Source organism: Phalangium opilio, unplaced genomic scaffold (genome assembly GCF_054372755.1).
Source record: "Phalangium opilio isolate 3A_F unplaced genomic scaffold, DU_Popi_V2 ptg000032l_1, whole genome shotgun sequence".
Lineage (NCBI taxonomy): Eukaryota > Metazoa > Arthropoda > Arachnida > Opiliones > Phalangiidae > Phalangium > Phalangium opilio.
This window is the reverse complement of record NW_028324159.1, coordinates 8,116,866-8,261,044: the sequence shown is the minus strand read 5'-3', so window position 1 is coordinate 8,261,044 and position 144,179 is coordinate 8,116,866. Positions and strand designations below refer to the sequence as shown.

General features: G+C 36.6%; 7 protein-coding genes and 3 long non-coding RNA genes across 17 annotated transcripts in view; 4 read left to right on the top strand and 6 right to left on the bottom strand.

Moving 5' to 3' along the window:
• The first annotated feature begins 40,316 nt into the window (after window positions 1-40,316).
• LOC149685856 (uncharacterized) lies at window positions 40,317-49,957 on the top strand. Of its 4 annotated transcripts, XM_089870955.1 has the most exons (6): window positions 40,317-41,095; window positions 46,675-46,783; window positions 46,853-46,884; window positions 46,948-47,034; window positions 47,102-48,151; window positions 48,671-49,957. In XM_089870955.1, exons 1-4 carry the CDS (start codon window positions 40,661-40,663, stop codon window positions 46,984-46,986), a joined length of 615 nt encoding a protein of 204 aa, XP_089727081.1. In that variant the 5' UTR covers window positions 40,317-40,660; the 3' UTR covers window positions 46,987-47,034; window positions 47,102-48,151; window positions 48,671-49,957. The 4 variants fall into 4 exon arrangements, with proteins under 4 accessions (XP_089727081.1, XP_089727080.1, XP_089727079.1 ...); XM_089870954.1 differs by having other exon boundaries at window positions 46,948-48,151; XM_089870953.1 differs by having other exon boundaries at window positions 46,853-47,034.
• A 4,214-nt stretch (window positions 49,958-54,171) lies between these two features.
• Window positions 54,172-55,905, bottom strand: LOC149685855 (uncharacterized). The gene is made up of 2 exons (XM_089871068.1): window positions 55,570-55,905; window positions 54,172-55,461 (listed from the first exon to the last, which is right to left on the bottom strand). The coding sequence occupies exons 1-2, from the start codon at window positions 55,903-55,905 to the stop codon at window positions 54,172-54,174; spliced, it is 1,626 nt and encodes a 541-aa protein (XP_089727194.1).
• Window positions 55,906-56,022: 117 nt separating this feature from the next.
• Window positions 56,023-66,478, bottom strand: LOC149685854 (uncharacterized). Its single transcript, XM_089871067.1, has 6 exons — window positions 66,263-66,478; window positions 60,956-61,099; window positions 58,751-59,898; window positions 57,278-57,834; window positions 56,388-57,235; window positions 56,023-56,316 (listed from the first exon to the last, which is right to left on the bottom strand). Exons 1-6 carry the CDS (start codon window positions 66,476-66,478, stop codon window positions 56,023-56,025), a joined length of 3,207 nt encoding a protein of 1,068 aa, XP_089727193.1.
• A 1,914-nt stretch (window positions 66,479-68,392) lies between these two features.
• Window positions 68,393-69,814, bottom strand: LOC149685853 (uncharacterized). Its single transcript, XM_089871142.1, has 5 exons — window positions 69,696-69,814; window positions 69,417-69,635; window positions 69,011-69,358; window positions 68,819-68,926; window positions 68,393-68,764 (listed from the first exon to the last, which is right to left on the bottom strand). Exons 1-5 carry the CDS (start codon window positions 69,777-69,779, stop codon window positions 68,597-68,599), a joined length of 927 nt encoding a protein of 308 aa, XP_089727268.1. The 5' UTR covers window positions 69,780-69,814; the 3' UTR covers window positions 68,393-68,596.
• Window positions 69,815-69,856: 42 nt separating this feature from the next.
• Window positions 69,857-72,719, bottom strand: LOC149685852 (uncharacterized). The gene is made up of 4 exons (XM_089871066.1): window positions 71,013-72,719; window positions 70,283-70,379; window positions 70,118-70,205; window positions 69,857-69,902 (listed from the first exon to the last, which is right to left on the bottom strand). Exons 1-4 carry the CDS (start codon window positions 72,717-72,719, stop codon window positions 69,857-69,859), a joined length of 1,938 nt encoding a protein of 645 aa, XP_089727192.1.
• A 17,689-nt stretch (window positions 72,720-90,408) lies between these two features.
• Window positions 90,409-92,605, top strand: LOC149685851 (uncharacterized). 4 transcript variants are annotated; one of them, XR_016384021.1, is made up of 7 exons: window positions 90,409-90,935; window positions 90,996-91,067; window positions 91,195-91,309; window positions 91,373-91,620; window positions 91,690-91,901; window positions 91,991-92,043; window positions 92,105-92,605. It is a non-coding gene; the product is annotated as an uncharacterized LOC149685851 (long non-coding RNA). The 4 variants fall into 4 exon arrangements; XR_016384020.1 differs by having other exon boundaries at window positions 91,991-92,605; XR_016384018.1 differs by lacking the exons at window positions 91,991-92,043; window positions 92,105-92,605 and having other exon boundaries at window positions 90,409-90,590; window positions 90,680-90,935; window positions 91,690-91,807.
• Window positions 92,606-92,617: 12 nt separating this feature from the next.
• LOC149685850 (uncharacterized) lies at window positions 92,618-93,328 on the top strand. Its single transcript, XR_016384023.1, has 2 exons — window positions 92,618-92,898; window positions 92,953-93,328. It is a non-coding gene; the product is annotated as an uncharacterized LOC149685850 (long non-coding RNA).
• A 25-nt stretch (window positions 93,329-93,353) lies between these two features.
• Window positions 93,354-94,030, bottom strand: LOC149685849 (uncharacterized). Its single transcript, XR_016384022.1, has 4 exons — window positions 93,894-94,030; window positions 93,762-93,833; window positions 93,520-93,634; window positions 93,354-93,456 (listed from the first exon to the last, which is right to left on the bottom strand). It is a non-coding gene; the product is annotated as an uncharacterized LOC149685849 (long non-coding RNA).
• Window positions 94,031-95,000: 970 nt separating this feature from the next.
• LOC149685848 (uncharacterized) lies at window positions 95,001-101,780 on the top strand. Of its 2 annotated transcripts, none has more exons than XM_089870950.1 (10): window positions 95,001-95,168; window positions 95,245-95,297; window positions 98,577-98,763; window positions 98,827-99,078; window positions 99,147-99,194; window positions 99,270-100,406; window positions 100,473-100,523; window positions 101,024-101,241; window positions 101,304-101,463; window positions 101,528-101,780. In XM_089870950.1, the coding sequence occupies exons 3-10, from the start codon at window positions 98,577-98,579 to the stop codon at window positions 101,713-101,715; spliced, it is 2,241 nt and encodes a 746-aa protein (XP_089727076.1). In that variant the 5' UTR covers window positions 95,001-95,168; window positions 95,245-95,297; the 3' UTR covers window positions 101,716-101,780. The 2 variants fall into 2 exon arrangements, with proteins under 2 accessions (XP_089727076.1, XP_089727077.1); XM_089870951.1 differs by having other exon boundaries at window positions 95,002-95,168; window positions 99,270-100,379; window positions 100,461-100,523.
• A 40,542-nt stretch (window positions 101,781-142,322) lies between these two features.
• The window catches only part of LOC149685847 (zinc finger protein 862-like), a 3,267-nt gene continuing 1,410 nt past the window's right edge, over window positions 142,323-144,179 (bottom strand). Inside the window, exon 3 of the mRNA XM_089871065.1 lies at window positions 142,323-144,164. Coding sequence (XP_089727191.1) covers window positions 142,323-144,164 — 1,842 coding nt within the window. The remainder of the gene's footprint in view (window positions 144,165-144,179) is intronic.

Here is a 144,179-nt window from a genome sequence, read left to right as displayed (position 1 = left end):
AGTACTCCTAACCTATGTTGTGACCTGTACTTCCTTGAAATCATCATTAATTTAGAATTTGTTTTACAGAGCGTCGTGGTTTAGCAGTGCTGATTTAATTCCACCAATAATAAAACTTGCCCGGTTTAAATGTAATTACAAAACACCCAATATGTTCGTACCTAAACACGGCCGTGAGGAAGAAGCTGTTAAACCTCTGACTTTGGAAATATAATTCTTGAAATCTACATTTTGTTGATTGGAATTTCAATTTCATCGGCTGTTTTGTGCTTAGAAGGAGTACTCAAAGCCATAAAAAGTAAATGAAAGGTCAGCAGTAAAACGTGATGGAGAATTGGAGAACCACACTGAGAGAAAATGTTTTACATACACATTTGTTTGCTAACTGCGACTGAACAGAATTATTTGAATATGAAACCCTAAACATTTTTTGTGTGTCTGATAGTAAGACTAACCTTCTGACGCTTGGAAAATCTGATTGTTATTGAAATTGCCATCGTTTTAGTGTATCTGTAAATGTCATAAACGCAAAATCCAAGATGTTAACAATATTGTAATATTTTGACTACTAAGTATTGCGTAAAGTTAATGGAAACAACCACCATTATTAAACACCTTTTCAAATAAGTAGTATAACACCTAATAAATGCTAAAATAGTAGCAGAAAAAAGTAATTAGTCTTTGTATATTATTATATTTAACATACCAAGCCATAGCACCATTTTTCTCAATTTGTTTGAAGAGACTGTGATGTAACACGCAAATAGAGTTGGGATTCGCTAGCACTACGTCTAATGACAAGGAAAAAAGCGAACAGCTGGGTTTTCTCTGATATGCTGTGGCAGTCACCGGATCGCGGCGTCACATAATTGCCAAGCGGTTAAGTCTTGGTTGCTTACTTTCGTTTTCGCAATCATTTCAGCTCCACTGGCGTATATTGTGGCTCAAATTCACACACCTGTACTCTCCTACCTCGATTTATATTGACTTTCTTTTTGTCCCGTATATTTGTTGGTTTTTAAAGTCACTGAGCAATGCGGATAATGTCGCTTCAAAAACCATCTGAAATCTTCAATTTTACAGGGCCGATAGGCCCTTGTAGATATGACTTGATACCCTTCCGTAATGTTAAAAAGGTCACACCTTTTAGGGTTAGGCAATTTTCATAGGCGATACGGAAAAACTATATCGAAGTTAGTTTTCGGAATACTTCTAAATTAACAAGCATTTATTAAATGGGAAACTTACCTGTTTTGATTTTTAATTAATGAAGCCTAAGTATTGTACTTTAACTAATTAACCAAGTACATAAAAAAATTACTTTTGGGTCAGAAGTCAGCTTAACCTTATAGCGCGCTTAAACCTATTTCTTCATTTCGTTCTCGTTGACAAACTAGAAGGGCCTATGTTTGTGGATGCTAACAAGTTACGTTGGTAAATTGCCCATGTTGGCTTAATCGCTGATTTTCCTAATTTCTCAGCAGTAGATGCTAACAATTTACTTTGGTATTTCATCCGAGCTTGTACACCTTTATATGTATTTTCTAATTAACTGTAGCACCTTTAATAAGAAATACGTCGTTATCAGGTCGAATTTTCGCCTAGAAAAGTAATACCCATTTCTTCAATTTTCAAGCAGATTGAGAACAAGGGAGGGCCTGGCTTTGTGCCTAATAACAAGTAAAGTTGACATTTTCAGTTTGCTTCATTCTGTGGAAGTTGAACCATGGAGCCTGAATCATAAGAAGATACAGGCTCCATGGTTGAACTTGTTTTTGAGCAGTCGACGCTTTTTTAGTATTTTGCCGAGCTTGAACAACTTTATTTGCATTTTCTAACTAACTATAACACCCTTAGGAACAAATACTTTGTTATCAGGTCGAATTTTCGTCTAAAAAAGTAATTCAGTTAAATAATTACAGTTAATAGAAGTTTTAATGTCATTTAAAGTAAGTTTTTCGACGTTCTTTACGGCCAAGGCTTTAGTTGTATTTTAGTTTGTCTATTGTTATGTAGTGTTTTTAGTGTCTTTCCTTTTAAAGATTATAAGAAAGCTAATTTCCAGCTCTGTTTTGGAATTACAAAATTCGCAGTCTGCTTCGATTCATGCTGCAAATCCCAACCCTAGGCCTAGCACCTCGGTTTTACGCTACTTAATACTGAATTCATAACAGTTTGTTGGCGCTTCTAGTTTTAAGTAAAAAATGCCATATCTATCCAAATTATTATGGTTTAGAAATAAACGGTAGTGTTTTCACCCTGTGAAGAATTCAACTTCAAAATATTACAGGAAAGATGACAAAATGTTCAATGTGTTTTCCCTACGGCAGTTAAAAGAGTGGTGTTTACCTTTGCGCATTTAATTCAACATTCTCGTTGGAGGACAGGTATACACGGTTTCATTATTTGTTAATCTCACTAAAATGCTACTAATTGTGAAGGTGTTTGATATAATTCCTTAAAACTAAACCAATGTAGAGGACCAGATTATTAATTAAACCAATTTTGGTCCTATTGAATCAGTCATACTGTGATGTTACGTTATCATTTTATAAACTACTTGTTACCAACAGTGGATTGTTTAATTCACATGTAACAGTGGTGCTGGTTAATCCAGGAGGACAGTGTCGTTATATAATTTAATTAGTCAAATAATTTTCATGTTTACATCACAGATTCTCCCAACGTAACCACGTTACAAACGGAGGGTTACGTTGTTTGCTATTTCCACAGTCCACATTGCCGTTTGTTTATTGGTTTAAATTGCTATGAATTGTATAGGTATTTGATTTAATTACTGGTATTCAAGCTAAACTATAGAATAACATCACTCATTAACATATTGTATAGATAATCTTTACCACAAACCTAGCACAGGATATGATAAAAATTGAACGCAATGTGTTGGAAATAATCAAAAACTCCTCTAAACATTAGAATTAAGGTGAATTAATTGTTGAATGTCATTTTATAAGGTTAATGAGCACTGACGACAAGTTGATTTCAGCGTAATTAAATGTAATTAACGTGAAATTAAACCAAAATATACATTTTTTTGGATGATAACTCAGATAACTCTTAAATGATGTTCTTGATTAAGATTGTATCTACCCAAGCCGTTGGCAAAGCCGCATGTTTTCTCTTTCACACTTAAGCTAATTTAAATTATCTCCAAAGTACCTTAATAGGCGTGAAATTCTATAGTTTAGCGTAAAATGAGAATCGAAAACTCCACTAAAAATTGCAATTAAGGTGAAGTATACATTTAAACTCTTTTTATAACCTAAATGTACACTACCAAAACACAGTCCTACATTAATATTTTAACTCAGTTTAATATAATTAACGTGAAAGTAAACCTAAATATACATTTTTGGATAAAAGCTCAAATAACTTTTAAATAAACTGTTTAATTATGATTAAAACTACCCAAGCCATTGGTAAAGCCCAATATTTTCTATTTCACACTTAAGTTAACTTAAACTATCTTTAAAGTACATTAATTGCCGTGAAATTCAAAAGTTTAGGGTACCATAATGATGACTATATGGCAAAAATATTAAACTGCACTAAACATTGCAATTAGGGTAAAAAATTCAAATAAATTTTAAGCTTAATCCACTCTCACGAACCACGCTCAAATTAAGATTAAAACATCACAAGTTTTTCGTACAGCCACAGTAGTTTCCTATTGCACTTTCAAATTAATTTAAATGAACATTAAAATATATCAAAAGCGCATACATTAAAATTTTAGGGTAATTGCAATTAAAGTTAATATTTTACTGAAACTTGTATTATAAACTATATTCACACTAGATAAAAAAGATAAGCTGTTAAATTAAACTCAATCAAGTATAATTAATGTGAAAGCTTCGTGTTTTTGGTAAGTTCATGGATATCTTATAATTAAACTAACAAATTAAAATTAAAACTACACTTATCTTTACCCAGTCTCCATTTTCCTGTTTAATTCTTACGATTAATTAAATTGTCATTTAAAAGCATTTTTCCCATTGTAAAAAGAGAGCCATTGAAAAGGAGCGATATTTAAAAGTTTCGGGGCAAAATAGTGATTGTTCCGCAAGAGTCAAACAGTCACGCCTCTAAAGTTTGCAGTTAAGGACAATTTCTTGTTCAAACTCGTATAATAAACTGCAATAACACTAATAAAAGAAGATAAGCCGTTAATTCAACTTAATAACCATATTTAACGTGGAATTAATTGATAACAACAGGTTTTTTGGGTAATTATAGATAACCCTGAACTGAAATAATAAAATAAGATCAAACTACGCGAGTTGTTCTTTCAGCCTAAATGTTTTCCTATTTAACACTAAAATTAATTACATTATCACTATAATGCATTAATAGGCTCCAAATACAAAATCTTACGGTAAGGAATGTGTCAAAATATAACTTTTCCATTTAATTTTTAATATATCATTAACATAGTTCGCAAAATCACCAGCAACAATTTAATCTGGAAACATTCATTGTAATAATGTTGCCAATAAAACAAGGGCGTCTAGCCCAAAACTAAGCCACATCGCTAGCCATCTCTCAGTATCCCTAATTCAATAAATTTTCTTCTTCTGAAATATCACCTAGCATACCAGCCAAGTGGGGGGAGCAAGAGAAAATTTTAAAGCACAGTCTTACGATAAATCTTGAAATTTGGGTCTCAAATTACAACCTCTAATCTGTTTGGTATACATCAACGTCAACGTAAATGTTCAACGTGATTACCATTGTGGTGCAGGCACTCTTCATCTGTCCATGTCTTGCAATAACTTTACAAGCAACGAACTCATGACGCAGGAAGTCCAAGTAAATGCCTTCAGAGATTTTCTTATCAAGAAAAAGAGTCCGATAATTTGGTTTCCAAGAATGCCCACCCAAAAATGCACGTTATGAAGGTTTAAGGTACCATCCCTAAATAGCCTCGTCAGAGAACAGTACCTTTCTAACTTCAACTAGTTCACGCAAAGGTTTTGCCGTCTTGGGTAATCCTTGTAAACATCATGTTCAATTTACCGTGGTTTGAATACACTGGCATTTTGCTAAGATACAAGACTAATTAAATTCGAACCTAACTGCTACGTAACGACGATTACTTTTCACTACGGACTTTTTTCTCGTTTCCACAGACAACTCGGACCTTCTTCAAAGTTATTCCCAAAGAAACCTTTATGTTTTCCTTATTTTGTCCAAAGTTTAAGGTTAGAGGTGTTTAAAAATTGGCCAACCATTATTACAATGGTTTTTTTACAGTATTTGTGCCTTTTTAACAGGCGTATTGTTACAATTGTAACACTACAGACCTTGAATTTCTAATGGGACCGGCAATACCGCAACACTGAGCCGAAAAACCAGGATGGTAATTGTTTGGACCTATCGGGTCAGGACATTGGAGGACCAAACATACCGCGGTGTGACGTGTCGAACGTTAAAACGACCTTCACCATTATACACACCATGACCTGCTCAAGCTGGCAATTTTTGAAAACTCAACTTTGAGGAACTTCCGGTCTCTTTAGATATACAGGGTCTTTCAGTGTAGCAGCTAAGTAGTAGAATTAAAGTAGTTAGTCTCGTTTCCTATCAAAATGCCAACCTGTTCTAACCAGGACAAATTGGACAGCACGTTTATTTTGGGTGAAGGTCGCGGTAACGTTCAACTAAAGGCAGTGCTTTATGCCGAACGGTCTCCACACCGACAGCATTCGGGTGCGAGCACCTTCGTGATTTCGGTAGTGCAAGATCGTGAACGTAGAAGAGACTGTATAGTCTGTAATGGGGATAGAGACTTTGACGTCGTAGAAAGTTTTGAAGCCTATCTCATGCTAGTATAGAGCGGTGGAACAAGAAGTTGCACTAAGCCATTCTACTGTTCTTGCCAGTTTACAAGGGCATTACTACCGGCATTATCATAACGCCCTACATCAAGCCTTAACGGAGGAGGATTTCCTAAGACGGCAATACCATTAGTCTTACCATGCGTCAAGAGTTTACTGCTTGCAAATGTATTGCAAGACATGGACAGTCGTCTGGGAGAGTGCCCCAACCACAATGGTAGACACTTCGAATATTTACGTTGAGCTGTTTGCCAAACAGTTTAGAAGTTGCAATTTGAGGCCCAGGTTCTAAAAGTGTGCTTTAAAATATTTTGTTGCATTCAGGCATATTCTCCAGTATTCTTTTCATATTTCAAATACCGTCGTTTTTAAACTTCTTTCATGAATAAAGTACAACATTATATGCTTATCGAAATCAATGTTATTGGATATAAGTTAAATGTAATTAACGATAATTAAGTACTTCTTTAAGCAATTAGAAATAGATCAACCCCAAATGTATGAAGGTAAAGCAAAAATAAATTTGTTCAAATTTTGATTACATTAAGACTGAAGTGACAGATATTATAAAAAACGTCTTGGTTTAGACCAAGGCTGAAAAAACAAACGATATGTGTGAGGTTTATCATTTGACTGAAGTTCAGATATTGCAATTGTTTTAGTTATTTTTATCAATTTAATCCTTAATCAATATTAAATTCAATCAACTGATTTTACTGTTAATCGATCCATTCCCTCTAAATTAATTGAAAAATTACATATCTACGCTTTTTCAAGAACAATTACATTTTCCGAAAACATTTTATCATGAAATTAATTATTTTGAAGGGATTTCGTGTCGATGATTACTAACTTGAAAGCACCTTGACGGGCATAGTTTTAATTAAGGCTGGCTTGACAAATTTTGAAATTTGCACCAAAAACGTTTAAATCTGTAGTAAGTTTCTGAGAAGACTGATGTTCAAGAAATTATGATAAATAACTTATTTTGCTCAAACTAATTTATAAACTAATGTCGTCTTCTTAAGACAAAGCAACAAAGTTTATCCTGTGTGGTTTATTTTAGTAGGTGGCACTCTGTAACACACGAAAAATATATTATTTTATTTTTGTGTATGCGCTTTTGATGTACCTCCCCCCTTCCTCCATATTCCCAATATATACAATTTTACAATCACCAGTGGTTCCAGTGTATGGGTCCACTGAGCCGTCGCAACACATTCAGCCAATATTATCATATAGTTCGAAACCTTTTCACATTAGTGAACGGTACATGACTCTCCGGACTTGCCCGCCAACCTTAATTACCAAAAACTATAAAACATTCGTGTACATGAATGATTACGGTTGTGGCTTGACACTCGCTAGCACCTGAAGGACCGATCACTCAGTGTTATCGGTGTACAGTCGCGATCAAAAGTTTCCGTCCGTTTTCATTCGGTCGCCATTTTTTTCCTATAATAGCTAGAGCGACGAGTAAGACGTTTTTGGAAAGGCTGAACCCTTGAAAACCCGATGCCATCGAAATTAATAGAAAATCTTGAAAGAAGCACGAGCAACACATGAATGTATAAATTATCGCCAAAGGACGTCACGAAATATTTCTTCGAATTTGTTGTTGTTGGTCTCATGTTATGCATAACGTTACCCAGAAACCGAATCTGTTTTCAAACTTAAAATTGGATTTGAACTTCAAAGGTTATTAAGGAAATAGTGACGCAAAAATCACTTTTTCATTAATTATAATTAAATTAGAGTCAACCTTACTATGCTGTAAGCTATAGCTGGGAAAAACAAGTTGGACCACACCGTATTAAAATTTAGCTTCACCCTAGAACGTGAACTTATACAATTGTAATGGAAATGTTCACTAGTTGTCTAAATCGCGGATATTGTTTTAGACATCTGAAGGTGAAGAGTAGGCTAATGGGAGACGTCTGGAAACTTGAATTTCGTTTCGGTGGCGCTAATTCACGTTTTCGACATGAAAGTCTCAAAGAGCCATGTTGGTAGGTGATTCGCAAATTTGAGAATCATCCAAGCTTTGGATGACTGAAGGAGAATTGAGTGCTTACCGATTCATGATCGACATTGTTTCATAATGGCTGGTTGCTGGTCTGGGTTTCTAGACAGCCGGACAGAATCTGAATGATTTGGTTTGGGTGACTACTGTTCAATAACAGTGATAGAACTGGACAGGGCGAATGTTTATAGAATGGTGTAATTGACGAATGACGTTTAATGTCGGGGTTGGGCAGGGAATGTGGAGATGTGGCTGATATTGATCCTCAGCATGACAAAATATGCACACAGCAACGTTGAACTACCTCATTGCCAGCTTTTTTGCCAGGGAAAACTACAAGGTAGGACACGTGTGACACGTGATATTATTTAAGCAGACAGTGTCTGTTGCATTTGCACAACCGCCATTTGTTTTCGGAGCGCCTAGAATATTGTTGCGCAAAGATAGGGCAAAATTTGTATTCCCGCGCGTTCAAGTTTACTTGCCATATCAACAACACAGTCTGGCGGTGACCCTTGATGTGAGGGAGAATACCCCAATGGTGGCCTCGCCCCTGTGTGTTTCCGAAATGGTCTTTATGCGTACTAAAATGATTACACGTAATACGTAACCGGTGTACAAGTAGCGCCAACAATATAGTAAGGGGTGGTGACGTTTCAAATGAAGGCTGGATTATGAGCAAGAAATTCTAAAGCACGGAGAGGGAAATTGCAGTGCTATCTTTTCTTCTTAGAGGCGACAATAGAAATGTAGCATTTCGATTAAATTTTTACATTTTCCTTTCGAATTATGACAAAGTTCGCTTGCTCCTTTTAGAAAGTCAATAGAATATTTCAAATATTCTATGTTGATACCTCAACACGTACTCCCTTCAAAATAATTAATTTCATGAGAAAATGTTTTCGGACAATGTAATTGTTCTTGAAAAAGAGTAGATATGTAATTTTTTCAATCAATTTAGAGGGAAAGGATCGATTAACAGTAAAATCAGTTGATTGAATTTAATATTGATTAAGGATTAAATGGATAAAAATAACTAAAACAATTGCAATATCTGAACTTCAGTCAAATGATAAACCTCACACATATCGTTTGTTGTTTTGGCATTGGTCTAAACTAAGACTTTTTTTATAATCGGTGTGGATATTTAATCTGTTTTCCGCTTGTTCTTGCTGGTAGTGGAGACCGTAATGAGAAGTAGACGTTACATATTGAGCCAGATAGCATAATTGTTTCCAATGACTGATTCCGGGGTTAGAATTAAATTGTGAAAGGGCGATGACTGAATACAAAATGTAAGGTCGCGTTCATTGAGCAACAAAAAACAGTGCTCCAATAAGTGACTGGTACGGATACACCTTCATACGTTCCTTCTCCACCTCTGTAATTGGGCAGTCCTCACGAGTTAATCCGGCGGCCGGAGCCATGGGTAGTCCCACAGGTAGTACCGGTAGTTTGTAGGTTTTCTGTAATGCTTTTATGTAGGTGCTTGAATGGATTCTCACTCCTTTACGCGACCATTCAAATTCCACTACTAGTAGTGTCTTAATGGGTTCTAGATTCTTGATGTCATACACTCGGGATATGGTTTTGTATATCTGTTCTACTTCAGTGTCGTTATGAGATAATACAACCAAGTCATCCACATAGACAAGAATGAGCGCTTTATCTGGTATATAATAGATGCAATTCGTACCCAAGATTTTGCTAAATCCTGATTTGCAAAACATGCTATCCAAGGCCAAATACCATTGCCGTCCGCTCTGTGGTAACCCATATAGGGCTTTAATAACTTTGATACATGTTCCCTCCGCTCCGGTATAATAGCCTGGGATATGTTTCATGTGTACTGGTTGATCTAAAGAACCATATAGGTACGCATTTTTGACGTCGAAATGCGCATGCGTCCATCCCAAATACACGACGAACATCAAGATAAATAGTCTGATTAACGAGAAATTTACCACAGGGGAAAAGGATTCGTCATAGTCTGTTCGAGGTTTCTGATTGAAGCCTTGTTTTACTAGGCGTGCTCCGTATCTTGTCTGCCGTCCCTCATTCGTTTTTACTGCAAAGACCCAACGGCAGCCTATTACTTTCCCCTTTTCCGGTGTCGGAACGGTTGTAAGCACTTTTCTCTCTTTGAGCATTCTGACTTCTTCATCCATGGCTTCTGCCCATTTGAGTTTTTCAGGTGAGTTTATCGCATCCTCATAAGATTGTGGAATCATTTCTTGAGTAAAATTAGCATCATATAGAGCTTCAATGGGAGCGACCGGCTTTGAAATATCAAATTTAGTTATATCGATCTTCTGGTAAGTTCGTCTCAAATACGCCTTTAGTTCGGATTGCGATTTTATACGTTTTCTTTCAGGATTACGAAAATATACATCCAGTTGTCCTTTCGTTATCCCTGATTTTCTTTCTACTACTTCTTTCTCCCAACCCTCTGGGAGTGCGTCCTGATCCTCTTCCGCAGTATTTGATGTTTCTTCTCCTGACGTTGATACGTCTGTTGTTGTATTTGGATCCCCTTGGTCGGTAGATATAGTGCTATTCATTTGTCCTTTCCCGATTCTTTTCTCTTCCTCTTGATACCATTGGTAGGGAACAATATTGTCCATGTGTGTGGTATCGAAGTGCGCCATTCCTAAATGATTCTCATTAAATTTAACATGCCTTGATTCAATTACCCTTTGATCCAGTGGACACCATATCCTATATCCTCGTGTCGTATACGAGTATCCCAGTAGTACACCCATTTTAGCTCTGTTCTCTAGTTTATGTTTCCGTTTGTGTTTTGGTGTATGGACATAAGCAAGACATCCAATACGGCGTAGATGCTTGGCACTAGGGGTACGTCCAGTCCAGATTTCAACTGGTACTTGGTTATTTAGAGATGAATGTTTTGCCCTATTCTTGCGGTATGGACTATATCTGCCCAGAAGCGGAGTGGTATTTGCCCTTCCTCTAGCATTGTTAGCGTAGCATCCATGAGCGTTCGATTCAGTCGTTCCGCCACGCCGTTCATTGGAGGACAGTATGCATTAGTGTACTGATGTTGAATGCCTGCATCATCACAATATTCTTGGAACTCCTTGGAACTATACTCGCCGCCATTGTCTGTAAGTAGAAATCTAATTGATTTGCCCACTTGCCGTTCAGCGTAGGTACGATACGTCTTGAAACAGGACAAAACGGCATCTTTCGTGGCTATTGTGAAGATCCATATATACCGACTATAATCATCGATAAAGGTGACGTAATATTTTGCACCTGCTGGAGATGTAACTGGTGCTGGTCCCCATACATCCGAGTGCACAAGCTCCAATGGTCTACGAATTTGAATAGTGCCAATACCTTTGTACGGTTGTTGTGTACTCTTGGCCAGCCTACATGAGGTGCATGTATCGAGTGTACCTTGAAGTTGCGATAATCCACGGAGCATCCCGTGCTTTGCCATATACTTTAAATCCTGTTCGTTAATGTGTCCTAAACGACGGTGCCATAGTTCAAGGCCATTGTGATTCTCTACAGTGAATGATTCGCTCTTCTCCTTTACCGGTCCATCCTTTAAAATCATTGGATATAACGTGTAATGGAGACCTTGTAAATCAGCATGAAAAGCTTCTGCACCATCCGGTTTATAGGCGGTGAACCGTTGTTTCTTGAATACTACCGTGTAGCCAGCTAAATCCATCAACCGGATAGCGATAAGGTTTTTTCTCATGTTCGGAGTATATATGACATCTTTTAGTACGTAAACGTTTGGATGGTGTGGCGTAGCTAATTTGATCCAAACGTCTCTTCTCCCTTCCGCTTGTGTGTCTCCTTCTCCTACTGTAACCTGTTTCACTTCTGGTATGAATGTGTGAAACCAGTCGCGTTGTGTGCAAAAGTGGTGGGATGCACCAGAGTCCAATATCCAACCTCCGTCTGATTGGACAGTAAAGCAGGCTGATGAGAAGAAAGCGCCATGACTATCAGTCTGTCTATATGTTGCCTGTTGTTGTTGTCGCGTCTTGCGTCCTTTGCGACAATTAGCGCTTTTATGGCCCACACGGCCACAACTGTAACACGCATTTGGGACTCTTCTATATTGTTGATTGTCCTCCGTGTGCCGTGATTGCGAGTGTGTTGAGAATGCTCCTGTCTGATTACTTTCGTCCGCGTCATTTTTCAATTCTTGTCGCCCGTATTCAGCTTCCAATTGTTCTATTACATATGCGGATGTACACTGCGCTTTCGGTAATGAATATAGTTTTGTAACTAAATGTTGATATGAATCTGGTAATCGGTCCATAAGTTGATACGCCAATTCATCATCATCAAGGGATTTCCCGGCATTTGTTTATCTTCTTTTAATGTTGGACACCCGTCCAATGAATTGTGGCATAGTTTCCCCGGGTTCAAAAGCAGCTGTATAAAACGATCTTCTTAATACAGCGATGTTGGCTAACGTTGCGGGTTCATATACGGATTCGAACTTTTTCCAAGCATCCTTTGCATTCATAATACCATCTATGATATCTCGCACATTTGAAGATAAACCCATAGCAATTGTGGAAAAAGCCTTGAACTTCAGTGATTTGTATCTACGAACTTCATCGAGGTCATTCGGATCTGGAAGTGGTTCTGTGTCATCTACGATGTCCCATGCGCCTCTATCTTGCAATAAAATTTGCATATTGTGTTTCCAGTCCTTATAATTGGTCTTGCCTTCCAATTTGGGAATAGGGCCAAACGGTTTGTAACCCTCGGCCATCTTGAGTCTTGCAATAAGTTCTATGCAACCCGGTTAACCACGCTCTGCTACCATGTTATTATTATGAGGTAATAAAGACAAGGGTTGCGTTACTTTAACTTAGTTTATTAATCATTAATTAAATATTTAACCGCTTTCTATCATGACTCAATCTATACTGAAAATACAATTCACATTATAGTGAACGCTTGTATCTAGCAGACGACAGTGTCTATAACTCTGGTTCAGTTCAGTTCTAATCATAAAGGGGTCAAAGCCTATATAACAGCATCAAGTCTTATCTGAGAGAGCGACCGCTCTCCTAGAATTAATAGATCACGCGAAAAACTAGCTTGGAATTTTTTGATTTGGACGATCAAGGCTAGCCTATACACTGGTAGGAGGTAAGGAGTTTATGTCTCAACGGGCGCGCCCATATTTCCAAGTCCCATGGTGCTTTTCGCGAACCCCTTACTCGGCGGCAGCGGTTTCGCCCCTTCCCCTTTTACTCGTTGTTGGAAAACTTCCCCAGGGGGCGTAAAAGCGTAAGCGCGCCAAATCTGGAAACAAATGCTGTAGAATAAACGTGTACTACGTTTCATACTTATAGAGAGCTATATATTATTTTCTTATGTCTTTTCGAGACTCCAAGGAGCCAAAACATCGTTGCACGTGTGTTTGTGTTAAACGTTTTAGCAGATGCAGTAGTATAGGGCTACATTTCGTACCACGGTAGAGGTATAAAGTAGGTGCGTTGGAACTGGGTCATGGGAACTGGAGCGTGGGAACTGGAGCACGCCGCCGCCGCCGCGGTAAATCTTCGCGAGTTCCTTCCCCCCTCACCCCCGCGGGGTTCCCCGCGCGCGCCGCGAGTTCCTTCCCCCATTTTAACTCCGCGCGCGGCGCTAGTTTCGTACTATTCAATTCCAGGAAAAATTCTATTGTTAAATTCATACTATCTACGTAGTGATTAATGCTTTTGGCATATATTCTATAGACCCATACTTATAGAGAGTATCATAGACTTATGGTGATAACTTATAGCGTATGAATACAGTTGTATTGTTATAGTGAAATCAATTCTAAATAAAGGAATAGGGTAATAGAATTTAAGCTTAGCAATAACAATGGAATCAAAATTAAGCCGAGTATATTACGATTCTGAAAACCCTCTTAGTTACGGAAGCGCAAATAAATTGAAACAAGGAGTAAAAAGTATTTCAAAGAAAAAAATTGAGACTTGGCTTCAGTCTCAACCCACATACACTATTCATAAACCAAGGAGAATAAACTTCCCTCGAAATCAAACTTATGCTACAACAGCTGATGAAGTATTTCAATGCGATCCAATTGATCTACGACGTATCAAAAAGCATAACAAAGGGTTTCAATACATTTTGACTATAATAGACGTATTTTCAAAATATGCCTGGAGTTTTCCTTTAAAGAATAAAACTAGTAGAGAAGTTTTAAGCGCATTTCAGAAAGCTATCAAAGAGAGAAAGCCTTTGCGTATTAATGTTGACCAAGGCAGTGAATTTCTATCAAAATTGTTTAAAGAATATTTGAAGAAAGAGGGTATTCAACTCTATACAAGTGTTGGAAGGATAAAGTGCGGTGTTATTGAAAGATTTAACAGAACTTTAAAGGATAAAATATTCAAACTATTTACAAGAACCAAAAAATATAATTATATTGGTAGTTTGCCAAAAATCATGAAGGCCTATAACTCTAGTACGCATTCAAGTATTGGTTTCGCTCCAAAAGATGTTAATATCGAAAATGAACATTTAGTATGGCAGCGTTTGTATGGCCATCAAAAATCTGCTAAACCCCCAAAGTTAAAGATTGGTGATTTTGTCAGACTGTCAAAGAGTAAACCTCTTTTCGAAAAGGGTTATAAAGGCTATTGGACGAGGGAAATATTTACCGTATCAAAAGTTCTTTACAGAAATCCAGTTTGTTACGTAGTTAAAGATTACAACGACGAAGAAATAAGAGGTGCCTTTTACGAATGCGAACTTCAAAAAGTGGTCTACTGATATATGTCTATTGGCAAATAAATAAATGTTCATTTTAATCTAGTTAATCATGTCGAACGATTCATTTTATGTTACACTAGTAAGTTCGGCTTCTATGAATGTCTTTCCGGATAACACGCAATCTCATTTTAAAGTTCAGTTACCAGCTTCTTTAAACTTAGTTGGTAATTGGCATGTGGGGCTTGCCGAAGCATTTTTACCCCAGGCCTGGGATAATGTATCCGGCGAGTATTTATATTTCAATGCTGGAGTACATGACTATACTGAAAACAGCTGGGACCAGTATAAGATACAACTTGTCGCGGGAAACTTGCGTGGAGACGAATACGATGTTTATAAGAGTTTAATTAAATCTATTAATAATACCATACCCCCCGAAATACGACGGTCGGTTTATATGTTTATCACCTACAGTGATGACAATGAGAAGGCTTTTTGCGCTCTGAGAGCTAAAAATGGATATGAAGTTCAAATACCGGAAGAAATGGGTAAAATCTTGGGCTTACCCTTCATGGATTGGATCAAAGAGAGATACATTTTTCCCGAAGAACTGATTAAAAGAAAGAAAGACGATCCTTTAGAACTAAATAGTTCAAATAATTTTTTACATATAAGAAAAAGAAAAGGCCCAACGAATCCAAGGGAAATTACTCTGCAAATTCAACCCGGCCAGTATAACCACATTGAAAATGTTATTGAAGCAATGCGCCACGCAATTCCTCGAGAACACAGTAGTAATTTTGTAATTAAGCTTAATCCCGACGGAAAAGTAAACGTAAAATGTGAAAATAACTATTATTTGTGTTTTAACAAAAATCAGTCTGGTCTAGGTAGACTATTAGGGTTTCATATGGACCAAATGGATGAAACTGGAAAAAGTGTAGCCGATATAGACAAGGGTACGGCTAGTTTGTATATTTATACAAATTTAATTCTACCACAAGTGGTTGGTGACGTTTATGCCCCTCTTCTGAGGGTTATACCAATAATAAATGATAAATCTTCTAGCTTAGCTGTACATAGGTTTCAAAACATTGATTATTACCCTTTAAGATGTCCATCATTTGAAATGATCGAAATTGATATGAGGACAGATTTCGGAGAAAATATTATGTTTAAATTAAACACGTCCGTCATAAAACTTCATTTCATTCTCAAGCATGTCACGAAGTAACATATATCTAAACTGCTACTTAAGCCAAACCGGAAATGGTCTTAATCACTTCCGGGGGCCTGTATTTCAAAGAGGAAACGGACTCGGAAGCATCTTCAAAAGTTTAGTTAGATATATTACACCGATATTTCGACCAGCAGGTAAAGTGTTAGGTAGGGAAGCTCTCAGAACGGGGTCGAGAATAGCAGGGGATCTCGTAGCAGGAAGAAACCTAAGAGAATCATTGAAATCAAATTTGAGCGAAGCAGGATCAAATTTACTACAAAAGGCTAGCCAACACTTGGCTCAACAACAAACGGGCCAAGGACTTCGCAGAAAGCTGAAGCCTAAAAAGCGATCAAAAAAGAGAAAAAGAACGAAAACCGATTTTCTCGATTAAAAATAACAATGGTTGAAGGAATGATGTCTGAACTGGATTTGTTCGCGGAGCCACCAACAAATTACAACATAGAAAATAGTGATTATGCTATGTATAAAGCGTTGGCTTCGCTTTCTGATGATGGACCAATTGAATTTTTTATCCCTGGATCTAATGACGTCTTTATGGATTTGTCTAAAACCTTATTGCAAGTTCGAGTCAAACTAGTTAAGGAGGATGGATCTTCTTTAACTTCCCAAGACAAGGACGTTGGTCCTACAAATTTATTACACGCATCTTTATTTAGTCAAGTTGACGTATTTTTTGGAGATACGCAAGTTAATACACCAACGAGTGCCTACCCATATTTGGCATTTTTTGAAACACATTTAAACTATGGTACAAGTGCCAAAAAGTCCTATCTTTCTTCAAAAATGTATTACAAAGATGACCCTGTGGACGCTAGTAAAATGTTTTTACCCGCGTCAAACAACGACAAGAATGGAATGCTGAAACGAAGAGATCGGGCTGCCCTATCGAAACGCATTGATATGTTGGGTGATTTACATTTGGATGTATGTCGAATGAGTCGATTTCTCATTAATAATATTGATGTACGGTTTCGCTTCATAAAGTCAGTTAATGAATTTGCAATTATATCTACAGCAGCACTTAATCCTAAATTTAAAATTAAAATTGACGATGTTACATTATTTATAAAAAAGATTAAAATAAATAATGCGATTATGTTAGCTCAGGCGATGGTACACGAAAAGCACAATGTAATTTATCCAATTAACAGAACAGTGTTAAAATACTTTTCCATCAGTAGCGGTTCCATTGACATTATACGAGAAAATGTCTTTATGGAAAGACAACCATCACGCGTAGTTATCGGCTTAGTTAGAACAACAGCCTTTAATGGAGCCCTAGATTTGAATAGCTTTGAATTCAATCATTTTAATTTAAGCTACTTGGCACTAACAATTGGAAATCAAACATATCCCAATCCTCCGTTTACACCCCACTATGCCGTTAACGAGTATTCCAGAGAGTACCTCTCAAACTATACGGCCTTGGATTTGTTCAAAAGTAATAAAGGAAACTGTATTACCTTCGAAGAATTTAAAGAGGGTAACGCTCTGTACGCGTTCGATCTTACACCGGAAGAACAAGCGGGCGCTGAACATTTGTCAAGAAACAAACAGGGAAGCCTAAGAATATCTATGAAGTTCAAATCTCCGCTAGTCCATAACGTAACTGTAATAGTGTACGCCGAGTTCGAATCTGAAATTATTATTTCTAAAGATCGTACCGTGATTTATAACCCATCGGGATAATGAATACGGTGGAAATAATCGAAATTTTAACGTGTGAACCTGTAACAAGACCTTTTTTCCTCGGTGTATTTGCTTTCGATCAAAAACCATTACCGCCAAAGCAAGCTAAATATTGCTTTTAACTAAATACGGAACCTTCATCGAGTCCAGGACTTCATTGGTTAGCTATATATGTAAATAATAATGTAGGGAACTTTTTTGATTCTTATGGAAATGATCCCTCTTATTATAATCTTAATGATCTTTATGTCTACGCTAAAGAATGGTTTATAAACCCTGTACCTGTTCAATATCCATTATCTTTAACATGCGGTTTACATTGTATTTTTTATCTAGTTAATGCCTGTTACGGTTATAATCTAAACGTTATTATTCAAGATTTATATAAACCAAATGATTTAATGTATAATGAAGCTTTGGTTCTATTGTTTTTATGTAATCATTTGTTGAAACATCAAAATAAATATTGCAATCAATAAAAAAACGTTTATTTAAATTTTTCTTTCCATAGTGTAGTGGGTACAACAGTTTTTTTATCTTTTCTGGTTTTACGTTTAGAATGAAGAGGCGAATATAGTTCTTGAAATTTTTTAAATTCATCTAATGATTGAGCCACGCTGTTTTTACGTAGAGTTTTTTTTTTCTTTTGGGTGTTGGAGACTTAGCCGCCATAGCCATAGCCGTAAATGGCTGCCATGTCAAGGTGGACCCGCTAGGTGGTGCTTGAAAAATGGTGGAACCCTGTGCAGAAGCGGTAGGCATAATGGGGGTAGTTGAGTGTATTCCTGTTAGGCTCGGAGTAATGGGTAAAGTAGCGGTAGAAGTAGAAACCACCGGGGCAGAAGGTAGCGCTGGATAAGTTGTAGGAGGTGCCGATACAGTTTTTACGGTAATGGGTTGTACTAGTTTCTTCATATTTAAATATTTTTGCAGGGTTTCCAAGTATTCTCTAAGTTTAGTTTCTGTAGACCCGGACTTTCGAAGAATGTTATGCATTTCTTGATCTAGCTCAGATAATTCTTTATCCACCGGATCCAAAATGGTATTGGCAGGCACCAAAACCATTTTCTTCATGTTAAACTTTTTATAGCTGAGATAGCACTAGGGATAATACTAGCCAGTAACATTGGCCAAAAGGCTCCGCCTGATTGATTAATCATCAACTGACGCTTCTTACTCAATGGCAAAGACTTTTGAGCCAATAGCCTTATAACTCTCCTGAGACGTTTTAAATGATTTTTTAGTTTGGAGGTCAAAGGTATCCCGCCGTGTGTAATGTTAAAACAAATATTACAAAGCGTCTTTAATTGATCTTTGGTACTGTTTTTTAGAATGTGTTTTCTTTGAATCTTATTGCTTCGTTTAAGCAAAGTTAGGTAGGGGTATTTCTTACGAAGTGAGACCGGCAGAATCATTGTATTAAATAGATTAAAAATGCGCCGTCACTCTTTCTTATTCGTCGATAAATACGTACATATTTCCATCTGGAGGGAGGACATTTGTTCTAACTCGAAGACATTCATCCGTGGCTTGATGACAGTCAATCAAAATGTACGAGTGCGGCTTTTCAGTAGCAATGGCGTAGGCCTTCACTAGAAACTGACTTTTTCTAGGAAAAACTTGCCTACTTAAAAATTGTATTTGCGATGAATCCCTGGGACATTTGAATATTGAAATATAAACGCAATTTAGGCTAATCAATCTGAACTCTTTATTTTTACTAAATAAGCTCTGTGTTATTAAAATTATGCTGGTATTATAGTGGTGACTCCCCTTAATAAACATATCAGCTATTTCTTTACTATTACCACATTCTGAAGCTAAATCATCCAACACTAGGAGGTTATTTTGATTTCTATTCCAAAATTCTTCGTTATTCGGAGGTAACCCTTCCAAAAATTCTATTTCAGGGATTTCCCTTTTCAGATCATCAAATTTATTTTGGTAAATTGAATAGCAATAAACTATCCGATCTGGTTTTCGACTTATCATGCATGTTCTATATCTTAATAAATTAAAAACCCACGATGATTTACCACACATGCTAGAGCCTGCGCATAACATCTGAAAGGGCGCCACAAATTTTATTCGACACGCCATGGTTAATAAATGTAATTAAAATGACACAAAAAATTCAACACTCGAATATTTTATTGCTCAATTCGAATTGTATATATTTTGAGTAACATTTTTTCCACCTTTCGAATACGATCTTTAAACCTTAGCGCATCGTAAAGGGCGTAATTACGTCTATCTTCGATAGGTATTTCAAACACAGTTACATTTGGTGAAAAATGTACATTCTTTTTAGATCTACTCATCCTGAGTTGTCTCTGTTAAGTAACCATATGCAAATGTATTAAAACCCTTAACTACGCGCTTCTTAAATGTATATCCAAATGTCTTTTCCATTTTTTTATTTATTATTGTTGCCGTATATTTATCTCTACGTACATTAAAAGGAACGGCTACTTTAATTCTTTTCGATTGATTATGAATACTTTCAAATATGGAGTCAAAATTTTCAATATTTTCATTTATTCGATTTTGAAGACTTAAGCCCTTTACTTTCACGATAGTTTTGTTGTCTGTAGTTTTCAGGGCGTAACTTTTTGGAGCATTGCAAACAAATTCTAAAATTGATTCCTCTCCCAGTTCGTTTACCCAACACCCCAAGTTAATACCGGTGGGGGGTATGTAGTCCCCCTCTTTTGCAACAAAGATTACGCTGTCAGTATCCATATAAAGTACATTCAACTTTGCAAGTGTTTCATAAAGAGTTAATCTACCATAACATGAAACAAAGCTGGCAACATATGGGTTCCCCTTATAATATGTGGGTTGAAACTCATCCTTAAAACTATACGTTAACAAACATAGCTCTTCGTTTAGGGGCCTTAAATCTATAAGTTCTTTTGTGTCGTCTACTAAAATGCCAATTAGATCTTTATAATCATCTATTATGATAGACTTTGGGTTGTTAGTATTTAATCCAAATTTTCCCCATAGTGAGTTCAAACAAATTTTTGAGATTGCTCTCATAGCAGGGTTTTCAGTTACCTCATCCATTTCGATTTTGATTCCTTCAGTCTCATAAATTGAATCTAAATATTCCCTCTTTTCTTCGAAGGTTTTAACTGAGGAGGGGAACCCCGAGTTGGCCTGCTTAATCTTTAAAAATTTATTTACGTAACCACCGAAAAGTCCGTCGCTTACACCTTTTTCATATTTGAAAGTTTCTTTATAATAATGCACTTCTGATATTTTTAAAAGTTTGTAACCCATTTCCATAGCTTTATATATTTCTGGGGTACACCACACGCCCGAAATTGACCTTTCACCATCGCTATGACTACAAAGTTCAGTATTTTCTCCGATTACACAAGATTTACATAAAGGAAAATACAATCGCCCATTATGTCTGTAGGGTAATACAGGAATGTACAGACCATATGGGGGTAACAATGTCGCCGACATGATTCCAAAAGCAGCGTCTTTCCGATAATCAAAATTGAATTGAATCACCTCAGGGAAATGCTTCGGGTAAATACCATATTTATTTTGACTAGGGTATAAAGACATAATGTCAAAATATAAAATACGTTCATTTTTACTTGGATCTGCTTTATAGTATAACTTTAGGGGTTCGCATCGTCCTCCATAAAGCGCTGATCTTGATAAGATAGGGTCACACACTTCGACTGAATTAAAAAACTCCCTAAAATCTGAATTTTCAGCCATGAGTTTATCGTAATCACATTCCCACATAGTAATGATCTCAGCCCTAGGATGAAGCTCTTAAATGTATTGTATTCTATTAAGTCCTTTTTCGTAAATAACTTTATTGGTTTCCTTAACTACGCTATTCCACGCACTTCCGTTGTAACACTTTTTACACGCGTGATATAAACAGCCCATGAATTCTAAAATTATTTCCGGGTCACCACAATAACCATCAACTGCATATGGTCCAATTTTCTTTTCTCCTGATGCTGACATTACAGTTTGAATCTCGACCTTTCTTTCCCTACTTACCCATGCCATCCATTTTATGGCTTTCTTGCTCTGGTTACCTGAACCACGGAATCCAGGGTTTGGAACGACACCAAGGGTATTCTTCTGTAAGTATGTGTGAAGATACACCGAAGTACAAGCTCCAGCTATGGTTATCGCACCGCAATTCATTGGGTCTAAACCCGTTACTGTTTTGAAATGGTTACGAAAACAGTCTTTACCCTTCTGAAGGACTTGGACATCAGCCACGCAATATTATTGTAAATCTAACATGGCATTATAAACGGGTTGTTTTGACTTTTCACTATACCACTTTTCAAAAGCTATGTTATCATCTTTTTTCATAAACTCTGGCTGAAAATAAGATTTATCGGGAATTTTTCCACAATAATCTAAATTGTTTTTGTTTAAAAATATATATGGGAAAAACTGCTTGCAGGTTGAACCCAACTGAAATGTCTCCGAAAAAGCCCTTAATGGTATAGCCAGAAAGGAAAAACTCCATATAAATTTTAAATTTTGGTTTTTAACAAACATTGCTAGCAGTTTTGCTCCATCGAATATAATTTCTATTTTTCCATAATTATGGATTAACCATTGTAAAATGAAAAACCCGTCATAGGCTCTCATGTTATGAGCAACAATAGTAACATTTTCAAACCTAGGTTTGGTTACTCTACGTCTTTTGTTGTCTCTTGTAAAAACAATTTTTTCATCTACTTGGGTTAGGTATTGCATAAATTTGTCTACGCAATCTAGTCCTCTAAAAATGTTATAATCGTAAACATTTTCCTCTATTTGCATAGCAGAAACTAGAAGTATTGGGGTATGAAGGGAATTATCTACTATACATTCGGTATCGAAATAACAATAAGTTGTTTCCTTATACTTTTTAGTAAGGGGTTGGACATAACAAAGCCTAGGCGGGTGTTCAATTTTACATTTTGGGCATACTTTACTACATTTGTGATTTTTTTCAATTTCCTCGCAGCAAATTTTGCATCGTTTTACTTTTTCACAAATTTTATTAGTTCTATGTATTTGGAAGCATTCGGGACCTTTAAAATACCTATTACAATCCGGACATTTCGCGACGTCCAAGGATGGGCTCTCGTGGAATGTCTCAGAGTAACATCGCCAACATTTTGTGGGTTCATTATAACATTTATGATTTGAGGCCCTAAATACATAAATACAAAATGCTCGATATTAGTTCCACTACTTCCGGTATATCGACGGCCTTCAAATCCAGTTGCTTTTCGCGCGCTTGGCCCCTATATTTCGTTATTATACAACCCTTTTCTTTTATTTTCTCGATTTCCAACATCCCAGGCAAACAGGAACTTTGCGGTAACGTATTCAGAGATGCTAATTTCAAAACCTTAACTAAGTCGTCTACTATTTCAATGGGTATGCATACCCCCGATTTAAGGGGTATTCTGGGTAGAGCGTACTTTCTTATGTCTACGTATAATTTATTATTAAACTTGCATAGTTTAACTCCTATTTGTTCGGATTGACTAAACTGTAGTTGAAGAGTCTCCCAAGGGTTGCTGCTTTGAGCCTAGATAACATAAAACTATGGGGTAGTAAGAAATAGTACCAAAAATATACAGGGTGTTTCTGAAAAGTCCATCACAAATTAAGGGGCGTGTTTATGGGACCAAACTGAGCGGAAAGTACCAAAGAACATGGGGTGTACAACATTTTGTTACGGAGATATGGCCTTCCAAACATTCGCCCCTAAAACAAGGAAATATCCAAAAATGAGGAGTAACACTTAAGACCGACTAACCAGCTTGTTTAAAATTACTAGACAATTTCAATAGCCTTTAATCGAACAATTGATTTCTACCTTTACTAATCAGAAGCGTATAAATGAGTAGAAGTATGCCTACGGTGGTAATGTAAAATTAATCCCAAGTGACATGATGTTTCAAGATCTTCCCAGCACCAAGTGAAATGGTTCTGATTGAAGGGACTTTTATTAGCACAGCGTAAACAACGTTATTTTCAGGAATTAGTCCAAATGTCCACGGGCGGCATTACAAAAACGAGGCAGTCTTTCGAATGATACTTGGACATGTTGGAAGATCCCTGGCTTGTTCCTGTTATCTCAAACCGTAAAAAGCTACGCAAATCTTCATCATCACGGACAACACTCTTGTACGTTAGGTATGACCTTGAGAAAACCTAAAAGGACATCTCGAATGTATTTGAAAAACCCATCTCCAATTAAGGGGCGTGTTGTTTGTTTCCAACAGAGTAAACTCGCCCAGAGAACAATTACAATGCAGAGCCACGTTTCGGCGTTAATGGCCCACAAAGGTGGTCCCAAAAACAAGAACAAACTTTAATTTGTTTCGTTCAGTAAGTGTTTCATGTGTCATAGATAAAACGCCATGATTAATGCACGAAGAAAATGAATTTATTGACAAGTTTTAACATTTAATTGCAACTAGTTACAAAAATTGTTCAAAGTGTTCACCACCCGCGTTAAGGCACACATTAGCACGTCTTACAAATGATTCCCTTACACGTTGAAAAATGCCTGGAGTTTCGCGAATTGTTTGACAGCCGTGAATTATTCGTCGACGTAGCTCTTCAACATCGGGCACTTCAGTCTGATAAACTAAGTCTTTCAGGTGGCCCCAAAGAAAGAAATCACAAGGGTTCAGATCGGGTGATCGAGCAGGCCACTCCACAGGTCCACCTCGACCTAACCACCGCAAAGGGAAGGTCGCGTTAAGATAATTTCGGACCGCGATGCTGAAATGTGGTGGTGCACCATCGTGCATGAACCACATTCTGTTTACCAAACCTAAGGGTACGTCTTCGAGTAGTTCCGGTAAATCGTCCCGTAAGAACTGCAAGTAAGCCACACCGTTTAACCTGGGCTCTAGGAAATATGGCCCAATTAAATTGTCACCCACAATACCACACCACACGTTTAAACTGAATTGTACTTGGTGACTTCTAACGCAAGTTGCGTGGGGGTTTAGCTGGGACCATTGATGTTTATTATGTAAGTTAATAATACCATCCCGTGAAAAGTTAGCTTCGTCAGTAACCAACAAATCCCGTGGGAAATCGATATCGTTTACTTTAGCCAGAAACCACTGACAAAACGCCGTGCGTCGTGGGTAGTCCGCTGGATTCAAACCTTGAACTTTTTGAACATGGAAAGGATGAAACCGGTGGCTTCTGAGGATTTTCCACACGAGCGTGTGGTTTACGCCTAATCGGCGACCAATTTGGCGGGTACTTGATTCAGGCTCGTCCTCGAAAATGGTGAGAACTTCGTCTTCTACGGCCTCTGGGATGGCTCTCGCTCTAGGTTGAGGTCCAGCCGGTTGGATTCGTCCATCTTGCCTCAAACGTCTGTCCACAGCCTCGAACGTCAGTCGATTTGGTAGTCGCCTCTGCGGAAATCTTTCCTGATACAAGCGTACAGCTGCAGCGGCATTCCCCTCGGCTAGTCCATACATTAGGTGCATATCCGCATATTCGGCATTTGTGAAGAAAGGCATTGTAACAGACTTCGTTGAATTATGAGTTTAATAAAACAAACACATGTACGTGAAACCTCTTTTATTCCTTTCTTAAAAAACATAGTGCTCTGTTTTTTAAGAATAGGCGAAGTTCTCACTATTTTCGAGGACGATCCAAAAACAAGCAGCCGCCAATTGGTTTGCTGATTAAGAAAAAACCACACGCAACTTGCGTTAGAATTCACAAAGTACAATTCAGCTTAAACGTGTGGTGTAGTATTGTGGGTGACAATTTAATTGGGCCATATTTCCTAGAGCCCAGGTTAAACGGTGTGGCTTACTTGTAGTTCTTACGGGACGATTTACCAGAACTACTCGAAGACGTACCCTTAGGTTTAATAAACAGAATGTGGTTCATGCACGATGGTGCACCACCACATTTCAGCATCGCGGTCCGAAAACTTGTCAATAACATTTTCTTTGTGCATTAATCATGGCGTTTTATCTATGACACATGAAACCCTTACTGAACGAAACAAATTAAAGTTTGTTCTTTTGTTTGGGACCACCTTTGTGGGCCATTAACGCCGAAACGTGGCTCTGCATTGTAATTGTTCTCTGGGCGAGTTTACTCTGTTGGAAACAAACAACACGCCCCTTAATTGGAGATGGGTTTTTCAAATACATTCGAGATGTCCTTTTAGGTTTTCTCAAGGTCATACCTAACGTACAAGAGTGTTGTCCGTGATGATGAAGATTTGCGTAGCTTTTTACGGTTTGAGATAACAGGAACAAGCCAGGGATCTTCCAACATGTCCAAGTATCATTCGAAAGACTGCCTCGTTTTTGTAATGCCGCCCGTGGACATTTGGACTAATTCCTGAAAATAACGTTGTTTACGCTGTGCTAATAAAAGTCCCTTCAATCAGAACCATTTTACTTGGTGCTGGGAAGATCTTGAAACATCATGTCACTTGGGATTAATTTTACATTACCACCGTAGGCATACTTCTACTCATTTATACGCTTCTGATTAGTAAAGGTAGAAATCAATTGTTCGATTAAAGGCTATTGAAATTGTCTAGTAATTTTAAACAAGCTGGTTAGTCGGTCTTAAGTGTTACTCCTCATTTTTGGATATTTCCTTGTTTTAGGGGCGAATGTTTGGAAGGCCATATCTCCGTAACAAAATGTTGTACACCCCATGTTCTTTGGTACTTTCCGCTCAGTTTGGTCCCATAAACACGCCCCTTAATTTGTGATGGACTTTTCAGAAACACCCTGTATATTTATATATATTACTTACCATTTTGAAGAAATTATTAATTTTAGCAGGGAGATTAAGCGAAAGCAATGAGGATATTTTGTAGTTTGCGGGGCGGTGGGTGCGGTATTTATATTGTTCAGACTTCTTAAAGGGAGTGTAAAAGGTAATTTATGTAGTTTATCATGCCTACCGCTTTTGCACGTGAAAGCAGGGGAAAATTGGCGCGACATACTTAAACGAATAGAGAAATAAAACTTAACAACCATACCTTTAAATAAAATTAAAATTTCTTGGAACTCAAGCCTTAGAAACAATGACGTTTTAGTTAATTCGAAGTTCTGGCATAGAAGGATTTTTCTTGGAATTATGACTCAACGCAACAATTAACTTTGAAGTCTAATGAGCCTTATATATGCTTTACTATACTTAAACTACCTTTGCCAAAAAATCTAATATCACCTCCGTCATAAATTGTATAAATAGTAGTTATTGGAAAAATAGACTTATAGTTTCACACTCAAAGATCACAGGTAACACTAGGTCGATTGGTAGCGTATTGGCTGGTAAATATGGAATTCGAAAGATCCTGGTTCGATTCCAGTTATCGGTAAGTAACCTTTCAATCGACCTAATGTTACTTTTGGCGAATATTTTTATCTAATTAACAGTAGGTATTTAAGGGGAAATTTAAAACTTAAGGGCACATACAACATTCAGTTATTAACTTTAAAGCATCTCTTCATATATTTAAAATCAATATGGAATCTCGGTCCACCATGTCTTTGAGATCCATGGCCATTAGAGCCATGGTAGTAACAATGGAATTCGTTTTAGCTAATACGGAGCAAACCTTTAATGATATTAAGAAAACAATTCCACGCCAACTTTGGGGAGTATCTGAACAGGTATTTTGGAAAGCAGCTATTGGTGAACGAGGGAACCTGGGCGAAGAGGATCTATATCCCGAAGAAATGCCAAATTGGCTTTGGATCACAGAATCAGAAATTGAATTCGAAGTGGATAATCGCTTGACTTTTGCTCAATTTCAAGCTACGCAAAGGAATAGAGTTACCATCCCTTTCTTTTTATTGGATGGGTACCACCACATAGAATATGACTATTTTTTAAAAACATGGAGAAAAGGTGAAAGGAAATGCCAACGTAGAGTTTGCAGAGACTGTTTTGTCTTTTTTAGCGATATGGACGAACCAAATACGAAATATCTAGCGGTAAAAACTCATACAGTAGTGCATCGAGACGACATGATGGTAGAAGTAATTCGGGACGTTCAGAAAAGTTTCTATAGTAATTGCATAAAAAACCTTTATTTAATATGTATAGTGAGGAATTTTGTTCGCATAATACCGCTGGCATACTATTAGCAGTCGTAGATCATTTACATTTAGAGACCAAGAAGAGGTAACTCATACTAAAGTGGCTCTTGTATCTTTTTTACATTAATTTTTTTTTATTTATTGTAAATTGTAGTATAATAAACTTAAATTCTCAGTCAGATACATTGTTTTCATTTCTAGAGAAAAGGGTTTTACATCTCGCATTCCTAGCGAAAGGGTTTTACAGCTACCATTTCCAGTTAACAGGATGGTATGACTTTTGTTTCATAAGAAAAGGGTTGGATTTTCTGCCGTTTAAGACAACTAAATAGATGAAGCTCTATACGCATTGCTAATTTAAATGAAGAGGAGGAGGAGTTCGTTTATTTTTCGTTCATTACCCATTTTTGTCATGTATATTGATTTTATTTTAGTGGCTAACACCCTGGCACGTTTATAACTCATAACGATAATTCACTTTTAGAATATTTTTCTTGAAATTTATTAAAGTGCACATTTCAAAAACTAGGCACCCCAAAACTAATTTAAATATAGCAAAAAATGTTACCTTTCAATGTGAATATATGTATTCCTTATTTAAGTTGATGATCACAAAAACAAACGTGGTTTTTTACTCGAAAATTACACGCTTGAAACCACTATATCCACACAAATTATATTTTGCACTCGTACTTAAAATCATTTTCATCAAAAACTTTAAACCAAGTTGAAAACAAAAAGCCTTTTTTAAAAAATTTTGACCATTTTTCTATTGAAATTTTAGATAACTTGTAAGACCTCTAAATGACCGTCTTTAGCTGATTTCTAAGAAACATCCGATTCCAAGAAGTGCTTGTAACAGTAAAATCACGTGCTATAAACGTTCTAGTACATAATTTGTAATTGGTTAGTTTTTTAAACCTTCTACCCAGATGGTTAAGTCAGCCAATAAGCTTAGCACTTCTTAATACAAACAAAGGTCTTTCCATTTATATTTTATATAGCTGACTTGTAAATATTCCATAAGAACAGGACATGACTTTGTAAATATCGCCTTAATTCTATGCCATTAGAAAATGCTTATGCCGTCGACCGTCAAAAAAAAATAATCTAACTTTAACAATAGAAGTTTGTAACAAATAGTCCCAATATAACAATAAAAACGTTTGTATCATTAGAGTAAAACTTAAGGCAAATATGACGTCATTCGTCGAACTGTTATAATAGACGTCATTCGTCGAACAGTTATAATATAGGCGCATTGATTGGTTGAATTAGATATGACGTCATTTGTATTACTCTTTTTTGGAGATCACCTGAACTTTGAGGAAAAACTATATTAGGTAGGAACTCAACGTCGAAATCGTCATTTCTTAACCTCTTTAAAATGAACCAAGTTCATAATATTTCGGAGAAAGTAGAAGTTTGGGTTGGTAATGTGACGACCCCAAAGGTATATTTTAGACGTACCGACACTCGTGTACAAATATCATTAAAGAAACACGTTTGGTCTAGTATTTGGGAGTTTTCCAACGAAATCGACGCTTTCTTCAAAGGAAATTCGCCGAGGTTTTCCGTCTGGCTACATCCAACTACTACCAATTTAAAGCTAGAATGCTTCGTAAACCGGAAAGGTCATATATTTGACATTAGAAAATACACGAGAGGAAGTCGAGAAAAAATACAACATTTTGTACGCTACAAGTGGGGGCATTTCCTTTAACCAATCTAGTTGGGATTATTTGAAGAAAATTAAAGCCCTCATAGACTTAGAGCTACACGAAAAAACAAGAGCCGTTGAAACTATGAGAGAATCGATTCTGAAAAACGTTACGGAAATCTTATTGGAGATGACCCAATGCTGCGACAATATCTCTTGCCAATATCGTGATATTATGTGCGAGTCCGAAGAAACTGACTGGAACGAAAGGGTCGAAAAAAACCTAGTGAAAGCTTTAAAAGTAATTAACTACGATAATGTCATTGAAAAGTTTCGCAAAGATTTTGGTACTAATCTACCTATTGATGAACCATTTCTTTACAACTACATTGTAAACGATGTAAATGATTTAAAAACTAAACTGATATATATTTGAAGGCATTGAATAAAACGTATTATAGCCAGTTCGTGTTGTTGAATAAATAATCCCTATTACTGATTAGTCACACGCAAGGTATGAAAACAGAAAGGTTGAGGTTTGATGTTACCGAGGGAAAACACCTCTTAATTCTTTAAAAGGACAGTCTCAGGATAAAAAACTAAAGGGATAGTCTCAGTATAAAATCTCAGTAAATAGTATGAATTTAACAATAGAATTTTTCCTGGAATTTAATAGTACGAAACTAGCGCCGCGCGCGGAGTTAAAATGGGGGAAGGAACTCGAGGTGCGCGCGGGGAACCCCGCGGGGGTGAGGGGGGAAGGAACTCGCGCGCGGGGAACTCGCGAAGATTCACCGCGGCGGCGGCGGCGGCGTGCTCCAGTTCCCATGACCCAGTTCCCACGCACCTACTTTATACCTCTACCGTGGTACGAAATGTAGCCCTATACTACTGATCTCCTATTCGAAATCCGAATCGAATATTAAATCTCCTATTTGAAAACGGAATACAGTACTCGTTTAATGAATATTACTAGTTTTTCAAAAAAATCTAGTCCATTTTTCAAAACGATTAATCGTTTTCTAAATAATTGAAGCAGACGAAAAATATTGTAGTTCCGGCATAGAATGGAATCTTTTCTTTCTCTCTGGTTCCCACGCTAAGACAAATTATGCGGGCAATTCTGTAACTTTTTAAAGGGAGGGTGAAGCGGAAATTCAAGTGATTTTTTTATCGATTCTTCTACTAATTATAAGACCACTTGCATAGTGAAACATCCAGGAAATATCTCCGAATCATTTTAAAATTCAAATTAGGTTCTGATTTTATGGATAATATGAAATAAGGACCTTCGACCAATCGCGTAACGTCCTGCCTTCCTGTTAACAAAATTTCCGTTGCAAGCTCTACATCTCGCGCCACGATTGTCACATCACGAGCAATTATTATTTTTATCAAATTTAGCGCTAAATTTTGTTCGGCAAAGAGCGAGCGTGCCACAAAATTAACAGTAACGGTGTAAACGAGTATTTTGAAGCCAGGGAGCAAATTATAGCCACCCCCGATATCATTTCAGTTTATTATACATAAGTCAAAGTTGATTTGTGGTCTTCATGAAAATAATTGGTAGTTAATTAATTGTTTTGAAGCTAAGGTTAGGTTAATTTGTATTACTCTAGGACATTGACAAGAAAATCCCATGAATTTAAACGATGAATAGTTTTAAGGAAGATTAGAATTGAGGTTTGAATAGGCTTTAACGAATGCTTTCAAGCTGTTTTTAGTCTTTGAAAATACTTGCATTTATAACTATCTTTATTCGTGCGAATTTATATTATATTTGAAAAACAAAATGTATTTTATGACTTATTTACAAAAAAATAAATTTTTGATTTTCGCAATTCTTTTCAACTTTCAAACGGAAACCACAACTTACTTTTTCAACGATAGTTAAAACTGCCATAAAAATGACAACAAACTATACTATTTTCAAGTTTCCAAAACCATTTTTGCCAAGTTTAATTTTAATTAAATTCACACGAGAGTGAGTGAATATTTCATCGCATTCGCGTCATAAGTGGATAATAAGTTCAAGAGTAGATTGCAACACGCGGTGGTTTTTGTCGTGAACTATACATTTCGAAGAAAATTCAAAGTTTTTGTATTATAGAGAAATTTAGATTAGGTGTGGTGACGTATTTAATTTTACGTGTTCGTGTTATTTAGTAGAAGATAATTTCGGTCGTGATCACGGCTACTGTTCCCGACAACAGCGTGAGAAGAAAGTAGAAAGGAACGCCGACGCTACTCAGGTCCAAATCAGTCACGCTTTTCAACGGTCTCTTCCACTTGAGCTGTTCCATCTTGTAATCTAGATGAAATTCCAGATAATCGAAAACTTTCGTTTCGAATAAGGGTGCCATGCTGCAACAGAACATTCGTTAAAACCCTCTAATAAATTTACCATGAAATTCGTTACCAACCTCAGTTGGAGGGACTCGTGCAGTTGCGAACTTCTTCTCACCCAAGGGCTGTTGAACACGGTGTGTTTGTAGCCGTCGACAACTTCTTGTTGCGAAAAATAAAGCCCTCCTTTTATCGCGTAGAACTTTTTCCAATTAAAGATTTCGAAGATAATATTTAGATAATCAACCGTTGAGATTGCATCTTTCTGCCCGGAAACAATGGGAATGAAAGTTTTGCTTAAGGTATCTAGTAAATCGCTGTAACATTTCTTATGATCGAGTTCGCCTAGCCATTCTTTAACAGCCGAGTCCTGGTCTGCCTGTACACACTGAGAAACTAATGTCAAAAAACAAAAGTTTTCACCATGTTATTGATTGTTTAATGCTGTTATCCAGAAAAACCTCTAACAAGCCTTAATATATACAGGTAGTCGCTGTTTTTTGAAATTACATTACCTTAGTTTTAAATATACAGCAAAACATTGTTTTTTTTATGTTAACGACTGTGGAAAAAACAGCTAGTTTTTATTTCTCAAACGGAAGTGCAGGATATGTTATTATTAATAGAACGTTGCTGTTTTCCGAATAAAAGTATTCTGCCGTGAAGAATACAGTAGTGTATAATTAAAACTACAGATAGTTATACTATTAAGTATAAATTAAACCTATATTTTACTGTATAATCCACCGTAAATTAAAGTTTTGCATACTATAATTTGAACATTAAGTACTTTACTTTAAACCTTGAAGCACTTGATTTTAAACCTTGAAACGCTTTAATTTAAACCTTGAAACGCTTTAATTTAAACCTTGAAACGCTTTAATTTAAACCTTGAAGCAATATAACCTAATCTTACCTAACCATGCTAAGCCTTTTGGAAAAGGTCCGTGTTTATTATGAAAGGACCCATATGAAAATAAAAATATTTTGGAAAGTCAGTGAATTGCTAATTTTAAAACCAATTTTTTTAACTTTGCAATCTCTTCTTCATTAAAATTTCAACCTACTTATTTCTAAAATTGACCGAAAATGTACAAAACGTGTTAGGCGACATTCATAAAAGCGTTATGCAACACTTTTGGAGTGGCGTCGCTAGGCTTTTTATGGGGGCTATAGCGCCCCCAAATTTCAAAGTTAGCCCCTCAAAATAATCCGTACACTAACTTCTAAATCGTCGACTTTAGTTATACAGTTAGAGAAATTTCCGCTTCAAAAACCTTGTTAGTGTCAAACTGTTCCAAGTTCTCGCACTTCCAGGGATTTTCTTTTCTTTAAATATGGTAGAGTAGATTAGGTCAAACGCGCTTCTGGTGCTCGAAAAACTCTTCGTGAAAAGATATTATTAAATTTAACGAATACGTCTGTATATACTGCTGGGATAATAGGGCCTCCAAAACCAATTTAATACCCGATGCATTTATAACTTTCTGCCTTTTTCAGAAGTTATTAAGTCGGTGAAAATGACCAACTTACCATGCAGTTTCAAGCTGGATTTGAAGTCGATCAAGTGGCCAACTTTTTATGTAGTTTCACATTAATGCGAGAACTACCCTTGTTTGTTAGAACTGTCCTCTTATGTTCTCTCAAGGTTGAACCTTGCTAAGCATATAGGGCTATTTGTTGATAAATCAACCACTCAGGAAGGTGTCATGCGACACTCAGAAAGCGTTATTTAAACTCGAAAAGGTGTTATGCTGTACCCTTTAAGGAATTTCACAACACTCAAAAGGGAGTAAAAATTAACTTTTATTTCGATATAAGAGTTAAAATGGTGTTAAACTGAAACTCTATAGCACCATTTTATTCTTATCTTTGACACTAATTGCTCAAATAAGTGTTATTAAACCCTTTCTGGGGTGTATATGAACACTTGTAATGGTGTCAAATTTGGACCCATATAAACTACTTTTAAAGGTGTTAAAGCACACCGCATTTTCTTAGAGTTTATAACAGCAACCAGTATAAATCTACCCTAATGGACAGTCTGTTAAAAACAGCTAGTCGTCTTATATAAATGACAAGTTGCATCTTAACCAACAGAGCTTAATGTTTTTAATAAAGGTTTGAGTGCTCTTAGTTTAACAGCAAAGAGCGTCTTTATCAAAATAAGCTCCGGGATTTAAAACTGTTCTAAGAGCTGTTATTTTTACAGCAACACTTTTTTTTAGTGTACTATAAACGGTTTGAAACAGCATGATGTGTTTTTATTTTCACAGCAAACCACGTTTTAATCCACAGTGCTTAGTGAGTTTAAAACCACATATTTTGCTGTTAGTTTTACAGCAGCAGAAATTTTATGTAACTGTGATTTATTGGTAGTAAAACAGCATATAGTGCTGGTTTTTTCATTGACCCCTACAATATAATCAACGGTTAAGACTGTCTTTGAAACAACCTCTAAAGCGGTTATTTTAAAAACTACGAACGCCCCTGAATACACGAACAATTAATACTTAAAAATGTTACTTCCAGTGTTTAGAAAAACAGTATTGTTGACGGTATTAAAAACAGGGAGGATGTGCAATTAAATTAACATCATCTTGATGGCATACGCTATTGCCATTACCATAGTGTTTATTTTACAGCATTTTTATTCTGTGTGTAGCTACTTTTAACGTTTGACTTCTATGGAACACCTATTTCAGAACTTTTTTTAAATTAGGGTATATAAGGTGATTGATTCACATCAAGGAATAAGAAAATGCGCAATTACGTGAACCTTTGGTGGAAGGCCTGCCATTGGGAGGCTAGACGTGTCTCGTAACCCTAGCCGCTCGCGGCGTACATCTTAAGCCTAACGATAGTAGTAGAAGCCAGTGTTACAGATTTGTGTCTATGTGGTATAGTCGAAATACAAGTAGATGGTGGTGTTAGAAGCCAATGTTGCATATGGTATAGACGAAAGACCAGTAGACGGTGGTTGCTAGCAGCCAATAAGGTTAGATTGGTGTATATGTGATATACGCAAAATACTAGTGCATGGTTTGTTGTTATAAGCCAATAAATACTGAGGGTATTGAGTGAAAGAATTGGCGGTTAGTCAGCAGATGAAGGTGCAATGAATAGCAATGAAGTAAAGTTTTCGGAATTTCTGTGTACTGCGAACGCGGGCCGGAAATTGCGAACACGTTTGCTTCGATATGCCAACTGAGAAAGCGGTGACAGACACACACTCAGCCAAGTCCATTGTAATACCTATCTTTGACGTCATCGTCACTCGGAGAGACAAAAATTTTGTTACTAATTATTAATTTAGTAATTATTTATTTTCCCACAAATACATTTAGTAACTATTTATTTTCCCACAAGTACATTAAGTAATTATTTAATTTCCCACAAATACGTAATTATTATTTATTTTCCCACAAATACATAATTATTATTTATTTTCCCACAAACAGATTTAGTAATTATTTAATTTCCCACAAATACATAATTATTATTTATTTTCGACAAATACATTTAGTAATTATTTAATTTCCCACAAATACGTTTAGTAATTATTTATTTTTCATTTATTTCGTAGAATACATCAATAAATATGTATGTAGTATGTTAAATTTCTCGTGAACAAATTCTTTCGCGTATTTTCGTTTTAAGAGTCATCGCGATTTTACAAAAATATTAGAAATTCCAATATTCTAAGTAATTTTAGTAGTATATACTATTAACTTTGGATTTCCTAATTGGAACGCACTATCGCAAGATCATGCTTATTTTTAAAAATTTAGAAAAAGACTAGGCCTAGTTTCATTCGCTGACAGAATTTGTTTACTGTTACAATTATTGTAAGAACTTCTATTTTGTTTCAAATAGTACTTTGGTTAGTTGAGTCGTTGTCAAAGATTGCGTTAGCTATTTACACGTCATTATTGTTACTTTAGCTTATGGTCATTTTCAAGAGTCACTAATTAAAATAAACTTGGTTTCATCCTCGAACGACCACAAGAAATAAAATAGAGGAAAGTTTGAAAGTGGCCAAAAGTCGCGAGGCATCAGAGTTTCGCCATGATTGGCCGTTGAATTGGCGTAGCTATATTAGGCTTATTCACTCCCTAAAGTAGGCTTTGTGCTAGTTCGCGGTTACAGTCGTCTGCTATTTTGTAAGCTAAAACTTCCTCAAATGTTTTATTTTGCACACTAACCACGCTTCGTGCAAAAACTAGTTTGAACCAACTCGAAGTGATGTGTTTGTTTGGATCAAAATCGTTTTAAACGACTTTCCGGTTTACGTTTCTGTTAATAGGGATTACGTTCCTACAATCTTCGTTTCATCCTAATGATGTGCATTGGTTCTCGGTACTGCAACCTTGTCAGTAGCTCGACGGTGAAGACGAAAGAAGCAACTCCAAGCATTGCCGCCCACAATCGGAACTTGGCTTCAATGTCCTTGAACCCGAGTACGTGCACTTCATTCTCAGCCGTCGAATGTTGAGGTTCCAACTCGATGTGAAAGTCTCTCTCGAACACGCGGTGAAATGCTGTGATTTGGCTGGTTTTCAAGAAAGACCGCAATCTGAAATCACCAAATGGTGATGGAGACACTTTAATTTTTCAATTCGGTAACTTAAATCAGGTTGCAAAATTTGTCCGAGTGATTAATGCTGACTTTATTTGATAGTTTCATGGTAGACGCGACACTTTTGGCCGGGACTTGAAAAATGATATTCTCCATAATTTCAAGTGACACAATGAAGAGTAGACGATAATCATGGATTAAAAATCCGCGTGAGGAATTTCTTTTCACTCTACAGGATAGGCAACTCCCTATCTCTGACGATAGTTTATTCTGTATATACTCTGTTACAACATCGGTTGTCAGCACTCGTAAAGCTAGGCCTCTATGTAACGTGGTTTTGCGCGTGCTGGCGAGAGACAAAAAAACTTTAGGGTCTTCAGGATTTACAATATCCTCGAGTTTTTTAGCTCGAGTGCACGGACCTCCAGGACTTAGTTTCAAATAGGTGTAGTAGGCTTTAGGCAATTTCAAACGCATTTAAAACTAAGGCCTAAAGGTCCGTGCACTAGAGCTAAAAAAACTCGCGGATATTTTAAATCCTGAAGATCCTGAACGTTTTCGTCTCTTGGCAGCAGGTACAATGCTACGTTACATAGAGACCTATCTTTACGCGTGCTGACAACCGATGCTGTAACAGAGTATATACAGAATAAGCTGTCGTTCAATATAGGAAGTTGCCTATCCTATAGCGTGAAAACAAATTTCCTCACGCGCATTCTTTATCCATGCGATAATTATGCCGATTTCGATTAAATTACGCGAGTCATTAAGTAAATTCGCGTGGATTTCTCGGGCGTGTAGCGATATGAACATTTAACAAAAGCCTCTTTTTAAGCGTGTTTCGTGATTTGCACGCTTCTCATTTGGACTTTGTTGACAGCGGATTACCTAATGAGCAATTTATTGGTTTAGCGATGTCAAAATTAAGCGGCGGGATTAATCGGCAGTTGAAAGTGGAACTGCTAAAAATTGCCATTTTACTACGCATCGGTTCCACGAGCAATAACGAAACGCGATACGGAGCTCATGAACTCGTCATTATGTGCACGAGAGTAGTTGTATAATAATTAGCAGCTATCCAGCGTTTTTAGTCAATGTACGTGATTGCCAGTAATGGTATAGAATTATTGAAGAAGACTCTCGTGTTAAAAATCATCGTCAATGTGCGAAGGAGAAACACGAAAACGCAGGCTATTCTTGCATTAAGAAAGTTATCGAACCTTTGGTTGATGAACTTCAGAGCTTTCGGATTCATTGTTTCATTGTTAACTGGTAGCACTAGCAGTTGTTCCAAGTACTTGGCCGAACCAAGATGATGATGCAATAGTTTCAGCTTTGGCTCATCGAGGAGCATTAACAAGACCAACTGTAAAATAGGTAAATCTCCAAACCATATTTCCTTTCCTGACTGTAAGTCTCCCGCATCAATGCTTTCTGCTCGCTGATGCCAGAGAGTTTTCATGTCATCGTCAGTCTAAGGGGATTGAAATTTCATTAATGGACTTTGGAAATGAGATTTTAAAGTATTCAAAAATCTCCACCGATTGTTCAACACTGTCTTTTATAGTTTCAGAAATGTAAACTTTGACGTCGGATACTTTCAATATATCCGGAATTCCGTTAATGTTTTCTCTCTTCTGAGACGAGAAATTGGCTTTCAAAACTCCGTTGAACAAATTGACGAAAACCACAATTATCAAGAGATAAACTCCAACGCTGAAGCGAATCGCCAGTGACGAAGGAACATCGAAGGCTGCAGCGCCACAAAAAAATAGAAAATTGAGTGGTTAAAAGCCACTGACCAAAACTATTTACTGTAATAGACGTGTGGATGTGTCTGTGTGCATTGTTGTACCCAAGTTTGCAAATCGAAGCAAACGTGTTCGAAATTTCTGGACCGCATTCACACTTCAGGGAAATTCGAAAAAAAATTTAATTTCACTAACTTAGCTCTTCCGCGTGGAATTCTGGCTTTAATGTATAAGGACGGTTTTTTAGAACTTAGCATTATCTCTCCATTGTCAACGTCATTTTATCTTTATCGATACTCGAAAGTTATCCTCGGAACTTTCATGTTAAATCTTATTATATCCTCAACTTAGTTTATGAATAATTGTTTATCCACAAATTCTTGGAAAATGGATAGAAAGTGTTATTTTTTCTTTTCTTTTGATTGGATGTAATTTTAACTTTGCGCGTACATCATAGATGGCGTGCAAAATTGATAGATTTATACGGCTTCTTTCGTGTTTAGTGTTTACGCGTGCGACGGTGCGTGACAGGCAAGGGGGGCTCACGCTCGCTTCGGATTTTTTTCTCTCTCCAACAATTCGCTTGTGTGACGTCACACTAGACCACCGCGGCTCTGCTTGGCATAAGAATCAGGGCGCGCGCTTTAAAATTTTTTAACTAACTGCCCCTTAATTTCCAAAATTTGAAGCCCGAACAAGCCCGAATTTTTCGACTCTGGAGACTCTACCTTTTCCCAAAATGGCTCCGAAATAATGAAAGAGTTTTTGAGCAGCGACGGATATCAGTGATCCTGGAGTTCTTTTTACTTGCTTGTGAATGATATCAATCATCGTTAAGACTCCCATTACGCAAAGCAACCCGCTCCAAATCTGGAAAAGTGTTTTCAGAGAAGCAACGTTTAAGAATTACTTTGCAAATAAATAGATGGCTCTGAAGCAAAGGGCTTAACCTTAACATCACCGGCACTAACAACAGAGTTCTTGAACACGCTTCATATACTTAAAGATAAACACGAAGACCCAATTCTACATATTTTATGTACACTCCATTTTACATCATTATTTTGAAAGAAAGACTTTACACGAACTGGAGATAAGTTCGATGGAAAATGTTTTCCCTGAAATGAAACTCGTTCCTCGACGACTTAATCTTATTAGTTGGAGTATTTTGACATTTCGTAACTCTTATTGTTACGTTACGTTTGGTCATAGCTTACATGAAGGGAACGATTTCAAATTCGCGAAGTAATCATTTTACACCAATAGTCTGATAAGAATTTTATGAAGTCTTATCAGATTTTTGGTTACACCACCCTATAGCTGGAGGCTCCTAGCAGCCCACAAACTAAATAATATGTTTATTTATTATTTGTAGACGATAACCTTGTTTATCATGAATTAAAGTTAAGTAATTAAGATAAACAAAGGGTGCAGTTCTTCGCATTTAATTCTGACACCCACAATTGCAACACTAATCATGTAAAGCTAGTTCAGGAAAATAGCTTACACTTAGAGATGTGAAATTACCGTAATTTTTAACAAATCACGAAAAACATTTACGTACCAGCTAAGTGTAGTTGGGAGTGGGGACGGCGTGTTACTTTCGTATGTGCTTTATAGTACGGTATTCGTGTTTTTTAACTCGTTTAGGTAATATTCGGTTGGGGTACATTAAGGTCTTACCACACATAGCTGAAAAGGTCTTTTCGTCTACCCAACATACACAGCAACCCAGCCTTCACACATAGTGCCCTTTCCGCCTAAAAATGAATCTCTCACACTAGCTACCTTGCCTGCATTCCGTATCCCCCTCCCCTAGCTAACCCTAGAAACCGTAGTAATGAGAAAATATTTTAATTTGAAAAGCTTTCAACAAATGAGCTTCGCTACAGCTGTCCATCAATTTAAAACAAATTCCAGGGTTACCGCGATACCAATGTTGTTTACCTAAACTCCCAAGAGCCGGAGCAGGGGTCCCGACTAATTAGTTTCACGTCCGTCCGAAGTCAGTTAAACTGCTGCAAACGCAAACAAAAGCCCCTGTGACAACGCAGTTTTAGTACACGTATATAAAATTATTAATCTTTTAAGGATTGTTTATGTGAAGAGTTTGATTAAGGATTGTTTAAAGTGAAGAGTTTGAGAGATTAATAAGAATAAAATTTGTTGAACCTTAAACCGATAAAAATACAAGTGTAGTTAAGAGATGCTATAAATGAGTGTTATAATTGACCTTTTATTTTAAAGTGTATGTTTGATGTCAAGAGATTTTAAAAAAAGAGTATAAAAATAAAATGAATGTATTAATAGTGACAGAGCGAAATCAGAAAGAGCAAGGAAGCAGAGAAAAATCAGAGAGCTCTTTAAGAAAGAATGATTGAAATTGTAAAATCAACAGTTAATTTTTGAAATAAATGTTGTTACTTGTTGAAGAAAGAGTTGGATTTATCTTACAGGTCCATACCAGAGTCCTAGTAATTAAGTTAGAGTTAAAATAGGGAAGTTTAAATTAAAGTAAAATTACTAAAGTATAGAGAAAGAGGAAACAGAGTTACTTCATGATGCCGAAACCCGGGATCTGTGGATAAATGCAAAGAAGTTTAAACTACATCAAACAACAACATGGCAGAGAATAATGAACCTGACAGAAACGTATTCTAGAGAGAAGTCTACAGAGAGATGACAGAAAAGATAATCATAGAAGTAATGAACAATATAAATAGTGATGAGATAAATGAGAGAGCATTACACGATAAGTTACGAGAACTTAAGAATTGCAAAAAGAATTTGCGCGATGTAGACATAGAGATTGAATTCACCATACCATTGGTTCAATTAAGAGAAGAACTTTTACAAGTTGCCCAATATCAAAATAAAATAGAGAAAGTTATATGTATTGCTGAAGAAACCTTGGAAGTGATGTCTAAACCAGAGGAAAAGACCAACAACACAACACCAATAACTCAACAGAGCACTGCATCAGGTACAACAGTCCAGCATGCAAACATTAAATTTCCAGAATTCAAAATCGCACAATATTATGGAGAATCAGAAAAATGGATGGAATTCTGGGGCCTATACGAAACGGCAGTCCACAATAATCCCTTATCTAAGGTAGCCAAATTTTCATACTTAAAAACCTTTTTAGGAGGTAAGGCAGCTAGTGCTATAAAAAATTTACCTCTAAGCGAAAACAATTATGACATATCTATAAATAAGTTAAAAGATAGGTTTGGAAAATTTGAAGTTATAAAAGACGCCCACATGAATAGACTTCTAAATTTGCCAATAGTCACTGACTCCAGAGATTTAGAAGGGTTGATAAATTTTTTAGATTACTGTGAAATAGAAATTAGAAGTTTAGAATCGCTAGGTGTAAAATCTGAATCATTTGAAAGCGCTATAAGTCCCATAATATTGCAAAGAATTCCACGAGTATTCACAATTGAATTCAACAAAACCATAGGAAGAGTTGGAAGTTATCACATCACTGAATTATTGAGCTTCATAAGTACAGAAATAGAGAGTAGAGAAAGAACCTTCGAACAACTTAAACCCCAAGATAAAGTTAGCATCAAGCAGAATTACCAGAGTCCCTCAAACAGAGATAGCAGAGAAAGAGGCTTCAACAGAGATAATAGAGAGAGACTATAATAAAAATAAAAACCAGAGAAACAGGGGTCCCCAATCTACTACTTCTGCGTTGGGAGCAATGAACACATCTCAATGTATTTTCTGCGAAAAAACTGACCACATACCAGATGGTTGCGACAAAAGCTTACCATTACAAGAGAAGAGAAATATTTTAGCAAAAAAGAGAAGGTGTTTTCGGTGCTTAAAACCTAATCACAACTCACGATTATGCAAGAGCGAAGTAACTTGTACTGATTGCGGAAGACGACATCACACAGCTATGTGCGAAAATGTAAATAAAGAGACAGGTAGCACCAACACCCGCCCAAAAGAGATAGAGAATGAAGATAGCAAATATACACCCCAAGATACAGTAACAGCCACAGCCACAAACAACTTAGATGAGAAACAAACTTTTCTTCAAATCGCTAAAGCGATCGGCGAAGGAAAAAGAAAAGAAAGAGTGATACGCTGCATTCTTGACGGTGGAAGTCATAATACATATATAAGAGTAGACATGTCCAAATCGTTGGGCCTAAAAATAATTAGCCAAGAACATTTAAACGATGGTGCATTTCTTCATGATCCCGTAAGCACTAGAGTCAATAAAGTGGAATTGAAATTAAAAAGCATTATCGGAAACAAGTCCATCTCGATAGAAGCATTGGAAGTGCCTCGTATTTGCCCAACCATTAAGCAAGTCCCCAATGAAAAGATTAAGAGAAAACTGAAGAGCAAAAATATAGAGCTATCCGAAGACTTCACATCTGAAGATCCACTCATCGAAGAATTGACGGTGCTTATAGGGGCAGATTATTATTGGGCAATTATGACAGGCAAATTTGAGCGTTTAACGCCAGCACTAATGGCAATGGAGAGTATGTTTGGATGGGTTATTCACGGTCCAACAACAGAGATAACAACTGAAGAGATAAAACCTCAAGAAAAAAAGGATACAAAAGGAATTTGTTTAGTTAACATAGCTTGCACTCAGGAATCAGAGAAAACTAACGAAATCATACAAATTTTATGGAAACTAGAAGCTTTGGGAGTTCAAATAGTAGAAGACCAAAATAGCAGCACAAAAGAAGAAGCTATGAAAACCTTCAGAGAAACTAGAAACAGAAAAAATGGAAGATACCAAGTTCAACTTCCCTTTAAAAAACAACACCCCGAAATCGGAAGCAACTATTTCATGTCAAGAAAAAGACTTTTTGGTCTTTTAAAAAGACTGCAGAAAGAACCGTGTCTCTTAGCTCGTTACGCAAAAATCTTCGAAGACTACGAACAGAGCGGAATAATTGAAAGAGTTGCACCCAGAGAAAGGGAAGAAGAAGGAACTATTTATTATATTCCACACCGAGGAGTGGTAAACGAAGAGAGAAACACCAAAAAAGTAAGAATAGTTTTTGACGTATCATCTCATGAAGGAGAACAAGTATCCTTAAATCACTGTTTAGAAGAACTGCCCAATCTTAATCCAGATCTTTACGACATAGTGTTAAAATTCAGAACAAAAAGAATCGCGCAAGTCGCGGACATTGAGAAGGCATACCTTCAAATTTCTATTGCCCCCCAAGATCGCAATTTTTTGAGGTTTCTATGGGTAGAGGATCCATTTGCAACCAGTCAAAATAATAGAGAAGTAATCGAGTACCGCATGACCAGAGTTACGTTTGGGGTGAGCGCAAGTCCTTACCAATTATCAGCTACGATTGAACTTCATTTGGAGAATTATGAGAACAAATACCCTTTAACATGCGAAATGTTGAAAAATGATTTATATGTGGACGATTTAACTACCGTAGAGGATGACGAAACCTTATTATATCAAAAAGTAAGTGAGGCTCGAAAAATAATGGAAGATGCCATGATGAAATTAAGAAAATGGCAAACTAATTCAAAATTGCTAAGTACAATCATCAAAGATGAAAATTGGAACGATACTGCAAGCAAAGAAGACGAAAAAATGGAAGAATTTAACATATTGAAAAGCGCTTCTAAAACATTGAAAGTTCTTGGATTGACTTGGATACCAGAGCAGGACAAGTTCACCTTTAATGTTGAAAACATAACGAAGTTAATTCCAGAGTTGAAAAACACTAAGAGAGCAGTGCTTCAATTTTCAGCGAGACTTTTTGATCCCTTGGGAATGTTATCCCCATTCATTATAAGAGTAAAGATTTTGTTTCAAAAGCTGTGGGTGGCAGGAATTGAATGGGACGAAGAACTACCTGAAGATGTCAAAAAAGAGTGGAATAACTGGACCACCGAGTTGCCAGAAATAAAACAGGTCAAATTACCTCGACACTGTCGAGCAGGATGGCCGAAAAACCAAATCCATTAACAACAATTGCACGTCTTTTGTGATGCCAGCGAAGCTGCATATGGAGCCGCGATTTATGTAAGAATAATCGCAGAAAATGGTAAAATATCCACTCACCTATTAACGTAGAAGTCAAGAGTGGCACCATTAAAGAAGTTATCTTTACCAAGATTAGAATTAATGGGAGCCTTATTAGCAGCGAGATTAATGACAAAAGTAAACCAACTTTTTAACCTTCCGAGAAACCAAATTTTTCTGTGGTCTGATTCACAAATCACCATATCCTGGATTCATGGATTGCCACGAAAATGGAAGCCTTTCGTAGCCAATCGTGTGCAAGAAATACAACAGCTAACCGAACCAACCTCTTGGCAACACTGTTTAGGAACCGATAATCCAGCTGACATAATATCAAGAGGAATAAAGATAGAGAAGTTAATAACCAATGAGATATGGTGGTATGGACCTAAATGGCTAAAAAACAACAAGATATCTTGGAATAAGAAAAACAACGGAAAATCAAAAAACGAAACGTGCAGCAACGATGACGACGTAGAGAATCATAGAGAAATTCAAAGAGAAGAGCGAAGAATTGAACCCGGAGAAATAACTACATGCGGAGTTGTCATTCAATCAGAAAATAATCTTAATATATCAACTTTTAGCAAATTGGGACACTCAATTAGAGTTACAAGTTGGGTAATGAGATTCTTAAAAAATATCCGAGACCCAATAAACAAAAAATCGGGTGCACTTACAAGTGACGAATTGAAAAATGCTCGAAATTATTGGGTAAAAAGAGTACAGAGAGAGGAGTATGCCTAGGAAATTAAGGACATAACTGCTAAAAAACCTTTGAACAAAGAGTCTCCAATTCTACTTTTAAACCCTTTCATGGATGAAAATGGAATTTTAAGAATTACGGGAAGATTAGAGAAGTCAAACTTCACATTTGACGAAAAACATCCAATTATTCTTCCATACAAAAATCGCATATCGGAATTAATTGTAGACGAGGCACACCAGAGAGTGATGCATTCAGGACTAGCAAACACTCTTGCTCAAGTTAGAGATACATTTTGGATCATAAAGAGTTGTCAACTGGTAAAAAACCGAATAAATCAATGCTTAACTTGTCGAAGATGGAGAGCGCAATCAGCCAGAGAAATAACGGGTCAGTTACCAGCAGATAGAATTGCACAAGCACCCCCCTTCGAAGTGGTGGGGATTGACTTCGCTGGACCCTTATATGTGAAATCCGAAAATGAAAAAGAGTCAACCAAAAGCTACGTGTGTCTCTTCACCTGCGCAGTGACAAGAGCTGTACATTTAGTGTTAGTATCAGGACTTTCAACCTTTCACTTCTTGTTAGCCCTGAGAAGATTTATAGCAAGACGAGGCATTTGCAAAACGATTTATTCGGATAACGCAAAAACTTTCCACAAGGCAGATAGGGAATTACTTGCAATTTGGAAAAACATTAAAAATGAAGACGTATTAAATTTCTTTGGAAAGTTTGGAATAACGTGGAAATTCATAGTAGAGAGAGCTGCCTGGTGGAGAGGATGGTGGGAAAAAATGGTAAAGAGTGTAAAAACGCCCTTAAAGAAGGTTTTAGGTAACGCAGATCTACGTTACGAAGAGATGGAAACTATCCTTACAGAAATAGAAGCAATAATCAATTCAAGACCCCTGACTTACCAATCAGATAACCCAAATGAGTTAAGTTGTTTAACACCTGCACATTTCATAACCGGAAATCGATTTACTGCCTTACCACCAGATTCTGGACTTCAAGTAAGAGTGATAAAAACAGGAGATCAGGCTATTAAACGCCTAAAATATCAACAAGTTTTAGAAAACCTATTTTGGAAAAAATGGAAGGAACAATATTTGTTACAATTAAGATCGGCTAATCGGTTCGATCAATTGTCTCCAAAGCATGCAATATCGGTTGGAGACATTGTCCTTATTAACAAAGATAATATACCACGTCAGGTATGGCCATTGGGCAAATTAGTAAAAACCTTCGTTGGACGTGACGGAAGAGTGCGTTCTTGTGAAATTAAACAACAAAATGGAACAATTATAAAACGTCCAATTAATCTTTTATATCCCTTAGAATTAAATTAGCAATGATGAACATCAATGTTCATGGCGGGGAGTTTGTGACAACGCAGTTTTAGTACACGTATATAAAATTATTAATCTTTTAAGGATTGTTTATGTGAAGAGTTTGATTAAGGATTGTTTAAAGTGAAGAGTTTGAGAGATTAATAAGAATAAAATTTGTTGAACCTCAAACCGATAAAAATACAAGTGTAGTTAAGAGATGCTATAAATGAGTGTTATAATTGACCTTTTATTTTAAAGTGTAAGTTTGATGTCAAGAGATGTTAAAAAAAGAGTATAAAAAGAAAATGAATGTATTAATAGTGACAGAGCGAAATCAGGAAGAGCAAGGAAGCAGAGAAAAATCAGAGAGCTCTTTAAGAAAGAGAATGATTGAAATTGTAAAATCAACAGTTACTTTTTTAAATAAATGTTGTTACTTGTTGAAGAAAGAGTTGGATTTATCTTACAGGTCCATACCAGAGTCCTAAGAATTAAGTTAGAGTTAAAATAGGGAAGTTTAAATTAAAGTAAAATTACTAAAGTATAGAGAAAGAGGAAACAGAGTTACTTCAGCCCCAATGTAATTTTTTAACGAAATTCTTTCTTAATCGGTATCTAGCCACACTTGATCATGGAGTACCTGGCCACAAACACACAAACAAACACACGTACAGATCATCAGTGCAAAGCAAGGTCCGGTTGCATAACCACACCTAGCAAAATTACCTGTAAGTTAGCGATTAAAATTATGGAATAACAAAAATAACCGTAATTTGTGGTATTTTATATTATAACAGGCTTATTACTGTGGTATTTACGTAATTTAAAGGTAAAAGTTATAAAATTACCGTTATTTACGTCGTACTCTCTATACTTACACCAATGGAAATAGTTTTTAAATCGTCGAAGGCTCCGACTGGAGCAGCGTTGAACGTCAGATTTTTGGCAGACATTAATCTTTGATGGGCGTACATGACTGGTACTGTGAATGTTGACAACTTACTATCTCGCATTGCAAATTCGTAATTCGTTGGAATTGCTACCAGGTCCGCGTACTGGAAATGCGTATGAGAAAAACAGTTTGTAGTTGGCCCTTAATGGGAGCATGAAAGGTTGAAACAAGTTGAACTCATTCGCTTTAAAATTATTCAGTGAAACGAAAACATTTTAATGGGAAATAACGCCTTCCTTTTAAAATATTTTCATGTTGCCTGCAATGTATTCTCGACCATTTTTACTCTGAATTTCCAAGCAAAGCTCGACCATCCATTTTAAATAGACCTTGTCAAGAAAACTAGAGTGCTCTCAGGTTGAGAAGATTTAACCTACTAGAGTTTTGGCGGAGAACGTTGCGTCAGTGGAACACGATCTAACACGTTACTACGTCACACTTGTTATGTATTTTACTTATTTAAACTTTGCGGGTCAAATTGTTTTGTATTACTCATCGAGAGTGGTCGCTAACGAACTAGTCAAAGCAGGCTACCATAAACCTTAGAACCAATATGGCACCCGAACATCGTTGTTGTTGTTTCTCATTCTTAATTAACACTCAACAGAGCAAGCCATTATAATTAGTTGAGAGTCAAAGAAACCTAGCGAGTCTAAAAGAACGTAAAAACACTCGAGGACCGTCGCTTCGTCGAATTTTTCAGAGCAAGAAAGAGCAATTCTCTGAAAGTTTTTGGGTCCAGTGGAAAACGCGACTCTGGGCGAGTGTTCCCAATGACGGACGAAAACTGGCCCAGAGTGCTCTTAGAGTGTTCTAGTGCAGTCGGTGGACATGGCTATTAAGTCTACCCAGTTCCTCTCTTCAACCTTCAAGCTCTTTTTAAAGCTTAATCGATGAGGGAAGTGAGAATATAATTTTTCAATTCACGCGTAAGATCAATATTTGAGCCCTAAATTTTTTAGTCAAGGCGTTACTTGTTGCAATTTCGACATCAATAGCGCGCTCTGGTTACATTTTATCGTAGCGAGATTTGACAGAAGTTAAAGACAGACTGCGCAGAACGAGTTGCGCCAATTTCCAAATTTTCCTCTCTTGTGTGGAATAGATCTGATTGGCAACTTGGATGGTACACAATGAAACCAGGGTGGGGCACTTATTTCAAACTTAGGGCTAAAATGTTTTATTTATAGTTACAAACCTTAAAGGTAGTGCCGTCTTTGTTTTTTTCTGTCCAGTGTATGTACCTTAAAATATGAACTCAATTAGGAAAGCGTCTTTTATAACACCAGGAGCAAAACCAAGCGGGAGTACTAAACTATGAACCTTGAACACTCAATTTAATCGAAATTTAAGTTTGATAAGGGTGGTTTAAGAAGTGTAGGGACAAGATTAAATTTGTTTTTGCTTAGACGCGTAATCAAGGGAATTTTTAACAGCTGAGAATTGTACTCTTCCTAAATTTGCTCTTGGGTAGGGGTTACCTAGCATACTTTACCGGAGACTTATTATTTTCAAAAACGTAATAAATCATTCTGTGGATAGAGTATTTAGGTAAATCCCAAAGCGGCTAGGAAATTTAAATTTATTACGCAATTAAATTTTATTTTACAAATTTAAATTTCATTCAAATAAAAGGATTAAATTTAATATGTTTATCATAAAGTTCACAACTATAGTCTGGAACACGGAATCTCAATGCGCAATTTCTTCAAACTCAAAAAACTGCGATGCACTATTTCGACCGAGGGGTTGCTGTCATTCGTGAAATCCCGTATGCTACCCGTGAAGCCAAACTTGAGAAATCCGAAATCAAGGCTGATTTCGAAATCAAATAAAAAATCCGAAATCAGCAACTTAATCACAAAATCAGTAAAGAAATCATAAAATCAGTAAAGAAATCATAAAATCAGTAATGAAATCAGAGAATCAGAAGCGTAATCATCAAATCAGTGAAGAAATCGCGAAATAAGTCACAAAATCCAACGAAATCACGGGAAAAGTCTCAAAATCCGAGGAAATCACGGGAAAAACGTCAAAATCCAACGAAATCAAGATAATATCTCAAAATCAGTCGAAATCAAGGGAAAAAATCGAAAATTCCGACGAAATCACTGCAAAAATCGCAAAACCCGACAAAATCCATTGGATTTATTCATTTTCAAATCCGTCGAAATCAAATTGGATTTCGAAATCCCGTACACTTTTCAAAAACGTCCAACCCCTCGATTTCGACAATCTTACATTGTCAAAATAGCGTCACAACGAACATTAAACAACAACTAAAACGTTTTCAGATATTGATAACTTACTTTTTCAAAGCCACTGAGTACGGTTACGTTATAGACCTCTTCTTCCATGTTAAACAAATAGAAGCCCCTTGTCCAACAGCAGATTTATGCTCCGAATTAGAGTCACAAAATGATCGAATCTAGAGCGTGTCAGGACTTCTCACCAGGAGAATTCAGAGCGAGTTTTACCGCCGGAATCGACCGAAGAGTCCAATTAAAACTGCTCATTTGGCTGTTATCATTATCCTAAATAGTGTTTTGACACCAGTTAGTTAAAAAGTTCATTTCTAATCACGAAAACAGACTTGGATTAACAGTGCCAAACGAGGAGCTCATCACTCTCAGATTTCCGGTCAAACTACGTAGGATTGCGCGTTATATTTCTAGCGCTGTCAAGAGTAGGCTTTAAAAGATTGGGCGTGTAATTTTTTAAAAAGAACGAGGGTGTAGACTTGCTTACTGATTACGCCTAGTGATTGGCCCCTCGACGGCAAGTTGGAATAATTACTTTTTGAAATGATGGCATACGCGATAAGCAATCACGGAGTGTTATTAAAGTCATTTAATAGTCCACTTAATTTTGCACGCACATTTGCGATATCAAAACCGTAAAATGTTTCATTTCCAAAGCCTTATTTTCAATAAAGATTTTCTTGAACAAAGAATAAGACTTTGCGTTAAATGTAATGTTCAGTCAAAAGCAGAAACACAAATCGTAGATGTTTTCAAACAAGTTTCAAATTCAGCTTTTGGTCTTTTCAGGCTTTAAACCTTTGAGAAGCAGATATTTAAATGAGTTTGAGATCTGTTTCTCCCTTTCGTTAAATTTAAGCCGCTTAAAGTAAAAGTAATTGAGCTATGCCCTCTTTAGTCAATTTAATTCATTTGATGCTTGTTTGAAAACTGTCCGAGTTGCGGATTTTCGATTTTGGATATTATTTCTTGTCTTCGGGAGCGCGAAAAAAGTTCGAATAATAATAATAATTATAATATTGAAAGCCTAAGCACAAAGCTTGGAAAACGGCTCTTAATTCAAAGTCAAGGATAAAACCTCATTTTACATGCGAAGAGCTGCAATATTGGCTTTGGTAATGATGGTTCATATTAGAAAAATATCTGTCATACCGGTAATTAAGGTTTCGATTGCTTTAAACCTTAAGCAAGTAATTTTACCAAGGCTAAACAGATACAGGCTAAACTGAACATTTCACCAATTGTGGTCCATCATTGTAATTTTTGTTTCTAATATTATAAGTATATGGATATGGTTCCTAACCTCTACAATTAAACTTTCAGCATCGGACTTCGACATTCTCAGGGATTTGTACTAGTAATTAACTGACTCAATTGTAAACTGATTAAAGAAAATCATGGCGGACGTTCTCCTCCGAACACGCGTGGTCGAAAATGACGTCACGACTCAAGCTTATAGCTGTTTGGCTCGCGCAGAGCGTTAACGTCCAACGCGACCGAAAAAATCGAAGGCTAATATCGCCACACTCAACGTAATTTCTGTCCAGTTTTTTTTTCGGTTGTCGCTGGACGTCTGACGAAAAGTCGTAAATTTACGCCATGTGAAAACCACGCTTTATTCTTTAGTAGACCCGTGATGCACGTGCAAAGGCAGTCCACGCAATTCCATGGATATTGCAATCGTAAAGGGGACTGGTAAAAGTGACAGCTTTGATAGTTAAGAATTCGTTGCACGAGGACGGTTTTGAAGTATAGTATAAAGATAGGGTTCGAAAAAAAGTTATACAATTAATAGTCTGTAGAAATGTAGAATCATTTTTATACTCGACCTGGAAATGAAGAATTTCGCGTGAGTTTGTATCGTCCAGACTTCTTACTTTAAGGGTTTATTTGTGATTGTGTTGATTTTGTACGATTTACGAAATCAGAAAAAGTGTATGCTAAACTAGAAATGGCACCTTATAGCGTCGTGGTCACTGAATTTCGCGAGTACTGAATTGGGAAGGCACTTCTCAGTCAAGCATCATCATTAATCATGGTTGAAAATGGAGTAAACTTCCGTAAATTGAAGGAGACAGAGTGGAGAGTCGAAAAACGGTATCTTAATACATGAAACATCTTTTAGAAGATAATTAAGTGGGAATTGGATAATGAAGAATTTTTGTCAATAACGAGCAAGTTCTAATCTATCATGCTTAACACCATGCTAACACGATTACATATTTTAGCTTTCGTTAAAACTGTTACCGATAGTCAACATACGTACAGGGTACATAAGTCTTCGTCGAGTTTGTTAAATTCGTCAACTTTCTCGGTTCCTGGCATGAAAGGCTTTTAATGTTTTTTTTTATACTTGAGCCTTCAGCTTTGGAAAAGTGCGATAAGAAATATGTTGTTTCCTCTCTGTCAATTAAATTTCAACGCGATAAAAATTACTTTGCTTTAATAAATTTAACAAGTTGGAAAACCAAAAATAAACCTCTCCGAGTCGAGACGAGGGCCTACATTTTCAAAAAGGTTTACTTTCTAAACACAGGTCCATCAGCCAATAAGAAAAACCGGATATACAGAGTTCAAATTAGCGAATTATTGCCAAGGTCATTTGTAAAATTTAAAGCGTTTAATCATTTTCTTTGTATCCTCAATAATTCTAATGAGGACCTAATATCTATCACTTAAATGTGGATTTAACTTTCGGCTCACTCTAAACCGTTAAGACCTATAAGAGGACACGAAACAAAGTCAATTCTGGTTTGTTATTCATTTCATAGACCCAATCGTTTCAACACTTATGGAGAGATGAAGTATTATTAACATCCATATTCTAGGAGAGCGGTCGCTCTCTTTGATAAAGACTTCATACTGCCTGTAATGCATAAGGAGGGTATTTTGATCGGCCGTAACGTTTTTTGTATTTCGTTTGCTGCTTTGAAATTTTGTCAGTGAACTACAATTTGGGCCCTAATTTTGCGGTTAAAATTTCAAAGAGATCCATCAAATAGTTAATTCTATAAAGAACAAAGTTGTTAAAAGTGGTTTTAGAATCCATAAAATGAATCCGACATTTCGGGAAAAATACTATATTCCTCCATGGAGATAACAAGGGATTTTTTGGAAAAGTGACGTTATCTAGGTAGGCATATAAAGAAAGCTGTTCATTCGTTACGTTTAAGAACCATCTTAAATGAAAGATAACAGTTCATGGATGTGCATTTTTATAGTTTCATTATGAAAAATTAAGTTAAGTATTGATTTTTATCATTATAAACACATACTTTGACTTACATTGTTTTGGGTATTGGTATTACGGCGTTCTACCACTGTTAGAGACACGCATTTTAGCCCTAATTTCTTATGGTGGACTAACGGCGTTTTTGTCGTTATTCACACAGTCGGAGAGAGATTAAGCATGGCGTTTGAGCTCTCGGTTAAAACCAAAATTTTGGATTAGGAATTAAACTGGAGGCTAATTAGGTCTGATTTTTTATTATATTCGTAAAAAATGTCTTCAAAAATTACTAGAATACTAGAATTGCTTTCAAGCGTAAAGATCACCAGTTATTAAGCAATCTCCCTAAGCCTCGGTCAAAATAGCGTAATGTTGAAGCCATATGCAACATCATCTTCGGTTGTTTGGGATAAAAGCCAGGCATTACGAATACTGTCGGAAGGTTCAAATAAATTATAAAGAAATTAACTATTAATCTTACTTGTAGATCAATCAATTACTACATTATTAGCTGTGAGAGCTGGGACATATTAATAAGCTCTGGCAAACAGAACTGTATTGATTCTTTCATTTAATAACATTATACATTTGCATTATTTAAATTCAAATTCTACATTAAAGGTGAAGGATCTAACACGTTTTCTGAATTTCGACATACCAAGGTAGCTCTTCCAATTTGTGGCTGTGTTTTTTAAAGTCTTTTATAACACAATGTTTAATTAAATGATATTATTTTCGGTTTATGTTAAAAATGTAACACACTGTTCAGCAGTTCTGCTACTAAGCCTTCTCAAAGAAGTCAAAGTTTCTGAAATTAGTGGGAATAGATGTTTTTTAGACGCAAGTGTACGTTACCAAAAATTGTTTCAAACTTACGTTTATGGGCCGTGGTTCGCCTTTTAAGAGGATACCATTTTCAGTCTTTTTAATTTATAACTTTTTATTGTTAAATTAATTGAAATAAATTCTGTTTAAATACGTAACACTATTTTTTATTAATTTTCTGAAATTATCCGAGCTAAATATCAAAGACACATATTTAATTGCTCTCATTTCGACACAACTGCAACCGTATAGATTCATTGATTTAATAACATTTCTAATTATTCAAATTCAAAGGGCTGTAGTAACTTTTAAAGGTGAAAACCCAGCTGTCTTAGAAGTAAACAAATACCGGGCTGCCAGGCTGTCTCTTACACTATCGCGACTAACTTCCCAAATAACTCGAAGTACGTTTACTTAAAGTAATTCAAATGCATTTATTAACATCGGTCGTCAAATTCCTTAAGTACAAATTAAATCAAATATCGGAGACATGATTAGGAAGCGTGAACTGATTTCTGAGAGATAATGTTTAGCTATTTATACCGGCGTTTATCATAAACTAAACAAATAGTAAAAAAATAACATTTTTTTTGTTCTAACAAGGTATTTTTTACAATTGATCATAAGATAATTTATTTCGGAGATTGGGTCGCAACATCTTCCGGTCCGATGACGGAGTCATCCAATGATACTTCAAGATTGTAGAGCATCTGGATCGCTCGTTTTAATATAGTTCTGCAAGGTAGTTAAACTGCACAGGCTCTGATTTCCCCATCTCATCTCGTCCAGGATATGTTTCCACAATACGGGCCAATTTCCAAACATGCCTAGGTAGATATTGGTCTTCGACTAGAAGAATTCGGGACGGCTCTGGACTGGTATAACTGTATGTGCCGAACGAAGTTCCATCAGGTAGTTTTGCCTCCAACGTTTCCAAAACTGGTTCAGCAACATTTGTCGATACTTGAATCTTTTGGTCAACTGGTTTCGAGTTGCAGAGGCAGGGTTCTCTTGTACGAAGGCTTGATCTGGCAGTGTTGTTAAACGTTGTCTCGTGAGGAAATGGGCTGGCGTTAAGGGCATTGGCTCGCCAGCATCAGTGAAAATATGCGTCAAGGGTCGGGAGTTTAGTACTGCTTCCACTTCGGTAATGGTGGTCATCAATTCTTCTTGGGTCAATGAACAGCGTCCGATGGTTCTTTTTAGGCAGTTTTTGACTGAACGAACCAACCTCTCCCAAAATCCGCCCCACCAGGCGGCTCGTTGGACTATATACTTCCATTGTACACCTTTGTGTCCCAAGAAGTCTTGGACTTGTTGACTCTGGATCGTTTGAAACATTGCTGCCAATTCCTTCTCCGTACGTTTGAACGCTTTGGCATTATCGGAATACAACGTGTGACACACGCCTCTTCTAGCCAGAAACCTTCGGAAGGACAACAGGAACTTTTCGGCACTCGTATCTGATACGATCTCCAAATGCAAGGCTCGGGTAACAGCGCACGTATAAAGAGCTATGTAGACTTTGGATTGAGTGTTGTTGTTTTCCCCATGGATGTAAAGAGGTCCGGCAAAGTCTACCCCGGTGACTGTGAAGGGCGAAGATTCCGTCACCCTATCCTGTGGTAGAAGGGCAAAGATTTCGCTTCCGGCTTTGGCGGTGTACCGTCGGCAGACATAGCATTTCTGGATGATGTTTTTCACGAGTTGTCGCCCTTGCAAGACCCAAAACCTCTCTCGTAGTTGCGTCATAGTACTGTTGTAACCTCCGTGCATTACTTTCTCGTGACTTTCGATGGCCAGTAACTTGGTGAGGATATGTTTGGATGGTAAAATAATCGGGTGCTTCTCTTCAAACGGTAGATTGGACTTTTGAAGACGTCCACCGACTCGTAGAAGACTGCTGTCCAGGAATGGATTGAATTGAGCTATCCTCGAAGCTTTATTGACTGGCATTCTTTTCTGTAGGCAATTTATCTCCGTAGCGAAGGCTTCTTCTTGGACGTACTGAAACCATTTGGTTCTAGCTTGTAGTATCTCTTCAGCACGTAGAGCTTTAAATCGCCTTTCATCCTTGGCAAGGCGTAGATTGGTGGTAAATCGAATAATCCAAGCAGTGACTCGGAATACGCTGCTTGCCTAATGGTATTTATCCAAGGTAAACAGGGCGTCTCTTGGTTTGATCAGGCAGGCCAGGACTATGGATCTTTTTTCATCATTGACTGCTTCTGAAGGAAGGGTAGATACCGGAAACTTGTTCGTGAGCCACCGTTCCTTATTACCGGACAGCCAGACAGGACCTTTCCACCACTGCTGGGTTCCTATTATATCGTCTATGGTAAAGCCTCTGGAGGGTAGATCGGCCGGATTGTCTGAGCTGCGGCAATGGGACCATCGACAGGGGTCGCTCAGTGATTGAATTTCGTTGATCCGATTCGCAACGAACGGTTTCCATTCTTTGGCTTGTCCTCTAATCCAATACAGAACTATCTCCGAATCTGACCAGCAATGGTATCGCTGTATCTTGCCTTCGAAAACTTCCATCGTGTGCTTCAGTAATCGGGCTCCGATAAGTGCGGCCATGAGCTCAAGCCTAGGTAGGCTTAGCTTCTGGAGGGGCGCTACCCTGGTTTACGAGGAGACGATGGTTACTCCATACATTCGGGATTCTGTGCGATACCGTAAGTAACTGACAGCTGCCTATGCTTTTTCGCTGGCGTCGCAAAACACGTGGATCTCAACGTCTTGGACTGGACTATCTGCCTCCGCGAAATACCATCTGGGGATCTTGAGTTTCTGGAGATTGGGTAAGTCTTGACACCAAGGTTCCCATTCGACTTGAATTTCCGGAGGCAACTTATCGTCCCAATCAATGCCATGTCGCCATAACCGTTGGAAGAGACACTTGACAGTGATGATGAATGGAGCTAGGAGACCGATGGGGTCAAATATTCTTGGCGCGGCTTGCAAAAGTCCTCTCTTGGTTTCTTCCTTCTGTTTTAGGAACTCCCAAAGTGACGCGACGTCGAAGGCAAAGGCATCGGACTGTAGATCCCAAGTGATACCAAGTACTTTTGAGATGAACTTGGTTGCGTAGTGAGCTGTTCGTGATCACTATCTGACTTCCATATGGACATAACCTCTCTGGAACTGGCCACCCATTTTCTTAGGTTCATCCCTGCTCGCTTCATAATCTGACAGGCTTGCTTTCGAAGGTCAATAGCTTCCTCTACAGAATCGGTTCCACCAACATAATCATCGATGAATAGGGTGCTGAGGAGCATTTTGCAAGTCTTTGAATACTCCTCCTGTAGAGTCTTGAAGTGGTGCTGTAGAGTGGCTGTGAGCAGGAATGGGCTTGAGGTCACTCCGAAGAGAACTCGGGTCATGCGTAGATGAATAATTCTCGGTTTGTCGGGTCCATGTGCATCGGCAATCCATAGGAACCTCACAAAATCCCGATCCTTGGGATCCAATGATATTTGGAGAAATGCTTTCTCCACGTCTGCCATGATTCCAATTTTCATTTCTCTGAATCGCAATAAGATATCCAACAGATCTGGGTTGAGGTTCGGACCAGCGTGCAGGCAATCATTTAATGACGGAGATCCTCTTTCTTTAGATGAAGCGTCAAATACAATGCGCGTCTTGGTTGTTGTCTTATCTTCGCGCTCGTCTTCGAAGTGTGGAATATAATAAGACAACCCAGGTTTCGTTGAGATTTGGTCGGCAGGAATGACTTCAATTATGTTGTGGGAGAGATAGTCATTGATTACTTCTTGATAGCGATAGTATAGAGACGGGCTTTGTTGAAATCTTCGAATTAGTCCATAAATTATTTTAGTAGCGACTGACAAGTTGTTTTTGATATCTGGATGATCTTGCTTCCATGGCAGCTGTACTTGGTAGCGACCTTCAATGATCTCAATACTACTTTTATGTATTTAAATGATACCTTGCTCTGGAACGGTGAGGCTTTGACTACTTTGGATACCCATAGATTCGAGCTCCCAGAACTTCCTGAGATACTGAGACAACAGTTCTTCTTCTACGACCAGGTTCACGGCTATGGATGATTGGATCGGATAGTTTGCTGACACAGGTGTCGGCCCTTGGACAGACCAGCCGAACGTTGTCTCGACCGCTACGACGTCACCTTCCTGTCTCTTGAAATTCATTTGGCAGAGCTTCCAATAGAAATCTGCTCCTACTAGGACTATCAACTCTGGTGATACCTTGGCTCCGTTTAGGTTGGTTTCGTCAGCTAGCTTGATACCCCTCTCAGTCATTTGTCGCCTTATGTCAGCTCCAGGAACTCCAACGCTTGCACCGCAAATTACTGGTTTTTCCAGAAGAGTCAGCTCTACTATGATGCTAGGATCCATAATGCTCTTCAGTTTCGCTTTTAATCGTCTCTGCATCTTAGTACTTTCTTTGGCTTCTCCAAAGGGATTAATTCGAACCAGTTCTTCTGTTACTACGGGCAACTCCAGGGCTCTGGATACATCTTCTCTTATGAAGGACTAGGGTTGTAAGTCGGAAAATTTTCCGCGGAAATTTTTCCGCGGAAATTTTTCCGCTCGGAAAATTTTCCGGAAAATGACCGAGCTATATTTTTCCGGAAAATTTTCCGTATTTTTCCGCTACCGATTTCTCAATTAAAATGTTAAAACTTTAAAATTTTTCAATTGCATTTCTTTTCAAAACATTCATTATTTTGTTTTCGGTGAATTCGGAGGGGAAAAAATTGTTTGTTAACCCTGTTTAAAGTCACAAATTATGGAAAAATCAACCACTAATATTTGGCGGTACTTTAATAAATCTACTAAAGATGGCAAAATAACTGGAGAATGTATATATTGTAAACAATGTTATGCAAATAACGCAACGTGGATGAAACGCCACCTTTCATCTAGTATGTGCAAAAACCTTTCCCCATCTGTATTGAAAAGTTTTAAAATTAACTGCACGAAAAATGAGTCATCTCATGATATGCAACTACATTTGGTAAGTCAGCGAGGTGTAATTAGTCAAATTCGTAATTCAATTATATAAAAAGGCTGCAGTTTCTATTTTAAAATGTATCTATTATATTAATTTCGAACTCAGGACAACAAAACTGAAGAAGCTATCGAAATATCTTCAAAAGTTTGATAAATTGACTCTAAGCTCACTTTATTGCTAGTTTTATATTTTTCCGATTAGCGGAAAAGTTTCCTCTTCGCGGAAAATTTTCCGGAAAAGTTTCCGGAAAATTTTCCGCGTTTTATTTTTCCGGAAAATTTACAACACTATGAAGGACCGTTGGCTACCGTTGTCGAAGATGCATCTGGCAAAGGCTTCCCTCGTAGAACCTACAATGGCAAGTACCAGCGTTTGTAGATAGACTTGGGAGTTTTTGAGTCCGAATTAAGTCATCGAAATCAACCCGGTACAGATGTTCGAGGCGTGTTGATCTTGCGTATTTTCTGGGTCACTTGACGTGTCGTTTTGCTCAACGTTTGATTTTTTCTCTCGGCAGATTGACGTATGATGTCTTCTTTGGCAGACTTGACATTTTCCTCTGGATTTACAACGCCTCGCTGTATGATCGTAACCGAGACAGTTGAAACAGCGATTCTTGGCTTTAATTGACTCTATCTTCTGTTCGTAAGTGGCTTTACATTCATCTGGCCTATGACTGGATTCATCGCAAAAAACACGGACGTTGGCAACGGCAGTGGTCAGTGCTACGGTAGTAGGCAGTCGACTTTTCACTGAGGTATTGAAAGGCTTAAATGAGATTGCTTCGCTTCTTGGTCTTTGGTAAGAGTATGCGGCTCTCCTTTCCTCTGATTCCGGTTTACTCCTGATTAGCGTTCGCTCTCGACTTTCTACTTCCCGCCGTAGAAAGTCCACAAGGATATGTAGATCCCAGTCATCTTCGTTATCGAGTTTCTTACTATACTCCAAGTTCATATCGGACGGCAGGCAATTCAGTATGATCGTGTAGAGCATTCTGCTATACGTATTTTCCTTAATTCCCAGCGAGGCGAGACTCTTCATTTGTGCATCACATGTGTCGTAAAGGTCACGAAGGGCTTTGACGTCTTGGGAACTTTTGACTTGTGCTGAGTGGATCAACTTGTTCATGTGAGATCGCATAGCTGAATTTCTTTGACCAAAGCGATTGTTTAAGGTTTGTATGGCATGAGCATTGTTCTCATCGGACAAGGAATACGCTCCTACTGCTGTGAGTGCGGGTCCCTCCAAATATGAACGGAGGTAATTGAATTTATCCGTTTTGGCCAAGGCGTTGTTCTCGTCAATCGATGTACTAAACAGACCCCAGAATGTTTGCCATTGCGTGACTTCGCCGCTGAACTTCTGGATAGTTAGACGTGGTAACTTGACTGAGATTCTTCCTGGCTCGTCTCTGCTCTGGGTGGAATTCCTTCTTGAAGATATGGAGCTTTCAATTCCTAGATGTTTTAAGATGTCTCGATTCACTTCCTGGATTTTCTCATCGTATTCTTCGGCGGAGTCGACTTCTCCAGCTATCTCCTCGTCCTCGCCGGCTGCTATCAGTTCCAAGATCTTCTCGTTGGTCTCGGTCAGTTACTTCCGTTTGTCTTGAAGTTGACCGTGGAAATTCTCTAGCTTCTTGCAGTCAGTCTCCTTTAGGTTGAGTTCATAGTTAATCTTATCCAGAAGTGTATCAGTCCGTCCTTTGAGAGCTGTTCTTGCTTTGATTAACTTCTGCTTTTCCATGTCCCGAACTTAACTCTCACGGTAATTAACGCGACTAGTTTCTACTCGATTTAGCTCCTTTCCCGGGTTTCGGCACCAAGAAATGTCGCGACTACCTTCCCAAATAACTCGAAGTACGTTTACTTAAAGTAATTCAAATGCATTTATTAACATCGGTCGTCAAATTCTTAAGTACAAATTAAATTAAATATCGGAGACATGATTAGGATGCGTGAACTGATTTCTGAGAGATAATGTTTAGCTATTTATACCGGCGTTTATCATAAACTAAACAAATAGTAAAAAAATAACATTTTTTTTGTTCTAACAAGGTATTTTTTATAATTGATAATAAGATTATTTATTTCGGAGATTGGGTCGCAACATACACAACAGAGTTGGCCTTTCTCGATTATGAGAAATGAATCCTTGACATTGCGTCTATGGGTACGTTTAGTAACCCTCTTTGATGACAGCGCTTAGCGATGTCAGATTTTCCCTACTGTACGCTTTTTCACGTTTACGGTTTTGACGTCATGATGCTCAGCGCTTGCCAATCAAAGGAACCATCTAATCGATATGGTTTTTTTGATGGCGTGACGTAGCTCTTGACTGTTGAACACTTGACAGACGAAAAGTTGGCGCGAGATTTAAAAATTAAATTCCAATAATGCTATTCCTACAGTAGTTAAATTAATTATCTTTAAAAAACTACTTCTACCATTAATTAGGGCATAATTTTCTTAAACAATTTCATTATTTACGAGCTCGGCAATAATTGAATAGAGCCAATTGAGTTCGGTAACGTTTTGAGGGCCAGTAAGACGTTTCCCCAACTCCATTTTCGAAAACAGCGCTAACTTCAAAATGTCACTTTTCCGATCAGAGCCCATCAACCAAATACCAAGAAAACAGCGATTTCCTTGAGATTTTCGTAACTGAACGTAGCCTTTGTCTGGACTTTAGGAGCTCCAGAACTCCCAACTGAAGCAGGGTGGGAAAAAATGATCTTTTTAAAACTAGACATTGGGCCAGCGACCCCACTGTCCTTGATTAAATGAACTGGTCCATGACCAATGACCAGGGCGCGGCGTCTGCTCAACTAAAGAAGTGGGTAACTAAAATAGTCCAGATAATGTCAGGACCCTGGTCACCCTAGAATTTCCTTAGTGGTCCCGTGAACCACTGCTTCCCTCCGATTTAATTTTTAAACTGGTCCTTTTCCCTGTGCCACCGCCTTATTTCCAACCAGCGTGGGAAATAAGGCTCTAACACAGGGCAAATGACCAGTTTAAAAATTGCCTGGTACTGTTCAAAAATTAAATCGGAGATGGGTCAGTGGTCCACGAGACTACTAAAAAATTGATGGGTAACCAGAGTCCACACATTAAAATTATAATATTTTAATTATCCATTTATTTAGCTTAGCAAACGAAGTGCTCAGGTCAATGGTCACGGACCAGTTTATTTATTCCAAGTCAGAAGGGTCACTGGCCTAATGTCCAGTTTAAAAAAAACTTATTTCCCACCCTGTTTCCAACGCTGAACTGAAGATTTCTTTTGCCCGGAGCATAGCCTACTCGATCACGCGCAACACATCGCAAGCTGCGAGTTGCTTTGCGTTGTCGCGTGCGTGATGGAGTGGACTATGCCTGGAGTCCCAACCCCTGCGACTTCTTACCAAAATACCCACTAGCATAGCCCACTCGATCACGCTCTCTTTTCCACGGCTACATATTTTGAAGAGGGCACTTTTCAGGCGTATTAACAATCTTGAATCATGTTTGTGGACTTTTAGGGTAGCCCTTATAAATTGAGTCGGCATTGCCCTGTCTATATTGTGTTTAAGGTTTATAAGCTTAATATCAAACAGACGTAAGTTGATGCTACAAAAAAGTTCGACATTGACAATCTCGGATCGTCTTTGAGAAGTTTTAAGGGTATCCGAATTTCATATTGGGCTTATGAAAAGTTTGAGCCAAAGGCTAAACAGACATAAATCAGCGTTTTAAAAAATTGTCAATTTGGTCCTATTTCTGGAATTTTTAGGGGGCGTCTCGCGTTTCAATAAGCGATTGTAAAAATTGTATTATGTTAATTATATTAAGAATACCAACTTTTAATGATTTACGTTTATTTTTGAAGTATCATTATAAATAATTGTCCGATTGACTTAAAGTTACGGTACCCTTTAGATATGTTTCTGCGTAGTGCAGATTTTGAAAATGTAAAACGGTTTCTTATTAATCTTAATTAAAATGAAGACTGAAGGAACAGATATTTATCAAAAATGTCCTGATTAGAATCAAGACCTGAAAAGTATCGATAAGACTGAGGTTATCACTTGACTGAAGGATCAGATATTAATTTTTCTTCTTAATTGAAACTTAAAGGCATGCTTAAGAAGAAACAACGTTCCATTACCGTTTTCCGTTGAAATAACTTATTTTACTGGTAATCAATTTAAAAAATTTACTTATCTCGGGTTTTCGACCACAATTGCATTCCCCAAAAACATTTTATCATTACATTAACTACTTTTGGGAGCTATAAAACAATAAAGAAACTGTAATGGCTGTCTGCTTAGCCGTGAAAACAACCTTTTAAAAGTTACAAACAACTACTAGTACGACCAGGGAGAACTGGTGTAAACTGGAGTTGAAATATCATCATGTGTGACCTGCGGCACTGAAACTCCCAGTGTACCTTGTGATGCATCATCTAAACGCTGAGGATGCTGGGTGGACTTCGGTGCCAGGCGTAGCCCACTCGATCACGCACGCTTAACGACACAAGCTGCTATAGCGCGAGCAGGTTTCGTTCGTGAATATGGATCGAGTGGTCTATGATGCAAGAGAATTATTTCAATGTTATCTTGCATTTTTACGGACTACTCGTTCACGCCAATTCAATCTTTCAAGGTAGTGCCGCCTCCTCACTTGAATTTTTCATGATATATTAAGATTTTAACGAACAAAATTCCAGATTACTATTTTCACTACAATCTCCCATTGCTAACTTGAAGAAAACTTTCTTCTCATTTTGCTGCTCATTACCGGTGTCATTCCCTTGACTTTTAGTTCGTTATAACTACTATCATGCGTTTATTTGTTTCAAACCAAATTATAAAAAATGGGATTCTTTTCCTTTTGTGCTACTTAGAATTTATAAATGTACATAACGTTGTGACGTGCCATATCAAATAGTCTCTAATTATTGTTAGAAACTAGAGAGAGAAATTGGGGAGTAACACTGATCATACCCTGAACCATGAGAAAGAAAATAAAACGGTTGACTAAAGTACACTTGATATAACATCATTGTGCAAAACCACGAGTAAAAATCTTACTGTCCCTATTGAATTTGCCGCCATTGGTTTAAGAATAATTAAAATGTTCCACTGCGAAGCGTGCCGTGAACGAATGGAAATGTAACGTCTTTAGGAAAATTTTAAAACGCAGCGCCATACACGTACTCTCTCAAAAGTAATTAATGTAATAATAAAATGTTTTTGGGAATTAAATTGTGGTCGAAAAGCCGAGATAAGTAAATTTTTGAAATTGACTGCCAGTAAAATAAGTTATTTCAACGGAAAACGGTAATGGAACTTTGTTTTTTTCTTAAGAATGCCTTTCAATTAAAAAGAAAAAATAATATCTGATCCTTCAGTCAAGTGATAACCTGAGTCTTATCGATACATTTTTGGTCTTAATTCTAACCAAGACATTTTTGATTAATAAACTAATGGGTGGATCTTTTTGAAGGCCCGAATTGTAGTTCTGTGGAATCTTATCTAAGAGAGCTACCGCTTTCCTAGAATAGTTTAGATTTGTAAAAGATGGCAATTATTAGAACAAAACAGTATATATTAGTATAAAATAGTACAGATTAGCATAAAATTCTATAGATTAGCATAAAATATTATACATGAGTATTATGTCGTAGTATAGAATAGTATATATTCGTATAGAATAGTATAGATATAGGTAATACTCACTACGAAATCACTTGTCGAGTTGTTACTTGGCTACTAGAACCTTAAATTCCGCGTATTTCTATAAACTATATAGACAACGCCCTAAATGTGTTAAAACCTTTTGTAGAATCTTCGAGATCGATCTGAACCTTGTAACATGACCCGTTAAAATGAAAACGAGCTGATATTGTCAGAGATTTATATGGGAATATTTACTTTTCATTTGTTAGAATATTTGCTATTCCAAATATTGTAATCAAAGGACTACTTAAATGAAGGCTCTTTACTCTGACATGAGTCCTAAATTCATATTTAAACATTAATCTATGACCTTTTCCAGCCTTGATCTGATTGTGGAAATGAAAATTTACTCCTTAATGAGAATCGAAATATAATTTAATTGAAATGCCTTTCACGGGCCAAAAGTATCTCATTCCTCACCTATTGGCTTTTGGATGAAAACATTTCATTATCTTCCATGTTATTAAATCGTAGTTCAATTACTAAATTGCGCGTATGATCTTGCAATTCGAAATGCGCAAAGATTATAAACTGCTTTGATTTCGATATCAGGGTGATGAATTATGTAAGAAAACAAATGAATTACTAAATTTTCTTGATCAGTTATTATACCTTTAAAATATTCAAAGCGTATTATAGCTTGCAAAGACTGTTATGAGATCTTCATTTCCTCATTAAAATAAAAGCGTTATTATACAGAAGCGTGTTGTGTACAGAGCGTTTAAACACATGTGCCTACTTAAAGGACATGTCTCATAATAGTTTTAGTTTGGATGTGTCACGATCTATTTTTTGAAGTAATATTGTTAATATTGAGTTAAACTTCTTATTCGAATTTAACCTAAAATTTTATTTTATTATATTGAGGTTACGTTTTTGATAAATGTTTAAACGTAACTTTTTAAATAAAAGAACGACTCAGATGTTTCAAAGCGTTTTTTTGTTCAGTTCTAAGGAAAAGGTAGCAAAATATTAAAACATTTTGTAACATAATGTTTCTTTAAATTGGAAGGTTGGGTAAATATGCATTACAATTACAAGTTGTCTACAAATCGTGCAGTTTTCCACACTTAAGTGACCATTTTGCCAATATATCAAGCCAGAGTTATTTCTTCATTATTGAATATCATCCACACTTTTCTATGTAATTTATAATATATGGGGATGAAATCTCAAAGCATCCTTTCTGTCGGTTGGATACAATCTGAAGACCAGGTATGAACCGGTACCAAAACCATATCGGTATCGGCACCGATATTCGGGGTTTCCCGGTAGTATCGGATCGGTTGGTTTAGTATACTCGTTTAAAATGCGTTAGATGGCGCTACATGATATTTTTAAGTCTTTCACTAATGTATTGATGGTGATAATATCACACTACTATGAATGTCAATCGTGATGATTCCTCATTTATATAAAAAGTACCTGAATTTAAATTATTTAATAACTTATAAACAAATCGCATGTAATTATCTTATGAACGTGTACATAGGGTTATGCATAACTCGCCTTATTAACTTGTACATAGGGTTATGCAAGACTCATCTTATAAACTTGTACATATCCACTCGACCATAAACGATTTAGTGAACATACCTTCGATTATTTTAAAATCTGCGACGATTTAGTGAATATCCCCTCGACTCCCTTTTAATATTACTTACATGCGATTGCCAAGTCACGATATTTTGATACGAACAAAGATGTATAATAATGATAGAGTCAAAGAATATTGGTTATTAATTAGGAAAAGGACTTAAATAACATAATTGTTCAATTGGCGATTGAATAAGAACAAAAAGGCAGACTTGGCTCTACATGGGATCTAAGAACGTTTTACGGCAGAAAGGGCACGAGGCAAGGCTTGGCCCATTTTTGTACGTGTTAATGTTTTTCATAGGATAATATTATGGAGAACTAGGTTAGGTTGGTTTATTTCCTTTACAATAGTTATTATTATTTAGAATATAATATTTTGTTTTTTGTGCAAAAAAAATATCATAGGAGATTCCATATAATATACACATTTTTTCAACTAAAACAAAACATATATTTGCAAAACCAGAAACTGATTAGAACTACAGAATAGCTTGCAAAATATCCAAATTAAAGTTGAGAGTAGAAACCAACAATTCAATGGATTAATTTTTTTGTCATAGTATGAAAGATATCTATGGAACTTAAATATTTGATGCAAGTTGATTGCATCCTTACGATGGGGTTTAACGTTTTGTTAATGTTGTAAAAGGTATCAGTTCGCATTAGAAGTTTTGGCACTTGAAAATTTGGTTCCATTGTAAACTCGGGTAATGAGATATTATATTTTAGAAGTTTCCATAATAAAGTATTTCTATGGGAGCTACCAGGCCTGATGACGGCCCTGATGTATAAAGAAGGTTTTTTTAATGGATGTACCTTTTTTCGTACCATGTGTACTGTTTTGAAGAAAATTCCATTGAACTAAAATCCTAGCCCTTAATATGTGGTTAAAATTTCTGGAACATCTTTCCAATAGTTGTTAAGGGTGCTTTTCATTTCTTTAAATTAAATCACAGATTTTGACGAAAACAGGAAAATGTCTATTAAAATAGCATGGGAATTTTTCCAAACGTACCCATTTTGACTATAACCTTCCAAAAATAACAAATATTTTAATAGATTTTTAAAAGGTCTTAAATGAAAGCCATATATTAATAATTGGCGTCTATGTTTGTGCTCCGACTTACTTGGTTTCCCCTAAAACTGTGACACTTTCGTCTTTTGACTAAGTGTTAAGTAGTGTAGAAAGCCTTTCTTGGGCTTTCGTCGTTTCACCGAGCATATAGTAAAATTGTTAGAGCAATTAGCTAGCCTATAGGTCATACTAAATTTTGCCTGTTAAAACTTGTTTAGTTGCGAAGTACAGAATTGTAACGGCCATATCGCAAACGCGAAATGGCGTTACCCCTGGTAGGCCGTTGCTCCTCATAACGTTAAAATTAGCGAGCTTGGGGTGGCAGCGGAACGAGCATACGCTTGTAAAACTATCAGGGGTGTCTAAGAAAGTCCTATTGCACCGCGCAACAGTCCTCGTCGGAATCCCGACAGAGACTTAACCCCTTGACCAAAAGTCAAGGGGGAAGGAACCCTTAGACCCGACTCGAGACCCTGTGTCTATAAAAGGAGGGGCCGGGGACCAGGAGGTTATCTTTTGGCTGCTCACCGAAGAGAGAGCTCTTCCATTTTTACTTTGTTAAATTGTATACTTTAGTTTTTAAGTTAAAAAGATGACTGGGTGAGTTGAAATAAATTATTGTATTGAAACAGTGCTGTATTACTCTACACAGAAAAAACAGTGTTTAGAGTCTAAACATTTTCCTAAACACAAAAATGAAACGCGTTTTTAAACATATTCAAAACCTATACACGTCCTAAGAGAAAACGTTTAGATTTAAGACATGTATAAAGTGTAAGAGCTTAATCTGTAAACATGCCTAAAGATGAAGCGTTTAGATATTAGACGGGTCTAATTTGAAAAGGTTTAGATATTAAACGCGTCTAATTTGAAAAGGTTTAGATACTAAACGCGTCCAATTTGAAAAAGTTTAGATATTAAACGCGTCCAATTTGAAAAAGTTTAGATATTAAACGCGTCCAATTTGAAAAAGTTTAGATATTAAACGCGTCCAATTTGAAAAAGTTTAGATATTAAACGCGTCCAATTTGAAAAAGTTTAGATATTAAACGCGTCCAATTTGAAAAAGTTTAGGTATTGGACGGGTCTAATTTGAAAAAGTTTAGGTATTGGACGGGTCTAATTTGAAAAAGTTTAGGTATTGGACGGGTCTAATTTGAAAAGGTTTAGATATTAGACGGGTCTAATTTGAAAAGGTTTAGATATTAGACGGGTCTAATTTGAAAAGGTTTAGATATTAGACGGGTCTAATTTGAAAAGGTTTAGATATTAGATGGGTCTAATTTCAAGACGTTTAGGTTTTGGATATGTCTAATATGAAATAGTATAGGCTTCACATGTGTTGATTTTTAAAAGATTTAGGTTATGGATACATTTAACACAAAATGGTTTAGGCATTACACCCGTCGAGTTTTATAGATTGTTTAGGCTTATATATTTTGCATATAGGATACACTCAGTAATTACGAATTATATACCATTTTAGAAAAAAATTTTAATTACTAAATTAGAAGTAATTCATTGAATTGCATATCTTCAACTAGTTTTAAATACTTTGTTGACTTCACAAAGTAGCTTTTTGGGCCACTATCCCTGAGGGCATATTCTTGTAAAAACCCTAGAGTTTGTTTAAATATTGTTGGGTAGCTTAAATCAAAAACATAATAAAAAGCCATTAAAGTGAAAATAGCAGTCTTCAATTGTACATCATTCAATTCCATTTGAAAACTTTTGTAGATCAAGAACTTTTCTTGATCATCTTTTTTAATAATTAAGAGGGGGGTCTCTTTTAAAGGACTCTCCAACGTCTGAAAATGAAGATTTATTTTTAGTAGGGATATATCAAAACATAGTCTCAGACAAAAAAATATATATTAACTCACATCTTGCACACTTATTATTGAAAACGATGGTATCTTTTCTGTTTTTTTCTTGCCCTTTTTGGTTGCTCCTGCTTTCGATCGGGGTGTATCACAGAGTTTAGTTTCTAAAAATCTGATAACAGATAAAGTGGTTTCAGCTTCGCTTTGTTCATCTTTTTTCTATTAGAAAATATAAATTAATGAAAACCAGATTAAATGTAATAAAAATTATACCTCTGGTAACTCTTTCTCCGAAATTAGTTCACTTAGCTTGTCAAAATTTTCTAAGAATGTTTTTTGTATGTCCGCCACATTCAATATCATATTCAACTCTGCTTCAAGCTATTGAAAATATTATAATCAGGTAAATTGTAGCAGTTTAAAAAGGTGGAAATTCTCTTCCCTCCAGTTTATTGCGGTACTTACATAACGTGACTCTGTGAAGTGGGGAAAAATGTTACATATTTCTTCGAAATCAGTAGAATTCTTGGCGACCAGTTTTCTTCTTTTCACAAATGTTTGACGGTTTAGTCTTAATATTTTTGGAACGTCTTGTTCGACCTCAGCAAAAGAAGCTCTCAGCTCTACCACCAATTCTTCGTAATTATCCCCATCCAATTCCTCTACCTCAATGCTACATGATGGTGCTTCATCTGGGTTCATATTAATTCTCTTGCGTTTCTTTTGCAATTTATTTAACGCAGATTTTTCATTTCGTTTTTCAAGCCACCTAATGTGCCTAATTTTGGCAGAAAGCTTGTTTATGATAAATTGCTGATAAAAATATGAAAATTAGATTTCTATTAACAGGATGCAATGCTTCTAAACTTACCCAAGGGGTTAGAGCTGTCCTGTCGACATGTATACAAGGGTATTTTGCGTAAAGTTGTTTTCCTACTTCTTGGTACTCTCCTTGTGTTTTCATACTATAGTTTCTCATGAGCCCATACGCCAACTCTTCTATAATTTTCGAAATAATACCCATAGGTTTTCCTTCGGCCAGTCTATGTTCAGTATATTCACTAAATTTTGGTATAACTATGTTTCCTTTCTGTAAGGCCATAGACAAACATAATGTAGACAGTTTCAAATTAAAAATTTTAAGACTTACGAATATCACATTTGTTTCATCATTGTTACATGCAGTTTCTGGGTAGCTGTGCAAATCAACACTGCCCACAATAACATTCTCCATATATGGAGAATCCGCCACACTTTCAATATTAGAAGTATCTGTAGTTGGGGCATCACTACCGCCAATATTTGAAATACCTATAGTTGTATCATTGTCTTTTTCCATAAAAACATCAGAATCATCCTAAAAATTAAACGAGGTTTAACTTGGGGTATATTTGAGTACAGTTTGATTAATAAAGGAACACCATATATTTTACTTGTTCCAAAAATTGTAAACTTATGGTACTATCCGTATAAAAGGAAATTTTAATTACCATAGGTTTTGAATTGCACTCATTAAATGAAAAAACTTCATTTTCTTGTAAAATGATAATTAGGGAATTTTTAAAAGCACACAACAACTCCCAATCATCTAATTCAGTACCGTCACACTCAAGAACAGCTGTTGCACCATTCATTTTCGGCATTGATAATTTGGAACAAGCTGAAAAAACCCCCGGCCAGTTTCATTATTATATTGTAAGGACTATAAAGATATATTAAGCGTTTTTGTTTTCTTACCAGAACTCATGAAACCTAAGTAACTGTCTGCAATAACAGCCTTTTTCAATTTTCTGTCAGATGATGATATTTTAAATACAACGCCAGCCATAATTAACTATGTTGAACAAAATAATTTGAAATATTTTAGTGAAGCAAACTTTCCCAAATCCAAAAGAAAGAACTTTTAGTTCTAATATTCATGCACAATTTATTAAACTACAAACGTACCAATTGTAGAAATGCATAAATATTTATTAAATAAAATATCTTTTTAGCCGTTTTTTTTTGGGAGGGGGGCAGTGTTCGTTACCAGCATGCAGTTAATTTAATTAAATTTGAACTAAACAAACAGGGTTTATATTATGATTCTTTCACAACAGTAAAGCAATCACACAAAACGGTTGAATTTAAGTTTAAGCATCTTGAACTTTGAAGAGGCTTTTAAATGCTTGAAATGGCAGACTTAAATATTTATTAGAAAGTAAAAGGGAGGTTCTATCAAGACCTTGGACTTCCCTTATGACCACTCTAAATTTGGAGTGTTGTAAAGCATAACATATAATTTCCCTTGGTGAAAGTGGGATATCTGTGGCCATTTGTATTTAAGCTTTTTGATTGGTAATAGATACTTCCTTCCACTCAATGGCCTTTTTAGCACATAACGGTTTAAATGGCAGTCAAAAAAATCTATTTCAGCTTGGAGACATATAACGTAAGATACGAGGTTGATACTCGTAACTTCACTTACAACCATAAAGGATGGGCCGGAATCTTCAGAATAATTTTGCAATAAGACAACGTCTTTAGAATAACCATGACCATAAATTGTAATTTCTGGGCTTATATGCATAGAACAAGTGTTCATTGCATTGTCGTCAAATATAATTAACAATTTCCTTATTTCTTCATTAATTTCACGGTCATATCCCTCTTTAACAATATCCAAATCCCCAAAGAAATTTTGATTTTTACCCCCACTGCCATTGCTTTGCTGTAAGCAAAGCCAACGTTGATGCTTAAAAGCCATAGTTTTGGGCACGTCCTTAAAACACCTCCATTTTTTAAGTTTAAAATAAGAATGTTTACTCTCCATCCGCATACACGAATGAAATCTCAAAGGGCCATATTTTATCATTTGATCAGGAAAATGTAACATATAGTGCATTTTTGGGGTGATGTTGGAATCTGGATAAACATTTTGAAAGTTTTCATTGTGCTCCGATATTAAACATTGAAGTGTCATCGCGGTACTATCATTAGCTAGAGAAGAAAAGCAAATCTGTGTTATCTGAGTTAAAATTATAAAGTTTCTCCAATGTGGATTTTGTTTCGGCACTAATTCTCCGATATACAGAGGCATAAGAAAAAGCAAGGTTTTCATAGCCGATGCGGTTTGCTTTAATTCTGCCTTCTTTAAATGTTTCTTCTCTATTAGAGATGGTTTCACGTCCATTTCATTTTTCTGATATGAGAATGATTGAATGGCATAATTAAGTTCATCGAGCGTAAATAGTTTCAATCCATAGATAAAATGGTCGAGCATTAGTTTCGTTTCATACTTAACTACTCCTTCTAGGAGTACGTGCATTGGGTCATGTAAAAGGTCTTTAGTGACTTCAAAGTCTGGTATTCCAATAAATGGACTTTTTTTATTAATTCCCCACTGTTTTGACCAATATACTCTAGTTTTTTTGGAGCAATTATCTAGTGACTCTAGCCTATCATGATGTTCTAAGTTATTTCGCAAAGGAAAATCTACTTGGGTGCATTGTCTTATATTAGGTCTAGTTATTTCGCAGGTTCTGCAAAACTTGAAAGCGCTTCCAACACCTTCTTTGTAGCCACCAATTTCTTGGGCCGCTAGGGTGTCTCCTAGTACATACGCTAATTTACCCTTTACTATCTTCTCAACTCCATTAACAACGCACTTAATACCCAAATTAAATTCGCACATCTCTTTCAAAAAATCATGTAGCACACCATCCAGTCCAAATTCTTTAAGGTCTTTTTGTTTCCCAACAGCAAGTAGCTGTATGGAAGTTAATTTTGATCTTAAATGAGGAGGTAAATTAAGGATTTGCCAGTAAAAAACAGTAACTTTATGTTTCTTTGCATGAGCACCAATCGGATTAGCTATTTCCAAATCATCTAAGTATAATGTAATTAACAAGTTTATGATTTTAAGTTCAGGTCTACCGCTATTCTTATTAGGACACTTCCTTGTTATTTCTTCCCCACTAAATATATCTGACATCATGTCACTTTCCTGTTCTAGCGGAACATTGGATAGATATTCCTCAAGTTCTGGCATTTGCAGAAGATTTTTTAATGATTTAAGAAATGGAACATAATAAGAAAAAGCCTTTTTACTTTTATTAGCATTAGCCATTGGTTGAGTGAGGCTGCTGCGATTGTACTGTCCCACCAGTATACGCACGGGAGGTACGTAATTCATTTCCAACTTAAAAAACATTTCTCTCCTATATGCGGTTTCAAGCCCATCAAATAACGGTCTACCGTCTAAGTTAATGTTTTCTATAGTGTATGTTTTAATTAAATCAGCAGTAGTTGCCATGATATCATGAATGACTTCATCTGATAAACCGTGTTTTTCTTTAAGTTTTAGAGCATAATTTGCCTCTATAAACTTTTGTACCGGTACATCATGATTATCTCTTTCATTAGGTACAAACTCTTCAAATTGCTCAACATTATTCGGAATTCCCAAATCAATATTTTTATGTTTTCGGAACTTATGAGTACGATAAGAGTTATGGTTTTTGAACACTACCCCACATGCATTGCAACGGAAAGATATTTTTGCAGAATGTTTGTGACTGCGAAGAACGTGTCGTAGTAGCAGTTTATCATCCTGGGTGTAGTAGCTGCAGAATTGACAAACTAGAATTTGTGCCATCTCTACAATTTAGAAAGTGGCATTTGCCTAAACAAAAACATTTTTCGACGTTATTTTGTTATTGTTTATCAATGAGATTAACTTAGTTGGGGCCCAATCTTTAATACCTAGGCTCTAGCTTAATGGCATTAAAGACAGTTTTAATACTAGTACTGTATTTATTAACTGAACGGTATTATAATAGGGACTTAGCTCCGCCCCCTGACGCCATTCTGGTATTTCTTTTTTTTTATTTCAGAGTTTGAGGCTATTTCAGCCTGTCTTCCGATCCCCCTCTAGGTATCTTATCTAGCTAGAGCGAGGTTCAGTGACCTAGTACTGCCAAGTTTCTATTACTGGCTTTACAACTTCATTTCCCTTTAAAAGCCAGAATGTCTATTTTTGTACATTTAGAATAGAATGCTATTGGTTGTTGGGGAATCATGTGGAACAATATTGAAGGAGTGAATATTAATAATAATATTAAGCAGTCAATTATCATTATTGAATTATATAATTATTATTAAATTATTATTATTATCCATACCATTTACACAAGGAGGCCTGGCTTTAGACTCACACAGTGAGTCAGGCCTCCTTGTGTAAACCCTGAAGCCTGGTATGTAAACTATGTATAGACTAACAAATTTGCCGTAAATCTTTAATTTTCCCGCCTTTACAAGAGTACCTTCCACTTTAATAACCCTTACATCTTTGTGCTATTTAATCTTTTATGAAATTATAAATACACTATCCTACCTTTTTTGTTCAACTGCCCAAGGTTTGAAGTTAAGAAAAATTACACAAATATACACATTCAAAATATTGTAAGGAAATTTTTTGGAATATATTAAAAGCATTTGAAAATTAAAAACATTTTAAAATTGAAAGGTTTTTAATTTAAAAATATACATAGTTTCCACTAAAGGGGATTTTTGTCTTTCCCCCAGTGTTGCCAGACCGTTGATGAGTCAGAAGACTGAACAAAGATGGCTAAAAGTTCAGATTGAATCAGTATTCAGCACTTGACTAACCTGTTACACCAAGGGTCTGACAACACTGCACTGACTTTAAGCTAAGAGGGAGGGATTTTCTGTAGCCTCAACAGTGAAAACTATCTATTTTTAATAACGTTAAATACAAAAAAAAATAATTTTACCTATTCGTTAAAGTTTTCCAACGTTGATAAGTTATTTTCAACCAAAAGTTATCTAACAGTATCTTGAGTCCAGACTAAACTAAACCAGTTAGGCTTAGTTTTTGAATATCAGAAAAGCATTCAAATGATGCTATTTCATTTTAAAAAATAACCTTTATTTATCTAGAATGCTACTAAACTTAATGGATTATCATTAATAATTACTTACCAAAGTAGCAATAAATATCTTCCTTGGTCAATTAATATTCTTCTGCACTCTTCAGCGTTGCCTGACCTCGTGTAAATGCAGGCAGGAATGGCCGCCTTTCTTTAGGAGAATTTTTTCGCGAAAGAGTTACCTTGAACTTGACACTCTCTTCCAACTTGACGTACGGAAACTTTGCAAAACGCTTAATTTTCCAAATAGCGACAAATTATCTTGGCACCGCGCGACTGCAATGGGTTTTCCCTCCTTGAGAGGTAAAGCGCTCGAACCTTTTTTTTTTCCTACTGCCCACTAGAAGCGCGCGAACCTTAATTCGTTCACCCGTTCTTAGGAATTGGAGTGGGGGGGGGCGTTGAAGACCAGCATGGGGGACCGCAACAAAGACGACGGAACAGAGTTGGAAAAACTTCTTTTTTTTAATATATATATCTCTTCGGCCAATTTTTTTGTTAGTCACGTGTCAAAATAGATTTTCGAAGAAAGAAATTTTAGGCCAAATTACATTTCCCGCATTTCGTTATTTCAGACTAGGAGAATTTATACCATTTACACCAGAAGGCCAGGCTACTTGGTGGACAAAGGTCAGTACCAAATAGCCACGCCTCCTGGTGTAATCCTCCTAGTTTGAAAACTGTGTATTTCTATAAAGCGAGGTCATGGCGAGATACACATTATATATAATTACGAAAAATTAAATTTTATATTTTAATAATAAATGTTAAACATGTATATTTGTATGATAAAAATATGGTACATGATGTTCATGTTGAAGTTTCTCAAAAATTTAGTAATGCTCAGAGCCTTCTGCTATTTCTAAGGCACTTCGTTTCCTTTCCAAAAATATACATGTATTTAAAATCTAAACAGATCCAAATCACTATAGTTATTTTCTAAATGCCAGTGTTCAGATATAAACCCCACTGTTTAGACAAGCGTTGAGCGTGCGCTTAGTTTCCTATGTGTTTAGGTTTTATACGTGATTATGACGAGTTTTTTCATATATTTATGTTTAGCTTTTATGTGTTTAGGATTTAAACAGTATGTCGTTTCAATATTAAACACTTTAAAAAAAAATGTTTATAATTTAAGCGTGTTTAGTTTTTTGCGCTGTGTTTAAACCCTAAACGTTGTTTTTTGTGTGTAGGGTAAGCCTACCAGTTTTGTAGGGCTTACAAACTGGCGCCCAACGTGGGGCTTTGAGATAATAGAGTAATACATGTACTTAGTTTAATTTTTCTTTAAGTTTAAATCGAAAGAATGTTTGGGTCGCGAGCCGATTTAGTTGATTGATAGTTAGTTAGTACAGTTAAGTAAAATTAGATATAGCGATTTCGCTATTATTTAGTTATGCTGGAAACTAGATCCGGGGGTTCCTCTAATAATGACGAAGGAGCAGTGTCCGGAGACCCGGCGCTGCAAATGAGTCAAATTAATAGTGATGCCCTGCGTCAAGCCTTCCAAGGTTTTGTCTCAGGTAGTGGGGCAGCTAACGTTGGAAATCCAACTCAAACACCCCAGGTAAGGTTGCGAGTAGACGCTCCAACCTATTTAGGACCCGCAGATGAGAAATCTCCGATGGATTACCTCGAGGATCTTCTGCGGTATCAATCAGCGACCGGCTATAGTGATAAGGATATCCTTTTTCACGTGATCCCTTTGTATCTACAAGGGCCGGCCGATCGCTGGTTTAAATTTGTGGGGGGTTCAGCCGCTTTCAAAAACCTTTCGGAATTCCGAGATTGTTTTTGAAAAGAGTATCAGGCTACTGATTACTCTAGGCGCATTCAAATTGAGTTGGATAACCGAACTCAAGGAGAAAATGAACCGTTGACTCAGTACATCCATTGTTTATCGGAGTATTCTCACCGATTAGAAACACCGGTCGGTGTACAAATTCAGCGCGTCCTACGGCAGTGTCATTCGACATACCGTAGAATGATAAGGGGAAAGCTTTCGCTACCCTAACTGAATTGGCTGAGGAGGCTAAGATTATTCAATCTGATCTCCTAGCCGAGGTAATGTACAGACCCCCACCGTCAATGGCGGAATCCTTAGAACCTGGTTTGGAATCCTTAGAACCTGGTTTGGCATAGGGGCAAGTGCTACGATTGAGCAATCGCATCAATCGGTTAGTAAAGCCGTCACTATGTCTGTTTCTGCGGATGCAAATGCATTTGCGGGAAACCAGGTGGGAGTAGGATTGGCAGCCTTGGATCCGTACTCTTGTTTTAGAGTACAGAGACAAGTGATGAGCGGAGTAAATACTCGTTCAGATAATAATTCTGGTGCAACTTTTAATGCACAATCCATTGGCGGAAATCCAGTCCAAAGGAGAGGTAATCGGGGTATTGGGCGCTGTTACAAGTGCAACCAACCCGGCCATTTCAAAAGGGATTGTACTAATCCGGGAAATGGGCAAACGAGGCAACCAAGATAATCGGAAATCCGAATTATTCTTGGGAGGGGCCTCGTGATAAAATTGAAACCAAAATAACGAGGGCCAAAAACCAGTCAAGAAATTCGAAAACTCGAATTTTCGCGCCATCGGTTAATCGCTGTTCCGATTTTGGCGGGAAAACTCCCCCATTGTTGAGATTTCAAGCTATGGGGCAATCGTTCCTTGGCTTGTTAGACAGCGGATCGTCAGTTTCTTTGTTGGGCGATGAATTCATACCCATATTCGAAGAACGAGAAATGGCGATAAAAGCTAATAGAACAGTGGTTAGATTCGGTCGCGGCACTTGCCGTGTAGCCGGAGATATCCGTCTCCAGGTATATTGGCCCGGAGGGAAAAGAAGGCAGCGCTTTCTTATTGTCCGAGGTCTTACACCCTCAGTTATTTTTGGGAGAGATTTTCTTCGAGGAACGGGGATAGACATTAGGTTAAGTGAAGGTGGGTGGTCAATCGGCCCCTTCCCTCAAAAAGTCATCCCGTTCGATACGGAAGAAATGGAAAAAGGGGCGTTTAATTGCTTTGGCGAAATCGTCAAAAGCGAAAAAGACCCCCTTAAAGGTGTTAAAAGCTTTAGCGTCGAAATCGACCTGTTGCAAAGATGAAAGAGCTAGGTTGGTGGATATGCTTTCGGAATTCCAAAGTATATTCACAAAGAAACCTGGCGAAACCTTGCTAATTGAGCACTCTATAGAGACGGGCGACGCTAGGCCTATAGCGTGTCATCCCCGTCCGGTTAGCAATAAGAAGAGGGAGGAGATCGACAGGGCTTTTGATGAGTTGTTGAAATTGGGAGTTATACGACCATCGAATAGTTCCTGGGCGTCCCCAATTGTACTTGTTGAAAAATCTAACCCAAAGCCGGGTGAGATCAAACGGCTTTGTGTAGATGTGCGGAGGTTAAATGACGTGACTACCGCCGATAGGTATCCAATGCCTTCGATACCTGATATTTTAGCGTACTTAGGGAAGGCGCGGTACTTCACGACAATAGATCTCACAAAGGGGTTCCTCCAAGTGAGGATGAAAGATAGCGATATACAAAAGACAGCTTTCGTGTGCCATAGGGGACTTTACGAATTCGTAAAGATGCCCTTTGGAATTAAAAACGCCCCGGCAACTTTCATGCGATTAGTTGACCGTGTGTTAGGACACTGCAAATGGAATTTCGCTCTCGGTTTTTATGATGATATCACCATATATTCCGAGACGTTTGAGGATCATTTGATTCACATCCGAGAAATTCTACGCCGCCTTAAAGATGCCGGGTTAACTATTAATCCGAGCAAGGTGCAACTTTGCACCAATACCGTTAATCTTCTCGGTTATAAGGTTGGTCCAGGGCGCTGTATGCCAAATCCGGATAAGTTTCGAGCGATTGAGGAATTCCCGATCCCTCGAGACGTGAAATCATTACAAAGATTTCTTGGCATGATAGGTTATTACCGCCAGTTTATACCGAACTTTGCGGGAATAGCTCGTCCTTTGTATAACCTATTTAAGAAGGACGCTATGAGGGAGTTAGTGGAAAAGGTAAAGAGTACCTCGGAATTAGCTCTCCCGGATTTGAATAAGAAATTTCTTATTCAAACCGATGCTAGTAGCCACGGCTTGGGTGCAGTATTGGCACAAGAGAAAGATCGAGGGTTAATGCCTATCTGGTTTATAAGTCGTGGGCTGACTCCAGCAGAGCGTAATTATTCCACTACAGAGTTAGAATGTCTTGCAGTAGTATTCGCTCTCAAGAAATTCAAAATGTATGTTGAAGGTACTGATGTGATAATCGAAACCGACCATCAGGCCCTTCAATGGCTTAAAAAGATGAAAGATTAGCCCGCTGGTCTCTAGGCCTTCAATAATTTAATTACGAGGTGCGATACCGGCCTGGTAAATTAAATTTGGTAGCAGATGCTCTAAGTCGGGCACCAATCTAAACCGAATTGGCCGATGAAGAAGCCGTCATATTGGTTGCAAATGAAGTAGTGGGGGGTGACAAACCCAAGTTGGGTTTACCCTTTAATAGAGAAACCATCATAAAATCCCAAGTTACTGATCAAGAGTTATCTCGTTTAATCGAGGAATTAGAGCGGGTTAGAAGCTCTGTAGACCCGGAAACGGCGGTTCAAGCCGGGGCAGTTTTAGATCAGTACATAATGGATAAGGATGGGTTGCTATTAAGATACTTTGCACCATGGGACGAGGAGGATGAGGATGCCCTAGAGAAATCTTGGAAGATGGTAATACCTCGAAGCTTAAGACTAGAGGTAATCAAATATTTTCACGACGAGCCCCTTGCCGGCCACCTGGGAGTTTGTAAAACGTATAAACGTTTACAATCCCGAGTCACGTGGTCGGGTATGAAGCGCGACGTTTTGAAGTATGTTCGGGGTTGTGAGATGTGTCAAAAATCTAAGCTATCTGCACAATTAAAACCCGGGCTGCTATCAAGCGTTCGTAGCGAAAGGCCGTGGGAATTAGTGACCTGTGATCTCATGGGTCCCTATACTCGGAGCTCCATTTCACTAAGTGGGTAGAAACCTACCCCTTACGAAAAATGACTACGGAGAAAATATGGGAGAAGTTATTTGAAGTTTTCTGTCGATTTGGATTCCCAAAGGAACTGATTACTGATAATGCTTCTGTGTTTTCCAGTCCGAAATTCAAGGAGACATGTAAAAGATTGGGTATACGCCCGAAAAATAAATCTCCGTATCATGCTCAGGCAAACATTACTGAGCGCATGACTAGGAATATCAAGCCTGTGATTATTTCTTATATTGAGAAACATAGGGATTGGGATGCTCGTATTCCTGATTTGGGCTTCGCTTTAAGGTCGGCTGAAAACAGCTCGACTGGATTCACGCCCGCGGCGATGAATGTCGGTAGAGAGCTCTGCGCTCCGTTAGATTGGGAATTGGAACCGGTAAATATTTACCAGAACCGAAACCCAGATCTATATGCTGAGAGACTGAAGGTTAGACTTCATGATGTTATCGATCATGCAAGGCATAACCTGCAGGACTCGAAGCTGAAGCAGAAACTGCACTACGACAAGCGTCGGAGACACGTGTATTTTCGACGTGGCGACCTTGTTTTGCGCCGTACGCACCCACTTTCCGATGCGAGTCGTGGTTTCACGGCTTCGCTCGCGAAAAAGTACGACGGCCCATTCGTAGCGCAGGAAAGTACTACCCCGTTGACGTACAGGTTGGAGGAGGAAACTACGCGAAAACTCGCTGGTATCTCTCACGTTTCAAACCTGAAACGGTACACTCCACCTTGGACGGGAGACTCTCCGCAGGATAGCGAAATCGCCGGTGAAAATTCACCTGTCGATATAGCTAAGCCTAAACGTAGGAGGAGAGAGCGGAGAGAGAGCGAAAAGAGTGTTCCTCGCCATAGGTACAATTTACGTTCCACCAAAGGAAACCCTTCGTAACGTTTTTGGGTTGGGGAAACCACGACACTCTTTTCATTTAACCCTCGGGAATTGTAAGAAACCTTACGCTTACCGAAATACTAATTTATCTTGCGCATACGCGCGACTTAAATAGTAGTACCAAATGTAGCTGTACCAGCAATAGAGGTCGCGCCCGGAGTCAGGGTTAAATAAAAAATGTTCTAGAAGTTCAGGAACCAGGATAGTGACTTAAGGTCTTTTTGCTTAGGGTCTAAATCAGCGTGACATTTTTCTGGGTTCTTGGAAAAAGTTTTCGTTGCTAGGTATTTCATTTTGCACTGTGGATACAGGGGTATAGGATAGTTCTAGAAAGTTCTGTGTCAACATTGAGGGGCTAGTTCCTCATCTATTGTACGAAATAATTTCTTTTCAGTTTATTTTAAAGGGATAGGTTTAAGTTTAAAGGGTTAGTAATATCTTTATAATGTTAATTTAAGGTATTTTGTTATTATTTACTGATTAATTGTAAATTTAATTCGATTTTTGAGTTAAGATGGTTACAAAGTACTTGAGGCATCGTCGTATGCAAGTAGGAGCTGTTATCTTCAGTCAAACTCAAATGACGTTCGTGGCAAGGAGCTAAACTTTACTTTAGCTCGCGCATTTTAAATACAGTTTTTTCCATAAATATCTTTTATGGGAGGTTAATTATATGATAATTAATTAAATTTAAGGTGCGGAAACTAACTTTCATCAATATTTTCCATGTTTTTGGTAATTTTTTCCCTCTTATTCCCTTATCCACGAGCGGCTAAATGTGCGCCTGTTTTTGTTATTATCAAGTTTTGCAAACTGAATAAATTTCCCCTTTTCCAAATTTTACTAAAAAGAATATGTTTTTACCCCTAATTAATGATACCTTTCCAAATTATGGCTAATTAGCTTGTTTATTGCCACCTTTTCCAAAAAATTATTATTTTTAGTTCCTTTCTACCCTAAAAAGAGGCGCACTTTTAGCCATTCGTGTTTTTGTTATTGTCAAGGCTTATCAACTGCATAAATATCCTCTTTTCCAAAATATTACTAAATTTTGTATGCTTTTTTAGCTCAAAATATTGGTCCTTTTCCAAATCATTAGACCCAACCATAACATTTTTTAAAATGGCTGGGAAACTTTATAATCCGCTTAACATTAACACAGAAATCCTTCCGATAAACTGTTGATATGGATGATGAAAGCCATGAAAACATTGATTAAAATAGTTTCCGCACCTCAAATGTATTTAATTATCATATGATTAACCTAAAAGAAATGATATTTGTTGAAAAAACTGTATTTAAAATGCGCGAGCTCAAGTAAAGTTTTTCCGCTGTACAGCTTTCTCCGCTGAAAGATCACTTTGTGTGGGCTCATACAGTTCGAAGAAACTCAAGGACACTTCGCTTGATGCCTGGTAAGTATTTCTTTAATTAATTATGGTGTCCAATTATTATAGCATTAAAATGAAAAGAACTCTTAAAGTACAGGCTCCAAATGGTTTACGTTAGGCTTTGGTTTTATGGCTCGTAACTCTTGTTCTACAAAGGATACAGGGATGTCCTTTGAGTATGTTATAGTCCTATTTATCCCCTTTCCAACGATACTAAAAACGTAAGGTTCTACCAATCAGGGGCCGAAGAATGAAGCAAAATGTTAATAAACATTCGCTCCATTGACTTAAGACGTACTTATTTTACAAAACACCTATTAACTCTGTTCCTGCTAGAGATACGTGGATGTCCTTTGAGTATGTTATAGTCCTATTTGCCCCCCATCCAATTATACTAAGAACTAGGGCTAGGACAAAAAGGGGCAGAGATATTAAGCTTAAGCGACAGTAGGTCCTTATTAGAAACTTATATAGGAAATTATTAACCTATGCTAAAGTGGGAGTAAAAGTGTAATATTGGCGTGTTGAGGAAACTAAAAAGATAAGGTATAAATTGCCTTCGTTATGGAGCTTGGTTTCCTCTCAAAGAAAAGTAAGAAAAAAGATGGGCGTACTATTTTATCTTGTATTCCTTTTCCTTCTGATTAAAAACAGACTTCCTGAAAACCAGGGGAAAATATATCCCGGTAATATAAAATATACTTTATGGAATTCGTGGTTTTTCTTTGCCTTATATATTTGGCTCGTGTTTGTGTCTTTACTTAGTGTTAAAGTTTGTCCGCATCGAACATGTCGTTCCTTTATGACTGTGGTCAGTTCTTTTTCCCTGATTGGGTCAAAACTTCTCCTCCTCTGGTAAGTATGCTAATTATTAATTAAAAAGTTTAAATTTATTTGACTACTTAAATTACTAAGAGTGAATTAAGAACGAAAAGTTTTTTCTGATATATTTTATTTTATTTTTTTGTGAAAATTCACTTAGTTTAAAATTAAGTCCCGTGACAATATTATTTTTATTAAAAGGGATTGTTTTCCCCATTACTGATTTTATTTACCTATTTTATTTATTAACTAATTTATTTATTTTATTTATTTACTTATTTATTTATTTATTTATTTATTTATTTATTTACTTATTTATTTATTTATTTATTTTATTTATTAATTAATTTATTTATTTATTTATTTATTTACTTATCAATTTATTTACTTATCAATTTATTTACTTTAGACTCCAGACTCTGGGCACGGACACATATTTTGCAAAAAAGATTCTTGGTGGCCTGGGATGTTAATCAACAGGCCGGACACTGGTCACCCTGAATCAAAACCAAACGGTGTGTGGATCCACCGGTTTGGAGATAACAGCGTCAGTCAGGTAAAATTATATCATCTTTGAATTGTTTTTCACTGAAATACGCATGCGCCACTTCTAAAATTGCATCTATACCCAATTGAGCTATGAAAGTCTATAAAATACCTCGTTTGGGTAAAAACAAGATGATCTAGCCCATAATTAAGCAACATCGTTTACTTTTGATTTTTAGCAATATATTTTCGAGGCTCGTAACTCTGGTTCAACTAGAGATACGGGGATGTCCTTTGAGTATGTTATAGTCGAATTTGCCCCCCATTCAAGCATACTAAAATCTTAGGGCTAGGACAAACAGGGGTTGAGATATTAAGCAAAATGTTCGTCCACTCCACAGGATTTGCGTCACACCCAACTTTCGAGGCTCGTAACTCTGGTTCAACTAGAGATACGGGGATGTCCTTTGATTATGTTTTAGTCCAATTAGTCCCCCATCTAACCATACTAAAAACTTAGGGCTACGACAAACAGGGGCTGAGTAATTAAGCAAATCTTAAACAAACACACCTTCTTCCAAAGGATTAACATTACACTATATTTTGGAGACTCGTAACTCTGTTTATATTAGAGATACGGGGATGTCCTTTGATTATGTAATAGTCATATTTCCCCCCCCCCTCTCCTTTGTTAACATTTTCCCCATAGGATACTACATATAGGGGGAAAAACCTGGATAATTCAGGGAAGTATATGTGGAAAAATGAAGTATGAAAAAAAATCTGCGATCGTCCGAGATTGTTCAGCGTTTGAGCCAGAAGTCAGCTGCGCAACGAAATAGATCTCGACGACAGTGACGAGTCGGTTCAACGCAAAATGAATGCCGCCTTCCATCCTGGTCGGGAAGTGACCTTTTTTATTTTTTTCTTCTTTCTATTGGTTTAGCGAGGTCGAGGTCGAGGCGCCAAATGACGCTGTGGCCGACGTCGTCTCTTTGAACGTCGACCCTATCTTACTGTTGAAAGAATCGGGGAAGATGGAGGTCTTGATCAAATTGCTGGACAATCTGAAGGCGGAAGGACATCGCACTCTCGTCTTCAGCCTCTCCTCCAAAATCCTCGATATCATGCAAAAGATTCTTCATTCAGCAGATGATTTTGCCGATGACGAATCCACAAGGACAAGTCAAAGGAGAATAAACATTAGTGCATCTGTAATAGATGAGACAAACTTCTCTGAATGTCAATTTTCCGAAGATGAGGATAATGAAGCCCCGCAATACGCTAATACTGATAATCGTGAAACATCAAGTGAACGCGAAACAACCTGACGCAAAAAAAATTCAAATGCGGTTGTAATGAAATTTGAAAAAAGCGGCGGCCATTTTAGATCTAAATTTTACGCTCTATCAAATGGTGTGCTTGATTTTGCTCTCAAATGATTTTTGACCTTATTCATTCATACCGAAATCCTACCGGATAATGAAAGGTTTGGGCCGGATAATGAAAGGTTTGGGCGGAATAATGAAAGGTTTGGGCGGGATAATGAAAATTTTAGGCTAGATTTTACTTTAGCCCTTAGCACCTTCAAAGCACACAGTTTTTCAATATATATCATTTATTTAAGGTTAATTAAGGGATAATTAATGACATTTAAGTCGTGGAAATTAATTAAAATATATATTTTCCATGTTTTACCCTTCATATTATAGGTTAGGCTAGGTTTGTTTAGGTTAGGTTTGGTTTGCTTAGGTTAGGTTTGGTTAGGTTAGGGTAGATAGGGCGTAGCCTACGTTAATCAAGGCCCGCGCATAGCCTTATGGCTATGGGCGGCATTGAAAGGACGCGCCAGCTTGTTTTTTGCGCTTGATTCTCGAAAGGTGGCGCTTTTAGATAGTAAATGTTAAGGGATCTTCCATTTATTTGAATTTGTAGAGCGGGAAGATCAGAGGGATCATGCATAAAATTGTTTTGACTAAAATATTTTTTACATAAGGAAACGCATGCATTTCTTATATCTCATTATAATTATTATTATTTAAAAGATAAAATTTATAATAATAATTATTAGAAGGATAAAATTTATAATAACAATTATTAGAAAGATAAAATTTATAATAACAATTATTAGAAAGATAAAATTTATAAAAATTATTATTAGAAAGATAAAATTTATAATAATTATTATTAGAAAGATAAAATTTATAATAACGTAGGCTCCGATTGAAATTTTTATTTTAATGTTGGAGTCGCAAATATTCATTATATATTATTATAATTAGAAAGATCTTATAGAAAGATAAATATTATAGTTAGAAAGATAAATATTATAATTATACTTAGAAAGATCAATTTTATATTTATAACTAGAAAGATAAATTTTATAATTCTTATTGGAAAGATAAAATTTATAATTCTTATTTGAAAGATAGAATTTAAAATTTTTATTGGAACGATCCAGCGGCTCCAACCCAGCACTTATGCTTCTGCTCAGCAGACGATGCTTATATAGTACGGGGAAAGGTCAGAGGTAACGCTGTGTGTTAATCCTCTATGTAACCGTACACCCCTGGAGTAGAAACCCAGGAGGTCCCTTGATTATTACGGGAGGTTACAGTAATAATACCAACAATCTTCCCAGAAGTGATTAATAAATACGTTAGTAATCAACAACATTTTTCATAGACATACGAAATATTGTGTACAGTGTAAGCATTTAATTAATATTTTGTACAAGTTTACTTATGAGGAAAATCATTTTATTAATATTTTTTACACGCTTAGGTATGACTGAAATAATTTTAGTGGTATTTTAAACAATATAAGTGAAAAGTTCCAAGTCTGTTGTGTCCTTTGACTGATAACAGCTGCCCCTATCTTCGTGGCGTCGATAGCCAAGTAATATAGACAATTACTTTCATGGACACACTAAATATTGTATGTCGTTGATGACTGCGGTGGCCATGTATAGAAGTTTCGTGTCATATGTTTTGGTGCGGATGTGAATACGATGTTGCAAAAGCTAGTTGGTAAAGTCACGAAATCCAGAATTGGCCAGAACTATGTCATTATTCGAACATTTCCACATGAAAGAATAAACACTAGGGTCATTGCGGCCTTGGAAGAGCCTTTTCATCCTCAATATTTAGAATTAAAATAACCCTTTGCGTGACGATTGTAGCATAAAAATTGTCGGCATGAACGTAAAATCGAATTCGAAGGTCAAAAGATTACACGGTCCTCCAAAATATTATTGCTTTCCCAAATTACAACACGTTTTCAAGCCAAGGGTTCAGATGACCACGGCTGGTTATGTCCTTGATATTATTTGACCATATTCGCTATTTAAACCCGAAGAACTCTTTGGTCATTTTTCATATTCAGTGATGAAGTTCTGGCAGACCGTGGATTTGTGACTCTATACTAACTTCTTTTCGGCGTGGATAATTTTTCAATGAAAGAGAAACGCGACTAAGCACCTCTGAATTGAATCGCTGAAGAAAAGAAACATACCTAAAGTATGTAATGAATATTTTCAAAGTCTTCAACATCGTACCTACGTCCATACCATACGTCACAAAACTATTACACATTACAACGCCTATCATTCGGAGCTTCATCACAATGACAACTTAGGAGATGCGATGGATAAAATGTTTACAACAGGACATATCGAGCGCCATTTGAAACCAGTAATTGAAAGAGGAATTTTTCCTAAGGTATCACAATAGCAAAAGCTTGAGGACATTGATTTGTCTGACTTCCCAGTTCAGTGCGAAATGGACGTGAAAAGCGTCGTTATATAAGCGACTTCAAAGCAAGATATGATGAGTCTTACGTTGTTTTGACCGTAGAGACATCTGGTTCCCCAGTAGCATTTCCCACCCTTTTTGTAGTCGGTTTATTGTCGGTACTGGCGGTTAGTTGTCCGAATAAGATAATTGTCGTTAAACGTCTTGAAACCACCGTAAGTCGGATACTCGACTCAAAACAGGACGTAGAATCCCCAACAGCAAAAAAGTCGGGCCGACACCAAATCTGATCAATCGGCCCGATAGAGTTATTGGACTGTCTGTCCACAATAATTCATTTCCAGTCCATTGAGTAGTCGATGAGCGCTCGGATAAGAATCAAGCTGGCTTAAAGAAGACTTAAACTAACTTGTCTACCGACAGGTGGTATATTGGATCATCGTCACTAAATTGACTCAAAACTAATTAATCGGACAGCCGTCACTTAACCGACTAAATGTATTTTCTGCATGGTATTTATGGGGCGCGTCACTACACCGACTTGAAAACTTTTCGATGTAGACAACCATCTGGATTTGGACATACTAGGGGTTGATACACTGCCGTCTCTGTGCATTATCATGATTCAAAAGGGCTATAGCGCCGGCGTCAAAAAGTGATACGGAAAGCAACCTTTTAGCGCCTTGCATTTCCCTCTTAGTTATATCGAAGGGGTCTATTACTCTTTCTTTATGAGCTTTTAAAGACTACGAAACGGGTGTCCATACGAACAAAATTGAAGGCAAATGGATTACTGCAAAGAAGTATCTGCCAAGATTTGGGTATAAGAAAGGGTCAGTTCAAGGCTACTTATCCTTGAATATGCTCAACTATAAAGCTGAAAGGGAGAAAAAACTGTTTAGGGGGGAAATGATTACACATATTGTACAATAATATAACCAAACTAAAGTAGAATCGCTTTCCGATTCTTATTGGCCTATTTTTTACAATCATCAGAGAATAACATATATCATTAATGTGCATAAAAACATTCTTATTTTTTTCTTCTTGTTTTCAAATCACCTTTTAGTCTTGTCATGTTCCTCTACAGCCTCTTAAGTAGACGTCTACAGTTGCCTCTTTGAAAGTGGAGTACAGATTATAGAATGAATAAGCAAATCGGAAGTAAAGTAGTGATTACATGGCGTGACAGCGAGCCTCCACTTGCCTGACAAGGCTTTTAGTTTGAGTGCAAAATTTGGCTTTCCGAATTCGCGATCTTCCATTAGATTTCAAATCCCGGCAGAGTTTATGTTTCAATTATTGGCGCTTAATCAATTAGTTACAAGGCCACTTTATTTTGGTCTTAGTTGTGAGGCCAGTATCAAAAGCTAGGATCATTTTGAAGTTATGGTCCACTAGTTCCCGTCTAAAAAAGAAACTATGTTAGCCACGTGGAGTGGCCTCACAGTGGGGCGGCTATAGACACCTGGTTGAGAGGCCAAGAAGTGGGAAGTTGCCTTTGGTGACATAATGTTTTATTATTTTGAGCGAATTTTGAGTCGAGAATGGACTTTTTTTTAATATTGTTGAGAATATTAGGTATCTAAAATGCTACGAAACCATGGTCTCTCCTGACTCCACAATTGTCTCAACACCTACTTTACCCTCACTCCAAACAACACAGTCTGTGGCCCTTCTGACCAACGTCCGTAATTTAACTCGTTACAAACTGGCTGAACTCACAAATCTCGCTTCTGTGCACAAACTCTCTCTCATAGCGCTCACAGAGACTTGGTGGCCCCCTGAAGTTTTAGACAGTGAATACTCCATTCCTGGCTTCACTCTCTACCGACAAGATCGAATTACAAGCAATTACGATGGCGTTGCTTTGTATCTCCTTTCTACCTTAAATGTCTTGACTTTAAGCCATAGTGACATTGGCCTGGTTAATTTTGCTTCTAACACAGACGGTCTTGACATTTTAACCATCCAAATCTCCCAACCAACGTTTCAACTCATTATCTGCCTCATATACCGCTCCAACAATGCAGCATACAAAAATCACGACCCATTACTCGCGTTCATCATCGCGTTAGCCAAGTACTGTGATAATAACAATTTACTACTACTCTTCCTAGGAGATTTTAATTACCCACTAATTGACTGGTCTAATACCGCCGCTAAACCTGGCGCATGTCGGGCAACTAAGTTATTTTGTGATGCAGCGTCTGTGATGCCACGTTAGACTTCTCACTGACACAAATTGTTAATTTTTCTACGCGTGACGGGGGTGCACGTTGTATAGATAATACCCTGGACCTAATCTTTATTACTGACCCAAATGTGGCTCATTCTCCATCATTGTTACCACCCATACCCTAGTAGCACAGGCCTATTGGCAAAAGGTTGGGAAAAGGGCGGCTTGGTTGGTTGACCGTTGGCAATGGCATACTGCTGGCTTTATGTTCAAAGCCACCAGTAAATAAAATCTGCCAGCATATAACCGTCAGTTAACCGCCATCGTAATTGTTTTGATGCATTGTTTCAACTTAACATCTTTGAATAAGAGATATTATGAATTCCATAATGTTAAAAGAGTATATTTGTATTATAGCTACTTTTCATATATAAATCAAAACGCTTTTCTTTTAAATTACATTTCCTACTGGCATAGTGTTGGAAATCCCACCTCGTTCCCACCGTAAGCCCATCATCTTTATCTACAAGCCGACATAAATAATTATTATATTGATTAATATTAGCAATTAACCATAATAATCTAATTCATAGTGATATTGAAAACTCTTAAAATTTTATTAACGTTAAAATGTTTTTTAAAAGTCTGCGGCCCATTATGGGTGCTGGTTTTTTGGCGGATATCTGATGGGGAAGGGTTGGCACCTCTAAAACATTCCATACAAAAACCTATTTAATAATATTAATTCATCTAAAAGTACAAAATTCAATTTACTTGCATTATCGCTATCTTTTAAAAAACCACATATTAATTGTTCAATTTTAAATAGAGCAAAAGGAAAAACCGAACCGATTTTATGCCTATCAAAAACATATGCTTTGTTTTTTATATATTTGTGAAAGCAAGCTCTATTTTATAGCGAAATATTAGGCGGAATGATACTTAATGTAAAATCACGTTGGAAGGGAGTACTATTGACAATTTTTTGCGCTATTTTATTTTCACCAATGGAGTTATGAAAGCTGGAAGCATAACCTATGAACAACAATTTTGGAGTCGCTCTACCGCTTCTAATCCTATTAATCCTCCTTGGTTGTGAACAGGCTGAATGATCTTTTCCCTTTCAACTTTCAAGCTCCTATCTTTGTTTTTTATGTTCCCTCCTTTCCAAAATTTCCATTCCCCTTTCTCTCCACGAACACACGTGGTGAATGGGTTATTCTTGTAGCGAGGTTTCAACACAACAGTAGATCACTACGGAGGCTGCGAAACCAGTCTAAATCCGTCTTTTTTAGTAAAACGCTTTCGGTGTATCACGCGTGCTGCGACTTTTCTTTGTACGAAGAAGTATTCAAGGGCCGTATTCTGCAGAAAAAGTATGCTCCTCCCCCGAACTTAAGCTCGCTGATTGGTCGGTCAGGATCGAACTTAGGGCTTTTCATTGGCGGTGGCGGTTTTGGGGCAAATCTCACTTAAGACTTGTGATAGGTTGAAATTTTCGAGCAGACGACATTGACACGTGTCAAAATATACACCAAATTCAAAGTAGTAATTTTAGAACTCGGCAAACCGTTCAGCACCATGAATCGGTTAATTGACCGGTTTTTTTGCTTTCTTTTTTCACCGGAACTTAGCAGACTACACTTCGTCGTTGCTAATGGCGGTAATGGCAGGTAATGGATTATATTGTTCTTGGTGTTGTTGACTTTAGAAAGAAAGACAACTAAATTATTGTTTTAAATACTGTTAGTTTACAAAATATAAGGGTTTGCGTTGTTATAATTTAAAAAATATGCCTTTGTTTTGTGGGAAAATAAAGTCGAACTCTGCCCGAAGTCGAAAAGGATTGACACCGAGGCTTATGACGAAGAAACTCCTCTGTAGACTGTAGTAAGTAGTAAAGAAAGATTTTATTGTTTCTGTTATTGACTTATTGTTTGGTTCTGTAAGATAAGTTTCAAGCAACAGAGGCACGCTAGTAAATGATTGGAACATGAAATGAGGCACCATCCCATAGCGAAGGTATTTCGTCATTCATTGGCCATGACCAAGATAATTGTGTTTTGATACAAATATGATTGCCTAATCCTTATGGGTCATGAAAGCCTGATTCGTTATACTTATAATATATATTCCATGACTGTCACAGCCATCTTCCCTGGCACTTGGCACCATGAACTGTACCTATTTTATAATCAAAGCACCGACAGCGAAAGAAATACTTCTACCTTTTATTAAGCAACTATTGCATTAATGTTCAACTGGTAAATAATGTTGCACACATGTCTAACAAATAGAAATATTCATATGCTTTTCTTTTATTATAGATTTGTGGTTATGACATTTCTATCATTGACACTGGCAATGGCAATGGAGAATTATCTAGGGTGGGCACTTCCTCTAAGGATATCTGCCAACATTGAAGTGTTGTAATCAACTTGCATATTAAGGTATTAACACTTTTATTAGTTGAGCATGCTTTACTCTAAGGTATCCCTTTAAAGAGAAGGCTGGCATAGTTGTTGCAAGTATAAACTACCAACGAGTATGTGATTTGCGCCTATACAAATAAGAGGTGAGCTCTTTAAAGGTTTGGATTAGATAAACAAATCAAACTTAACTAATTATTATTATGGTAATAAAGAATCAATTATAGGAAAATAAGTAACGGAGAGGAAACAATGTCGAGACTGAATGATGAGCTGTTACTCAAAACAGTTTAGCAACATTATTTAAATAAAACTTGAGTTTATTTTGACTTATTTATTTATTTAGTTGGTATAGGTCTGAAAGCCATATGGCCTATTGACCACCAGTAAATGAAAATTTTTGACTTTATCACATAGGATTCTCGATGTAAATTAGTTTCTTATTTTCAATGTCTATAAGACCATTTTATTAGACGGCCACTAAATGCACATCTATGGTATTATTATCTGATGTAGGCAAATGTATGAGTCTGTTGGAATGGTATTTGGATGAAGGAACTGGCATTCATGTGCATATGTTCTTGAGCATTGTTGTTTATGTATTATCATTATAAGATTGTATTAATATAGGACCAATGGAAATCATGTATCGAACCTAAAATCCTATATATGGAAAAAAGGCTTTTATTGATCATCTTTGTTGCAGTTTTAAAAGAAGATTCCCCATATTTGTAGTTTTCAATTGCACATTTCAACAAGTCACGAAGCATTACTGAAACAAAATATTTAAAATGACCTTCATTTTGCACATTCTATTCTAAAAACGTACGTGTTTCAATTTAAACTTTAGTTATTGATTTATTCGCTACTACCCCTTTATTGTTAAATCACAATTAAAAAATGTGCCAATATAGGAACTAGTAAGCCTATTGGTGATTCTATCTCACATTGGCTATTTTTTTTATCTAAGTGATCCGTCTTTAAAGTTTGAGCACCCCTATGTATTTATTAAATTATTATTATTTATTTCGCACCCAAAGTTACTGGCAACCACAGAGGCAGAAGAGCCTATTTAAGGTTACCCGGACGTACAATACAAATATAGAAAACAATAAATATCAAGTATACAAAAATATAGGAAGTTTAACAATTTTTAGAGAGCCAAGTGTCCAAGAAAAATTTCGAGATATTAGTCTTAAATACGGGTAGAGAAACGTCGTTTGCTATTTCCCTAAGACATACGGGAAGATTATTCCATAACCGTACAGACCGAAAGAAAAATAACGCGAGGCATCTGGCGTAGTGTAAGGAATACGTTAGTACGGAGTGTCTGGGATTCTCCGTCAGTATATCGTCCAATTGAAAGTATTGGCAGTCGCCACGCAAAAATGAATTAAGACAATAAAACTGCAACATTTGAATGGGTAGGAAATAGGGAGTCAACATATTCTTGTGTTTCATTACTATTTCTCCAACAGTTCCATAAAAGTTGGACATTTACCAACTACATATTTACATACATTGCTGGAGAATATCCGAATTCGAGTATAAGATAGCTAACAATTTACGGCATACTGACAAATGTCAAGTTCAAAACTGGGAATAAAGGTACATTTTACGAGTTCATGGACGTAACTGGTTCGGCCTCCAATTTTACCGCTCTCCATTGTCGAAGCAGTCTTCTTTCATATATCGCCTTTCAAGATGGTCACTATCTTCTTGATCTCTTCCAACCAACAATCTTCCTCATTGACATCATTAACCTATCTGTGTTCCCTGATGTTTTATCCAGTTATCCTTCCTCTGCTGTGTGGTGTTTTGACAGTGAATGAAGTTATTAAAGTACATTGTCCCTATATTGCTATCTTTAATTTGCTAAAATAAACCGGTTGGTAACAGAAGAAAATGAAGAGAAATTCCTACTATAGAGGTCAAAAATAGTTCCCAATCGAGTTCATGTCAAACACGTCATAACCACAAATCTATAATAAAAGAAAAGCATATGAATATTTCTATTTGTTAGACATGTGTGCAACATTATTTACCAGTTGAACATTAATGCAATAGTTGCTTAATAAAAGGTAGAAGTATTTCTTTCGCTGTCGGTGCTTTGATTATAAAATAGGTACAGTTCATGGTGCCAAGTGCCAGGGAAGATGGCTGTGACAGTCATGGAATATATATTATAAGTATAACGAATCAGGCTTTCATGACCCATAAGGATTAGGCAATCATATTTGTATCAAAACACAATTATCTTGGTCATGGCCAATGAATGACGAAATACCTTCGCTATGGGATGGTGCCTCATTTCATGTTCCAATCATTTACTAGCGTGCCTCTGTTGCTTGAAACTTATCTTACAGAACCAAACAATAAGTCAATAACAGAAACAATAAAATCTTTCTTTACTACTTACTACAGTCTACAGAGGAGTTTCTTCGTCATAAGCCTCGGTGTCAATCCTTTTCGACTTCGGGCAGAGTTCGACTTTATTTTCCCACAAAACAAAGGCATATTTTTTAAATTATAACAACGCAAACCCTTATATTTTGTAAACTAACAGCATGGATGAAGGATGCGCGTGAGGAAATTTGTTTTCACTCTACAGGATAGGCAACTCCCTATCTCGAACGACAGAATATTCTGTATACACTCTGTTACAACGTCGGTTGTCAGTACGCGCAAAGCTAGGTTTCTATGTAACGTAGCTTTGTACGTGCTGTCAAGAGACAAAAAACTTCAGGATCTTCAGGATTTAAAATATCCGCGAGTTTTTTAGCTCGAGTGCACGGACCTCTAGGCCTTGTTTCAAATAGGTGTGAAATTGCATACAGTCTACTACACGCATTTGAAACTAAGGTCTAGAGGTCCGTGCACTCGAGCTAAAAAACTCGCGGATATTTTAAATCCTGAAGATCCTGAAGTTTTTTGTCTCTTGACAGCACGTACAAAGCTATGTTACATAGAGAAATATATTTGCGCGTGCTGACAATCGACGTTGTAACAGAGTATATACAGAATTTTCTGTCGTTCGAGATAGGGAGTTGCCGATCCTATAGCGTGAAAACAAATTTCCTCACGCGCATCCTTCATCCATGCTAACAGTATTTAAAACAATAATTTAGTTGTCTTTCTTTCTAAAGTCAACAACACCAAGAACAATATAATCCATTACCTGCCATTACCGCCATGAGCAACGACGAAGTGTAGTCTGCTAAGTTCCGGTGAAAAAAGAAAGCAAAAAAACCGGTCAATTAACCGATTCATGGTGCTGAACGGTTTGCCGAGTTCTAAAATTACTACTTTGAATTTGGTGTATATTTTGACACGTGTCAATGTCGTCTGCTCGAAAATTTCAACCTATCACAAGTCTTAAGTGAGATTTGCCCCAAAACCGCCACCGCCAATGAAAAGCCCTAAGTTCGATCCTGACCGACCAATCAGCGAGCTTAAGTTCGGGGGAGGAGGATACTTTTTCTGCAGAATACGGCCCCAAGTTGAAACGGTGCGCCTTGCACGATACCGGGCGGTTTATTTATATTTCGGAGTCGGACGCGTGTACAACGGTCAGGTCAACGAGTAGTCGTCGCCATTTTGCTCTAGTCATATTTTCAGTACGGTACCGATTTAATTTTTTCCGGACTAGGTTACAACGAGTGGTCGTTGCCATTTCGACTTGAAAAATTTTAAGGTAAATATATTTTATTAAATATTAGTATTTCACTGTACTTCAAATAATTTTAGCCCAATATTTTACTTTTTGGAAGGATTATCTACGATTGTGGAAAACACACAAAGGCCTAAGTGGAATTTTTAAAAGGTTATGAATATTTAATTACTTAAATCCCATAAGTCTTGCTTAGCTAGTGTTTCGTTAAGTTTCAAATTAATTTCTGACGGTTTTGAAATTTATTTGAATAATTTGAATTTTTATATTCAATAACGGGGCAATACCCCAGTGTTGCCAGTCATTTTTTAATACAAAAAGTTAGCCAATTTATAGCTAGATATAAGCCGAATTGATTTCGAAAGCTGTTGGCAACACTGCCATCTTTACTGTAAAGGAAGGGAGGAATTTTCTCCTCTTAGTGTTTGAGTAAAATCTTTCATAGTTGCATGCAGTAATAGCTCCACAATATTGCTGGGGGGTGGTGAAAAAATATGAGGTTTCAAAAGGTGTACATTAGTTTATAGATAGCTGAGGGAGTTCAGGCACTGTAAAAAAGTTTGACTCTGATGCTTTATTAAGTGTATAGCATCCTTTCATGAAGTGTTAAAATAAGATAGCTTTCAACATTATTTTAGATTAAGCTTAATGTTTTGTTTGAAATATTAGTTTGATCTCAAAAGAATGAGAAATTAATTTTGAGTAAGGTTAGTGTATATTCAAAGATAGTTTGATATACAGTGCAATATATTTAAATGGATATACGGGGCAGTTAATTTGTTTTAAAGGGATATACAGGGGCAACTAATTTATTTTAATGGGATATACAGGGGCAACTAATTTATTTTAATGGGATATACAGGGGCAACTAATTTATTTTAATGGGATATACAGGTACAATTAATTTATTTTAATGGGATATACAGGTACAATTAATTTATTTTAATGGGATATACAGGTACAATTAATTTATTTTAATGGGATATACAGGTACAATTAATTTATTTTAATGGGATATACAGGTACAATTAATTTATTTTAATGGGATATACAGGTACAACTAATTTATTTTAATGGGATATACAGGTACAATTAATTTATTTTAAAGGGATAAACGGGGCATTTAATTTGTTTTAAAGGGATATATGGGGTTCGGTTAATTTGTTTTAAAGGGATATATGGGGTTCGGTTAATTTATTATTTTTAATTTTATTTACTATGGAAAAAGTTACACTCAGTAAACGGCAATTGAGGAGAAACAGAGCTAAATATTTGAAAAGTGTAGTTGATAGGATATCCGAATATCCGCAGTCTATATCTGAAAATAATTGTGTTACTCATGTTGAAGATTTACGAAATGGAACTAATACTGTATGCGAGAGTGAGGGTTATATTAGGGAAAGCTTCAGTGAAAGTGATAAAGATGGGGATATGGTGTTTGATATTTCTGCTACATCTGATAGTTCTGAGAGTTCTGATAATAGCTTTGACAACTTTTCAAGTGGCATAACCACTTCTAGTTCAAGTTCTTCTGATGAAGAACCTTCTGATTTGGCCCAAGACCTTAGAGAATGGATCATTAACCACAATGTAGATACAGTTAAAGTTAACAGCTTGCTTAAAATATTTAAAGATCACGGTCACAATGAGTTACCCAAAGATTCTCGAACACTTCTAAAAACTATTAGGCAAACTTCGGGAATTTCGAAAGTGGCCAATGGCGAGTACTGGCACATTGGTTTTAAAATTGGCTTGAAAACATTTTTGGATTTGCATCCTGATTATGATGAGCCTATTTCATTTGCAACAAACATTGATGGTATTCCTTTAACTGATAGCTCAACCACCAATTTTTGGCCTATTTTGGTAGGCGTGTTTAGTTTTAAGCATGGCATTGTTGGAGATGTATTTCCAGTAGGCGTTTTTTGTGGTGATACGAAACCGGGATCACTTGCTGAATATCTAGATAACTTTATCAAGGAATTATTAGATCTCAGTGAAAATGGGTTTATTTATGGTGGAAAGTCTTTCATATGTAAACTAGATGGGCCCTTTATTTTGGATACTCCAGCCAGGTCTTTTATCAAAAACACAAAGGGTCATACGGGATACTATTCTTGTGACAAGTGCACTATTCAGGGGTTTATGCTAGATCATAACATGATTTTCCTGCAAGATATTACAGAAGAGAATGTTTCTCTTCGAACTAATATCTCATTCCGAAATCAGAGTAACGAGGAACATCATTTAAGAGGCGCTCGTTCACCCCTTGAACTTTTAGACATCGATTTAGTAGTCCAATAACTCCAATTTCCGTTAGATCACATGCACCTTTTATGTTTAGGAGTAACCAAGAGATTTTTAAGAGCATGGATTAAAAGAGGCAAATTCGTTGTCAGGCTTAGTACTCAGCAAGTTACAGAGCTATCATCAAGGTTAAACGCGTGTATACCACATATCCCCAGTGAGTTTGCAAGAAAACCAAGATCACTTAAACATGTAGATCGTTGGAAAGCAACTGAATTTCGACAGTTTCTTTTGTATACTGGTCCAGTCGTGTGTAAGGGGATTGTTGCCAATGATGTAATGGATCATTTCAGATTGCTTCAATGTGCAGTTTATATCTTAGCTTCACCAACTTTAAGCAGAACACTCGTTGATTATGCCGCTCAACTTCTCGAATTGTACGTTTTCTCTTGCTCTGATTTTTATGGCCAAAAATTTGTTAGTTTAAATGTGCACAGTTTAACGCATATAGCTGCAGATGTTAAAAGATTTGGCCCTTTGGATGCATATAGCGCTTTTCCATTTGAGAATCATTTGCAGTTCTTAAAGAAAAAGTTACGATCCCCAAGTAAGCCCTTGCAACAATTGTGCAAACGCTTAAATGAAGGTCAAAAACTTTATTCTACAAAACATCGCACTGACGGTTTAGTTCTTAAACAACCATTTAAAGACAGGAGCCAAAATGTTCCATATGATGCACAGTCTTTTAAAAAGCTGCAAACCCAGAACTATATTTTAACGACACGTTTGGCAGATAGTTGTGTTAAATTGAACACAGGTGAAATTATTAAGATTAAACATATCTATAAGACTAAATGTAACGATGTAATGTTAGCTGGGAGTATCTGCAAGTACCATGATGACATTTTTTCATATCCTTTACCCTCGTCTAAGCTAGGCATGTTTAAAGCTAGAATTTCAAAGCGAGTGAAATCTTATTCTTTAAACTTATTTGAACAAAAATGTTTTCTTACTTTACATGAAAACAATTCTATGGCCTCAATTATTCCCCTTCTACATTATCATAAGTGCAATAGACTCTTTAATAAATTCCTTTCACAGTTTCCTGTAAGAGGGTGTATAAATTGTCCAAAGAGATGGACGAAGTTTGAAATCTTAGCTAGGGATTTTTTTGGTTATATTTAGATGTTCGTGATATTTGCGTTCGCTGAAGGAACAGTTGAGGCTGTTCCAAAGTCATGGTGCTTAAACGAAGAGTCTTGCTACTGGCCACCACAAAGACTGCACAAAGAGATAACAAAATTAATATCTACTTCAGCAAAACCAGATTCAGATTGGATTCTTTATGAGGGAAAAATTCTATTGCAGACTGGTATGTAGTAATATATTGAGCTTTCGACTCTAAATTTGTAAATTTTAATACATTTTTAAAAAGCCCTGTACAAAAGTGCACAGGAGCACCTCAAAAAGTCAGAAGTAACTTCAGACTTAGCAAGCGAAGGGGAATTCGGTCGAGGGAAGAGACGGAGGACTACTGTTTCAAATAAAAGCTTGGCTAATTGTTTGGAAAATTCTGATTCTGATACTAATTGTTCCAATGATTCTACTGACTCCAAGATAAAGAAAAAAACGAAGGGGCGAAAAAAGATTTCACTACCAGAGGCGCCCCCTATTCCAACATCAAAATGTGCGTAATTAACAATTATACTATACTTCAGAGATAGTGGTCTTGAGTGACTTTTTATTTAATTTCAGTTAGCGGAGAAAATGTTGGCAACCGATGTAGCCAAACACTTTCTGAAAGTAAGAATTTCATCACATATCTTTGATTTTTGAGCCTTTCCTTTTCTAATATTTTCTTTTGACTTAAACAACTAGTGGGCAGTTCGTTTCTAGGAAGCGCAGACGCTTCTCTATTAAATCATAGTCGAAAAGGTAGCGCGGAATCACGAATTTGCAATTCATCTCCGAGACTTGATAAAAAAGATACGTCCAAGACAAAATATAGGGATGATTCACCCTTTGTATGCAATGACATTGATTCCCCTTCAGAATCCAATGCAATAGATTTTTCGTCTCAATCTTGCGACAGAGAGAATTTGCTCTCCAAAATTGCAGTTTCTCCCCAAGCTAAGTCTTTGGAAGGTGTTACACCCTCTAACTCTTACCACAAAGAGAGTTCGCCTATTAATTTCCCTGTTAAATCCAACATTGCTGATATCTCATCTAAACCCAGTGATGTAGACAATTTATCGAAAGATAATGGTGACTCTCCTTCAATGCTTGTAGAACAGCTAGTTGCACCATTGGTAATAGAAAACAGTCCAGGCATAACCAATCAACAAACTAGTATTTCCTCAGTGCACTCCAGCAACGATTTAGATTCTTCAGATGGCCAATATGATTGTTCTTCTAGAACTCATGTTGAACGCGGTAATTCTGGAAAAAAACGCGCTACTAGTAAAACCTACGCTGGAAAACGTTCTGTAGGAAACGTTCAGAAGGAAAGTGTTTCTTCTGTAGCCAAAGAAAATCACAAACGAAAAAATGACAATTGCCAGGATTTGTCAAAATCTCAAAGAAACCAAAATTTTGAAAAGAGTACCATGTCACAAAAAAGAAAAATCTTTTCGCCTTCAAAATCCAAAACAATTCACCAACGTCTTCTAACTGTTTCACCATCTAAAGCGTCAAAGAGTCGTTTGAGTCTGAGAGATCTATCGCCCGTTAAAAATAACAGGGGTAATAAAAATAATGGCGATGAAGTTTTTTCGAACCAGGAAAGGAATTCCAGAAATAGACGGCTGTTGTCTGCATTCGAAGAAAATAATCGCTTAAATGCAGGCACTTCTGTGCCTCTACAAGAATGGAGCTCTCCCATAAGCAGGCCTCAAGGAAATTCTCTAACCCGTTCTAGTGCAGACTTAGCTCTTAACACTGGAACACCAAGAACATCAATGCATACTACGGCTTCACTGGAATTTGATGGTAGAAGACCTTTGGATAGTTATTATAGTAATTATAGTTATTCTAGTTTCAGTAAAAACTAACTGATCGTCTTTTAATTAGCTTCATCTCTAGGTAGATCACCAGAAGCACGTATAAACTCCAATAACTTGGATTACTTAAAAGGTATCTTTTTGTTTTTTTTTTTTTGGTTTTGTAGCATCAACAACATCCCATGGGATGGGCTGATTAGAGTAGACAGACGTAGAAAACATCAGGATAACTCACCCCTAAAACTTTCTCGTTAATTCAGAATAATTTTCAAAGTTTTGATTTCAACTCGCTAGCCCTAACGCCATTTTGTCATAAAGTTTTTGATATGTATAAGTTCACAAGACACGAACTTTCCACGAGCAATATAAATTATTGTGCTATCATGGAAAATTCCTTTGTCTCATTAAATTTTACATAGGAATATTTTGTTGCAAAATGGTATTAGGCTTAGCGGGCAGAAATCAAAAATTAGAAAATTAATTACAAATTAGGGAGAAGGTTTTGGTGAATTATTCTAATATTCCTATGAATATTTTAGCAGCCTTAATAGACTAAAAATAACTCTTATTTGTTCTTTGTCCCTTCAAATTTTATCATAAAGTTGATAATATTTAATTGCTTCAAATTAACAGGTCAAAGTGATGAAAAATTCAAGCGAACGGTGATTTTGATGCTAACAGACTTAAATACCAAAATGGATACATTACTGAATAATTCTAAAGAAAGTACAACTGCAATTTCTCAAGATTTAATTGAGATAGAAGAATTTCCTGACCTACCGCTTGCTTCACTTCAAGACGTGAAGTTAGTCGAGAGACTATTGATGGATAAAGTAATTAAGAGAAAAACTGTGAGTTTTCAATCTTCTCGAAAACCATGTATAACTTCACTTTTAAAACTGATCTTTAACAGGTGAAAATGTTTGCATCCTATGGAGGTAAAAAAGTAAAAAATTGCTGTCAGAAGTTGTTTAATAAGGTATTGACACACGAAGTAACTCTCCAATTCAACTGGGTTGGTTCAGAGAAGAAGTACCCTTTCGTTCAATTAGAACTTAAAAACGTTTTTGTTGGTAAGCTAAATGCTAGGATATTATATAATTCTTGATTTCAAATTGGGAATTATGTACATTTCAGCGGCGGTACAAATGAATTTCAAAGGATTGAAGGAATTCCAGGCTGAAGATGCAATTAAGAAGTATCTGAAAGGAGCATTTGACAGAAATGGTGGTCGTGCCAAACGAAGAAAGAAGGCTGAGGAAGTGAAACAAAAAACTGCTGAAGAAGACTCTTATGGACAGTCATCTGGTTCAGATACTGAATAAATTTTTAAACAATTTATGTGACGAAACTTTCTTTTGAAATGATTAAAACGTTTTCAGTTAATTCACGATATTTAACATTATTTAATTATTCATTATAAATAATTGGAGGCCTACGTAATTTGTGGTAATTTATGTATATATTGAAGATGATAAGTGTAGGTTAAAAGAAAAAAGTTGTATAATCTGTAGGATAATGTAGGACCATTGGTTGGGAAATATAGGCGAAGTGGTGGTACCATTTAGGCCAAGTGTTGTTTACTGTTGGTATAGTGCAGAGAAATTGATGGGTCAGTGGTGTAAAAAATAAGGGTGAAAGTTTGGATAAATAATGGCCTAACTATTGGATAAGTGGTGAAAATATGTAGGCTGAGCGAGTGGTTATACGCCAATAGAGTGGAGGCTAAAGGATTGGGTTAGTGGTGGTAACGAATTGGCCAAACAGTTGGTACAATAGTGGTTACATGCAAGACAAACAATTGGATCAATGGTGAAAAGCTGTATTTTGAATGATGGAATGATTGGTGGCAGAGAGTAGGCCATGTGAGTGTATACGTGGTGATTACGTGTAGGCTGAATGTTATCTTAAGTTCTGGTAAAGTGTTGGCGAATTAGTTAGTTGAGAGGTGGATTAAAACAGGGGAGCCTTTGGATTGAGTAGTGGTGATAGGTAGGCTGGGAGTGGGGTCGGTGATGGTAAACTAAAAGAAAAGATGTGGCAAAAATTATTTCTTAGGATGGTAGATAGGTGGATAAGTCTAGGCAAGCAGTTGGCAAATTTTAGCAACCCCAGCACCGAGCCAGTAGTTTGCCAAGTAGGACATGGCCAATTGCTTGCCAAGGCTTTGCCAACAGTGTTGGGCCAGTAGTAACCCACCAGCTGGTGGCCCAACGATTTTGTGCTACTAGGGTAGGTATGAGTGACCACGGCACCATTTTATTTAACGTTGCCCAATCAGCCTCCAAGCCTATCCACGTCCCTAAACCTAACTTCTTCAAAACTGATTATGTTCTGTTTAGTAACTTTTTATCTACCATCGACTTGGCCCTAGTGCTCAGTCAGGGTGACCCTGATACCAATTATTCCGTCCTCCTTGCCCTACTGCAAACTGGTATACGCTCCTTTTCCCGACTCACTAAACCTCATGCCCCACTTTCCATTGCCCAACAACTAATGCCTCATGAGAAGTGAAAATTAAGCTGTCCATAAAGTATCTTTTTCTTCATCGGTTTCGCTTTTTGGTTTAGAAAGATATTATTATTATTATTTACTGCTATCCTACTAAAAACATCCCACTATCGAAGAGGGCCTCGTAAATAGGAATGATTCAAAACGGCTCTGCAACACAAAAATTGTGTATTATATTGATAATAGTTCCGTGTTTTCATATTGTCGGATTTGTCTTGGCTGCTGCTCTAACTCATTTTAGATTACATATTACGAGGGCATTGAGTAATAGAAAGAGTGACATTATTGAAGCAAACAAGTAATAGAGAGTTTAAAGCAAGAACGGAGTAAAATTCCGATATGAGTCGCGAGATTCATGGGGGCAACTTTTCCTCTCTCTCTCTCTCTCTCTGAAATATGAAAAAAACCTCTTTCCCGCAGTATAGAGCAGTAGACCGTTTTTGATGGGGAAAACGGCCGAAACGCGCCTACACCAGCACATTCATAAAGTAGAAAACTTTCCAGTCAGCTATAAAAGCCAAACAGAATTAAGAGAAATGAAAATTCAGCGACTACTGTATATCCTGCCACGTGAACCCTTTTTAGAAAATCGAAGAGAGGTGACTTAGAAATTTTATGGTCGAAGCCAATGTAAACACGTTGCTTTCAATTGGCATACAAAACCCTTGCCATCACAACCTGCATTTGGGAATGCTTCCCGAAAACTTGATCTCTCTTTGTATCATACTCATACTGCGATTTGATTTTCATTTCATCGAAGGTAATCTGAGTCAATTTTTCTAATTCAGATTTGCTTGTGACCACTACTTTCATAATTTTCCAAATCTCAGTTCAAACTCTACCAGACATCTTAATTTCAGAAGTATATTGTTTTAAAGTTGAAATATCAGGAAGGGGGATTTTTAAATCTTCTTCAAAAATATAGGCTCGTTTACTAAAGTTACTTAAAGCAAAAGCTCTATTTAAATTACCCAGACCACAAGCTACTACCCTAGTAGCGCAAAAGTAACAGCCCGTGGCTGCTGGGCGCGTGTTGGCTAGCAGTGTCGGTTGACCACATTTTATCGAGTCGAAATGTCCGACTTGGCCCGTGATACGTCTTAGTGCCGGGGAACATAAAAGTTAATTTGAAAAAACAGGTATTTTTCAAACTCTAAAACGTCTCTTTCCCGTCTCGTACAATTAAATATGCCGTCTTTTACCCGACACCTTACCGTTTCTTAGCCGCCATGTTGTCGTTTCTTGATAATTACCAACCGCCTTCTATCCGTCCCTTTTCTCCCAACTAGACCATACCTTACCCGATTACCGCCAATTTCAAAACAACGAAAGTGAAATGACTCACTGTGATAAGAATATTTTTTGTTTAGTGAGTACAGTTTTGCGGTCGTATTCTGCAGAAAAATTAAACTCCTCCTTCTGCCCTAAGCTCGATGGTTGGACCGTCAACTATTGTCCTTGGACTTCTAATTGGCTACGTCCACCGATGACGTTCATAGTCCTTGGCTCAGTGAATGGAGATTCAACCAGAAAGAAGAGCCTTACAATTTAGTTCAGTTTGCGTTTCAAGTTGAACTAAATTGCAGTGTAAGGTCAGTGCACAGTGTAAATTTATCGTCAAAGGTCAGTGCTGCAACCTTTCACCCCAGACGTTTAATTTATTAACGCCACCTATCATATGAACTAAACAGTAATTTCGTGCCGGATATCCCGATTTAGTTTAATTCGTTGCTGTCTACTCTACATTGAAATAATTCAACGTATCGGTAACAGCCGCTTCTTAAGGTAATGATATGTAACATGGTGTAACGTTGAGTAATGTATAAATTTTCATGTAAATGATGTGCTTTAAACCTTTGTGTATGAAAACTAATTGTAATTGAAATTTGTATTAAACGTCTAATCTTTCTTTGTTTCCATGTTGTTACTCACCTTGATAATATAGAAATTTCCGCGAACCACAACTAACTAAGCTTCATGAAGGCATAATTATAACATTGCCTTAATGGCACCCCGACGTCTGACTCTGTGTCAGAGACTGTCAGTGGTTTATTTTTTCTCAGTTTATTCTCTCACTAACTTATTGCGCGACCCCTTTTTCCAATCCACAATGGAGCAAGAAAAAAAAAAAAAAAAGACTGGGGGTCGAAATGCAAACGTGCAATTTAAATTCTCTTCTTAATTGACTGGCATAGTCAAGTTTTTTTTGTCTTGTGAAACAGTCATTTTGTTATTCCTTTGTAATTCATGTTCAACTTAACAAATTGTAATAAAATTGATATTGACATGTTCTAACATTGTTAAGATGTACTTGTAATTATTGTACTGAATCATACATAGTAAAGAAACATGGCCAAAAAAATGAAAAAGGCGCCATATTCTCAAGATGAGATGGAAACTTTGTTGACTCAGTTGGAGTCCGTACCTTCGTTGGTCGTGAACGACTATGGAAAGACGCCCGAAGAGAGGAGAAATATGTGGCAGCAAATTACTAATAGAGTAAATGAATTCCACCAACAGAACCGAACTGCTGAAGAAATTAGATAAAAATGGAGCACTGTAAAGACTGAGGTTAGGAAGAAGGTGGCAACAATAACAAGGGAGTCCCGTAAAACTGGTGGGGGACCAAATAAGACGCAGCCATTGACACCTATTGAGTCAAGGGTTGCCTCTTTGATTTCTTAGGTGTCGATGGAAGGTATTCCGAATGCCTTTGATTTCGGTTCATCCAAATTTGGGGTATCTTTGGATGGTCCATCAACTGCTCCTGAAATGTAAGTACTTATTTAGTCATCGCATAACTAACCATAACGGATATGGGGAAATTCAGAAACGTTTTCAGTGAGTTATCATGTGATAAGTATCGCTTAAACGGCTTGATTTTATTTCAGAGCTTGGTCTTAATACCCAATTACTCTGGGGCCTTATCATACCTTGAATAAAAAGCGGCGGTTGTGTCGCGGTTACGTTCGTGCTTCTAAAAACAACAACATTGTCAAAGTTAACGTTTATAGTTTTTCATTTTCACGTGTGACAAGTTAACACAAGGGTTAAGATGGTCATTAAGTGATCACTGTCGTGATAGTAAAATTTTAAATGTCTTCATCAGCACGAGCGGAAACGCGAGCCTTCCACCAATTTCTGTTCATGGTTTGAGGACACCCAAGACTAATTGCCTATTTATACTGACCTCCTCAATCGATAGTTATCACTTGCGATAACACACTAAAAGAATTAAAGAATTGGCCCCATGGCCCGAGAAATTAAAGTAAACTATTGTTACAAACTGGAGTGTGTGCATTATGTTCTAAAACAATTGCAGGGTACCTACTGACTCCTGTCGTGCTGAACCCACCGATAAGAGCGCACCTGCTATTGAAGATGAAAACCAAGCATCACTATCAGCTGATGTAGCTTCGTTTTTTGCAAATTATGGTAAGATGGAATGTTGCTAATGTATTGTATTGTAATGACCATACCACTGACATTTTTCTTGCAGTTCCAGATCCAGGAGCAAGCTGCTCAAAGAGCGGTCCTTTTTTCGGTAAAGATCTGGAAGCGTCTACAGCTAGTGACATAGCTTCGCGTTTTCCACATTTTGATAAGATGAAATTTTGCTAATGTCTCGTAATGTATTTACCATATCATTGACATTATTTCCTTCAGAATCAGATCCAGGAGCTAGCTGCTCAAACAGAACTGTTTTCAGTGAAGATGTGGAAACAAACTACTCCAACAGTGTTCCTACTTCTCTTTTCGATGAAGATAGCCAACCACGTGCCACTTGTAAGTACGACATAAACATGGTTATAACAAACGTTCTTAAAAGGTATAAGTAAATACAAAATATCCTTAACCTTTTATTTGACTTAGTTTATTGTTGTCCAACTTTGAAATTTTAAGTTAAGAGGGCTCATTGCAGATGCTAAGTCAGATTTCCAATCAGACTTTCTACATTATCCCTGCCGTTTCCTTTTAATTCTTTACTTCTCCATTTCGTTTTTTCTATATTACATCCTTTCTTGCTATTGTTTCTGTATGCTCGACCTACCTTTGTGTCGGATTGATAACACGTCTAAACTTTCTTATAGCTGAGTCTCAGCCGCAGCAAAGCAGGAAAAGACCCTTACCATTTAAGGAAAGGCTTATGCTTTCCGCTAGTGATTGTTTGGAGGAAACGCGCAACATAAAGGAGGCTCTAGTCTTGTTCGCGTCCACTTTGCAAGTAATGGCTGACACTGACAGGGCTAACCAAGAAAATGAGAGGCTAAGGCTCGAGAACGAAAGGTTTAGGCTTGAAACCGAAAGGATTCAAGCAAATAATATAGCTGAAGCATTGAGACAGTTAGCCGACAATGGGCGGGCTCCTGAGAAAAATTAAGAGTAGTTATTTTTTTATTTAGTTTGAAAGCATGCTTAAGCAAAGCATGTATAGTTTTTGTAAATATTGAAAATAGCTTTATTGTTTATAGCGTCACCCTAAATTTTTTTTATTTAGTTTGACAGCATGCTTAAGCAAAGCATGTATAGTTTTTGTAAATATTGTAAATAGCTTTTTGTTTATAGCGTCACCCTAAATTGTTTAATTTTTATTTTAAATGTTCAATTTGGCATGGACCTTTTTCGTGGCGTTATTACTCTTTATTTATTAACTCATGGTCAAGTTAACATGAACTCCATTCACTTCTTACACTTGTTAATTATTGTATTCTTCATTGTCAATTAATAGTACTCATCTTCTTTTCCCTCATTTTAATTCGTTTTTCATTTATCATTCAGTCGTTTTCATTGTCATTCTAAATTATTATTTTCTACATGCTCAATTTGGCATGTAAAGGTTTAGTTCAAACAATTTAATTTAATATTACATACACTAGTCGCATGTATTTTTTACTTAAAACTAGAAGCGCCAACAAACAGACATGATGAATACAGTATTAAGTAGCGTAAAACCTAGGCCCTAGGGTTAGGATTTGTAGCATGAATCAAAGCAGACTGCGAATTTTTGTAATTCCAATCCAAAACTGCTGGAAATTAACTTTCTTATAATCTTTAAAAGGAAAGACAATATAAACAGTCACTATATTACATAGACAAACTAAACTACAACTTAAGCCTTGGCCGTAAAGAACGTCGAAAAGCTTACTTTAAATGATATAAAAACCTCTATTAACTGTAATTATTTACCTGAATTACTTTTCTAGACGATAATTCGACCTGATAACGACGTATTTCTTATTAAGGGTGCGACTTCATTAATTAAAAATCGAAAGAGGTAAGTTTTACATTTAATAAATGCTTGTTAATTTAGAAGAATTCAGAAAAACTAACTTCGCTGTAGTTTTTCAGTGTGGCTTGTCACAATTTCCTTAAAAAACTGAAAAATTTTCAATGCGTTTTCTATGGCACGCTAACCCTAAAAGGTGTGACTTTTTCTTTAACATTACGAAAGGGTATCAAGTCATATCTACAAGGGCCTACCGGCCCTGTAGGAAAGAAATTCAAATTTAAAACTCTTCTACTACTGCTATCTAGCGTCGTCTAGGGATACTAATCCAAAAACATTTTATATTAATTTGTTTCACAAAATAGTGCACTCAAAATTAACAATTAACTTGCATAATTAAACTAGTTTAATTATTTTTGATAAGTAAAACCATGAAACTAAACGATTTTTGACGTCACTTTTGGCCACTAGATGGCGGATTTTAGTTTAGCAGCGCGTGGATAAAAAACAACTTCTCGATAGATCACGCGCCAAATTCCATTTTTAAAAACGAACACAGTTAAGCCTAATTTCAAACACGTAGCTTCGCAGACCAGTCGCGCTGTATTATTTTGTTTATCATGGAAGTTAAATCTCTGACTGACAAATTTACCAGGCTTCAAGAAGTAATCCAACGAAGTACAAATACCCCGTGTGTACCAAAACGTACTCAAACACCAATTAAAATGAAGAGCTTCGGCGAAATACTAAATCAAAGCTTAACTAAAAACGAAGCAGTTCCTGTTAGTACTACCGAACCAAGTACTAACAATAATAATAATAAAGAAACTACAATTACCAGTTGTTGTCAAGAATCTCAACCAAAACGTAAGTAACTTTGAAGGAGCTATAGTTTACTAAAACCAAACTTTGAACTAAATTTTGGGGGGTTATTACTTAGGCCTTGGTTCCTCCAAGGACGACGTAACTTTTTCGGAACATCCAGCTTGTCATTCCTGTCAGTACAGAGACTTATTTAACATCGTACTCAAGAAACTCGTGGAAGAACGAACCAATCGTAGACAAAGGGAAATCTTTGAGGCCAAAAATCTTCCTGCTGGACCTTCGGGTCAAGAAACTCAAGCAAAACGTAAGTAACTTTGAAGGAGCTATAGTTTACTAAAACCAAACTTTGAACTAAATTTTGGTGGGTTATTACTTAGGCCTTGGTTCCTCTAAGGACGACGTAACTTCTCCGGAACATCCAGCTTGTCATTCCTGTCAGTACAGAGACTTATTTAACATCATACTCAAGAAACTCGTGGAAGAACGAACCAATCGTAGAGAAAGGGAAATCTTTGAGGCCAAAAATCTTCCAGCTGGACCTTCGGGTTGGGAAATGAGCTTTGAATATAGCGAAAATACTAAAAAGCGCCCCAAGTCCGGATTTCAAAAGTTAAGGAAAACTCTAAGTACTTGGAGCTTTACAAACAAGAAGAAGTAATCTCCTGAAATATAAAAAAAATTAAAAAAAATGAATTTGTTAAAATTTAACTATTGCCCCAAAATTGTTGACGATATGTATTATATTAATGCACAAATAAAGCCAAATTGTTTTAAATCCTTTGAAATTATTAAGCAGAATAGGCGAAACTATAAATTCGGAGGGGGACCGAAAAGATGGTACTCACGTGACCTAGAGAAACTAGAGTACCATCTAGCGTAAGAAAATAAAATTAAATTCACACGTGATTACGGCTATTCTTAAAATAGTGGCCTAAGTTTGCGATTTTACGGACCTTGGCCGAAGTTCCAGTTGTTTAGAGAGTTATTAACAGTAAGTACGACTTAATTATACAATAAAGTAATTTAGGTTTAACATACTTTTACAATGTAATGTCTGATAATACTATTTTGATCCTTAATATTGACTTCTGTACAGTTTTTGATTAAAATGCATAAGCCTTGGTCACATTTTCATCTTGATCTTTCAGAGTTTTACGTTATGACATTAATTATGTTTCGCCAATGCTGTGTACCTGGGTGTAAATCTACACCACTTAGAAATCCATACATAACATTTAGTCCATTCCCAAAAAATGAAGATCTTTGCAAAGAATGGATACGAATTATTGAAACACGAGCTTTAGATAGTCATAAAACTGTTGAAAGGAAACCTTGGAGTACTCCGACTAGAAGAGTACTTGGTAAAAAGCATCAAAATGTTTGTGGGCTTCATTTTAATACCTCAGGGCGACGAAAGTTTGAAGATAAGATACCACTGTATTTTGAGAAATTAGCTGATGAAAATGATGGCCCAGATTTATCCAGTGCATTCGATATCACTGAAATTATAATTTCATCTGCCCTTGATCATGAAAATGAAATTACTTTGCCGAATAACTATGATTTTAATCAAAACAGCAACAGCTATGCAGATGGTTGGTTTTACTCTAATTTACTCAAAATTCCTGTTAATTAAACCGATTGTTTTATCTCCAGATCATAATTACTGCCTTTACAAGGACTATAAATCATTAAAAAAACAATATCAAATCTTCAGTTAGAGTGTCAACAAAACAGCGATGCTATAGAACACTTAAGAGATGAAAATGAACATTTAAAAACGACTAGTAAGACCTTAAAAAGTGAAAATGATAAAATGAAAATGCAGTAAAAGACTGTCAGGAGTTAGAAAATTCTAATCTGGGAGCACGGCAGTGCTCCCAGCCAAGTCGAGCACTGACATCCTTTTCTCGAAGCAACTCGTGGCTCTTTTAAGCCCACTGTAACTTCGGTATGGGTATAGGTAAAAGTCTGAAATTTTGCTTGCCGCGAGGACTGTCAATTCTAGCTATAGTTTCCAAATTTCAAGATCCTACCCAATATACGTTTCGAAATATCGCAGGTGAAATTTACCTTATTTTGTCACTCACTCACTCACTCACCGATCATTAAAATTCTAAGGTACTTCTAGGGTAGATAGAAACTTAAAATTCAGGATTTAGTTTTCATTTATTTTATAAAGCACAGAAAAATTAAAACATCCCGAAATTTTTATAAAATTGTTCTTTAGTTCTTTATTTTAAAACTAGATGGCGCTGCCGTCTTTTTAACAGTAATAGTGTGTGTTCTTGATGAAAGGACGTAATGGGCCAAAGTTAACCGAAAGTTAAATATATATTAAAGCTAATAGGTGTAGTAATTTAAAAGAAATGTGTCGTAACTGATGCTACATTCTTATAATAGGATATCGCGTACAATCTTTATTGCATATTCTCTGCGGGTCGAAAGGGGTAATTCAGCGTAAATATGGAGAAACGTTAGCGATTATATTGGTAAACGAAGTACCACGAGAGGGTCTTCTTTTAATATAACTACCGAAGTATAACGAGAGGGTCTACAAAAAGAAGTGAGATCCTATGAAAAACATTAACATGTACAAAAATGGGCCAAGCCTCGCTTCGTGCCCGCTCCGCCGTAAAACGTTCTGAGATCCCATGTAGAGCCAAGTCTGCCTTTTGTTCTCATTCAATCGCCAATTGAACAATTATGTTATAAATTAAGTCCTTTTCCTAATTAATAACCAATATTCTTTGACTCTATCATTATTATACATCTTTGTTCGTATCAAAAATATCGTGACTTGGCAAGCGCAGGTAATTACCTTATAAATGTGTACATAAGGTTATGTATAACTCACCTAATAAGCATGTAAATAGGGTTATGCATAACTCACCATATAATTTGTACATAGGGTTGAGCATGACTCATCTTATAAACTTGTACATATCCCCTATACCATAAACGATTTAGTGAACATCCCTTCGATTATTTTAAAATCGGCAACGATTTAGTGACTTCCTTTTAATATTACTTACAATGTTTAGTAAATAATACAATTAATCGCAGTGTTTACAAAAATTTTACTTAGCTTGAAAAATTGATATTTAAATCTAAGTAGAAAATTCAGTTAAGATTTGATAATTTTAGTTTTATTTGAACTAGTTTCTATATAGGAACTTAAATCAATTGGCCATTTGTATACACTTACCGACAATTGATTTTACTAATCGGCAATCTGTTTATAACATTAAATCGGAACTTCAAGAGTCACAAGACAGTAGATCACAAAAATTAATATTTAAATCAAAGTAGAAAATTCAGTTAAGCAAAGGCTTAGAGCATTGCCGTCGTCAGTCCGCAAGGTTCCCGCGTACATAATATAAGACTCCCGGTCTACCGTCTACCGTAAAATCTGGCGCGTTTAGACCAGAGATCTCTCCTTCGTTTATTCTCAGTATCATCTTAAGCTAAAAATACGATACCCCTGATAACGCGCGCGGTCTCTAGAGCCGCGCCAATCGCCCCTTAGTTTATCCTCAGTATCATCTTAAGCTTAAACTTCGAGGTTACTAACCGGCACGTCGCGCTCGGCATTCGGCATTCGGCATTCGAGGGATCAGGCAACTAGCGTAATACGCTTCCCATCGTACACCCTCAGATAGACTTTATTACGGAGCGGCTTTCCCCTCGTCAACTAGAAACGAACGACGCCATTCGAGGGATCAGGCACTGGCGTATTCCCCCGGTATTACCTCTTTGGTGGTTTTAATGCCGTAAATTCGAGAGATATGCCTTTAATCCGTTCTAATATTGAAATAAAAACTGTAAAAAGTAATCCCGAGTGTATTTCCGCGTTAAACGGCGTAATACGCTTCTCATCTTACACCCTCAGAAAGACTTCATTACAGAGTGGCTTCTCCCTCGTCAAATTTTCCGTATGGAGTAAGATTTTGCATACGCTATCTAGATGTCGTGTGCTAAAATAAAAAATCATAATTATTTACTTATCAGAAAAAACTCTTGTCATTTACCAATAAAAAATCACTGTTATTTACATAGCATGAAAAATCTTTGTTGTTTACGTATCGGAAAAAAATCTTTGTTATTCACATACAGAAAAAATTATAATTATTTAATATAAGAAATCTTTGTATATTACATATCAGGATAAAATTTTATTATTTTACGTATGAGTCTTATTTTAAAAATCAGAAAAAAATTCATTATTTTTTAAATATCAGATAAAGAAATCTTAATGAACTTTAAGCAGAAGAAGACGGGGTTTCCTCGTTTTCAGTTTCAATGAACTCATCCTCATTTTTGTCGTCGTTATACCACCAATAAGACAACTCTTAAACAGAACATTTCTTTACGTTGTAATTAATAGTAATTTCGCCTCCTTCCTGGATGTCATGGTCCGCGACGAAAATGATTTTCAGTTCGTCATCAACGATTCTCTTCTTGGGCACAGCGGTATAATCTTTGAATCTGTGGTTGATAAATCGTCGAATTTTAGTTCCTTCGGTGGCATCAAATGTGTATTCCTTGTCGTTGTGCTTCACATCAAAAAAATAACAGTGACCTTCCTTTGCCAAATACTTTTTATCCAAAGTATGTTTCTCAGCCATTGTTCCCCCGTATTTGCAAAGACACTCTCCTGTAAAATGAACCCATAAATATATTAGTCTGAATAAATAGAGCTATTTTTTGAAGGTAAATTAGTATACTAAGGTGAGATATTTGGTGTTCATATTTACTCTTCTTTGAAAGAAATTTGAAAAGTTTTGATGCATGGCGGACAATGTTTTTCGAGACCCTGAACAACATACAAAATCATTATGGAAAAATAAAAATTATGTGCTATTATTTCTATAATATTGATGAATTACTTGAACTTCGGTTTTTTTCACATTCATCATATACTTTTCAAATTCTGCCGGTACAGGGAGATGTTTCGGAAAAGCGTCGTACAATCCCGCCTTCGAAAGTGCAGCTTTCACTCCCTTTTCCCACGAAACGGAATTTTTTCCTTCATTTACGTCGTTGTCCCTCAGATTGTTCTTTTCCTTTGTGTAATCATTTTCGTCCATTTCCTCTAGAATTTCATAATTTTCTTCGTCTATTCAATAAAAGATAAATTTAACCATAAATACCTAATTTAAGAAATGAAATAATTTAGATTATAAATCATCTCGTTTTAGGATCTAATTTGCCAAAGGCTTAAAATTAGACCTACTAATGTAAGTGTTTTAAAGAAAATCTCTCTAGAGTTGAAATTTAACTAAGAAAAATGCGTACTACTTGAGTAAAGTGGTCCAGTTCGTTTGTGTATTTTGATGGGCAATGAAAAGTCATCATCCGAAGATGCTTCTTCTAAATAGTTAAGTAAACGTTTATGAGGAGGTTTATCTGAAATTTGCACAACTGAAACAAAATATTAGTTTATTATTCATGATTTAAAACTTTAATTCATACCACGGTATGAGAAAAGCTACTTACCATTCTCCTCCTCAATGTCCTCATCCACGGCTGTCTCTTCAACTTTAATAACGTCCTAGAATTCTTGCTCATCTCCATGTTCTACTTCTACTTCGTTACCTACCCCTGGCTCTTCTTCATAGACTTCGTATCCAATATTTTGGAGTAAGGTTGTTACGTCTAGAGAAATAATAGTCTTAGTTAAAGAAATACTCAATTTCGGGCGATTAATTAAGCTTATAGCAGAAGCTAATAGAAAACTATAAGATATCTAAGATCGAGGTATGCGTGAGCCGTATATTCTGCAAAACTTGATTACAATTTCCCCCCTCCCTGCGCGGATGCGTTTTTTAGGGACCGCAGCACAGGTATATGCGTAAATAGGCACAAAAAATAGTTCTGTTTATTTCTGTGGCCGTTGTCTGCTAGTACAGAATTAGCGGTTTTCAGTGAAGTAATTCGATTTCTGTAAATTAAGTTAAAATGCCTCGTAAAAAAACTCAAACTGGGGATGGTTGTTTTGAATACTTGGAGGTGTCGTTAGAAGATGGATTGTTACCAGTCACAACTTATTACGATTTTCCGCAGCAAGGGAAAACTATCAATCTGACACTCTTTAAAAAGGCTGTCGAAAATGACTTCTTCAGTTTGAAAGCTAAACTCTATATTTGGATGTAGTCCATGAGGCCATGACTTCGTTGACTTAAAACCATGTATTTTGCATTGGACTATCAAAGGTAAAAAATAAAATTTTTCAATTGCAATGCCTGTTTATTAACAAAGAAATTATTTTAAACATGAAATAGCAGCAGGGATGGAAAGCACAAAAAGTATGCAAACATTCAAGTATCCGTTTGAACGGTATCAATCGTCAGAATGTTTTTCATGGTTTGCCCCTCCAGAAAATGCCTCCATAGAGAAGATAAAGACCAAGTTATATGTGTTCAAATTGTGGTGCTCTAAACCGATATGTGGTTTCTTTCAAGAAAAAGAAAGAGAAAGTTACGCCCAGAACAAAGTCTTAAAGACAATCTGTTGAGTCTAGATGCCGAATTGGTGTATTGGCTCCAAGATCTAAGAAAAGGCGTATAACAAACATAAGGCGAAGACGATCAACATTAGTTCGTAAAGTGAACAAGTTGGAAAAGAAACTAATTGAGACAAGCCTAAAGGTAAATATCAAAATAAAGAAATGGAAAAAGTGGTTGCTGAAATTAATATGAACGGAAAGAAAGGTTTAGAAGCAGTTTTTTAAGAAGCCACAAAAAGGAAAACAAGATTATGGGGATGGCGTTGAAAAAGGCCTTGGAGCTTAACTCTAAAGTAACGCCAGAAAATGATTTTTTAAAAGATCAAGAGGAGTGTCAAACTGGATCTCATGGCAACAGATGGAGTCCTCTAACGTACAGAGGTACCCTAAGTGTATACTCTCGTTCACCAGCTGCATATGAAGCTCTTGCTTCTTTAGGCATTTTACAGTTTACGCACACTTTAAAAGCCAAAGTGCGACAAATAGAGAGTAAGCCTGGAATTGACTTGATTTACATTAAGAAGGAAGCCAAAAGGTTTGACCAGTTTTAAGAAGATCATCCGGAGTATCAGAATCCACCAAAGGTGGGAGCTCTCATTTTTGATGAGGTAAAATAATAGGAAAACTAATGTGGAAGTCGAGGAATGGAGAGTATGTAGGTTCGACAATGGATCCACATCTTTGGAGGATTTATTTAAGGTGAAAAGGATTTCTGATGTTTGAGAAGCCGAGTACGCCTTACAATACCTTTGGCGATGTACTTCAACTGCATTTGACAATATACTAGCTAAGCCTGTTACGCATGCAGAAATTACAAGTTTTCTTATGAAGACAGTTTTCGCATTTCATTTAGTACAGTTGGAGATTGGTATTCTTGTGTGCGATGGGGGTAGCAGCAATTAGTCTACTTTAAGACAAAGCCTGGGTGCCAATAAAGCGCAAGAATCTAGCAAGAATGAAGATGGATCACTAAAATTTACCTTTGATGTAAAAATTCCAAATTGGTGTCTTAAAGATGCCTGGATCTATTGGGTGGTGTGTCCAAGCCACCAAATCAAAAATATGATCAACGCCCTTAATCATTCCCAGACTGAAGGCACAAGGAACTTTAGGAAAAATGACGTGCAGATTGGTTGGAAACAAATCGTTGACAGGAAAAAAGGGAAGATGACCGAAGGGATAGCCACGAATTGGTTCAAGTAAAAGGTCTTCAACAATCCTATGTAGACCGGGATTCTTGGACAAAATTGAATGTAACACCTGCGAGAATTATGCAACAGAATGAAGTTCTCGGGAATCTCTTCAATTATGCAAACCCAATGTTTGTAGAAATCCCGGCAGACAAGCAAAACGTTATGGCCAAATTCGACTACTTAAAGGCTTGCCAAGATATTTTAGAAAATGGTCTACTCTCCAAAGTCCGCGTTTATAATCTGGATTCTCCACCCATAAAGTCTATGTTAAATGGTTTAAAATACTTTTCCAAGATTGGGCGACATGAAGAATGGGTGACAAGGAAAAGTTGACTAACAATTGAAAGTTTCTTGCTTGGCAAACCTACGAGCTTTTGCGAATAAGTATTTATGGCTTTCTTGGCTATGTGAAAGATTTTTTCAGCTCGTCATCCAACAACATACCTTTATCCTGTAAGGATAAATGTATAGAGGCTTTATTTAGCCAAATGAAATATAGTACCGCCGGGAAATTAACCAGTTTAAACTATAAAAGCAGCACCAAAATTTTCCAAAATTCAGAGGCATCCTATCGGAAAGTGGGATTGGACGTGTGCGATAAATAAAATAATATGAGCACTACTTGAGTTTTTTAAAAGTTCTTCTATTAAAATGAGAATGTTTCTAAACCAATTATTTTGGTTTTAAATTAAAGTGAGATTTTTTGGTTTGAAATTTATCACAAATTATTTGAAGGTTTATCAAAAATATTTGACAGTTTATAAAAACGTATTTGACAGTTTATAAAAAAGTATTTGAGAGTTTATCACAAATTAATTCATTCATCATAATAAAAGTCTTTTGATGCCGTTTTCTTAATTTCCCTGCCTGACCTTGATTTAACATTTTCCTGCCCTATCCTATTTCATGACATGGCAGATGATAAAGGGGCTTAAGGGCTTCTAGCGAGTGTACTGCTACTATCTATGTCCTTCATCTCGATTTAAAAATGTTTTTATGGGATTCATTTCTTTTGCTGACTTTCAGCTTGTTTTTGGATTTTTGGACTACTTTTTCATCAGTTTTTTATTAGATTTTGGAACCCCATAAAGCATGTAACGTAGATTTTGTCCACCCACACCTCTTTTTCCCCTCTTCTCATTTCTTCCCCGAGTTGCTCCTCTATTGTCCATGAGCCAGGTGTTCAATATCACATTTTCGAGTACCAACTCTAGGGACTAAAGACGAATGTAATTTTCGGAAAGATGGTTGGATAGGGTTTGCAAAACCGTGTGATGGCACTGTCTATCGCCCAGCTATTCAAGATGGCGCCGGTTTCAAGATGGCGGCTTAAGGAAAATTTAAATCGGCTGTATCTAATTAACAACTAATTGTATTGCAATGTTTAATATCTCAAATGGAAGATGTTAAACAGTTCTTTAATTTATTTACACTGGTGTTTCATCATAAATTGCATATTTTTGCAGAAAATTACCAAAAAAAGAGATTTTGACCTCCTAAAGATACGATGTTTTGTTTTATTAAAGGGAAACACTACGACTTGGAAACTTTTCAACATCATGTATCATATCTACATTAAATAAGCTGCATTTTAAGCTATTATTTACCTTCCTACGTTAATTTATGAATAAGTGGTGGAAAGAGAGATTTAGGGGCTGCCTTACTTTTAGTCAAATCTGGAGCGTTTTATTGTGCTTTATATATTTTTCAAAATAATAAAAATTACCTTATTCAGTTGGAGATAATAATTTTAATATTTATTTCGTTTTAAACTTAAAAAATAACACATTTTAATTTAAGTGCAGCAATGGTTTAGATTCACTACAAGCGGCGCTGTTAGCCTAGTGTTATGAATTAGTCATACCAAAATACAACGCAATAAAGATAACGTGGTATTTTTATACCGACGTCGACGAATGTTTTTTGTATGCAGTTCAGTAGGTGCCCAAAATGTCGCGTGAAAAAGGAACACAATATAGTCAGGGCAATGCCGACTCAATTTATAAGGGCTACCCTAAAAGTCCACAAAGGTGATCCAAGATTGTTAATACGCCTAAAAAGTGCCCTCTTCTGAGGCTCTTCAAAATATGTAGCCGGGGAAAAGAGAGCGTGATCGAGTGGGCTATGCTAGTCGGTATTTAGGTAGTAAGTAACGGGGGTTGGGACTCCAGGCATAGCCCGCTCCATCACGCACTCGACAAAGCAAAGCAACTCGCGCCAGCGTGGGAAATAAGGCGGTAACACAGGGCAAATGACGAGTTTAAAAATTAAACCGGAGGGGGGTCAGTGGTCCACGAGACTTCTAATAAAATTCAAGGGTAACCAGAGTCCACACATTAAAATTCTAATATTTTAATTATCCACTTCTTTAGCTTAGCAGACGACGTGCTCTGGCCAATGGTCACTGACCAGTTTATTTATTCCAAGTCAGGAGGGTCTCTGGCCTAATGTCCAGTTTAAAAAAATCCTTATTTCCCACCCTGACTCGCGCTATAGCGCAAGCAGCTTGCGACGTGTTGCGCGTGATCGAGTAGGCTATGGTCCGGTCAAAAGAAATCTTCAGTTCAGCGTTGTAAATAAGGCGGTGGCACAGGGAAAATAACCAGTTTAAAAATTAAATCGGAGGGGGAGCAGTGGTCCACAGGACCACTAAGGAAATTCTAGGGTAACCAGGGTCCAGACATTATCTCAACTATTTTAATTACCCACTTCTTTAGTTTAGTAGACGCCGCGCCCTGGTCAATGGTCATGGACCAGTTCATTTATTCCAGGGCAGGGGGGTCGCTGGCCCAATGTCTAGTTTTAAAAAAATCCCTATTTCCCACCCTGCTTCAGTTGGGAGTCTGGAGCTCCTAAAGTCCAGAGATGCATATGACAAGGATTCATTTCTCATAAGCGAGAATGACCAACTCTGTTGTGTTAGAGACAGCCTGGCAGCCTGGTATTTTTTTACTTAAATTACTTCTAAGTCAGCTGGGTTTTCACCTTTGAAAGTTAATACAGCCCTTTGAATTTAAATAATTAGAAATGAGAAATGTTATTAAATGAATAAATCTATACAGTTGCAGTTGTGTTGAAATGAGAGCAATTAAATATGTGTCTTTGATATTTAGCTCTGATAATTTCAGAAACTTAATAAAAAGTAGTGTTATGTATTTAACCAGAATTTATTTTATTGAAATTTATTAATAATTATTTAATTAAAAAAATTTTAATACCATTTTATGTTTTAAATTTTACAAATAAAATTCAAAACAGTAAACATAGGGCAAAGGTTATATTGTATTATAAATAGCCAGTGGGATTGATTTTAGCTACATCGCAATTAGAGCTCGACATTTTCTATCCATTATCCACAAATTAGTAATTAATTTGAATGAAAATAGGTGGATATCTTTTATTAATTGGGAAATAATGCACACACTTTACATTTAAATTTTAGAAGTTAATTTATTATTTACTTTTTGTATGTAATATTCAGCATTAATTTCACTAAGACAATAAACTAATTACCTACGAGGAATTAACTAGTATATATGTTTAAAATTATAATTTAATCGTTTCAAAACTAATATGGTTTTGAACCGGTTTTTGTAATTTAGTTATTAAAATTTGTGATTATCAATTGGTCAATATTGAAAATTAACCAATGGTGAACTAATTTTTTTTAAACTCAATGAAACTGAAATATCAATGAATCATCTACTGAAATAGGTATCAACCCATTATTTTTTTTTTTTCAAAAGAAGGTAAATAAGGATTAGATGGCTTGCTGCTTCAAACAAGATTCTTAACCATGAATAGAATATTTTGTTAATTTTGGTCAAATTTAGATATTCGGCAATCGAGTTGATATTTATAAAGCCCTTTTTGCTCATGTCTATTTTAAACTTTAATCACAGATTTCGCTTACCATTTCACAAGCATAATAAACACTACTGAAGGGCGCAAATCTATCTGTGATCGGTAATGGTGACCAATATAGCAATTTGCCCAATTAATCGGTTTGAACTTCATTTGCACATTTCTATTCGTTAATTTGAAATGTTGCGAGAAATTTGAATGGAATATAAGTAGATATCTCTTTCAGAAGATAATTTTTGATGTTGATATTGAAGATTCATTGAGTTAAAAAAATTGGTATTGGTATTTCAAGTAAGCTTTGATATCAACATCGTTTAATTTACGATATGGGCTTATGATGTTAGTCTGTTTATAAGATTAAATCGTTACTTTAAGTGTCACTACACAGTATCTACCTCCAAAATCGAGGGTTAGTAACTTTGTAAGCATCTCCTAGTCACTCAGAGGATATCCGAGGGTCAATTTCTTATATCATTGACATGCGATAATCCAAGATCTGACTTTTGGCAAGGCCTGGCGCCCAAATTCCTTTTAAAGCATAGATCATATAGTATCCACCCTTGATTTTCATTTCGCAACACACATTGGATTCGTAAACCTCGACACGCATCACGATTAGAAGCATTAAAAGGCAAAAACAACACACTGACCGCATACATTTTTAGTAAATAACATGTCTCACTACAGCTGTTTTCGCCTTTCGGCGCTGAAGCGACCAAGGCTTAGCGCAATTTCACGGGTTTCACCGCCTTAAAAAAAGTGGCAAGTTTAGGAATAGATTGTGGGACAATAAAAAGGTGGAAAATTAAGAAATTAGGCTTATATTAAAGCTTGAAACCTACTTTATATTATATTTAAAATCCATCCATCAGCAAATCCTCAAAAAATATGAAAATGACAACGAAAAAGGACCCACTCTCAAATTTTTTCCCCTTAAAAAAATGGCGGCCGCCACAAACTGGGTAATATTGTCACGGCGGCAATATTAAAGCAGTTTTATCTCACTACCGATAGGCCATTTCAACCAAAAGGCATTAAGAAAAAACAATCGGATTAATATGACGCAACTAAACGCAAAAAAAGGCCAATTTTGGTCGCGCTGATATTTTCTAGTAAATCAGTCTATCCATGCTTAAATAACGCAGATTGGGGTAATTTTGAAAATTTAAAATTAAACATACTTAAACTTAAAATTAATCAATGAAAGCTGGAAAGCACAAATACTAAATATGAGGCTTTCGTTTAAAACCGTTTTCAAATCAAACAAACCTATAGTTATATCATGACGGCTACAACAAGATGGTTATCTGTAAAATATTTTCCCATGTTATTTCTATGGGAAAATTTCGAGGTTTTCGTCAAAATCTATGATTATTTTTATGGAAATGAAAACCACCCTTAGCAACTTTATTTTTTATAAGAAAAACTAATGGATGGATCTTTTTGAAATTTTAACCACATATTTAGGGCCCGAATTGTAGTTCTGTGGAATTTTTTCAAAGCAGTTAATACGATACAAAAAAAGTTATAACCAATCAAAAAACCATCCTTATACATTAAAGTCGGTATGAGGTCTTATCTAAGAGAGCTATCGCTCTCCTAGAATAAGCTGCATTTTAAGCTATTATTTACCTTCCTACGTTAATTTATGAATAAGTGGTGGAAAGAGAGATTTAGGGGCTGCCTTACTTTTAGTCAAATCTGGAGCGTTTTATTGTGCTTTATATATTTTTCAAAATAATAAAAATTACCTTATTCAGTTGGAGATAATAATTTTAATATTTATTTCGTTTTAAACTTAAAAAATAACACATTTTAATTTAAGTGCAGCAATGGTTTAGATTCACTACAAGCGGCGCTGTTAGCCTAGTGTTATGAATTAGTCATACCAAAATACAACGCAATAAAGATAACGTGGTATTTTTATACCGACGTCGACGAATGTTTTTTGTATGCAGTTCAGTAGGTGCCCAAAATGTCGCGTGAAAAAGGAACTAGCTGTGTTAGAAAGCCGTGTATTCTTTGTAACAAAGAATCACCTTTAACAGAATTGACAATTCCTCAAGATGAACAATCATGGCAGTCTCTTCGTAGTGCGGTGGAAGTTAGGAATTTTGAGCCAATACTGAAACTGGTCTTCTCTGAATCAACAATGGATAATTTATACTACCATTGGAACTGCCGAGCGAAATTTACAAGTAAGAAAACTTTATTGAAACTCGGGAAACAAGCCGAGTCTGCTGGAAAGGTTTTCTGAATCTCAAGATACCAGAAGATCGTCAAGGGCCGGTCCCTCAAAATCCAGAGTTTATGACTCTGTTTGCATTTTTTGTGAAAGAACATCCATGTTTGCATTTTTATGAAAGAATATCGAAGTATCTTAAAGGGTCCAAAACCCGTGAGCAACTAACACAGTCAATGGAATTAAGAGCAGACGAGACGGTTCGGAAAGTTGCGATTGAGCGAGCTGATGATCGTTTATTTTCCATTAGTGACATTAGCATTGAAGTTAAATGAAATAAGGAACAGACCGGAGTTTCAAGAAATATTCGATGACGTAATTCATAAAAAAATGCATAAATGGCTGCTTTTTCAGCAACACTGTAAGCGTCTAATAATTCAGAGTCTGACTTCATGGTTGAAGGGTTGATCGAAAATGTTTGGAAATTTTTCTGGAAGACTAAAGCAGTCTTGGTAATATACGGAGCCCCAACTGCAATAGTTTAATCGATCAAAACGCGAAAAAAGGTCTAAAGTAAAGTAGCGCGTACTGCTGATACATGTAATTTCCAATTACGTTATCTGTCGGCTCGGAATAAATTTCTCATTATTGGGTAAATGTGTAATACGAAATAGCTCTAATATTTGAGCCGTCAATTGGTTTTTCCTTACTTTCAACAGATTTAGAAAACTTATTCCTTTAAAGAAAGCAGTAGCTGTCTAACTTCGCGTCAAAGATCTTTCGCTCGTTCTTCGTCGTCTTCGGCGCAAGACTCATTCTATAAGTGAGAACTTCTAATGTGGCGTCGTCAACCTGCCCAAAGTAACGAGTTCATTATCTCGTAAAACATAGACAAGGATCTAAGTCTTCGAGAGTAATGATTACCAGCTAGAGCATTTTCAATAACGCGAGGTCCCATGGTTTCAGTTTCAACATAAATTTCTTCTATGCCGTTTCCTTTTAACTAGTTTTCAATGCAAGGAATAACGACTTTCTCCATATGAAAACTACCATGGCCAAGAAATACGTTAGAAACACGATCCGGAAATGAAAACTGAACCTCTCTCGTGAGCCTGTAGATGAATTCATCACTCCACAACTAGCCTTCACTTTGACTAAGCATCTTAAAAATTGATAATTGCTGTATTTATGTTATCAAAGTCAGTGTCCGGATGCGGTATAATAGGAGTAAAGCCAGAAACAGTCTTTCGACAACTTTTTGGAACAATTAAGCTATTGAATGCACTCCAAGAAGGCATATGGCTGTTTCCTTCTTTTCGAGATTGAAAACAGCATATGAGCCAAATTAAATCATCATCACTATCTACTTCCAATTAATGATCCAAGACGCCAACTTGATGTTCTGGTATTTGGCCTCTTTTAGATGACTTCCTACATGGAACAATATCCTGACCCAGTATACATACTGAAAGGGATCTTCGTTTAGGATTGATGTTGTAGCTATCAATGTTTTCTGAAGCACGAGGCTCATTAATTGGACCGGCTAATCTATCTTAAAAGAGCACTAAAAATGTATCATGAGATCCACCAATTCCCGATAGCGTCACCTCTTCGTGGTCAAAGTTATCCATTGCCCCTCTAATAGATTGGCCGGGGAGAATAGCGGGTGTTATTGGAACTCGATGAACTTCGTAGAATGGATCTATTAGCCAGAGCTTGGTCTTCCCTGAGAACATCGTCATAACTAGTACACGGGCCAAGTCGATTGAAGGAAAAAATCAAATTCTTTGACTTGCAGGTTTCATGTATCATCTCAGCGTTACTAATTTGCAATGGAGTCTTCTTCTGGCCGTTATGTATTAGGTTGTAGAAGCAGTGGAACATCATATCACATTTTCTCTGAATTGATTGTGAGTTGTTATATGATGGGAATAACGTTCGGAAGAAACAGGTCCATTGCCTTGGACGGTTTTTCTAATATTCTTCAGTGGCTTCAAGAAGATCTTGCTTATGATAGAATTTCCCCTCAAGCTTGAAATCATAATCCTCACATTCTTTTTTCAGCATTTTTGCGCACTCCTGGACTTGGTTAACTGATGCAATTATGATAACGGTTCACTCTAATTGTATTTTAGAAGAAAACACTGTCTGGGAAAGGTTTTTCCCCTCCATATATGCAAATAAAATACTCTCACCAAAGCGTGGAATTAACATATGCTTGAGTTGCTTGTTTGTCACGCCATGGTCCTTTAGGTATATCATGTTGAAAGTTGTTCTTAAATCGGAAAGACTATAACCATTTTTTTCTAAGTTAACTGTTAACAAGAAGTACTCCAGTTTTTTCTCATCGGTATGGTCAATTTACCTCGTTTGACCTTCTCCGATTTCTACACTTCTTTCATATTATTTTATGTAGCCATTGATACATCCCTTGTGACACATGATGTCGGTTGCAAAGACTTCTAAAGTACTGATTTTATCAAAAACGGCATCTTGAAAATGTCTTGCTGCTTTAAGTAGTGACTGCAGATATTCTTTACAGTATGGGTCTGTTTTTGCTTGATTTTTGTCTCAAATTAAGCACAGAAAGCCCGTACTGTACTTTTACTCCTAGTTGTTTTATTAGCTCTGATATGGTCTTTATCATCTGCGGATGTACTTGAGGCATCTGCGGATAAATGTTCGGAAGCTCTGGTGGTCTTCATTGTATATCGTCTGTAGCATGACATGTGATATTTTACGTTGCTATTATCCGATGTCGCAGAGTCAGTTTCGTTATAAGCACCGTACTTTAAGATTCTGGAGATATTTCTAATTTTCTCTCGGCCAAATTCAGTGACACAAATCAACTAATGTTTTTACTAATTTTACATATTACACACAAACTAACATGTTTTCTTTTATCTGGTGAACGAACTAATTTTACAGCTCCCTCCATTTCGAAATTAAAAAGGCTGAAATAACCATTACTGTTTTTTTCGCAAGAAGTAAATGGGGTTCAAGCCCATTGAGACCTGACACAAGATGAAAACAACTGGTGCTTGTGCTTGCAGTTTGTTCTGTGTAAAAGAGCCTCTAGCCCATAAAACGATAATCTTAGCTCAGCGAATCTCGATCGCGATGCCACCTAGGCTCCAGCAAAAAATATAATAATTTCAAGTTTACATATCTCAAGCTTTTCATCCTGTTCTTATTTGGGGGTCATACGAAAAGATAAATATCTGCAGTTTATGTAAAGTGTTTCCTACTTTTTAAATTGAATTTTACAGCTGAGAAATAGGGCAACACAAACATATTCATCCGATAATTCCAATTATATATCACATATGCGAAAATTACAAATATGAGGGATTTTTGAAAGGGATATAGCGGAATTTTCCTTTTGAACTTTGACCTATAACAAATAATTCAGTTTTAAGAATTTATGTAGATAAATATCATTCCAAAGATGACAATGACACCTCGTTCGTTAAAATCGATTCATAAGTTTACGAATTATGAAATATTTCAATTTGGCGGCCATTTTCCAAGATGGCCGACTTACCTACCTGAATTGGGTCATCAGACCGATGTTTTTTACAAGGCCTGTAGGTCTTTTTAAAAACCCAAAAGAGAAACTGAGGGGACATTGAAGTGCCGACGGGACCATAGCTATACCTAGACTAATATTACCGGACGGTAAACTACCGACCCACATCTCTACTTATGAATCTTTAACGAGATACTAAAATAAATAACTAAAGAAATTCAACTCACTTTTATAACTTAGATTTTTCTCCCCAAATCGGTGACTGGAGAGCTCTACTTCTCAAAAAAAAAATGGCACGAATTTTACTAGGTTTTGGTGAAAAACTTCCAACATCCGCCACCATAGCGCTAGTGTCAGGCGTTGCTCTAAGAAAACCTACCTCCCTATAGCCCATTACAAAAAGTAGGAGGTGGCTTCAAGAAATATGTAGCTTATACGTCATCAGTGATGAATTTCTTCCTAGTTTTTGTGCGCTGTTAAGCGCTGAGAAAATTCTAAATTTGAAATTATTGTAAACATCCGGTTTGTTTCTCGTGCTTTAATGGCGTCATAAAACTCGAAATATAGGTCTTCATATCTAAAAGTCTTAGGTTTCCGGGATTTTAGGTTGGAAATATCAATTTTCTGGTTGAAAAGTTTCCCACACATTTTGGAAATCCAATAGATGTCTACAGCCTGGGACTGTTTTATGAAGATGAGATATGTGACGAGAGCTAAATTATTAATGATAGGTCAGTTGTTGGAAATTTACACAAAGTAGCGTTTGTAATTGATATTATGAAGTTAAATGAAAGTTTAAAAGAAACAATTGAAGATATGGCTACGTAATATAATCTGCTGTTTTCGAAACACGAACACGATGCCCGAGGAGGTTACTCGGCCTTTTTATTCTCATGGAACAAATGGGTTCACGAATTAGTTTATGGCGTGAACGGACCGGATTCTGTTATTAAGTGTCCAGAGGAATACAGGAACGAACGTCTAAACGTGCTTCAGTGGCTTGGTTGGAGATTAATAGATATAAAGGCAAAAGAAAAGCATATAGGAAAATCCATAAACTACGTCCAGCAAAAATGCCATTTTCTGACCCTTCCGTCCCCCCAGATCACGCGTCGTCACGTTTTCTCAGACCCCTCCCCTAAAAACCACCTCACATTTCTTTAACCCTCCCCCCAAACGCACTATGATTTGTCTTAATTTACAAATTTAATTTGAAAAGAGACCCTTTCTTCTCGAGTGATATGGGTTCCACTCAGAAATATTTCTCTCTGCTTGAAATTCAAAGTTCACTTCCCGTTTTATGCTTTTGCAAATATCGTTAGCCTCTGATTGAGCTTTAGAACTTTAATGTCTGGATGTGCTTTTTTATAATCTTCCAAAATATTTTCATAACGGGCAAAGTTCATAGTTTTCGACCATTTACACGAAAACCTTTGCCTAATCGAGCTTGGGATTCAGATTTTAAAAATGTGCGAAACAAGCGAAACCATTTCAATCGGAAAGAGGATCCGATTCATCCTCGGTTACGCTAGTGGTGACTTAAATGTGGCATTAGGCAGTTTAAGGTGACACTACGCGTATTTAGCAGTCCTTACTTGTACGTGTAAACTAGTTCTGAAATGAACTGGTCTGTTTATTTTAAGTGCGTTTTTTAAATTGGCTACACGAACGCGTAAGTAGTATATCATTGCTTTAAAGTTTCTACTATTTAAGCGATGATGAAATATATTTGGTTAAATTATTGTAGAAATCGTTCCAAGGGTGTACTTACGTTCTTTTCCTCCAATAACGAAAGAGAGCCAATTTGTTAAATTAACAACAAATTAACGTTAAATGTGACGTCACGCATCGAATGAACCCCTCCCTCCCCTCTTGTCACGGACCGTCACAAACTAACAAACCCCCTCCCCCATAATAGTGTGACGTAGTTTATGGACGGTCCCTATCGACCAATTGGTAAACAATGAGCAAAATAAAGCGGACAGATTTTTGGCGAGCAGAACGCCGTACCAGCGAGAAATTAGTAATAAAGCCCAAAAGGTTAAATTTCGTCACTAAAAAACTGATCGATTATACAACACGAACCGAATTGTAGGTGCGGTGATGGGAGAGATTTGGCGGGGAAATTTCAAAGGTATGCAAGCACTGTTTAAGATAAAGGCAGAGAAAAAGCCACTCACGAAAAACCAAACGAAAAGCACATGCGTTACAAAATAGCACTATTAGAAATTGTCAAAAATGAGTTGAAGATCTCCCAGCAGTGATAAATATGATTAATCGCCATGAATTATGACTGTTCATTTAACTTTAATCACAATTGTCTCGCGAATAATTGAAATGGTTGTGCAACAATAGAGATTTTGGTCAAATGACCCTACCCCAGAAAAATGATTATTAGTATTTTAATGTAAATGCTTTAAGTTAATAGGTCTTCATTTGTTTATGAATAATGATAAACAATCTTTTTGTCACAAAAGAGACTGCAAAATATATAAGAGAAGAGGATTATTTAAAACTCAGTTTCACAAAATTGTCAATGAAATTCCAGAAGCTATAGAAAAGATGTTCACCTTTTGTCAGCTCGACGAATTTAGGATTTTTTCAGAGGAAACTCGTTCACGCTATAATGGCGGATTTGATTAGTAGTGTATGAGCCACCTACATTTTCGAGTACCAACTCTAGGGACTAAAGACGAATGTAATTTTCGGAAAGATGGTTGGATAGGGTTTGCAAAACCGTGTGATGGCACTGTCTATCGCCCAGCTATTCAAGATGGCGCCGGTTTCAAGATGGCGGCTTAAGGAAAATTTAAATCGGCTGTATCTAATTAACTACTAATTGTATTGCAATGTTTAATATCTCAAATGGAAGATGTTAAACAGTTCTTTAATTTTTTTACACTGGTGTTTCATCATAAATTGCATATTTTTGCAGAAAATTACCAAATAAGAGATTTTGACCTCCTAAAGATACGATGTTTTGTTTTATTAAAGGGAAACACTACGACTTGGAAAATTTTCAACATCATATATCATATCTATATTAAATAAGCTGCATTTTAAGCTATTATTTACCTTCCTACGTTAATTTATGAATAAGTGGTGGAAAGAAAGATTTAGGGGCTGCCTTACTTTTAGTCAAATCTGGAGCGTTTTATTGTGCTTTATATATTTTTCAAAATAATAAAAATTACCTTATTCAGTTGGAGATAATAATTTTAATAGTTATTTCGTTTTAAACTTAAAACATAACACATTTTAATTTAAGTGCAGCAATGGTTTAGATTCACTACAAGCGGCGCTGTTAGCCTAGTGTTATGAATTAGTCATACCAAAATACAACGCAATAAAGGTAACGTGGTATTTTTATGACGACGTCGACGAGTGTTTTTTGTATGCAGTTCAGTAGGTGCCCAAAATGTCGCGTGAAAAAGGAACTAGCTGTGTTAGAAAGCCGTGTATTCTTTGTAACAAAGAATCACCTTTAACAGAATTGACAATTCCTCAAGATGAACAATCATGGCAGTCTCTTCGTAGTGCAGTGGAAGTTAGGAATTTTGAGCCAATACTGAAACTGGTCTTCTCTGAATCAACATTGGATAATTTATACTACCATTGGAACTGCCGAGCGAAATTTACAAGTAAGAAAACTTTATTGAAACTCGGGAAACAAGCCGAGTCTGCTGGAAAAGTTTTCTGAATCTCAAGATACCAGAAGATCGTCAAGGGCCGGTCCCTCAAAATCCAGAGTTTATGACTCTGTTTGCATTTTTTGTGAAAGAACATCCATGTTTGCATTTTTGTGAAAGAACATCCATGTTTGCATTTTTGTGAAAGAACATCGAAGTATCTTAAAGGGTCCAACACCCGTGAGCAACTAACACAGTCAATGGAATTAAGAGCAGACGAGACGGTTCGGAAAGTTGTGAATCTAAACCATTGCTGCACTTAAATTAAAATGTGTTATTTTTTAAGTTTAAAACGAAATAACTATTAAAATTATTATCTCCAACTGAATAAGGTAATTTTTATTATTTTGAAAAATATATAAAGCACACTAAAACGCTCCAGATTTGACTAAAAGTAAGGCAGCCCCTAAATCTTTCTTTCCACCACTTATTCATAAATTAACGTAGGAAGGTAAATAATAGCTTAAAATGCAGCTTATTTAATGTAGATATGATATATGATGTTGAAAATTTTCCAAGTCGTAGTGTTTCCCTTTAATAAAACAAAACATCGTATCTTTAGGAGGTCAAAATCTCTTATTTGGTAATTTTCTGCAAAAATATGCAATTTATGATGAAACACCAGTGTAAAAAAATTAAAGAACTGTTTAACATCTTCCATTTGAGATATTAAACATTGCAATACAATTAGTTGTTAATTAGATACAGCCGATTTAAATTTTCCTTAAGCCGCCATCTTGAAACCGGCGCCATCTTGAATAGCTGGGCGATAGACAGTGCCATCACACGGTTTTGCAAACCCTATCCAACCATCTTTCCGAAAATTACATTCGTCTTTAGTCCCTAGAGTTGGTACTCGAAAATGTAGGTGGCTCATACACTACTAATCAAATCCGCCATTATAGCGTGAACGAGTTTCCTCTGAAAAAATCCTAAATTCGTCGAGCTGACTAAAGGTGAACATCTTTTCTATAGCTTCTGGAATTTCATTGACAATTTTGTGAAACTGAGTTTTAAATAATCCTCTTCTCTTATATATTTTGCAGTCTCTTTTGTGACAAAAAGATTGTTTATCATTATTCATAAACAAATGAAGACCTATTAACTTAAAGCATTTACATTAAAATACTAATAATCATTTTTCTGGGGTAGGGTCATTTGACCAAAATCTCTATTGTTGCACAACCATTTCAATTATTCGCGAGACAATTGTGATTAAAGTTAAATGAACAGCCATAATTCATGGCGATTAATCATATTTATCACCGCTGGGAGGTCTTCAACTCATTTTTGACAATTTCTAATAGTGCTATTTTGTAACGCATGTGCTTTTCGTTTGGTTTTTCGTGAGTGGCTTTTTCTCTGCCTTTATCTTAAACAGTGCTTGCATACCTTTGAAATTTCCCCGCCAAATCTCTCCCATCACCGCACCTACAATTCGGTTCATGTTGTATAATCGATCAGTTTTTAAGTGACGAAATTTAACCTTTTGGGCTTTATTACAAATTTCTCGCTGGTACGGCGTTCTGCTCGCCAAAAATCTGTCCGCTTTATTTTGCTCATTGTTTACCAACTGGTCGATAGGGACCGTCCATAAACTACGTCACACTATTATGGGGGAGGGGGTTTGTTAGTTTGTGACGGTCCGTGACAAGAGGGGAGGGAGGGGTTCATTCGATGCTTGACGTCACATTTAACGTTAATTTTATTACGAGACAAATTGGCTCTCTTTCGTTATTGGAGGAAAAGAACGTAAGTACACCCTTGGAACGATTTCTACAATAATTTAACCAAATATATTTCATCATCGCTTAAATAGTAGAAACTTTAAAGCAATGATATACTACTTACGCGTTCGTGTAGCCAATTTAAAAAACGCACTTAAAATAAACAGACCAGTTCATTTCAGAACTAGTTTACACGTACAAGTAAGGACTGCTAAATACGCGTAGTGTCACCTTAAACTCCCTAATGCCACTTTTAAGTCACCACTAGCGTAACCGAGGATGAATCGCATCCTCCTTCCGATTGAAATGGTTTCGCTTGTTTCGCACATTTTTAAAATCTGAATCCCAAGCTCGATTAGGCAAAGGTTTTCGTGTAAATGGTCGAAAACTATGAACTTTGCCCGTTATGAAAATATTTTGGAAGATTATAAAAAAGCACATCCAGACATTAAAGTTCTAAAGCTCAATCAGAGGCTAACGATATTTGCAAAAGCATAAAATTGGAAGTGAACTTTGAATTTCAAGCAGAGAGAAATATTTCTGAGTGTAACCCATATCACTCGAGAAGAAAGGGTCTCTTTTCAAATTAAATTTGTAAATTAAGACAAATCATAGTGCGTTTGGGGGGAGGGTTAAAGAAATGTGAGGTGGTTTTTAGGGGAGGGGTCTGAGAAAACGTGACGACGCGTGATCTGGGGGGACGGAAGGGTCAGAAAATGGCTTTTTTGCTGGACGTAGTTTATGGATTTTCCTATATGCTTTTCTTTTGCCTTTATATCTATTAATCTCCAACCAAGCCACTGAAGCACGTTTAGACGTTCATTCCTTTATTCCTCTGGACACTTAATAACAGAATCCGGTCCGTTCACGCCATAAACTAATTCGTGAACCCATTTGTTCCATGAGAATAAAAAGGCCGAGTAACCTCCTCGGGCATCGTGTTCGTGTTTCGAAAACAGCAGATTATATTACGTAGCCATATCTTCAATTGTTTCTTTTAAACTTTCATTTAACTTCATAATATCAATTACAAACGCTACTTTGTGTAAATTTCCAACAACTGACCTATCATTAATAATTTAGCTCTCGTCACATATCTCATCTTCATAAAACAGTCCCAGGCTGTAGACATCTATTGGATTTCCAAAATGTGTGGGAAACTTTTCAACCAGAAAATTGATATTTCCAACCTAAAATCCCGGAAACCTAAGACTTTTAGATATGAAGACCTATATTTCGAGTTTTATGACGCCATTAAACCACGAGAAACAAACCGGATGTTTACAATAATTTCAAATTTAGAATTTTCTCAGCGCTTAACAGCGCACACAAACTAGGAAGAAATACATCACTGATGACGTATAAGCTACATATTTCTTGAAGCCACCTCCTACTTTTTGTAATGGGCTATAGGGAGCTTGGTTTTCTTAGAGCAACGCCTGACACTAGCGCTATGGTGGCGGATGTTGGAAGTTTTTCACCAAAACCTAGTAAAATTCGTGCCATTTTTTTTGAGAAGTAGAGCTCTCCAGTCACCGATTTGGGGAGAAAAATCTAACTTATAAAAGTGAGTTGAATTTCTTTAGTTATTTATTTTAGTATCTCGTTAAAGATTCGTAAGTAGAGATGTGGGTCGGTAGTTTACCGTCCGGTAATATTAGTCTAGGTATAGCTATGGTCCCGTCGGCACTTCAATGTCCCCTCAGTTTCTCTTTTGGGTTTTTAAAAAGACCTACAGGCCTTGTAAAAAACATCGGTCTGATGACCCAATTCAGGTAGGTAAGTCGGCCATCTTGGAAAATGGCCGCCAAATTGAAATATTTCATAATTCGTAAACTTATGAATCGATTTTAACGAACGAGGTGTCATTGTCATCTTTGGAATGATATTTATCTACATAAATTCTTAAAACTGAATTATTTGTTATAGGTCAAAGTTCAAAAGGAAAATTCCGCTATATCCCTTTCAAAAATCCCTCATATTTGTAATTTTCGCATATGTGATATATAATTGGAATTATCGGATGAATATGTTTGTGTTGCCCTATTTCTCAGCTGTAAAATTCAATTTAAAAAGTAGGAAACACTTCACATAAACTGCAGATATTTATCTTTTCGTATGACCCCCAAATAAGAACAGGATGAAAAGCTTGAGATATGTAAACTTGAAATTATTATATTTTTTGCTGGAGCCTATGTGGCATCGCGATCGAGATACGCTGAGCTAAGATTATCGTTTTATGGGCTAGAGGCTCTATTACACAGAACAATCTGCAAGCACAAGCACCAGTTGTTTTCATCTTGTGTCAGGTCTCAATGGGCTTGAACCCCATTTACTTCTTGCGAAAAAAACAGTAATGGTTATTTCAGCCTTTTTAATTTCGAAATGGAGGGAGCTGTAAAATTAGTTCGTTCACCAGATAAAAGAAAACATGCTAGTTTGTGTGTAATATGTAAAATTAGTAAAAACATTAGTTGATTTGTGTCACTGAATTTGGCCGAGAGAAAATTAGAAATATCTCCAGAATCTTAAAGTACGGTGCTTATAACGAAACTGACTCTGCGACATCGGATAATAGCAACGTAAAATATCACATGTCATGCTACAGACGATATACAATGAAGACCACCAGAGCTTCCGAACATTTATCCGCAGATGCCTCAAGTACATCCGCAGATGATAAAGACCATATCAGAGCTAATAAAACAACTAGGAGTAAAAGTACAGTACGGGCTTTCTGTGCTTAATTTGAGACAAAAATCAAGCAAAAACAGACCCATACTGTAAAGAATATCTGCAGTCACTACTTAAAGCAGCAAGACATTTTCAAGATGCCGTTTTTGATAAAATCAGTACTTTAGAAGTCTTTGCAACCGACATCATGTGTCACAAGGGATGTATCAATGGCTACATAAAATAATATGAAAGAAGTGTAGAAATCGGAGAAGGTCAAACGAGGTAAATTGACCATACCGATGAGAAAAAACTGGAGTACTTCTTGTTAACAGTTAACTTAGAAAAAAATGGTTATAGTCTTTCCGATTTAAGAACAACTTTCAACATGATATACCTAAAGGACCATGGCGTGACAAACAAGCAACTCAAGCATATGTTAATTCCACGCTTTGGTGAGAGTATTTTATTTGCATATATGGAGGGGAAAAAACCTTTCCCAGACAGTGTTTTCTTCTAAAATACAATTAGAGTGAACCGTTATCATAATTGCATCAGTTAACCAAGTCCAGGAGTGCGCAAAAATGCTGAAAAAAGAATGTGAGGATTATGATTTCAAGCTTGAGGGGAAATTCTATCATAAGCAAGATCTTCTTGAAGCCACTGAAGAATATTAGAAAAACCGTCCAAGGCAATGGACCTGTTTCTTCCGAACGTTATTCACATCATATAACAACTCACAATCAATTCAGAGAAAATGTGATATGATGTTCCACTGCTTCTACAACCTAATACATAACGGCCAGAAGAAGACTCCATTGCAAATTAGTAACGCTGAGATGATACATGAAACCTGCAAGTCAAAGAATTTGATTTTTTCCTTCAATCGACTTGGCCCGTGTACTAGTTATGACGATGTTCTCAGGGAAGACCAAGCTCTGGCTAATAGATCCATTCTACGAAGTTCATCGAGTTCCAATAACACCCGCTATTCTCCCCGGTAGTGATCGTACGGGGTGAGATTTTTGTCGGGTCGGGTTCCGGGTCGGGTTGCGAAAAAAAACCCGGAAAATCGGGTCGGGTCGGGTCGGGTCGGGGTTTCCTTTTTAATAATATAAATGGAATTAACATATTCTAAAAAATTATACATAGTAGCTATGTACTATGTAATGTAAGGAATTTATTTTCTGTAATTTAGTTCCAAGTTATCACTGCTTTAATGAATCCAATAGTAGGCGATTCTGCCATATCATTGCTATCTGATATAACGTCGTGGAAGGGATTGGGGTAACTAATTGTCCCAGAACAGGTGCGTCTTCCATCTGTAAAGTTTCCGAATTGTCCTTGCCCTTGGCAGTGGCTGAATGGGGTTTCTGGTACTCGTGAAACTCTTCTACCACTTTTTCAATTTTGAAATCAATTGCTCGCAACTTAACACACAATTAATACATTGGCGTTTGACGGACGACCATGAAATTGCCGAAATATATCAGTTTTCTACTGGCTTTCGAAGCCTCGAGACAGAAAAAAATTAAATATTCAAGCTCGCCCTACTCAGATTCGAGTTCCTATCTACTGCAACACAAAGCGCGACCGTAAATAATAACTTACCCTCTACTACGGGCCCACCCCGAATTTTTTAAAACCCGACTTCAAAATTGACTGGCCGGGTCGGGTCGGGTTGGAAAAAGCCGGGGATCCCCGACTTCCCGGGTCGGGTTCGGGTTCCCCGTACGATCACTACTCCCCGGCCAATCTATTAGAGGGGCAATGGATAACTTTGACCACGAAGAGGTGACGCTATCGGGAATTGGTGGATCTCATGATACATTTTTAGTGCTCTTTTAAGATAGATTAGCCGGTCCAATTAATGAGCCTCGTGCTTCAGAAAACATTGATAGCTACAACATCAATCCTAAACGAAGATCCCTTTCAGTATGTATACTGGGTCAGGATATTGTTCCATGTAGGAAGTCATCTAAAAGAGGCCAAATACCAGAACATCAAGTTGGCGTCTTGGATCATTAATTGGAAGTAGATAGTGATGATGATTTAATTTGGCTCATATGCTGTTTTCAATCTCGAAAAGAAGGAAACAGCCATATGCCTTCTTGGAGTGCATTCAATAGCTTAATTGTTCCAAAAAGTTGTCGAAAGACGGTTTCTGGCCTTACTCCTATTATACCGCATCCGGACACTGACTTTGATAACATAAATACAGCAATTATCAATTTTTAAGATGCTTAGTCAAAGTGAAGGCTAGTTGTGGAGTGATGAATTCATCTACAGGCTCACGAGAGAGGTTCAGTTTTCATTTCCGGATCGTGTTTCTAACGTATTTCTTGGCCATGGTAGTTTTCATATGGAGAAAGTCGTTATTCCTTGCATTGAAAACTAGTTAAAAGGAAACGGCATAGAAGAAATTTATGTTGAAACTGAAACCATGGGACCTCGCGTTATTGAAAATGCTCTAGCTGGTTATCATTACTCTCGAGGACTTAGATCCTTGTCTATGTTTTACGAGATAATGAACTCGTTACTTTGGATAGGTTGACGACGCCACATTAGAAGTTCTCACTTATAGAATGAGTCTTGCGCCGAAGACGACGAAGAACGAGCGAAAGATCTTTGACGCGAAGTTAGACAGCTACTGCTTTCTTTAAAGGAATAAGTTTTCTAAATCTGTTGAAAGTAAGGAAAAACCAATTGACGGCTCAAATATTAGAGCTATTTCGTATTACACATTTACCCAATAATGAGAAATTTATTCCGAGCCGACAGATAACGTAATTGGAAATTACATGTATCAGCAGTACGCGCTACTTTACACCTTTTTTCGCGTTTTAAATCGATTAAACTATTGCAGTTGGGGCTCCGTATATTACCAAGACTGCTTTAGTCTTCCAGAAAAATTTCCAAACATTTTCGATGAATTTAGCAGCGGGTTTTTCACCGTGAAACACACGAGTCGAAACTTCAGCTCCGTGGCAATCGACCAAGCCTTTGAATAAGTAGAAGGAAAGACTCAGTTGTGAAGTATGACGTCATAAAACATGAAAGCTCGACATCACCCAGTTCCATCGAGAATTTTGTGGTCAAGATTACCAAGACAATTACTCTTTACACCATGAATACTCTGACTTTGACCATCCAAGATCAGACTAGCATAAAAGAATTGATTGAATTTGTCAAGTACCATTCTAATTCCTTTCAGCCTGATTCAAAGCAAAGCGTAGATAACCTCATCACTGGAAAGGACAAAACCGATTTGTAGTTCAAAGTACGCTATTAAGAAATAGAGATGAGAGTTATAGAGAGTTTGTTCGTGAACGATTTCAAGAAAAGACAAAGTCTATCTTTGACCCAAAAAAAAGCTACAACGAAAACCAAAAGGTCCGAGAGCTTAACAAATCAGTGTCAAAAAGCAAAGCAATAATGCCCTAAGGCTTATTGATATTGCAAGAACTCGGGGATATTCTATTTAGAGTTTATTTTGATTTGAATTAACGTCTACATCATTGTTTTTGACTAAAGATGGCCTTCTCCGGAAACCAGATAAATCGCAACTTGTACTGTACGTGACCTCGAAAATACAACAGCTGAAATCTTGTCTAAGTCCCAAAAACAACAACGCTTAAGACCGCTGTGATAATTGATTTCATGTCGCAAGCAATATATCAAAATAAAAACTTCAAATCTCAAGTCGTTAGTGGATTTAGCGTACCACCTTTGGAGTAAATTTCTGTCGATCGCTCCAGAATGCCAAAGAATAGACGTCGTCTTTGATATTTACAAGGAAAACATTGTCACAGAGGTGTAGCCAGTGATTTTGATTCCCAGGGCGGTTGCGGCTGTTAATATCCCCCCCCCGCGATCCATTACCCCTTGTAGTCGATCAAATGGTGAATGAATGACACATTTTGTTTCAAAAAATTATTTATTCTTTGTTTATAAACAATTGCTAGTGTTATAGTGGTACAAGCATAATGCAAAAAGCAATACTATTCTGCGGAATTAATCAGCTAAGTGGCATTTATATACACATAATTGCTTCAGACAATGCGTTTGCAATTTAAAATCTCTGTTTTCGCACTTTGATTTTGGCAAATGTTTTGATAACGTTATAAAAATCAATTCTGCTCGCAATGTCTCTCTCTATTGACAAAAGTGCAAGATTACCGAGTCGCAAATGGGTCATACTTGAACGAAGGTAACATATAATTAACTTTAGCTCGGAAAAACAACTTTCGGCATGAAGCAATAGAAACACAAATAGTTAAGTAGAATTTTAGGGCTAAAAATTCATTAGGTAACGAGTCGGATAGTTCAAAATCAACGATGAACTGAAGAAATTGCAGAGCCGTCCACTTCTCACTTTCTTCGAAGGGTATCTGAGCCGCTGCTAAGTAACGCCTGAGACGGATAACTTCTTTAACCAAGTCATCCTTGCTCAGTTCGCCAAAGTGTTCCGTCAAACTAGAGGCTAGGGTGTTTAAAGTTTCACTTGTGGCATGGAATATGTTCTGGACTTCACCAATGGCAAATTTGGAAGCAACAAATTCCATAGATGATAAGCTCCGAGTCAGTTCTACACAGAAATGACTCATACACTCTAGCATAGCTCTCCGAAGTTCCTGAAGTAGCTTAAGTTCCGCGTCCCTGGCGGTCTCACCAGGCATCATTTTCTTCCTTTTTCGCCTTCCTCTGCGTTCCATTGAGATGCCCATCTCTTGACACAAATCTGTTTTTTATTTTATGGAGTTGTCAACTAACTCATCTCGACTATTTTTAAGAAAAGATAGTAAATACCGCAGCCTCATGACAATCTTTTCCAAACTTATTCCGGAAATTTGCAGATATTTCTTAGTTGCATTTACCTCCTCCAAAACGTGATACCAAAAATACAAGTAACATAAATAGGAAAAATCACAAACATTTGATAGCAATATTTGAGCTGCTCCATTTGTATCGATATTTTCGGTGTGATCGGTCAGAGCCTCATTAGCCTCAATTACCTTACCAAACTGTTTCATCACTGGCTTCACAGCATCATAATGAGCACTCCATCTTGTCTGGGTCACGCGTTTAACCGTAATTTCAACGTAATTTCAAGCATTTGCCAACAATGTGGAGATCCAGAAAAAAGTGTAAATGCTTTCCAAAGTTCCGAAAAATGTGACACTAGAAGCAACAATAGAAAACGTGTGCACCGCACAAAGGTTCAAAGAGTGATTTGCGCACGACACAAAAAATGCTTCTGGGTTAATCGCCTTAATTCTCGCTTGAACACCTGTATGAACGCCGGAAATTGTTGCCGCGTTATCGTAACCTTGACTACGACACATATGAATATCAAGTTCCTCTTGCTCAAGACTCTGCAAAATGTCATTCGTTAAAGCACCCGCATCTTTCATTACGAGGGAAACATATCGTTAAAAAGACTCTTGGACTTCAACTTTCCCACTTTCAATGTGAACGTATCTTATTATTACGCACATTTGATCTACATGGCATACATCTGGTGTACTGTCTAACAAAATACCAAAATACTTGGCCGCCTTAATATCAATGAGAATTTTTTGTTTTACTGTTTCCCCCAAGAGGGAAATAAACTCATTTTGTATCGGCGGTGAGAGGTATGTAGTATACGCCTTTTTTTCGGAAGATGCTATAGTTAGTAAATGCTCCTTTAAAACAGAGTCGTACTTTGAGAGAAATTGAACAAGCTCGATAAAGTTGCCTCTATTTGCCGACTCAGTATTCTCCCTGTGACCCCGGAATGGAAGATTATGCTTTGCTAGGTACAACGTGGCGTCTAGAATACGATGCAATACATCTCGCCATCTCTTTTTTTCTTTTTCGATCATTTCTTATCGCGCATGATCGATTGTCTGATTTAGTCTTAATTTTTGAAAGGGATATAGCGGAATGTTTCTTTTGAACTGTGACTTATGAAAAATACATATAATATGAATTAAATACATATTATAAAAAATAAAACATTCCGTATTAAAAATCTAAAATCCTATTGGTTTTCGGTTTAACGAAAAATTCAAAAGGAAATAAATTTATCTATATCATGTCTTGAATGCCCGTGCTCTCGCCAAAACCTAAAACTTGCTAATACAAATTTATTCATTTTACCCGGTAGACACTTAAAAAATACAGGTCAGTGCAGTTTATGATCCTTGCTGGAAACAGAACCCAGCTATACTTACCTCAGATGTCAACTACAAAATGTTAAGTTAATTAATGATCATCGATTCAGGTTGAATGAACCGCTCCGTTCAGAACATTTTAAATTTGACTGTAGTCGTTTTCGTTTAAAATTTAAATCGAAAGGAGGCCCAAAAGCCAATCTAACTTCGCTGTTTGTTATACCTTAGCAAAGCATTTTCCATTTGATTGCACATTTTAATACAAACAGAGAGTCAGTAAAGCCATCAAGACTTGAACAAATAATGTCATAGCTATCTATTCGAAAATAAATGCAAATATTCCTAGGTTCCCATTGTCATTGGTACTGTTTATACTTAGTCCATGAAAATAAACGATCATTCCAACAAATTGTTCACCAAGCTCGAGCAAATGTAATGTTAAAAATAACACGCAAAAGGAGTGTGTTAGGACTGATGACTGAAATGAATAACAGTCCATTTTATCACAGGGGAAAACCGCAGAGGAGCAAGATTATAGGCGAAGTAATATACTAAGTAAACGCTTCGTAGACTTGGAAGTAGTTCTACTATCTCAAGATGGAACAGTTCATATAATCGAAAATTTTGTAATTTCGAGGGCACATATATATTTGCATTGTTCGCGCAAATATTTTTTTGATTAAAAATGGAAAAATATGGCTATCATATTTTCGTAAATGCGAATGCAGAGAAGGCAAGCTGCAAATAGTATAAAATATTTCGGATGCATAATATTCGCTTCAGATAGAGTTAATTTTGCAAAGAGAACGGAAGGAAAAGTCTCCAAATAAGCAGTAACTTTAAGAATATTACTTTTCATTATATTTCTATTAAAGGTAAACCAAGCGTTGTTAGACCTGCTTGACGTGAGAAAAACCGTGATTATTCATATAAAATTATTTAATAATTTGTTGAGAAATTAACCCAACAAGATCATATAGCATATGTTTTATCTTTCATTGGCTTTTGCTTCATTCCAATTAGTGAATATCATCCACCACACTCATTCAAGAACCACAGACAAACTCTTTAAAAAATTCTCGAAAAATGCAATTAATATTTATACTTCGACTAAAGAAATAACATTACTATTTCATTGGAAAATTTAAAAATAACAGCTTTTAAGTTATAGTTTGACACGTGATCAGGTTTCATATTCTCGAAATTAGCATCATTCAAACTTGGCGGAAGAGAAAATCCATTATACTCATTAATTGATTTAATAAAAAGTTAAGAAACCTCTAATGTCGAGAGGATAACTTTCTACCCACTTATTTACCTGAATTTCAGAACTATTGCTCATTATTAATAAAAACTGCAGTGAGGTTTACCCAGTTCAGTTATTTTCGGATTTAGTTTAGGGACTAAACTGATTTGATTGCTTCAGTTCAGTTTCAGTTTGCACATCTCTAAACTGATCAGTTTTCAGTTCGGTTCGGTTTATTTCTTAAACTGATCAGTTTTCAGTTCGGTTCGGTTCGGTTTATTTCTTAAACTGAACTGATAAAAACTGAACTGAAGAGATAGTTAAGTACTCTTCAGGGTTGGAAATAAGGAGAATTTTGTTAGTGGTCCTCGGGACCAGTGACCCCTCATGTTGGAATTATTAAACTGGTCCTTGGGACCAGTGACCCTTGCATTTATTATTTTTTTACCGGTCCCATTGGTGAGAATAAAAAATACGTAAAAACAAAAGAAGTAAAATTTTAATTAATTTTAAATTTTTTACTGTAGGAAAAAGTAGCATATCAATATAAAAAACAGTTAACTTTTATTTTATCACAATTTTACATATTTTATCACAATTTTACAAATTTTCGACTAGTTTCCAAATGTCATATGATCCGTCCTCCTTTTCTACACTATCCTTATCGCGTTTAACATTATTTCGGTGACCAAATCTTCGCTCACTATCAGTTAGCCAGAGAGCAAGAGCTCCATTGGGATCAAAATCCTGTAATGTGGTTTTTTCCAAGCATATTCGTAAGGAATTGTCCAAGTTCTTAGTACTTATTAGAGTTTTATTGCTAATTTTAATGACATTGGATTTACTGAAGCCTCTTTCAGCCTCAGCTGAAGAGGGCACCACTAATGATATAACTTCCAAAATTTTGCAAAGAGCTGGATAGCGATGCGAATACTTTTCAATTGTTAGACTATATACTTCCTTTGGGCTGTTTTTGACTTTCAATGGAAACTGGGTAGATACCATTCTTTTGAATCCTATCCACTCGGTTTTTAAGCTCATCATTTCTTCTTCACTTAGCATTGGTTGGAAAAAAGCTTTCACTTCTTCAATTTCTAATGTTCCAAACTCAGCCAAAATACTATCACATGGCCAGAGTCTGGAGTCAAAAATGTGACCGTCTGGAATTTTTTCAGTGGTTAAGTAGAGATTTTCTAGGCAAGAAGCCACATTTTCACAAAGCATTGCACTCTCTTGTAGAAACGAGTTTGCATTTTCTAAATCCATTTTAATATCTAGGCCTCTAAATACACCAGGTGTTTGTAAAAGTTCATCAGTAATGGATTTTACTTTCATTCCCCCGTCTAACTTGAGATTTCTTATCTCCCTCACTACACTTTCGACTTCGTCTTTTGCTTCATATATTAGGATGTCCCTTTTTTGGTGTTGTTTTGAAAGTCGCCCAAGTTGAAAATATATATCGTACATTAGAGCTAGGGTAGCAATGAATGACAATTTTTGAATATTTTCATATAAATGCAAGGCTTTTACCCTTGTTTTAGTGTCATTTGTATTTATTAGCTCCTTCAGATGGAGTGCTAAAGGCTTCCAATTTTTCTCTACCGCTTTTACCGATTGAAAGTGAAACATAAGCCAACGAGTCTTTGGAAGTGATCCAAATTTGAATATTGTTTCTTGTATTTCATTGGCGATATCTTGTATTGCATCAAGTTTTTTGAAGGACTTGTAGTAGAACTTGAAGATGTCTTTAATAATTTCAGCAAAGTCTTCAATATTCTTATTATCACAAAACGCTTCTTTACACAAGAGTTCAGTTTTGTGAGCCATGCAATGAACCCCGATAAGAAATCTATTTTGCTTTTGCTTCCTTAGTATTTCTATTAATCCATTGTTTTTCCCATGATAGACCGAAGCCCCATCAGTACCAATACAAACCAACTTCTCAATCCAATTCATAATTCCGAGAGATTCAAAGTGATCTTGCAGACATTTGGTAAGACCTGCTGCAGTACCAGCTTCTGAATGTAATATTGCTAAATATTTCGTAACAGGTTTGCCCGCATCAAGAAAAGAAACATAAATGATTTCGTGGCTACTACAGCTTCTATCTGTAGAACCATCCATGATCAAGGAAAAATAATTTGCTTTTTTTATCTGCATTGCTGTCTCATTTTTACAAACCTGTGAAATATAATCGGCAAAATATGGCACAGTCTTGTTATGACTAGTATAGGCAGTTCCCAGATCAACACCATTTTTTCTTTGTATGTTGCACAAATCAGGAAATTTATTGTAAGAAGAATTGGACACTACAATGTAGTATACCGTATTAAATATGTGTGTCAGTTTAGTCTTGTTCTTTTCGTCGAGTTTTAACATAGCAGCTGGTAAAGGGCTTGGCTCTGAGGACTTTTCTGTCACATTTTCTCCACAGAAACACATCTAGCGTGTGAAATA

What these genes read in the sequence shown, in the direction of transcription:
- LOC149685856 (XM_089870953.1), top strand. Translation starts at nt 40,661, where the DNA reads ATGACAGAAAAGATAATCATAGAAGTAATGAACAATATAAATAGTGAT. An exon ending in ACAATAATCCCTTATCTAAG is followed by an intron (nt 41,096 to 46,674) that starts GTAGCCAAATTT and finishes ATCGGTATCTAG; the next exon opens with CCACACTTGATCATGGAGTA. An exon ending in CACACCTAGCAAAATTACCT is followed by an intron (nt 46,784 to 46,852) that starts GTAAGTTAGCGA and finishes ATATTATAACAG; the next exon opens with GCTTATTACTGTGGTATTTA.
- LOC149685855 (XM_089871068.1), bottom strand. Translation starts at nt 55,905, where the DNA reads ATGGCCGCACTTATCGGAGCCCGATTACTGAAGCACACGATGGAAGTT. An exon ending in GGCTCACGAACAAGTTTCCG is followed by an intron (nt 55,462 to 55,569) that starts GTATCTACCCTT and finishes AAATACCATTAG; the next exon opens with GCAAGCAGCGTATTCCGAGT.
- LOC149685854 (XM_089871067.1), bottom strand. Translation starts at nt 66,478, where the DNA reads ATGGTACGAAAAAAGGTACATCCATTAAAAAAACCTTCTTTATACATC. An exon ending in GCCTCGAACATCTGTACCGG is followed by an intron (nt 57,835 to 58,750) that starts GTTGATTTCGAT and finishes GTCCTTCATAAG; the next exon opens with AGAAGATGTATCCAGAGCCC. An exon ending in CCTCACCGTTCCAGAGCAAG is followed by an intron (nt 57,236 to 57,277) that starts GTATCATTTAAA and finishes AGATCATTGAAG; the next exon opens with GTCGCTACCAAGTACAGCTG.
- LOC149685853 (XM_089871142.1), bottom strand. Translation starts at nt 69,779, where the DNA reads ATGGAGAATGTTATTGTGGGCAGTGTTGATTTGCACAGCTACCCAGAA. An exon ending in ATGAAACAAATGTGATATTC is followed by an intron (nt 69,636 to 69,695) that starts GTAAGTCTTAAA and finishes ATGGCCTTACAG; the next exon opens with AAAGGAAACATAGTTATACC. An exon ending in ACTTCACAGAGTCACGTTAT is followed by an intron (nt 68,927 to 69,010) that starts GTAAGTACCGCA and finishes TATTTTCAATAG; the next exon opens with CTTGAAGCAGAGTTGAATAT.
- LOC149685852 (XM_089871066.1), bottom strand. Translation starts at nt 72,719, where the DNA reads ATGAATTACGTACCTCCCGTGCGTATACTGGTGGGACAGTACAATCGC. An exon ending in CTTAGGTTTCATGAGTTCTG is followed by an intron (nt 70,206 to 70,282) that starts GTAAGAAAACAA and finishes GGGTTTTTTCAG; the next exon opens with CTTGTTCCAAATTATCAATG. An exon ending in TTAGATGATTGGGAGTTGTT is followed by an intron (nt 69,903 to 70,117) that starts GTGTGCTTTTAA and finishes TTTAATTTTTAG; the next exon opens with GATGATTCTGATGTTTTTAT.
- LOC149685848 (XM_089870950.1), top strand. Translation starts at nt 98,577, where the DNA reads ATGTTCGTGATATTTGCGTTCGCTGAAGGAACAGTTGAGGCTGTTCCA. An exon ending in AAGTAATTAAGAGAAAAACT is followed by an intron (nt 101,242 to 101,303) that starts GTGAGTTTTCAA and finishes GATCTTTAACAG; the next exon opens with GTGAAAATGTTTGCATCCTA. An exon ending in ACTTAAAAACGTTTTTGTTG is followed by an intron (nt 101,464 to 101,527) that starts GTAAGCTAAATG and finishes TGTACATTTCAG; the next exon opens with CGGCGGTACAAATGAATTTC.